This window comes from Aplidium turbinatum, chromosome 8 (genome assembly GCF_918807975.1).
Source record: "Aplidium turbinatum chromosome 8, kaAplTurb1.1, whole genome shotgun sequence".
NCBI classification, from domain to species: domain Eukaryota; kingdom Metazoa; phylum Chordata; class Ascidiacea; order Aplousobranchia; family Polyclinidae; genus Aplidium; species Aplidium turbinatum.
In genome coordinates this window covers 28,596,343-28,740,521 of record NC_137479.1, presented here as the reverse complement: position 1 = coordinate 28,740,521, position 144,179 = coordinate 28,596,343, and the positions used below count along the sequence as shown (strand labels likewise).

The window sequence follows — 144,179 nt, the reverse complement described above, 5'->3', positions numbered from 1 at the left end:
GAAAATGTTCCATAATGACTACCAAACCAGTCAAACACTGATATTGATCGACAATGCCTGGAAATCCTAGATAATGCCTAGAAATTCCCAACAATGCCTGAAAGTAGCTACTCTACAATGCCTGACAACCCCTGAAAATGCTCGACAATCCCTGAAAATGTTCGAAAATGCTTGAAAATGTTCCATAATGACTACCAAACCAGTCAAACACTGATATTAATCGACAATGCCTGGAAATCTTAGACAATGCCTGGAAATTCCCAACAATGCCTGAAAGTAGCTACTCTACAACAGTGGCTCCGAGAGGGGGGGGAAGTCGGGCCAGTTTCCCCCCTAGCAAAACATTGTAAAGGAAAAACGAGTAGTTTTTTGTTTTTGCACTTTTGAAGGGGGCCCATTTTTAGTACCAAAGTAAAAATGTACCAACTAAATAATCAACAAATTCTTAAATTCATTCATTCATAGCTTGTCACGCCAGTGTCGGAGCCAGGTAAGAGCATTGTTTGTGATGTTTTTGAGGTCGTTGTCATCACATGAAGGGCTAAGGGGGCAGTTGGTGAGGATGTGCTTCATCGTCTGATTGTCTAGGCCGCAATCACACATTGGGTCAGGAGTCATCTTCCATCGGAAAAGATTGCTTTTATTTCTCCCGACTCCGCAGCGGGCTCTGTTTAGGCAGCACCACTCTCTTCTCTCAAGGGTGGGAGTTTGTTGTAGACTTTCGGAAGGACTTGGGATGGCAGGATGTTGTGTCCTATCGGGCTCAGAGGTCCACATTTCTAGTCGTGCAGCTGTCGCGCTTGTGTGTTCCAATGGGCCGACTTTGATGAAGCTTTTGCGTGACTTGAGTCTTGCTGAAATAAGTTTGTGTTCATAGAGAGGGTGGCGTTGGTCGGATATTTGTTTTACTCTTTCCTTTTTTGTAGCGACTTCTCTTCGGATATGAGGTGGAGCTATAGTTGCTAAGTTATAAAGGTCGGCGATTGGTGTTGGACGGAGTGTGCCAGTTATGATTCTACATGCTTGGTTTAATTCGGAGTCAATTACTTTGGTGTGGCTTGACCTAGCCCATACTGGAGCGCAGTATTCAGCGGTCGAATAACAGAGAGCCAGTGCTGTTTGCTTCAGTGTGTGCTCATCTGCTCCCCAGTTTGAGTTTCCCAGCTTTTGCAAAAGGTTATTGCGAGCAGATAATTTTTTCTTAAGCTTCATTAGGTGTGTCTTATAGGATAGGGTCCTGTCTAGTGTTATGCCAAGGTATACAGGAAAGGGGGTATATTGTAAAGCAGTGTTTTCCCAATTGATGATAAGTTTTTGGCTAGCCTTATGATTGTTCAAGTGAAAGCATGTCACTTGGGTTTTGGAAGGGTTTGCATTTAGGCTCCAGTACTTGTAATATGTGGAGTACTCGGAGAGTGCTCCTGTTAAGGTCTTTTCTATCATCGAGAAGTTTTTTGATTGGGTAGCTAGGCAGAGGCCGTCGGCATAAATGAAACGACGTACGTTGGGGGGTTTTGGTTGATCATTGGTGTATATGTTAAATAAGATAGGTGCAAGGACAGAGCCTTGCGGCAGGCCATTACGTTGGGTTCTCCATCGGCTTTTTCGACCATTCATCTCAACAAAAAATCGTTTATTTGTAAGAAGTGATTGAATAGCTTGGTTGATTGTGGGGTTCTTGATGACTTGATCTAGTTTAAGAAGCAAGGCCCTATGGTTGATGGTATCATAAGCGGCAGATAGGTCTACGAAGACGGTTCCAGTGGCGAGTTTCTGTTCGAATCCATCCTCTATATATTGAGTTAGGTTTAATACTTGACCGCAACAAGAGCGCCCTGGTCGAAAACCTGCCTGGTCATGTATAAGTTGGTCATCTACTTGCGTTGAAATCCTATTTAGTATGAGGCGTTCGTATACTTTCATGAGGATGCATAAAAGTGATATTGGTCTATAGTTCTTTGGGGAAGAGGGATCTTTTTGGGGTTTCAAAAGAGCTACTACCTTTGCTTTTCTCCAGATCTTTGGGATTGTTGCACCGGCCAGACAGTTGTTGAAGAATTTTAAGAGCCAGGATTTTGCTTTCGTACCAAAATGGAGGATCTGTTCAGTAGTGATTCCATCTAGGCCTGTTGCTTTACCACTTTTCAAGTGTTTGAAGGCTACCTGAAGGTCTGCTGGTGTAAAAAATTGATCGTTGGTTTCCCTTTCTAGTAAAGTATCGTTTTTGTACCTGGTGGGTTTGTGGTATCGGTGCTTGGCTTTGGTCTTTCCATTAAGGAGCAGTTGGTGGGCGACTTGGTTTGGTGTGACTGCTGCGAGGTTATTTTGCAGTTGGTTATCAGAATTTAATTTTTTTATGGTAGCCCATGCTTTCTTGCTATTGTGGCGAAGGTCAGTTGACTCTATCATTTTTCTCCAGCGCGTTTTTCTTTCTTCATCGAGTTTGTTGAGGACTGTTTCGCCAAGGTTCTGAGCTTCTTGGCTGAAAGGATCCTGGTTGTATTGGTTCAGGTATTCTTCATACACTTCTTTGCTTTCGATTGTGAGACCAGGTATGTATTCTTTGCGGCTTCCTCTTGGTATGGTCTGTTTTGAGACCTTCCAAACCAGTTTTTGAAAAACAGCGTATGATTGGGGTGTGGGGGGTATATTGTCGATTTCTGCGTCTAGTACTTGTGTAAAGTTGTCCCAGTTAGCTTTGCGGAAAATAAACCGTGGCAGTGGTTTGGAGATTCGGGGCTGAATTACTGGGTTTATGTTGATGCGTACTGGGAGGTGTTGGGACTTGGGTATGGGTTCGAGGATTGTTCTTTTAAAGGAGTTGATGTATTTTGAGCTAACAAAAGCAAGGTCGGGATTATAGCCTTTCTTCCATCGGGCACTGTGGAAGGTTGGTTTGTCTTTCGGCGAGTAGAGCAATGAGAGATTATTGTTGGAGGCCCACAGTTCGACCAGTTCTCCATCTTTATTGCTGCTGCTGTATCCCCAGGCAATGTTGTGGCTGTTAAAGTCCCCAATTATGAGGCACGGTTTGCTGTTGTCGATCCAGGTGTTATTTGGCCAGGAAAAAGATTCTGTGGGGGGTTTATATATTGAGAAGATTTCCAATGAATTAGTTTTTATGTGCAAAATTTCTAAAGCACCCGTTGTTAGGTTGGCCGATCCGAGAATCGCTGACTTCTCCCTGCAGAATATGGCACTACCATGGGTTCGGCTGGGAGATTGAATGGCTAAGTACATTCCTGGGATGCTAGGAGGGATTTTGTCTCTGTGTGTTTCTTGCAAGCACAGGATGTCTGGTTGTAAGTTAGCTATAAGAACTGCTTTCGTGGCTGACAAACCTTCCGTATTGAAGCTAATTATTTTCATCGTAGGGCCGAGGGTCTATCCTTTTACCACCCTAAATATGCTCTCTCTGGCAGTAATTGGAGTGTAGTGTTGAGATTAGTCTCCTGTAAAGGATTAACGGGGATCGCCACGTGAAGGCTCTCAACATGATCCCCAATTCTTAAATGAAGTGCGTAGTTCCAAGTATTTCTCAATCATTGTAAATGTCACTCTCGATGCTTCTCATCACGAACAAATCATTTTCGTGTTAAGGTAGGCGATGTTGAACAGCTTCAAGACGTAAAATCTGAAGCTGAAATGATTTCTGTATCACTGAACGGTTTCGATTGTATTGATAGTTTCAACTTGAAAACTGGCGCTGTGTTAGCTAAGCGGGAACTATTTTTGCTTGACAACTGAACCTTAACTTCAAAATCTGCGTTGGCCAGGCATAGGATGTTGTATCCAACATAAGTTATCTGTGAAAGTTAAAGGTATCAGTCCAAGCACGATTAAAGAAAGTAAATCCTGTATATTTTTTGTTTATGGATCATCATCATCAGTCATTATCTCCGCCTGCATCACATTGCGCATCAACATGGGTTATTTGCTTCCAAGAGTGACGATTTTGAGCCAGCTCGTCCAGTGTCGCCAAGTTGAGTAGCCTACGGTCCATGATTGGATGTTGTCTTGCCATCGTTTTGGTTGTCTGCCACGTTTTCTTTTTCCTTCTACTTTTCCTTCTGTGCAAACTTTGCTGATTCCGAATTGTGATCTTTTAATGTGGCCGAACAGTTTTAAAACTTTTGATTTTATTAACTTATTGCTGGAATTGGATGTAATTTTGTCATAGTTAAAAGATCTTCTGTTTTCGTGTGGTCAAGTAGCCTTTTGTTGGTCATGCTTCTCATGATGTGATTTGGAAGGTAGTGAGTTTTTTCTTTATGAATGTTGTTGCTTAAATCTAGTTGGAATTCATAATGTTGCCTACAGACAGCGTTGTTCAAATATCTTATCTTTTTTGGAGTAATTGATTAATTATCTGTAAGCTTGTTGTGGCATCTTTAAAGTTATAGACCAGTCACAGAAAAATTTCTGAAAAATCTAAAGAAAGCTGTCCTATCATCTTGCAAAGAAAATTGACTTCAAGAATGTAATCAAGGCGGGGTGCAGTCAAACCCAATGCTTTACATTACCCTTTTGCAACTGAAGCTCTAAAGACGTTTCTTAAATGCATCAAGTTAGAACCAACAAGAGCTTGATCGGAAGCTGAGTCAATGCTAAAGTAGCCTACAACTAGCAGTTTTAAATTTGTGACTGCTTTGCATTATGTGGATTACGGTCCTAAACAAGATTCACTGATGAATTTAATGAAATTAAAGGAAGATGTAATCTAAGTAAGAGAAAGCTGAGAAGAGTAGGCTACTACTCGCAAGCTAAAGTTGCAGTGGCAATTATAAATTTAAAAGAAAATGACTTTGTTTTCCTGAGGACAGAACGCTTTTATAACTCCACTTAACTAGCTGAATCATTCGAAGGAAATGTATTCTACCGTACATTGCAAAGGATTCGATCGTTGTAGGAATTGACAAATGTATCAACAAACTCAAACATATCGTCGATGAGCTTGAAGTCCCATGAAAATTCCATCGTATGTCTGTTGTGCAGTTGCTGGCATGTGGGACAAATTGAAACCATTTGTAGGCTACAACAATGACATTTTTCAAGACATTTTGGATGAGTTGGTACTTTTGACAGAAATTGACAGCAAACTTCAGCTGCAAACCAGAACGAACCACCCCATAATCTCTACACAAGGAATCATTGATTGCAACTTTCGAAAGGTTTTTCCAAATAATTTTGTTATGATTATTTTTTTGTTCCAGTAGCTACCTCCAACGGTTGTGCTTTGAGAACGTGGTTTCAGCAATTCCTGAAATTTGTAAAGAATTGTTTGCGCTCCAGTAGGTCTATGACTCAAAACCAATTGAAAAGCCTAACTAGACATGTTGTGCATCAATTCAGACGTCGCAATATTTTATCATTTGATGCTGTGATCCGGAACTTTGCATTGCGAAAAGTCCAGAAAGGGTTGAATTAAATCAGGGATGTCCAAAGTCCGGCCCGCGGACCAACTCCGGCCCGCGGACCAACTCCGGCCCACGAAACGTTTTTGTATGGCCCGCGCCTGTTGTACAATGTGTTATTTTTGACCTGCAGACACACAAAAATCATATAAATTCAACTTGCAGTTTTCAGAAAAATTATTGTGGCTGTTGGCCCGCGAACACTTATTAGCAAGACTGGCTCGCGTGGGAAAAAGTTTGGACACTCCTGAATTAAATGCTTGGTTGAACTATTTTCGTTGCCTGTAGGCCTATTGTGTGTTTACAAAGCTTTCTAGACAAAATAGTTTGCCTCAATGGCATTTTTGCTGCAAGTGTAATCCAGTGATTATATATTGATGATTTTTACATTGAACGAAGTTCTTTTCATGCTGAGGAAAGTAGGCTAATTTCAGCTTAACACGAACATGCAATGCAATATTTGCTAAAAAAATATTATGGGGCCCATTTTTCGTGTTGTTTCCCGACCAGTGCTGATTTCTCTCGGAGGCCCTGCTCTACAATGCCTGACAACCCCTGAAAATGCTCGACAACCCCTGAATATGTTCGATAATGCCTGAAAATGTTCGACCATGCCTCACAAGCCTGTCAACCACTGATAATGATCGACAATGCCTGGAAATCCTACACAATGCCTAGAAATTCCCAACAATGCCTGAAAGTAGTTAGCCTACTCTACAATACCTGAAACCCCTGAAAATGTTCGACAACCCCTGAAAATGCTCCACAACCCCCCAAAAAGCTGACAATGCCTGACAATGGGTATTTAAAGGTACCCTCTGTGACTGTGATTTGTTTTCAATCGCCAGAATCTCCATAAAGCAGTCCATGCGGAACGAGAATGTGACGTCATCACAAGCAATCCATACGTCAACTTGAAAACGAAGAAAGTTTTATTTAAACAAAAGCCAAAAAAATATATTAAAAATAAAGTTGTTTTGCTTTGCCAAGTTTGAAGTCAATGCATACAGCCATAGCTACGCTGTTAGCCTTCAAACATTGTTACGCACCACTGAGTTGCATATCTAAATGTAAGATATCTATGCTAATACGGTAGTTCGGTAGGGATGCAACCTAGTTCGTACCCTGAACAGTTCGGACCCTCAGTTCGTACCCTAAAAAGATCGAAAGAAAAAATTAAAAAAAGCGGAAGTCGCTGATCGCAGTTTCCTCAAACTCAAACAAACAAACTGAAAAGATCGAGAGAAAGATAGCACAAAGCGAAGTCGCTGATCGCAGTTTTCGCTAACCTTAACCATAGGCTAATCTATGCTCTAACCCTAACCCTCGCTGATCGCACTTTCCGCAAACATTTTCCGTAGATTCCGCTAACCGCAATTTCTGCTAACCTTTACCCTAACTCTAACCATAGATTAATCTATGCTCTAACCCTAACCCTCGCAGTTTCCGAAAACATTTTTCCGCAGTTTCCGCTAACCTTTACCCTAACCCTAACTATAGAGCAATCTATGCTCTAACCCTCGCTTATCGCAGTTTTCGCAAACATTTTTCCGCAGTTTCCGCTAACCTTTATCCTAACTATAGAGCAATCTATGCTCTAACCCTCGCTGATCGCAGTTTCCACAAACATTTTTCAGCAGTTTTGCTAACCGCAGTTTCGGCTAACCCTAACTCTAATCATCGAGTAATCTATGCTCTGCTCTAACCCTCGCTGATCGCAGTTTCCGCAAATATTTTTCCGCAGTTCCGCTGTTTCCGCTAACCCTAACCCTCGAGTTTGTTTGCGGAAACTCCGATCAGCGACTTCGGCTTTTTTTAATTTTTTCTCTCGATCTTTTCAGGGTACGAACTGAGGGTCCGAACTGTTCAGGGTACGAACTAGGTTGCACCCGTTCAGTAGCGCATATTGTCTCTAATAAGCTGAACTATCGTAACTCCAAAAATGCTGTTTTGAGAAAATTGAATTTTAAAGTTCACGCTGTGTTTGCTGTACATTCATTTACGATAGTTCATCGTTCTGTATCATCAAAACTAAAGTAGATAGAGTTACGATGCTTTAACAAAATAAACTGTAGTCTATAAAGATACCAAATCAATCAAAAACGCAATTTTGAAAAATTTGGACTTACGATAGTTCAGCTTATTAGAGACGATATATGGTCTCATGAAAATAGTCATGCACTGTCCGGAATTTTGCTTTTTCAAATACGGTAACCCTATTATAGGTAGATGTGTGAAATGCTCTGTTTGCGTAAGTTCTAGTGAAAAATTATTACAGCTACTAAAAATTTATCAAAAGTTAGGAAAACTCAAGGAGTATGGTCATTGGTCACCAAGCAAATCGCAAGAATGCCAAAAATATGAAGCGCCAAAACTCACCAGGCTTCACGAAGTCAGGGCTTCTAGTGTTAATTGAATCATTATTTCATCAGAACAGTGTTGCCACTTGTTAGACGCCGACAATTAAAAATCCTGTCCTGTTTCTAAATTACTCAATTTTATTTATTACCCAGACCTTTTCTCACTGATAAGCAGAGATGTACGTATACGCCGCAAATTAGAGAAATAGAACACAATGTTTTTCTTGCCTTCAATCGCATTTTTTTCTGTTGGTCGTTACTGCTTCGACTTTTTATGTTTATTGTTGAAAGTTTTTACTTAACGTGGAAAGTAACTGCTCACACATCATTGGCCAAATTTTTAAAATAGTTGGTTTAGTTGGTTTTGAAACTTATTAGACCTACTTTCCTATTAAGCAATGCATCGATTGACCCGTGTTGTGCTTAGAGTGTTGTCTGAAACAGTACACTCGTAATTAAGCTCTGCGTCTGCTTTGCTAGGGTCTTCCTAAGTGTTGTGCAGTCATCATATAGCGAATTCCTATTTTTGTTCAATTACCGGGCGGTTCTAGGCTATAGGCCTAACTAGTTTTGCTCAGTTGCAGATGGGTCGACTTTTCCTATTTTGTATTTAGTATACTTCGAGTCAATTTGTTTTTGTTGAAGCGGTTCTACGTTTTACTTTCATGCTTGAAGTTGTACTATTAAAATCTGTTATAGGCTACTTTTGTCCGCCCCGTTAGCTCGGTGGTTACGCGCTCAAGATGACGCGGCGCAAGTTCGACTCTCGGGATGTGCGCTTGAGCAACGCATTTCAGGACTGCTCTCCATTCAGTGGCACCTATTGAATGGAATAAATTCCCGGCAACAGCACTTCAACAATCGGAAAACTTCACTCTGCCAATCTCGTTAATCGGCCGTGCGTCAAGAGCCTCTACAAGTAGGCCTATGCGAAACTACCAGGAATAACCAACCAAGGCTTTGTCAGTCCGAGCATAAAGATTCAAAACCAACCAATAAACTTGTGCGTGAAGATCTGAAGATCTTGTGCTTCGATCACCCTTAGCACCATTGTGTCTAAAAGAGGAGAGTGTCGTTAGCGTAGGCTTGCATTTCTCCTACGGTAGCCTCAGGCCCGGATTAAGGTCAAATGGGGCCCCTGTGCTAATGAATTTTATGGGGGCCCTTACCAGCTTACGTGGAGCGTAATGGAAGTAAGCTGGTTTTGCTTGCAGAGGAAACCGAGCCTTGCTTAGGTAAGTTAGATAACTTTGAAATAGCACGTGATTGATGATTAAATAAGCATGTGCAAATTAAGTCAACAATGTTTACGTTATAATGGATGCAAAATCACACACTGCAAATCAACGAAACCGTGCAAGGGAAAACATTGTAGCAAGGGACCACTGTTAGTACTGCACACTAGCAGTGCCGGTCTTTGGGGTGTGCGAACCGTGCGATCGCACAGGGCCCGCAAATTAGGGGGCCCGCAATTTACTCAGAAAATGCAGTAATTTTTGTCATTTCCAATGAAAAAATTCAACGAAGGAATTAGCAAACAAGAAAACATAGAAAAACAACCCATTTCGTAAACTGAAAATTTCGTACCCTGAAAAGATCGAGAAAAAAAACAACTTTCAGCCGAAGTTGCTGATGGGAGTTGCCGCAAACATTTCAAAAATTTTCTCGATCTTTTCAGGGGACGAAATAGGTCGAAATTCAATTTTGTTGACAGCGGACAAACGTGTCCAGTCTGAGCAGCTATCTCGGCGGACAAATTAAGTCTCACGGCGGACACAGGGCCGGATTTAGCTGATGGGGGGCCCGGGGCACTTTTAGATCGGGGGGCCCCCTGCAAAAAATTTTTTCGTGCCTGAGGCGTGAAAAACCACCTCTGCGTCTATAGTAGCATCAATCCAGCGCTGCACAGCATTTTGCAGAAACTTCAAAGGCTGAAAGGAAGAAAAAATAACACAAAATCACATTTTTTCCATGTAGAGGGCCCTTCAAAAGTAAGGGGCCCGGGGCACCTGCCCCCTCTGCTCCCCCCCCTAAATCCAGGCCTGCGGACACACGAGATTTAACTTCGATCGTCATGCTTAATCACTTTATGTTGATAATTCTTCACTCTGAAAGGCCTTCATCAGACCAGACCATTGAAGCCCAATGCACAAGATAACTGATTAACTTACACCGAACCGGAAAACTTCTGCACTAACATTTCTGTTTTCTGCTGTGCAAAGTTTCACTATAGGCTTTTATCCTTAGATTTATTTTTGCGTGTCTTGTGAGCGAAAGTGATGGAGAGCAAGTAGGCTACTGTAGGTTCATCGTATTTATTCTCACTTATACAAATTTTCCTGGGCCTTTTCTTTCTTACTGTAACACCAAAACTTAGCCTACTCATATTTATGAGTAGGCTGAGGCTATGAGTAGGCTATAGGCTATGAGTAGGCTGATTTAATTTTGTAACCAACCTTGCCTTATCAATATTACTCGGAGATCAAAGCCAGACATTGTGATGTAACACTTGAACTAAATTGCGCTGATTAGTGTAGAAGTAGGTAGCCTACTCCCATCAATTCTTAGCGAAGAATTCACCGTTATTATGCTGATTCAATGTCATCAAACGTTGAAGCAACCTAAAAATCCAAAGCTATTCTGCTTAAATTGAAGCTAAGGGATACAATATTGATATTTTCTAGATGCGCCCTAGAATGTGCTGGAAATTATATTCTCTCAACAATTGTTCGTGTTATGCAATCACGTCAGGGTTAGAAATGTTTAAGGATTCAACCTATTTCGTATCAGGGTTAGGGGAGGAAATAGGTTGCATCCAGACACAACATAGCTTTATTTCCGAATAATGCCAAAAAAAAACTTGATCTAATCCTTTTGCTATACCGGACAGCACCATTTAACAGTAATTTCATACCCAAATTTTTGTTAAACATGCTCTCAGAATGCCCCAAATTCAAAGTAATTTTTCAAAATTTTCTTTCCCCCCAGACCCTCCGCCGCTACGTGTCGCCTTCGGAAAACATACCGCCAGGCTTCGCCCACCGATCGTCAAACCACAGTCATTTCTCCTTTCTAAATACCTAGCTACGCTACTGAATTGGATCATTGTCATTGGGGCCCGCAAAGCATTTTCTGCACAGGGCCCGAAATATCCTAAGACCGGCACTGACACTACACTGCAAATTGCAATGAAAGGTTATTCTGAATTTCTATTCTAAACTGCTCTTTCATTCACTACTAACTACGTAGGATTTAGAAAACTAACATGAAATTCAGTCGAACGACTTTTTTCTGAATTGAGAAGTCGCAGTTTATCACACTCTATGCTGAGAAGGCTCAGATGAGCCAACCGCTCTTGTGTCATTGTAGACCGAAGTACGTTTTTGATTCTTTTCAGCTTAGAGAATGATCTTTCTCCAGAACAGTTAGTGACCATCATGCAAAGAAACAATCTAAGAATTGTTTCTACATTAGGGAAAGCAGCTTCAACTTTGTCATTCTTTATTATCTGGTACATGCTTTCATGACTAAAACTTGCTTCATTTCCATAAGCCTTTTTAACCGTATTTGTTACTGGCGTAGACCTTATGGTCTCGCCCTCTGCTAATTCAGCAATTTCACATAGAAGCAGTGACGCTAGAAACCTGAGATTTCTTGACTTTTAGTTTTTTTTCTTGCCCTAACTTTTAATCCCGATTATGCTGGTACGGTATCCGATAATTGTGAAGTTTACAATAAACCTTTTGTCACAGCCAGTTATAAAATGCAAGAAATTTCCTGATATTCAATAGCTTGATTGACAGTTTATTATTAGCGTGCGGTTTCATTTTGTGTTTGTTATTCATTACGCGACAGCGCTAAAATTCCATTCTCCACCCAGGCAGCAAAATCCGTCATTTTTACATTGATTCAATGTCGATTTTGCTGTCTGGGTAGGGAGTTGGTCTTTGACGCGATATGAGTCATTCTTTGCTGGCGGACATCAATTAGGAAGGTAATTTATTATTTGCGCAAATTGCTTTGTAGTGCAAAAAGTGCATGGAATACTGTTTGTACAGAAACGGAAAAACAAAATTGATGAAATTCTGTGTTCTATGCAAGAGGACTTTCAAAATAAAATGTGAACTGAGAAATTTGACCAAGAAATGGCGAAAATAGGTCAAAAACCGAGTCTTTATCACCTTTTCTACCTAAAATACACAATCACGAATATATTTTGCGAAATAAATTGATTGAAGTGATAGATAAGGCTTTAGACCAAAGGCATACCTTTTCCCGTTGTTATTTGATATAAGCCGACGGAGTAATTAGCAATAAGAGAGACGTAGACCTGATGGTCTCGGCCAGTAACTCTTGCCTCCAAAAGGAAGCAGTGACAGATACGGTTAAGATACAGGTAGAAATTCAAAAGTTCATCAACAAGACAGAGATCAACATCAGTAGGAAACTCTTTCGCTAAATTCATGATACTCTGTAAAATCTATTCCTTTGATGCATGAAGATCAATTAAAAACGAGAAATTCTTACTCTTTTGTACACAGTAGCTCTTCTGCTTAAATGAGAGCGAAGAGCATCAATCACTGGAATAAATGATTTTATCCTAAATTTATCTCTTGCAGCAGAAGTTTCTAGCAAGTTTGCAGTTGCATTGAAGATGGAGATATATTGATAAATGTGTTACTTTTTTTAGACACAGGGGCCCACTTTTCTTAATTTTTTTTTTGCAAATTTTTTTCAGGAAAAACTTGTTATTCTATTTATTTCATTTTTAGGAAAAGTGGGGCCCTTTGTCTGTGGGGCCCCTGTGCTTTAGCACACCCTAGCACAATGGTTAATCCAGGCCTGGGTAGCCTGGAAAGTTGCCTAGGAAAGTAAAAGGAAAAGTTGCCACGAGTTTTGGACTGTTAATGAGAGATGATTAGATTCTAAAAATTTCTCAAATATACGGCTCTCTAGATGTAGAGATGTAAAAAAACATTTTTTTTCGTTTAAAAAAAAACAAGCTCATTTTTTTTGTTTTTTATCGTTTTTTTTGTTTTTTATTTGTTTTTTTTACCCATTTTGACATTAAATGTCACAATATGCAGCAATTTGGGTAAACTCATTGCAATAGCGTCACGTGGCTTGATTGGACGGTTAAGAATAGTAATAATGTCATGGTTTGATTTATTGTCGCTCCACAAGGCCTAAGGTTTTTTAGCGGCAGGGCTCATTTTTAATTTTATATCTGCTTTACGAAGTCATCAGATTATTACCCGACTTATTCTCACTGCGTTATGAAAGGAATAATACAATCGGTGCAGTTTTAAAGTCTTCGGTTTGACCTGACCTGGAATGGATCTCAGATCTACCAGCACCAGAACCGGAAGTGATCACCACTGTGACCACTCTACCACACAACTGGTAATTGAACGGTTAGTTTGTTAAGGTTTCAAGCAACCATAAATAAGACCTGTAAAAAAAATCAACCCTAAAAAACGAATAAATGAAACGCGTTCGGCCTCTATAGCTTTGTCATCAGGCTGTATAAATAGGCAGTGATGATAGTGACAATGTTTTGCTTCAAGTGTGTCAATTTTTATTATACCGCACAGGATCAAATTCTTCAAGGGATGACATTTCTCATTTCAGTTGGCTTAAGAGTTGTTTTATTTTATCCCCAAGTATTGTTTAACAACAAGCACAACAAAATTTTTAGGTGTCACTTTTATTGTTACCCCAGACAGCACATCCGTTATTTCTACATTGATTCAACGTCTGCAGACGTCAAATCAATGTAAAAATGACGGATTTTTCTGTCTGTGACCATATTGTTGTGTCTTGGTATGTCTCTGTGCTCTTCTTCATCAGTCAAAGATCCGAGTGGCACTGAATTGCAAAACGAAGCCTGTCGAGACCGAACCTCTGGCTGGAACGTTCAGCAGGCATAGCAGAAACTGGCCGTTTTCAGAGGGTGGCAGGTTCTTCGTCGACAATCATCATCCTCCGCCATTCTTCGGCTACACGCCGAGAGTATCATACACAGCAAGATCAACATGGTTGAAAAGCTCACACCTAAGGTTGGATAATTTTACAGTGAGCATAGCGAATGTATCAGATTTTAACTGCAGAGCTATGTTTCTACCTGGATATGACGTTTATAAGGTTTATGCCTTTCAAATTAGGCCAACTTAGAATAGCTTTTTCCTAAAAAGATGAAAAGTAATGCCTCAATACAGTGTTTTTTAAACTGGAGGGTGCGCCCCCTTGGTGTGCGAAAATTTTCGAAGGAGGCGCGAAGGTTGTAGGAGGTTTTACTGGTATGTCACTGCAGTGCCGGTCTTTGGGGTGTGCAAACCGTGCGATCGCACTGGGCCGCAAATTAGGGGGCCCGCAATTTACTCAGAAAATTCAGTAATTTTGTCATTTCCAATGGAAAAATTCAACACGTGAATTCAACAAAGGAATTAGCAACAAGAAAACATAGAGACTCAACGGGTGCAACCTATTTCGTCCCCTGAAAAAATCGAGAAAAAAAAACAACATAGCCGGAGTTGCTGATCGGAGTTGCCGCAAACATTTCAAATTTTTCTCGATCTTTTCAGGGGACGAAATAGGTCGAAATTTGATTTTGTTACTCCAATTTCAGGGTACGAAATCGGAGTACGAATTTTTCAGGAGACGAAATAGGTTGCATCCAGACTCAACATAGCTTTATTTCCGAAAAATGCCAAAGAATGCATGATCTTATCCTTTTGCTATGCTACTGGACAGCACCATTCAAAGAAACAGTCTCATAACTCGAATAACTAATTTCAAATCAGACTATATCATATCCCTGGACTATATGTCTGGTATATTGTTTCATTGCAATTTTGTAATCTCAAGTCTCAACACACGAGCCATAGAGATTTCTCATCGTCTCAAATGGTAGTAACACAGTGTCCTATGGTTGGCACATCTCAAGTATTGTCTGTAATTTGGTTCAGTCAGTTGTTAAATGCTGTACCACACTCGTGTACAGTTTCGAAGCCACCTGGGACTTTGGTTAATGGACATGTTAGAACTAGGTGGTCAGTGTCCTGTTTCTCTGCTTCACAAAGACACTTTTGACCAGCACACCACACCTTTTCCAGTACAACGTCAAGAGTTGTTCCAGTTGATGTGTATTTGGTGCAAACTTGATGAAAACCACACAAGCGGTTCTCGAGTTATAAGTGAAATAACCTTAGCCACTAGATGGCTTCATAGATAAGGAGCAATAGAAAAACGGCAATATCTCAAGAACCGCTTAACAGATTTGGATAATTTTTAGCTCTACCCCCATGTTTTCTGGGTGGCCTATCTGTTTATGAACATTAAAACAAGTTTTGGCCACTGCTTTTTGAGATAAAAAGAAATTATCCTCTTGTCGTTACGCACCGATAAAACCATGATGCGTATATTTAAAAAAAAAATATTATTGGGTAGACTAGAGGAAAGATTGATGAAAAGTTTGGCAAAAGCAGTCTAGTGCTAAAGTCCCAACTTTTAGCCCAAATCACATTTAAATGTAGTTAAAGATGGAAACATTTTGATGTTTTTTATTTTCCCGAAGAGGTTCAACACTCTTTTGTGATGTCATAGTCATGTTTGTTTTCCCTTAATCACACCATTGTGCTGTCATAGACATGTTTAAAAGAAGTATGGTTGCACTTAATCCATCCAATTTAAACTAGTTTGCAGGACTTTAAAACTTTAGCACTTTCTGTTTTTGCCAAACTTTTCGTCAATCTTTTCTCTACCCAATAAAAAAAAAAAAATTAAAGTTATGCATCATGGTTTTATTGGTGCATAACGACAAGAGGTCAATTTCTTTTTATCTCAAAAAGTAGTTGGCCTAGTTCCCAAATAAAATAAGTTTTCATCTTTGATGTTTGTTTTGTATTTTTATCCTGCATTGCGGGAATATAGGTAAAACTTTATACTTGTCAGGAAAAGTATTATGAAGCATTTATTCACTATGTGAACACTGAGCAGTGCTGAAAAACTCCATTTTAAAGGGAAAATTTCTTCATTCAGGGTTGGTAGTTACTAGCAATAGTCAACATGGGTGGTGGGCATTTGAAAGGAACATTAACCTAAACCTTTTCTGACAAATGCACTTACTTTTGACGACTAAAAATATCAGTAATAAGATCTCTTGCATTACGTCACAAATGATCTGCAAGAAGCATCAATGACAAAGTGTCTAAGACCTTACAAGTTACAACACACGAAAAGAATACTTCTGTTTCAACATTTATAAAGCATATACATCGTTGTTAAGCTATCAGTTAAAAAACATGTTTAAACAAGTTATTGGCAATAGCTTACATTAGTAAATTACCACAAACAAGGTAATGTGTGCTCTGAATAGGCTACTGTCATCTTGTTTTTGCCAAAATTTTGTCAACCCATTGAGTGTGTAGCCTACAAGAATAACCAGTCCCGGTATCGTCGTAGGCTACATCGTAGGCTAACTTCCATAAAAGGAAAAAAAATTAACTCATCTACATTATGTCATGTATCAAATTGCATTAATTCAATGTTTGTCAGATCTACTGCCACAAACATGCCTGAGAATGAAGAAGAAGAAAGCGAAACAACGTAGGACTAGGCATGGGACTAGGCTATGCAAAAAACATATGCTGCTGCGAAGCACAAACACTTAGGAATTTCAGCACAACCATAAAACCATTTTTACTAGTTTAACGTTTTTCAAGAGCACTGTAATGAAACTAAACTGCAAATTGTAAAAAATTTGCAACTTTTCCAGAAGAATATGAAAAAAAAACGAGTGTTTTTTTGGCCCAAATTCTTTTTGAAAAAAAACACGTTTTTTTAAAAAAAAAAAACAGTTTTTTTTTTTTTGCATTTACATCTCTACCTAGAAGCGCTGCCGACACTTAAAATAGACAAATCAAGGAAGGGCCGTGATATCTACCCCTATAACCGGTAAGCAACCCGTAGCCTAATACAAAAAGACGATTCCATTAAAAAAATGGAATAGGTTAGGTGCAGATCCTTATGATGCAGCTCGGCCGTTACCGTAAATTTCTGAGTGATACCTGCCTCCAGTGGCGGATCGTCATAAGAGACTGAGGGACTGCAGCCCCCCCCAACATTTTTGTGCATGTGTGAATTATATTACATAGGCTATAGATAGTTTTGCCATGTTTTTTTTTAATTTATTTCGTTTAAAGAATTAAAAAACTCTTAATATTAATTTTTTTTGTAATAAAAAAAAAATTGTATTACAAAAATTAATTGGCATCTCTGGGTTTGCAAATTTTGCAGGTCCGGTGTTGCTTGTTTTTTTTTTATGACGCAAGTTTTTCAGAAAAAAGTTTTCTAGCATCATTGAACAAGCGCTTTAGGGACTGCAAATAGAACAGACCCTGGTCAGGGCAGTGGCGTAGCCAGGGAGGGGGGGGTGGGGGTTACAACCCCCCCTTTGCAGTGGCGTATCCTGGTTGGTTGAGCAAGGGAAGCAATGAAACTCGTGGGGGAATAGAGCGTGCCGAAGGCACGTGTTTTCTAGGGGGGTCCGGGGGCATGCTCCCCCGGAAAATTTTTGCAAAATTACACTCAAATAATCAATTAGACCTATACTGCTTTCTGGAAACACTTTTAGGGCAATTTTTGTATGAAATTTATTAGCAGATAAACAGCTATTAACTTATTAAAGGTAGCTCTTACACACGAACGGGCAAGGGGCAAAAATGCGACTATAATTAGAGAACACCAAAAACTCAGCTACAAAGTCAAGTCTAGCTTAGACCTCACATATCCTGTCTTATTCCAAAGTCTATCCAGCCAGGATAACAGTGTAAAGCCAACATTTGGCTCAAACTTTTGCTTACAAGGCCGATATTATAACCATAACAGTGCCCTAGATTTTCTCATTACATAGCTCACTGGCACAACATCCAACAGAGCAGAGTTGCCAGACTATGAAAAAGTCTTAAAGCCAAAATAATACAAAGAAAAGGCCAAAACAAGAAAAACATTAGACAAAAAAGGCCAAATGGATATATTTACCTGTTTCTATCAAAAATAATAAAATTTACATATATATTTTATAACTTGTAGTGGATTTTAATAAATTCTAGCAAAAATAATTCTGAAAGTAGCCCAAAAATAGCAAGTTAGCCTATAAAAGTAGCGAATGAGTTTTGATCCGCCACATTACGAGTATTAAATAAGTATAGAACATGTATTGAACAATGTTGAATATGGTTTCATCTGGTAAGGTTACAATATTAAAAAAATATTGATTATTATGCATTTTGAAAAGTTATTTAAAAAAAAACTAATTCGCGGAATTTGGCTAATCTGGCAACCCCGCGACTGGAAGCAATTTTTAAATCGCTTCCAGCGATTAGTTAAAAGAAACGTAAATTGCGAAAACTTTGCGCTGCTTTTTTCCTTTCTTTCAAACTTGTTTCTTCTTATTGCAAAAACGAGAGCAATGGATGCAATACGAATCTTCGCTTCCGTTGGCTTCCAACTTTTTTAAAATTAAAACCGAGTTCAAAATCATACGGGGGGCATGAGTTAAAAAACCGTTCTAAATCGCATTTAGGTAAAGAAATTACGAAATCGTTTTACTGAAAAATATCAGCTTCTCTTTTTTCAATTTTGACAGGGGAAGCAATGCTTCCCTTGCTTCCATTGAGGATACGCCCCTGCCCCTTTGGCACGCGTGTAACATCACGATATTGAGAATGATGCTTTTAGTCTCTATGTCTGTAAAACAAAGTTTGCCTAATTTTAAACAAAACGCACTAAAAGAACGAGTTTTGCCAGTAGGCCTACCAAACATTCAAATATCTCAGCCAGGAATTAGCAACAAGAAAACACAGAGACTTAGGCTAGCTTTATTACCGAAAAATTTCCAAGAAAACATGATCTAATCCTTTTGCTATGCCACCGGACAACACCATTTTACAGTAATATTCATACCCATATTTTTGTTGAAAATGCTCTCAGAATGCACCAAATTCAAAGCAATTTTTCAAAATTTTCTCGGGGAGGCCCCCAGACCACCGCTGAGTGACGTCGGGCTTCGCCCGCTGGCCGTCAAAAACCCCCCTTTCAAATTTCCTGGCTACACTACTGAATCAGGGATTCCAAGTTTGGTTCTCGTAAATCTTTAGGGTAAGCGTGTGGAAGCTATCGGTGATTAGGTGAAGGGATCGTAGGTTACTTTACTTGATCTGTGTTTTGAGAAGTCACTGAGACAGACTACCGCCGCTAGTGGTTTCGTGGTATCCTGTCGCACAACCCCATTACTGTAACTATTGGTGCTCTTTCACAATTCGCCCTGTTGGTCAACTCAACTGGATGATGACCAATGCTGCCACAGCAAATTTGGAAAAAGTACAAGGTTTAAGAAAAAAAGCACAAGATTTGGATACAAAAGCACAAGATTGCAAAATTGAACCTTTGCGACCCATTTTGTGCCAATTTGAAGAATAACATGACTCTGGAATCAACAGTTTAGAGAAGATACATGCTCACTAAATTACTGTTCTCTTTCAATTCGTGGTCTTTAATTTAATATCATAAATCTTACAAAAGGCTACATATCGATCAGTTTTGTCTTCTTGTATTGAACTTTTAAAATCAGGATCATTCAACCATTGACGATTAAAAGGCTGTTTATAGGCCTACCGCTTTTTTGTTTTGGGACTTGGTGAATGATTGTCATTATTTGATGCTGGATTTACAAGTGGAGGGTCGTAGAAAACAAGGAAGACCCAAAAAAATGTGGAAAAGGCAAGTTGAGGAGGAAAGCAACAAGATGGGCTTGACAAGAGAGGACGCGTTAGGCAAATCGACGTGGAGGCGATTGCAGCAATTTGAGGTGAATCCGGCCACCCTCAGTAATGGAAACATCACCGGATTAAAAATGAACTACTACTACTGATGCTGATGTATTCTTTTCGCTGCTCTTGTTATCTAGCAACACAACCTCTGAGTCTGGCGACGAGCACATATCATACTTTCTTCAAATCAAATTTTTAGCTAATCTTGTCAGGCTTGATAACTCAAAGTGTAAAATTGGTCAATATGCGTACGGTTCCAGAAACCTAGTTACCAAAACTTTTAGTTCCAGTCCTTAATTGTCTACCAAACTCAAACCATGGTAGCAACGGCTAACTTGATTAGGGTAGACTGGGGTAACAAGCCCACCCGGGGTAAAAAGCCTACCCTAAATTTCTTCTTACAGAGTTGTGTAAATAAATAAATACTACCACCATATGTAGGCTATGAGTGCATTGTGGGTAATCATTAAACGCGTGTTATAGGAAGCCGACTTGACGCAAGAAAAGTGTAGACCAAAATGGTTGGTTTTGCTTGATTTCTTATAAAAATTTAAATCAGGAAATGAAGTAGCCTACTGCTCTTCTCAGAAAGAAGAACGCACCTTGATATTTTGTCACGGAGTAGTCAGTTGCTAATTCTAGGGATAGCTAACGATAGTTTTATCCAAGTTTTTAAGGTAGTAGAAAAACTTCGAAAATTTAAAGCATATGCCAATGGGGTAAAAAGCCTACCATGGAGAATATGCCATTGGGGTAAAACGCCTATGGTAGGCTTTTTACCCCTTAATGTGTGGAACATGGATGAGACTGGCATATCGAATGTTTATAAGCCAACCAAAATAATTGCGACGAAAAGATCAAGAGGAGTAGGGATAATAACGAGTGGAGAAAGAGGAAAAACTGTCACAGTCATTTGTGCAAATAATGCACCTGGCTCTTACACACCACCCATTTTCATATTTCGCGAAAGCGCATGGCAGATTCTCCTATGAATAACAAACCTCCTGGAGCAATTGGACATTGCACTAAGAGTGGATGGACTGTCGAAGATAGCTTCATGACATAGTTGAATCACTTTTGTGCAATTGCTAAACCATCAAAAGAAGACACATTATTATTCTGGATGGACATCATAGCCATAAAATGCTTAAAGCTATGAAGTTTTCATAAGAAAATGGCATTGATATCGTTACCCCACCACCACACTATACACACAAAATGTAGCCATTACACAGTCTCAAGAAAAGCAGCTGAAGGGTTCCAGAAAAAACAGCACAGTGATGGGTCTCTGATAAACCAGCAAAGTGATGGATCCTTGGAAAAGCAGAAAATTGACGGGTCTCAGTCTCCGGGAAACCAACAAAGTGATGAGTTCTCCGAAAAGCAGCAAATTGATGAGTCTCAAGAAAACCAGCCAGGTGATGGGTCCTTGACAAAGCAGCCAAGTGAAGGGTTCCAGGAAAAGCAGCAAAGTGATGTCCTTGGGAAGACAGCAAAATGAAGGGTTCTTGGAAAGCCAACATGGTAGGCCTACTGATTCAACCTTTCATCATAATATGCCGTCAACTTCATCAACTGATTCTATGAGAGAAGACATTGTGAGGGCAAAACGTGATTTTTTTTTGGCTGTGCACACCCACACATGCCACATCGAGTGCTAAGCCCAAACGAAAACGTAGCCTACATCAGAGCAAGCACAATTAATCACATATTCTCTTTACAAAAAGATATTACAGGCTTGCTACTAGCAAACTTTCAAGAAACCAAAAGAAGACTGTGTCCATGCATAGGGCAGCTAAAAGAAAGCTAAAGAGAATTAAGAAAACGTTGTTACTGATGATTTAGATCATGAGAGATGGCCTTGCTTAGTATACGGGGAGCCGTTTTCTAACAGTAGGCCAGGAGAAAAGTGGATGCAATGCAGCATGTGCAAGCATTGGGCACATGAAGAATGCACCCCTGGTGAACGTGTTTTATGTCTGCCAAAACTGCAGCTCAGATGATGAATTCTAGTTCAACAATATTTTTTAAACTTATTGTAGGCTACATAGCATATTATATAAACATAGCCTACAGTGCTGATGTTTGTTAGATTAAGTATCTTTTCAGTACAAATAACTTTCTGCAAAATGTGTAGATATGTCCAATTCTAAATGCATTTAAATCATAAAGATATCAGCATAGAAATAAGATATTTTCTTGTTTTTTTAGCCTGGAAATAATGAAATATGGGCTCTAAAGTTGGAAAATGTTAGGTTTTGGTAGGGAGCATAATGTAAACATTGTTACTGTAGATTAAATTTACTTTAACTGGCAACGTCACAACAAACTAATTCTCTGTTTGAGATCATTTCTGGCTCATAAAGCTTGGTGGGGTAAAACGCCCACCCCATAGGCTTTTTGCCCCAGCGCAGGGGTAAAACGCCCCTTTTAATAACTTTTAATTTTGTCATATTTTGTGCTTCGTTCAAAAATTTCATCTTTGCTTTTATGGGCAACTTGTTTAGTTGCATTGTGCCTTTATGTTAAGGTGGTGAATGATTCAGTAAATAGTGAAGGTGAAGATTGGTGCGTATTTTTGCTTAAGGGGGGCTTCTTACCCCAGTCTACCCTAAAAAACACAAGATTTAGCCAAAAATCGATCGGAAAGCACAAAAGCACAAGATCATTTTTCATTACTTTTCACACTTTTCATTAGAGAGAGAGAGAGAGAGAGAGATATTGTTTATTTGCCTTTCTAATACGACTCGATATAAAGAAACACAATTACATACAAATCAAAATATGGCAATAGAAAGGTCTGGCAGCACCGAACAACCTTGCGGTTAACCAGTCAAGGTGCTGCCTGTCATCAGTCATCTTACATTGCAGCATCAGACATTATAACTGTATCAATAAAACATAATGATGGATGGAACAGTAGCTTCGAAATCGAATTGAATATATAAGGTTTTGTAGAATATTGAATCAAGACCAGCTGGGAAAACATGAGCATATATTGAATCATATCGTTTAAGAACACAAATACGAGGTTACATGAGATAATATAATTTAACTGAACGATTTTAACGATTTAATAAGAACTTAACAAGGTAATTTTATAAAGTTTTTTAAACAAAGCAAGGTGTTTGCTTTTAATACATTCATCCAATTCACTCCACAATTTAGTACCCCGATGTGTCAGAAGATTGTGTGCCACGGATTTGTTTATTTGTGGAAGAAAATACTTCATTTTATTTAGTTGTCGAGTGTTGTGCGAGTGAATATTCTCAAGTTTTATAAAACGATCTTGCAATACAGGCGGTAGATTATTATTGGAAACTTTATGCATAAATTTTGCAATTTCGAGTTTGTAAATATCTTCACGTTGTAAAATATTCAAAGATTTGTATAAGCTAGTGACGTGACTGAATTTTGTACTTCTAGTGATTGCGCGAATAATATTATTGTGTCTTACGTCAACTTCCTTGATTAGTGTTTCACCTGCAGTACCCCATATAGTAATACCGTATTGAACACGACTATATACTAGACTATAATATAACATAAGCAATGTTTCCTCTAACACATAGTTACGAAGGCGATAAAAAATTCCGGAATATCGAGCCAACTGCAGCGACAAATGTTTAATGTGTGACGACCAGGTTAGATTTTCATCGACATGGATTCCCAGGTACTTAACTGTTTTCATTCTTTCAATCACTGTTTGGTTTATACACAACCTGAAATTAGTTTCAACAGTACGCTTAGGTACTTTGTTTATTAAAATGTAGCTTGTTTTAGAGTAGTTTAAAGAGAGTTTGTTTCTTCGTAGCCAAGCATCAATTTTTTGTAGTTCAGTATTGGTTTCTGTTTGTAAAGATTCCAAGTCTTCACCACGTAAAGCTAGATATGTGTCATCCGCAAAAAGCACGGTAGAAAATTTAGACATTAAAGGAAGATCGTTAATATACATTAGGAAGAGAAGGGGTCCCAATGTTGAACCCTGAGGGACTCCACAAAGGATTTTTTGCAAGCTTGAAGCAGAATTAGACACTTTGGTATATTGGTATCGATTAGTAAGATAACTTTTCATCAGCTCAAGAGCAGTGCCACGTATTCCGTAGCAATGTTGAAGTTTATTTGTCAGTATGTTGTGGTCAACTGTATCAAATGCCTTTGACAAGTCAAGGAATATGCAACAGGTATAGAAATTTTTGTTCACATTGTTTAACAGATCGTCATACAGCGTGCTTATTGCCATTGCAGTGGATGTATTTTGACGAAATCCAAATTGTTGAGCACTCAAAAGGTGGAATTTTTCTAGATATGTGTAAATTCTAGTGTGAAGAAGCTTTTCAAATATTTTACTAAATGGAGATAGCAGTGATATTGGTCGATAGTTGGTGGAATTATGAGGATCACCTTTTTTATAAACCGGAATAACCTCAGCAATTTTTAAGGCATCAGGGAACACTCCAGTAGTGACGCACAAATTAAATAGTTTACTTAGGAAGAAAGAGATCACAGGGCTGGCATATTTTATAAATTTAGTTTCACAGTCAGATTTCCTTGTTGACTTTTTGTCTTTCAAATTAGAGATTAACTTATATATTTCTTCTGGACTTGCGGGATCAAGAAAAAGAGAGTTTTTGACACTGTCTGGAGACGAGGTTATATTACGCTGGTCTTTTGATTGTTTAATTGTTTTTGCCATGTTTGGCCCGATGTTAACAAAAAAATTATTTAGTTCCTCTGCTATGTCTTTTGGAGACGTCAGAGGTTTGCCATTTGTAGTAATTACTTTAGAGGGCATTGTTGTTTTTTTCTTTTTGATACTGGATAATTCATAAATACTTTTCCATATTTTGTTGGAATCATTTTTGTTTTCTGTTAGGGTGTTGTGATAATATTTACGTTTAGCAGCCTCGATAGTACGGTTTAGTAGATTACGGTAAGTTTTATATCGTTCATGCATTGCATGCTCAAATTTTTTATGTAGACGCTTAAACATGGAATTTTTCGTTTTAATTGATTTTAGCAGTCCCCGACTGATCCACGGTTTAAGCTTGAGGCGCTTTTCTTTACGGGTAGCTTTTCTGTAAGGGGCATGATTGTTTACTACTTCGGAGAAAATGCTTTCAAATTTATCAAAGCATTCATGCACTGAAAGATCGTTGAGATTATTATTATAATTGAGTTTACGGTCTAATTCGTCAATGTAGAGTTCAAGATTAAAGTTAAGCATGTCACGAACATAGTATACATAGTCATTATTCATTGTTTTTATTGGAGTCTGTATCAGGGTAAATACAGGAAAATGATCAGAGAGATCACTCACAAGGATGCCACTTAACATCTGGTTGTTTATGTCCGACGTATAAATATGATCAAGTAATGTTTTAGAGTTCGGCGTTAATCTAGTAGGTTGGTTAATAAGGCACTTGCAAGAGAAACTTAAAAGCATATTTGCATACCTGCGATACGAATCGTTTGTTAATATTTGACACAAATCAATATTAAGATCACCTAATACATAAAATGGGCTTTTCTTACAAGTTAAAGTTTGAAAAATATCTGATAGAGCTTCGCAAAAGTTGTCTACATCTTGCACAGTGTACACAGGGTGACGATAAGTTACACCAATCGTTACGTGGTAATTTCCCGTTTCTACGTTTACCCACAAACTTTCAGAGTTTGGTAAGTTTGGATCAAATTGTTTCCAAATTGAAAATTCAAGAGTGTCCTTAATGTACAAACCCACTCCACCAGCTTTGGTTGAACTATCAGAGTGGATAAAAGCGTAACCGCTGATTCCAATATTGGTGCAAATTTGATCTTTACTTAGTTTCGTTTCGGTGATGGCAATGATATCAGGTTGTTGTTTGAATTCAGATAAGTAGTTAACCAGTTTATCAATATTTTTTTGTAGACTTCTAATATTGATGTGTAATAAAAATAAAGCATCGAATTTTTTTAGAACAAGGTTATTGTTTAATAAGTTGGTGTCCCAGTACTTGCTGTCATTGAAAAAAGCATCGAATTGCCCGAATTCGTTTGACGTATTGCCAGAGGAAGCAAGCGATGCGTTTAAATCGATTCTACATTCAGGATTAAGTGTGCCATCTTGACTTAGAGTTTCACACAAATCAAAGTTGTCGTTAGGATTGCAAATGAACGTGGCTGGTTGACTTGAACGCAAAAATTCAAGAGGATTATAATCAATCGAGCTAGACATGAGCAAGCATTTTCAGACGCATTCCTAGAACAACACATTAGTTCAGGGCTAGTCGCTTTCTATTTCGGTGTCAGAGGCAGTTTCCAATGAAGTATTTACGTTTAGTAGCAAAGGTTGATAATTTAGCTTATTAAAGTCAATGTCAATTCCAACCTTAAACAAATCATCATAACTATTAATATGCAGCCATTGTCCAGTACCTTCATCTTTTCCATCTTTTACCGGTCCTGCTTTTTTAGCCGATCTTTTCATACGAATTCTTCCATTGATGGTGTGCGCTAGAACAAATTTACCGTCGCAATGATTTTTTACATATGAAAGCAGTTTGGATTTTAAAGTGGTTAGGTCTTCTGTGATAAAGGCATTGTTGAAATCGTGGTTTGCCTTCAGGTTTTTCTTCGCTCTAATTATTTCATTCCGTTTTTTGCAGTTGGAGAAGCGAACGATGATCGCTCTAGGCTTGCCTCCTGAGCGCTGTTTCCCAAGGCGATGCGCTCGCTGAATTTCATTCTCGTTCAAACTAACGTGTAGTGTTTTTGCAATTTTTAATATTGTTTCTACTCCATCGTCACTGTTAGAATTGGTTTCAGTTACTCCATGGATTCGTAAGTTTTCACGTCTGCCGTATTGTTCTAATTCATCAGTCTTTGCAATGTTTAGGTTCAAGGCTTGTTTTAGTTTCAAATTTTCCTCATTCAGTAGTTTTAGATGGCTTTTGCTCTCTTTGAGTTCCTTTTTTATAATTTTAATTTCTTTAGCTAAACTTTTTACTGTATTGTTTATTTCTTTAAGTTCTTGTCGGTCTTCTTCGCTGAAATTGGTTGAAATTTTCTTGCCAGATGGCATCTTGATGGCGCACAAAAAAAAACACGTCCGTTCGCTGGAATGACAGATCGAGAATGGCTGTCATTCAATACTACATGTGTGCTTCTCTGTTTTTGTTTTATTTTTTGCTATTTGTTTTTTTGGGTTTTGTGGCCGTGCTAACTACTGATATATATCCTACTAAATAATTTTTCATTCAGGCACGTTTTAAACCTTTCAAGGTTTTGCCATCTTTTCCCGTTCGTTAACGTGCTGGTAGGTTATATCGATTTTTGTAGTTAGTATCTTTTTCGTCCCGGACGCGTTAATGACGAAAAATAAAATGAATGAATGAATGAAGATCAAAAGTAAAAACACAAGATCTTGTGCTAAAACACAAGCCGTGGCTAGGGTTGCCAGAGGTTAATATAAAAAAGAGCCCAAGCTTATGCAAAAAGTAGCCCAATTTTTTTAGGGTTCTAAAAAGGAGCCCAAAATGGAGCCCAACCAAAGAAATAGGCTATTATACAAAACTCTTCAAGAGCGCTTGATCATCAGTCCCAAATTATAAGTGTTTTTCTAGTTCTTCAAATCTTTCAGACAGATTGGCAACCATGCATTCACTCAACTGTTTGTTAAAATAACTACAGTAGAATTCGCCTATAGTGACTTTGGCTATAGTGACACTTCGCCTATAGTGACACCTGTTGCAAAGTCCAGTTTGCATACGCAACAGTTGAGTAGAATTCGGCTATAGTGACACTTCGGTTATAGTGACACTTTTTCCGCGGTCCCTTCAGGTGTCACTATATAGGCAAATTCTACTGTACAAACAAGTAGGCTACCAGTACCTAAACACAAAAACTGGTATAATTGCTTTTCGTGATGAGCTAACGCATCAAGAGTGTTCCCCTCAATACCATCAACAGTTTTGATAACCCTCCAAGGTCGATCAACGTAGAAACTACCTTTTTGTCTTGTTTTTTTTTCTTTTTTACTCAGATAAATTGTTAAAAAAAATTCACTAGCCTTTTTTTCTCATCTTTCTACATTAACTTAAAAACTTTATTAAGGTGTTGCGACCATGCCATAACTGATTGACCTGCTTTGGCATCATGCACGTTTATAGCGTCCGTGTTTTGTCGCTTCTACCTTATTGTAGACCCCTGCTGTGTTTAACATAATTATATTGTTTTTCGTTGTGATGGTCAGAAATGAAAACAAACTGAACTGATGGCGATGACTGATGTCCACTGCATTTTCATGAAACCTGGATCACTTAAGTTGCCAGGATTGCCAGATATCAAAGCCTAAACATGCACATTTTTGAAAATTGGCATCTTTATTCTTAGGCTATACCAAATTGGTAACACTGCCTGACCGAGGGCTCCAAAAGCGCTGCTCCTCAATGAAATAACTATGAATTAGGTAAAAATCTTAAACTTGATACAATTTTTACATAACAAGTTATATTATATTTAACAAAAAAAAGTTGCCCAATTGGGCGCCAGCCAAAAAAGCGCGCCCAACACGAATTTTTGGCGCCTGGAGAAATCAAAAGTAGCCCAATTGGGCGTAAAAGCGCCCAATCTGAAAACCCTAGCCGTGGCACCACTGATGATGACGTTTTAAACGTCACACATGTTGGAATGGACTATTATAAAGGAGGAAGTACGGGGTGGAAATGCACAGAAAAACACCTGAAAGAAATTGTCTCCCATTTATTCATTTCTTGTTCAATTTCAACAAATTTGCTATTGTTGGAATGCACACGCATAGATATAACCAACTAAGTTAATACCAAGTCCCATAATAGTACTAGTTCCATCTGGAGGCCACCTAAACTTGACCAAATTCAAGCCATTATCAAAAGTTTACCGGTACTTTAAATGATAAAAACATTAAACGACAGCCAACTAAAAGAACATGTTACTGTGTTACTATCCCCAACCCCTAACCCTAACTCAGTGCATTTATAACTCAGTCCGGCACAAATTTATACTTATATTAGGTTAGCCTAATGATTGATGCAGCCCCCCCCCATGTTTTGAGACCACGAGCCGCCACTGCCTGCCTCAAACTTCACTCGCGTCCTAATTCCTTAGCCTAATAGCCAATAAACAATACAAAATGAAAAACATCACCAAAATGAACAAATTATCCTCTTTCCCTGAGCATGAGGAATGAACATGATGATATTGAAATGCATGCAATAGCTCAGTTGGTTAGCGCGTCACTTCTGGAACGAAGAGGCTTCAAGATCAAGCGACGCTGGTTTGGCTCTCGGGGTGTGCGCTTGAGCAACTCACGTTAAGGACAGCTCTCCATTCAGTGGCATCTAATGAATGGAATAATTCCTCGGCAACAAGACTTCAACAATCGGAAACTTTACTCTGTCAATCTCGTTGACCGGACCTGCGTCAGTGATTCAAAGCCTCTGCAAGTAGGCCTATGCGAAACTACCAGGATTAAGCTCTGCAAGAAGCTTTCCCAGTCCGAGGATAAACATTCAATTAAACAATAAAAAAAAAATGGCAACTTTGCGTTGCGCTGGAGCAACAAGAATCCGCTCCGCATTTTGTTTCCAGAAGGGGTAGCTCTAGCTAGTCGTATTTCTAGCTGGATAATTCAAGTTTCAACTCTTCGAGGAACAAACTTTCAAAGTGCACAAACAAGGCTTGCGTATTTTCTGCATTTAACTTGTGGCACAAACTACAGTATGATTAGTAGATACCGGTGTATATCGTTTGGTGAACATCTGGTTCAATGTCATAGCCAGGGTTTTTTTAAGGTTTGGTTTGGGTGACCGCTAAGTAGTTTTAAGAGACCGCAAGTGTTTCATTTAAATACCAAAAAATAGCCATATTTGCTTAAGATATAGCGAGAAACAACCATTACTTTTCTACTGTAGTTGCAAGTCCAAATTTTGGGAAACCGCTGGAGAAATTTTTGGGGACCGTTTTGGTCCCCCAAAACACCTTTAAAAAATCACTGGTCATAGCAGATGTAAAAAAGTATTTGACGGGTAGGCACCAAAGTTCCGATAAAGCAAGAATTTGTAATAAAAAGTGGGAAATCTTAGGTCCAAAAATAGAAAACCTGCAGCCGGGGACATACGGTAACTCCAATTTTCACCTTGTTTTAGTCACTTTACATATTTTTTGCCCCAAGAACACTTCTATACTTTTTAGCACACATTTTTATTGGACTATAGTCATCGAAGCTGTCATCCTGTTCAAGTTGAATTGTAACTTTTGATTCAACATCAAAGTTAAATTAAAAGAGATTTTTTGAATATAACATTAGGCTAGAGTTTTAATAGGTTAGTTGTTAAGGAAGTTTTGAACAGCCATTATTAGAGTAGTCATGGAAAATGAGGCTATATAAGTTTAAATGGAGTGAGACATCATGCACACAATAGGCCTACATATATATATCTATTTTGAGCAGTGATGTATTGTACGCGCATACAAAAAATATTGACGCCGTCAGCGTAAATGCAAACGTTCGAAAAACCATAGGCCGTATGCGTCAACGTAACTTAAAAAAAAGTTGTCAGCGTCAGCGCATACACTAGCGTAAACTCATTTTGTTTGCTAGGTGCCAAACATTCACACGGTATAAACCACTCAAAACAAACAAGTTTTATTTTAGATTTCCACGAAGAAACACAAGCATCTGAAAGTGTTCATCTGACATTTTACTGTGTTTTGGTTTCAATATGTCTTTGCCCATTGAAAACATTTTTTCAACTTATTCAAAATTTGAAAAGTTTGATAAAAGAAAATGCAAACAACAGCTAAGATATTAAAAAGTATGCATTGACGCTATCCACTAAAAAAACAGCGAAAACTTTACGGCGTAGCCTCAAGCGACAACTATACTCTACGGCGTAGAATTTGCGGCGCATACGTACATCTGTGATTTTGAGTGTAAAGTTTAATTTGAAAACAGCAATTCTTCTGTTTGCAACTTTTTGAAAAATAAAATGAATTTACAATGATTGACTATTTGCAATAACTTTGGTCTGTGCTTTCCATGTAGAAGGAAAATTTCGAAAATGTGTTGGAGATGTCTTTTCCCTTAGTACAGCGTTTTCTTAAACCCACATGCGGATCACACTTTACTTGTTTGTTGTTTACAATAACCTTCCTGGCACTCTTGTGATCTAGCCTTGCTCATACCTTTACAAAAGTCTTCCTAACAATCAAAGGCTTTGGTTTGAGAATCAATGTCTTGTAATACAAATCTACAAAGCATATATACTTTACATCATGTTTTCGTTATTACTGGATTAGCTTAGTTTAATTGTTAACTAAAAGAAGTTAAATGATTAATTAAACTACCATTCAACGTTTTATAGACAGAAAAAACTGTATGGTCCTGTAACCTGTGGTGAAATCTTCTAAAATGACCGAGACTTTTGATAAATTCTTATTTCTGTACTTTAAAAGGTCGTCGCTAATTAATTGGATACGCTGACTGTATTACATTGTATTATAATCACTGAAGTCATATTGAATTGATATTAATAACAATACCGTCTATTAATTTTCAGTGCTTATCTAAGTACTGTAAATTAGTATACTTCGGTAGATGTTCATTGTGATGGCTTTTTTGCTTTGAACATTAAGTTTGTTTTAACAAAAAAAAACCTAAGCGAGTAATGTCGGTCTGGAATTGCATGCGGGAAGTGATTAATTCTGATGTCTCTGGATTTATTAATATTCAATTGAACACTGAGAATATGTCCTTATAATGTTTGTAATGTATTGTATTGAGTTTAAATTTAACCGTTGTTATTGCGTTCATAAACGTAGTTGCACTGATGAGAATTTAATATTCGAAAACGCGTTCTGCAACACTGTGTTTTGCACTCTGCAATGCCTGATGCAGATTTATCTGTAGATTTCCATCACGCATTGAAGCGGTGATCTGATAATGAAATTTTCTACGGTTTGAGAAAAAGTTTTCTCTGCTTATAAAACGTTGAATGGTAGTTTAATTAATTATTTCTGAAAGTTCCTTGGTTTCATATTATCAGAAGTTAAATGCGCAATGTTTTTATTTTCCAAACAAAACTGCCCTTTGGTACAGTTTTTGCTTTGGTAATACAGAACTGGTTCTATATTTGGAGCTAGTGTACCAGTCTTCACTCTGGTCAAAATGCCATGACAACAATCATCTGGCAAAAGTATGGGGCTTTAGTATGATTAATTGATTAACTACTTTACCTTTGTCATACTATTTTCTAACCCCACTGAAACCCTCATCTAACCCTAAAGGTTAGAGTTACAAAATAATGAAAGTTCTAAAGGGAAACTGGAAAGGCATAAACATTAAACAGCTTGAATGCTATTTACACACAGTTTCACTTTACATGTCTTTGTCGATTTTAACTTTTACTGTATATTCACAGTATATTATATATGGTATTTATGACCAGGGTGGAGACTTTTATATCGGCTCCCTTTATTCTTGTAAAAAGTTAAATGATTATCAATTGTAATGAAAACTGGTGAGACTAATTAGTTTGAACATTAATGACTTAGCTAAAATGGATAGACATAACCAGTGCTGTATGCACAAGTTTCTTTTGGATTTTTTAGTATGCAAGAGAAAGATATGTTTCATGGATTAGAATACTTGTCCCCGAAAAAATCAAGAAACATTGAATACAAACATAGGAAACAAACTGCACATGAAATTGGTTAATTATATATCATCCACTTTCCAGATTTTTTTATCTGATTGATGTATTTTACTGATCTGCTCAGGAAAAAGAGTTTATCGTGAAAGGGTGTTATTGTTAGGAACGTGTATTTGCTAACTCGGTTGCAATGAGCAATACAACCAAAGTTGTGGAGCTGCTATAAAAAAAGTCTGGCTCCAGCTCTGGAGCTGTCAGGTTTTGCACCAGTGTTTCCGCTCAGTAAAAAATGCTTTAAAATTTGACATAGTCAGTCATCTCTCATAATTTCTTGTTTCATCACATAAATTTATTAAAATTAACTCATGGGTTTCTTAGTTGAAACTAGAGCCTGAGCTGTTACATTTTTTATGGCTGCTACTCCACAGTAAGCAGAATTAAAAGCTTCGGCTCCAAAGTAAGCGGAATTAACAGCTCCAACTTCGGCTCTATACATTACAAGCAGAGTTAAAGGCTGCGGCTCCATTGAAATTGCTTGGCTCTGCGACTCCAGAGCCGGTTCCGCAGATCTGATTACAACTGTATGATACAATCCTAAAACTGTTTAGATATAATCCTGGTTAAGTTTAAGAGAGTTTATTACTGCTGTGTTACAGTTACACAGCACAGTACATTTTCAAATTTCCTCCTGAAGCATGGTGTATGATAATTATTGATTAAAGCATTTATCATCAAACTGCAACAATCTGTCTTTTTTTATCTTTAATAATCTCTATTACATCTCAACTTTGAATACTGGTTCTATGTTTCAAATGTGCTTTCTTTAGCTTTGTAGCTGCTGCATGACTTCTGTGTATTGAGTGTGATCATTCTTTTTGCCTATTCTGTGGCTTTAACCAAGTCCAGCTGTGCAAAGATTAGGTCTTTGAAGTATGATGTCATGCACATGAGATAACAGTATCAGGTTACATTTGCTTGTTTTTCTTTTGACATATATACATTAGGGTGTTTCATTTTTTCACCACTTTTGAAATTCAAAATGCCTGGGGTCCCATCTGGTGGTATTTGGGGAAAAAAGTTTACACCCCAATTTTTTTTCAATTATGACGTCATATTGAGGTGGTCCACGAGGTTTGAAATTTTTGGGCCTCAAAATCTCGAAATTTGGGCGTATCTCCGGAACCACACATCATAGATCGACAAAATTAGTATCAAAATGCGCAGAAGGGTCGGTTTCCTATACCTGATGTAGAGAATATTAAGGTCTATCTGCTTGAGAAAAAAAGTTATTTCAAAAAATCTGATTTTCGGTCTATTTTCTCCTGATGAACAGAGATCAGGTGATCAAGATAATAAGTTTTTCTGTATTTTTCCACTCTTGGAAGCTGTTATTGCGTAGTAATAGTTGGTGTTAAGGTTTCAGTACTGGGCTTGTCTAGTCTTGCTATCTGGTTAAGCAAAGCCCCATCTTGCATTGCTCCGGGTCCCTTCTTGGCGCCGTCCACAAAAGAAATGACGTGGGAAAGATATATTTCGTTTATGTGGGACATACATTTAAGGGTATGAATATCATGACCAACTTCATCATTATAATAATTGACCAGTCGAGTATTGACTCCGGACTTTTTTCCTGTATTGAGAGCAGTCGTATCAGCCATGACTGAATATACTTGGGATAGGTGAACTCTGCAAGCCTCCTGGATGATGGTGTCAAAAATCAGTGCTGCAGTGACCGACACAATTTTGGGAAAATATTTAACAGCAAGCACACTTTCGTGCTTCATGCCATTATCATCAACAAGTTGACCCAAGAAAACGTATCGATCTATTTTATCGACAACGCGCCCATCATAACATAACTGCATGGCAGAAGCTGAGTTGAGAAGGTTCTCACTTTCCATCAGAGATTTTTCTCTTGTTTTTTGTCGTTGGCGGTATACTGTCGAAGGTGCTGCAGCTATTTGATCTTTTCCAAGAACCGACCTCATAAGATCTGACTGTTGGCGTACCGAAGTCATCCTACGATCAGCAAGTAAACAACTTCTATCATTTATTGAAAAAGAATGTACTTTCTTGTACACTTTTCCCCCAATAGCTGGTTTCAGAGGCTCGTATTCCCTATCATCTTCCTAATTCATATCCCCATCAGAGTCGCTTTCGCTACTGTGTAGACATCTAACTGCTTCATTTCTTTTTCTTTGTTTCGAACATAGTAATGCCGATGCTTTGGCAGATTGTATGCCAGAAGTGCTCGGTTGTTCAACTTCACTGCTCGTTTCCCACCTCCTTTTATGATTTTCCCGTTCTAAAGCCTTTTCTACATGGTTGACATCTACGCCACTGATAAGCATTTTTCAATCTTTTTGCTGATCTTTCAAGAAAGCGATTTCTTTCTCCTGGACTCGGTTTTCGAGTTCACAGGTGCAAGAGAGTTTCTTTTGAAAAACAACCAGATTTTCGGAGATCGAACACTTCACTTACATGCACATACATCGAACAAGTTCTGTAACCATTCTTGATTAACCTCATTACCTCTGCGTTTCATTTCTTTTTTTCTTGCTGCATTGTACTTCTCTATCACGTCTTTTAACTTGGCTTCAATTCTCTGTTTGCTAAGCACTGGAAGACCAGTTTTGTTCCATATGCCAACTACATCTTTCAGCAGTTCATCTTTCAAATCTTTGAAATAGAGTACCGTATTTTCTTCAAAAACTTGGGATTAGTTTCGGCTACCGTACTCTCTTCCTCAAGTAAAAATAGTGATGATTATATCTGAATTAAGGGGAAGCACATTTTTCTCCGATTCCTTGAAGTTTTGCATCGACTTACTAATACTTGGCCTTAATGCCATAATGACACTTAATCAAAATCTAAAGCAGGTGAGCATACATACCTCTTCCTCAACGGTTACATTATAATATCCTCGACGAGGAATAGCCATCATCATCATTATAATAGCATTACCTTCAATTATTACCCTTTCGTCTCTTGCAAAACGAACAAGGACTATTATTACGCAATAGCAGCTTCCAAGAGTGGAAAAATACAGAAAAACTTATTATCTTGATCACCTGATCTCTGTTCATCAGGAGAAAATAGACCGAAAATCAGATTTTTTGAAATAACTTTTTTTCTCAAGCAGATAGACCTTAATATTCTCTACATCAGGTATAGGAAACCGACCCTTCTGCGCATTTTGATACTAATTTTGTCGATCTATGATGTGTGGTTCCGGAGATACGCCCAAATTTCGAGATTTTGAGGCCCAAAAATTTCAAACCTCGTGGACCACCTCAATATGACGTCATAATTGAAAAAAATTTGGGGTGTAAACTTTTTTCCCCAAATACCACCAGATGGGACCCCAGGCATTTTGAATTTCAAAAATGGTGAAAAAATGAAACACCCTAATATACATCCTTTCAGTGACCTAATTTTCAATAGTTCTGCTTGACTGTGCAGTGTGCAGTTATCTTATGGCACATCCATTAATAAAATCTACTTACTAGTACTGTCTCAAGCATCTGGTAAACTACACTTCACTCAAAATAGAGTCCGAATCACCCTGTGCCACACTGATGCAGCACTTTACTGGTATGTAGGCTACCTGCTTACTGGTCAGTGACTATTAGTGATGGACCCAAAATTTATAATCTAAATGTGAGGAAATGGAATAGCCTATGTAATTTTTATCCATTATACAACTAGCCTGATTCGATTGTACTGGTTTTTCTTGATGTTTCTGGTGTAACTATTTTGCAGAATTCATGTTTTTCCTCTAATTAGTTGTGTTAAAGTTTGCATGGATGTTTGTGTTGTGAAATTATGTCAGCTGTCAAGTCAGCTAAAGGACATGCTGATGTAAAGTAAGTGCACATCTTCTAATTTTTAATATTAGGCCTATCAGGCCGATGCAGTTATGAAACACCAGTTACTTTAAATGTTATAAAAGTACAGTATGATATGGTACTCATACATTTTTGTATGATGTAATGTTAATTTATTCTCTTAAAATGTGGTTAATTATGCCTGTTTTTAGTTTTAACTGATTTCACACTTAACAAAATAGCTCATATGTCAACAACTTGTTAGCCTGCAATATGTTTGTCTGCAGTAGGTTATTATTGCTATAATTGTCCGTTATCGTTATTACTATATATACCGGTAATTATAATATATGGGGTAAGTTTCACAACAAAAGTTTTCAAAAAGATCTCCAACATGTTGAATGTTGATTCCACATACTTTGTGTGCTGATTTTATAAGTGCCTCTTTATGAGAAACAAATGACTACAAAACATATCATCTATTGTTATCTGTCTTTTGTGTGTTGTTACAAACAGGGTGATTTGTAATTCAATGGAATGTAACTTCTTGTTTTCCATTGTTCAGTTCTTCAGCAGTAAACAAGAATAAAAGTAATCATTTTTAATTTAAAACATGTCATGGTCATGTAATAGTTATCTTTAATTGAAATATTATATACCGATACCAGTAGGTAATACTAATGATATTTCCATCTGAGGCCATTTTTTGCCATATGAACCAGCAGTATAGCAACTATCATCTGTTTTGCCACTCGTTGATGTTATTGACTTAAAGTTCTAAGAGTTGTGTAAAAACAAAGATATGATATGTACTAAAAATCCTATTACTTTCAGGACACGGGCAAAATCTATACTCGCTGCCCTTGAAAGATTGAGTGGATTGAGCACCCCTGATAAAGAACAAACTCGTTACCTTTGTAACAGACTGCTTAATCTTGTCAATGACCAAGGTAATCCATTATGTATTATACATTATACAATGTACATTCTCTTGTTTACGTCATGGCAATAATGATTTTGTATATTATTCTTGAGAACCTTTTAAAGATATTAACACTAGGTTAGCTAACTAGTTTTTCCATGTTTGAGTTGTTTAATTACTGGAATTATTTACATTGAAGCAGTGTACCTTGGCAAATGCACACATTAACTGTAATCTGTAGTAATAATTTAGGACCGACGTACTCTGCAAATATTTCGATATAATATGATGTGAACTGTGAGCTTTTACGAAATTGAAAATATCACACAAGATGTTGTGTAAATCGTAGCAAATGGTTATCCAACAAAAAGTGATGTGATATATTATAATATTTATGTATAAACAAATATGCCACGTATGTATCCTACCATATCCAGTTAAGTGTGCAGATAACATGGGATTACATTAACTTTGTTTGCCATGGAAACTTGATTAATAAATAACTCGCTTGTAAGGGAAAAAAAAGCAAATCAAGTATGATAATTGTTGTTGCATTAATGCATTAAGAACAGCTTTGCTTTAGCTTGCTCAACAAAGTCGCTGTAAAGAGATAAGTTATATACATTGAAACAAAAAGTTTAAATATATATTTAGACTATGAATAGACAATATGTATAATTGTATATAAAATATATATAGAGAGTAGACTAGACATTTGTGTAATCATTCAAAATTTACTGTCTCACATTAATTTGACGTTTGTGCAACTGTGCATAATATTATAGCCTATTACAAACTTTAAATTAAAACGTTTTTCATTGCTGTCACCTGCAGAATGTCTTCACTTTGGCGTAAACATCAAGGTAGTGATTTCAACTCAGAAAGCACATCTGTACTTTGCCGTCGATTCAACGTCTCGTGATGTTGAATTGATGTGAAACCTCCAGATTTTGCTAACTGGATGGATGATGTCATTATTTTTGTTTATTTTAAATAACTATAATGCAGTTGGAAATCTGCAAAGTTACTAATCAGCACTTTACCTTTGAATCTTTAACATTCTATTTACTTTCGCTATTCTGCTTGTGCTTAACATACCTAATTATGTTTTTTAATTTTATAATCTTTTGTCCGGCTTACGCATGCTCAAAGTATGATTAATTTGGTCAATTTAATTTGTTTTACGTTTAATCCTGGGAATAGTTGACTTGAATTATCAACTCAAGTAACAGAATGGCCAATCTGTCATTAAATTTGTGAGTACAGCAATGCAAGAGAAAACTTTATTTATGCATTTGTCAATGTGTATACAAAATATGTAGCCTACCTATATTATATATATTTTTAATTACAAAATGCTTTTTTTTCATACGTTGCCTAACTTTTTAAACATATATCAGATCACAATCACAAGTTAGTTTGATTGTAGTATGCCGCTACTTCATATTCAAAATATTTAGATATTTGGTAAGTGTACTCCCAGTCCTTTGCCATTGCAAGAGTTGGTTATTTTGAAGTGGTTTGACTATACTGATTCAGACTTGGGTCCAAGGTTTATTTTTGAAATGTATTTCATAATTTTTTTTAAACTTTTTGTAAAGTTTCCTATATCTGAGTAAAAAAGGCCCTGTTTCAAATGTGGAAAAGCACACATGAAAGTTATCATCATGCAAAAAACTAAGAGCTGATTTTTTTTTGGCAAGTTATGAATTTAAATCACAATTGAATAAATAAATTCTCATTGTAGACTTTGTGTTTTTAAAGTTCTATTATATACTATAATATGTGTATTTTCTACTATTGGATCATGTTCTAATAAAGTAGTATTGCCAGTCAATTTTTTTGTCATAAGAGATGAGTAGAATGCTAACTGTCATACTTTTTTCAATGTTGAAAAGACAGTAATATATCCATGTCACTATATTTTCCTGCATATCGTACTTTCAGTCATCTTGTCACCAACCCAGCATGTACTCCAATCAATCCTTTCTTGCTGATGAGAAAAATTATACGTGTTCCTATGCATAAATTTTATCTTTTGAAATTTGTTAATTGTATCATCAGTATATATATAATATATATTTTATCATTATCAATAATATTAATTTTGTGTTTACCATCATGGAAGTGGATTTCTCTTTCAACAAATATAATATGTATATATAAGTGTTTTTTGAAACATTAAATCAGTAAATTTGAGTTAACATAAAAAAGGTCTGATTTGCTAACTGGATTTTAAAGATATATAATATACTGCTAGTGTCAAAAAGCTTTATTGGATTTGCACAAGTATTCGTAAAAACCAACTGTTGTTTAGGTATACTTCAGTTATTTAATTTTTTAGTTTCTACAATCAAATCCGCCATGTAGCGTATTAACAACTAGTTATTCTTAATTTAATTGCTGTCTCAAACCTTTTGTAGAAACATCAAAGAAAGATGTGACAAGTAAAGCCGGCTTGGACATAATCTTACTAACCCTGGAGGTACTTGCGCTAATCTTTCAATCATGTGTCAGATTTGAACGAGATATAAATGATTTTTATTCACTTGATACTATCATTCAACTCAAGTATAAAGCGACTTTTACTTATCAACGTTTTGTAAATGGTTGCCTTAAGCTTGCAAGAACAGTAGTTCACAGTTTGAACCGCCTATGAATATCGTTATCATGAGAAATATCATCTTAGAACATGTTAAAATAGGCTAAACATATGCTCAGCCATAATGTGGCCGGGTGATGTTGAATGTTGACTGCGTATTAGTTGAATCAATAAGGTTTAAAAAAAAATAATCAAACCATCGCACTGCTGCATCATCAGTGGAAAATTTGTTGTTTTAGAGTTGCAGCGACCAGGCAACATGTCTAGCTTTGGTGGGCACTCTGTCAGAAATTGCGAGCGGTGGAAAGGGCGCCATAAGGCGGCTCGTATCACACGATGCGAGCCGTGTCTTATTGCATACGCTCTCATACATCGGTGTTGAGTTGGATTGGAGGCTTCTGAGCGCAATCATTCATTTACTTGCAACGATTGCCCCAAAGGGTGAGTCTACAGAAGTTTTCATGGCTTTTCTATATTTTTACTTACTTCATTACAGTCGGATGATGTGGAGTTCTGTTTATTGATTTTATTTTTCTCCTTAGTTTAATATCAATTTCGCATTCTTCTAGTGCTAGTAGTAACATGATATGTTTGCTCACGATTCTTTTCACTCATTAAACTCCCATTCACCGCTGGTACATTGAAATTGTACTTCATCTTCGCATTCTCTTATGTGTAGTCTGTGAGTGTAAAATCAACACGTTATGTTTGCTTCTACAGATAGAAGATTTTCTTTGCGTGCTCGTTTAACCGGAGCCCTGTCCATGATATTGTCTGCTGTCCGTTCCTCTCACAACCACACTAACCGCTCAAAACTGCTTCCTGCCGCCCTATCTGTGCTTAAAACGAGTCTACTGAATTGTGAGTAGATACCATCTGCATCTAGTATCATTATAGGCGTGGATTGTGTTTTTTTTTTGTATAAATGTTGTGCAAAAAATCTAGCAGTGTACAGTGCACAAGGCTATACTAACGCAATAATACCTTTCCCGCGCAACTGGATTGCTAACGTCCCAACTGTCATTGGGAAAAGTAATGTCTGTGACAGCATTCCGATGTGACATTTACTATATCAATTATCAAGGCATCACTTCTTGTAGGTCTTTGATAAACTCCAAGTGACACTGTTTTATAAGTTTCAAAAATCGCTTCAAAGTTCTTTTTCGTGGACAAGTTCCACCTCACATAAATTGTCCTATAAATAAAGCCTGGATAAGATGTTGAGTATGTACAGTACCAGTATACCGGTACAATAAATATTATTTATACCATACTACTAAAAAGTGCACAATGCCAAGCTAATAGCGAAGCAGGACGAATTAAAGCAAAGATGGTTGCTTCTCTCCTAAAAATCTTGGCAACATGTTTTGCTCTTGGCAGGATCTTCAGAAGATTCTAATTTAAACAGAACATAGTCAATACTCAATAGTTTTGTATTCTATTTGAATAAAAACCTTCCGATGATCCCGTCAAGTGAAGCGGGTTGTTTAGATTTATAAGAGAGTACTGCCTAGCAACTGCATTTGCTCCAAAACTCGGATAGGTGTAAAACTGGGTGCCAAAGAACACCATTGCACACCTAGGACGCCTAAGCTTGGTTCAATGGATGTGTGAATAAATTCATAGTGTGTTACCGTCTGGAAATGTTTTTCTACATATTTCTTGAAAAATTTCTTTTCTTCATCAGCTTCGACGAATGCAAGTTTGCTTGGCAGAGCCGGTGCAGTGCATGTTGTGTATAGGATTGTCACTTCCCTGTCGAGAAAGCAAGGCCTAACAATGAGGTTCGTTCAGCTATTTTTGTTGTATTGGTTTGTTGTTTGGAATGGTTCCAACTTCTCAAACGCGTTGTGAGCGTGCGTGGTTTTGGTTGCATTGTGAGCTTTTACGTCGAGCCTCTTCAATGAATTCGCTTTTGTCCTAGCCTGTGTGTACTGCAAGAAACGACGACTCTCAGTAACAAAAAAAAGCTTGTAGACTTAATAAGTTTTTCCAATCATACAGAACTATGTTTTCGTCTGACTGTTATTAATGTAGACTTGTAGGAATGGTTTCACGACCTTTTAGCCACAATTTCCGCATAGAGACTACTGTATTGTAAGCTGCAACTATGCAAAGACAAAAGCCTGAACGATTAAAGCTAAGAATGAGTAAGGAATAGGATAATGTGTGCTTGACACATGCAATCTATGTAGAATGTTTGTAAGCTTATTTAATAATCCCGTATTAGACTTTTATTTGTCCGGCATATAATCCTTTTGTTTACTTCCACAGAAATGCGCTTGCGTCATTGAATCTGCTTGTTCGCCTTTCAAGTAAGTGAATAGTTACGTTTGGCAGAAAGTTAGTTTGAGTTTGTGGACATGGATCAGTGAGTCGATACCTTCCTAGGTCGCTTTTTAAGATTGGTCAAATTAGATTAGTGCTGGTGGACGTACGGTACGGAAGACCAACAACCGCTATGGACGAATTAAATAATTTTTTATGTCACTGTGCTGTCGGTTGCATGTCCCAAGTGTTGATCTTGAATGTTTAGCCAATGCTCGAAAGGTATTGGGTTCGACTCTTACCGAAAGCATGCCGTTGTTTCTCAAACTTACTAAATAAAAATTGTTCAACCACCGGGCTTAAGCATGAATGAGACAAATCTCAAATTTTTCAACATAATTGTTTTTCACTTTCAGTCGAACAAATTGTTTTTGTTTAACAGAGGTGAACGCTAACCGCTCCATTAAGCTTGGCATTGTTGTCCATCTACTAAACATGCATCAAGATTATCACAAGCAGGATTTTAAACATAACCGCCACTTGGAGATCAGAAAGTCGATTCTCAATACCTTGAAGAATATTGTTTTGCTCAGTGAGTGCTTTCCGACATTTTTCATTGTGGTTGTTACTTTTAGATTTATCTTGTTCCCAGACAGGAAATCAATCGTTTTTTACATTGATTCAACGCCTGCAGACGTTTGAATCAATGTAAAAAAAACGTTTGATTTGCTGTCTGGGTTATTTGTGAGGCCATCATAAAATATTGTCGCTTATGCATTCCTATGAAAAGTCGATGTTTTGCATCATTTCAACGTCGCCAGATAGTTAGTTTATTCTTGCGTGTCAGAGATAATCTGTAGGGTGTCAGACTATTGCTGCGACTTGCGACGGCACACCCTATGATGTAGTCCTCCATCACAGGTCACTCAAGTTGTTAGTAAGTGAATGAACTTCGTATTGCTAATAAAAAAGGGCTTTTATTATAAGAACCTGTTAATGAGAGCTATTATAAACGTGCGGAACTGCCTCAGTGGAGCTTTCGAAGCGTTTTTTTGGTCTCAAGAAACGTATTTAGTTTTTCTCAGTTCTATTTCTATTAATTGCAGAAACACTGGTGCTGTGAATTGACTGAACATTGTTGTTTGTTCTTTTAACAAATCGTTTTTTGCAGAAACTGGACGGAAATCTTTCCTTGAGGCTAATGGGTTACGCATACTGTATAAGTCGTGCAAGGAGTATTTAGAAGGTTTGTAGTGCCGTTTCAATTACTCAGAATCCGTTCAATATATCTTTTAGTGTGTTACCTTCGTGCGCCGAATCAGTCACCACTTCAGTATTCCACTGCCAGCAAATTTAATTTTAACTAACTCTGGTGAAATTGACACCGATGCTTGAAATTTTAATTTTAGCTTACCTTGTGCAGTAGTTTTAATGTTGTTGAGTTGAATATTGCAGCAGCGTTTCGTAGCTGTGTCGGCTTGTTCCTGTAGAAAACTTTGATGTTGACTTTAAACTATTCTTTTAAATTATTCCAATGCCTGCTGCATGGAATGAACAAATAAAGATATAGATAATTTTTAATTAATGTGCAAAAAGAAGCTTGTTAAACCAGCTGTTCCCAACATGAGCGCTGCAAAGAAATTTTAAACTAGCTAATTTGTACACAGGTGCCCTCAGTAGTAAGTCTACTGACTCTCTACTTATCATTGCGATTATGGTGGTCCGCCGTTGCCAGCCTAAGAGCCGTCTCCCCGTCCCCAACTCAAGGTGCACATTCCATTTCGTGCTCCCTGGCGGCAGAGAAAGATCAAACTCCTTAGATTACAGCTGCATGTTCGGTTAGTGGGATCCGTCACTCTTCCCATTCAGTCATCTTCCCATTCATTTTTTTTGTATGTTTAGTTGATTTCACCAACATGGCCCTGTTTTTTGCCATGCTAGACAGGTAGTCACTAGTGACTACCTGGATCTAGCCCCCTGAAGAAATCAGTCATGTCTGATTGACGAAACTATGGAATAAAAGCAGATTGTTACAGTATACATCTTGTGATAGTTTAGCTTAATTTGCACCAGGAGAACACCTCATATTCTTCAATTAAATGCCTGGTGAACAGCCTCATTCAATTTTCAACTCTTCCCAAAAATTAAATTCTGAAATGTTGCATCCGTGTAGACACCCAGACAGCAAAAGTCGTCATTTTTACATTGATTCAACGTCTGTAGACTACTGTCTTGGCTGTCTGCGCAGTACAATGAGATAAACTTGGATAAACGCAGTTTAATATTTGTGTATAGCTGGATTGTTGTTTAGAATTATTGGACTTCAGAAATCCAACTGTGAATGTCACTTTTAATCTCATGTCACGCTTGAGCAATCATCATACGGACATACTGCTTTCGTTTAGCGACAATTTTCTTTTGCGCTGTTTCTACACAGAAGTAAAACATTGTTTGCATGTAAAGTTTTATTTTCACCTCTACTGTTTCAATCTTCGACGCTAGTTTGCTTGTTGAAGTATTCCATCATTTCTCAAAGTTTGAGGTATTCTAGGTTGCATATTTTTTGTAAATGTGCAATACAGTTACCCAGACAGCAAAACCTTTCACTTTTACATTGATTCAACGTCTGTGGACGTTAAATGAATCACTGTAAAAGTGAAAGGTTTTGCTGTCTGGGTATTAACAGCATAATCCCACTATCAGCTAACGTTTGCACAACGTTCGTAGACGAAAGCGACGATGATTTCGAGGAAAACGAGGATAACTTGTCAGGAGAAGACCTGGATGATGGAGGAGAGGCAAGCCAGTCCAAGAGAAGAGGATCCTGTAACTCTGTAAGACACAATTTGTTGCTTTCAACCGTATTATAAAAAAGTATCTACTGAACGTGACGACGAGCGGCTACAAAGCAGCTTGCTTGATCTCTGTACGCAGTACCTATCTATTCAGATATTATAATCAGTGTCGACCCTGTTTGTTTGTTGTTCGTCGTATCCAGGCTTACACGCGGTGGTTGAAGATTTAGATTGAGTGGATGGGAAGGCAAGGAAGCCAATCTTCACGTCCACCTTTAGGCATGCCTAAGTGCCCTGCCAGAGACACAGCAGCATGCCCGAGCAGTGTCGAACCATCGCCCTTTCGGTTGTGCATCCACGGCTCTCACCACTCGGCTATGCAGCCGACAGTGTCGACCCTGAGGTTTAGGGATGAAGACCAAGCTTTTTTAAAGCAAAATAGAAAGAGAGAGAGAGATAATCAGTAGACAGGTTTTCTGATAGTGAATCAGCAAGAAGCATTAAAAGCTAAACAGCCAGTTGCCAACTTTAACCTAATTTCAGTGAGTGCCAGTTTCCTAGTTCCAGAACGTAGTCATCATGGTGCATTGGTGCAGGTTTGCATTGAGGACGAACATTATTTCAGTCTTTAATAAATTAAAACGCATTGATTTAATTGAAGCGATTTTAAAACCAAAACATGAATTTTGGGTCTTATATCATCGTAGCGTTGTAGAACATCGCAGCAATGTGTTAGTTGCATGCCACAATCTTGATTGGCGTAGCACGGTCAAAATTTTTGTGTTTGAAGGGTTCATCTTACCACAATGGCTTGGTTAAAACGACAGATCCAATTTAGAGCAGCTGCAGCCATGATCTGATGGCTTGAGTGTTTGCTTTTTGATTCTGCGGTTTATCAAATGTAAACCTTATAAGCTATTGCTTGTCCTCTTGTTCAGCCTTTGTCGATTTTAAATTCAAAAGGAATTGTTGGTGTGATTCTGAAACGAACATGGACTTGGGAATGTTTGAATAACGCCAAGGACTGGATATTCCATGCTAACATGTGCTATGATGATTTTTCTTTTTTTGAGTTCAATTATGTTGTACTACAATAAAGATTGTATATTCTGTTCTCGGCTAAACTTAACTCTCTGGTATAGAAGCGATTTAGTATGCCATCGATTAAATAAATGCGCCTTTTCTACTGTCAATACACTACCAGTATTATTGTAGCTGAAATATAGTTACAATCTTTTGGATGAGAGTTGAAAGAGGGCCATTATAATCCTGTTTCGCTTTGCAAAATGCCGATAGCCATTTGCGCAATAGATATTTATATAATTGATTGAGTTTCGCTTTTAGCAGCATGATCGTTGCTCACTTCACAATGTAGATTTTAACGACATGTTTTAACCTGATGCTGCGAGTTCGCTGTGGTAATAGCGAATTGCACTTGTTGATGATCAATAACTAAACTTTTATCTGAGCCAAGGTGTTCTTTCAGGCTGGAATGGAGTGGGCATATCATGCTGCCTGTGCAGCTTTCCCTGCATTTCTTGCATATGATCTTGTAAACACAGTTCTTGGTGGTACACGTCGTCGTTCCGTAGTGGGTAGTTTTGTAGCCGGCAAGATTCGGATTTTTGTGGTCTTTGAAGGGCAGTCTTTGATCATCAACAACGTGCGACTTTGAATTTACGATCATTTCCAGAGAAAACGACGCAGTACAATTGCGCTTCAAAGAGGCCATTTTCATGAGTAGACAGAATCCAAAAATCAACAACCGTGCCGAAAGGAAAGAACTATGTAACCTAATCTATTAATAGGGGGGGGGACTTAGAACGCTTTTTGGCGAAAAACGGTTCTCTAATGGGCTAAAAATATGGACCGAGATATAAAAACTCCAACAAGCCCAAATTTATGCCTCTGGAAGATCGTTTACCCCCTTGAACATACCCCTTGAAGATGACCACTTTGAGATTTTGGATATTTTCTTGCAGTGTTGCCATATAAAGCAATACGATCAAGTCTTAACACATTTTATCTCGCAAAACTTGTTTCTTTGTAGTTTTAAGCAGTTTTTGATAATTTACCAGTATGTAGAAAGATATTTTAGTTGTTTAGTGACACACTTTATTGAATTTAAGTTAAAAAATAGTATTTTTTTTTTGTGAATGGCAACATGTGTTCTGCTTTGGAGACTAGGCCTATGTCATAAAAGCATGTGCCTTTTGATTGTTTGTACACGTTAGCATGAGTGATAGTGCAAGGCAACTAGGCTACTTTACATTGGAATATTGCCTGATCAATGAGTATAAAGCCTTTCCAATGGAGAAGAGAGTACTGATTTAGATACAATTCAAAGTTGTAGTAGGCCATATTAGGCTAATGCCTGACAGTTCTTAGCCTACAATCTTGTAGAAGACTAGGCTATAGCTTGTGGCGAAACCAACCTAGCCATTGGTGACTATCAGTACAATAGTTGCAATAAAATGATTATTTTGGTTCAGTTTTAAATCTACAGAGTTTTACTATGGTGTAGAGAGGGATGGAGCAGGGGCCACTGCCCCTTAACCTTATTTGGATTTTTTGATTTATTTTGAGGATAAGGTTTAATTTGCTCTTTGAAACGACTTTTGTTTGGCCAACACCTTGATGGTGTGTTGTAATATTGCAGTCAAGTATACCATAACCAAAACAGACCCAGAGCAAACATTGATTTTTATTGTTTTTCAGATGTACTATAAACCTATATTATATTGAAGATACAGAAATCTGAAAGTGTACTATTATCCCCTTTGGGCAGTTAGCGGTCTATTTACACCTAATAATGTCTGCTTTTGAAACTCGGTCCAAAGCAAAAAAGAAATTAGGTGATGTTGTTTACACTGAAGCAGCTGGCTTTCCAGCAGGAACCCTTCCTGTAGAAAAGGCAGTCCTTGAAAATATGTTGTACTTGTTACAGCCTAAGAGAGCAGGTGCAAATGAGAGAAGTAAATTGGATGCTGCTGGTATGATAGCAATGATGTTGCAAGAACATTGGTTGTTCTGCAATTTGTATACAGTTTCCACTATTGCAATTAAAAATCGTGTTGTTAAAATTTATGATGAATTTATGTATCTTTTGAGAATAAGAAAATCTCGTCAAAACAATCGGCATCAGAAACGAGTGAATGACTTCAATGACAGGTCCAGTGGTGTTTTTGATATATTTTGTGAAAATAACGTTCAAAGAAAAAAACTTGAAGCTCTCCATGGAGTAACGATGACCAGTATGGAATGGGACTTTCTGAAAGATCAACGCTCAGAACGAAAAATGTATTGTGAGGATTACATTGACAAACAGTGGTGTAAAACAATGGAAAGGCGAAAGCAAGATCTTCATGCTCTTGAACGATTGAGGTGCTCCGAAAAAAGAATCACGGAAGAATATAATGAAGGTTTAACTGAATTAAATGAGATGCTTTCAGACTCTGAACAATCTAGTGCTGTGTTGAGGTCACTTCAGACGACACTCCAACTGATGATGAAGAGCCTAAGCCAAAGAGGAGGAAAGTAGCTATTAATCATGTGGTTGATGACACTATGGCAAAGCAATACCAGCATGTTCGACTTACTTTGCGAAATGTTCGCAGTGAATTTTATGAAACCTTGGACAAACTAAAAAGTGTTTATCATATGTCTCAGCTCCAAGCAGAAGCAGCTATCGTGGAAACAGCAAACAAGATGTTTGGAAGAACTTGGAAGTTTCATGGTAGTGACCCGGATCAACTCGATTTGGACACTTTGCCGGACAGACATATTATAAGGAAAACCGGCAAAAGCATCGAAACAATGGCTCTTGATTCCATTGTTCAAGAAATTATGTTTTCTGAGAATAATGCAGCCATTACATATGCTAATGACGGATCAAAAAAACAAGGAGCTGGTTCTTTCATTGTACAGGGAATAATAATAAATGGAAAATATAGAGCACTGCCTACCTTGTCCATTGTTTCAGAAAGCAGAGCTAATTTGGCAGACTTGAAAATGAATACACTACGGATCCTCTCTGTGGCTAGTGATGTGGAGGCTAAAGATATATATGAAAAGATTGACTTTGTGTTGACTGATCAAACTTCACATAATTTTCAAGTGGACCACTTAGTGGCTGAAAAGTTTCAAACAAAAAAACTACCAGATCATGTCTTCTGCAATGTTCATCCAAGCTTGATGTTCAATCGTGAAATAAGTAAGCACTGGGCAAGTTTGGAAAACGCAATTGGAAAAGACAAAATTTATGCAAACTTTCTTGTTAATGCAACCTCATCAGCAAGAAGTGTCACTGAACAAGCTCTTAATTGCATAACAAGGCTAATTAATCATGATTTTGATCACAAACCATGGAATAAAGCCAGAGACTTTGACCTTCACATTGCCCCAAGGAAAAATCTATCAGTAAGCCTCAAAGATGAAAGATTTAATCGTTTGACTTTGTCCTGCGCTATTGTATTGTATCATATGGAAGACGTAGCTGATTTTTTGCGTAAATTTTGTCATGTTTTAAATCAGCTAGCATGCATTGTTAGGTCTTTCCTTGACATCGAATTTTTAGAGGTTATGTTTTGTATTGGAGCTCTTCTGGGTTTACACCTGGTTGAACCTTTTTTGTCACTCACTCTGTCCCAAACTACCACATACTCTAAACTAACACCTGCATTCCATCAACTTTATGAGGATCTGAACAACACAAATCCTGAAAAGCTATTCGATCTTGATAACCCTGCATTCCAATTCGTGTCATCCGATCGTTTTCATGCCACAAAGTACAGCCCAGAAATATGTGCAAGCATTGCACAAGTGACATCCACATACAAAGCACAACTTAAAAGCATGTTACAAGTTCTTCTTCCAACTATCGCTGAAGCATTCCAAAGACAAAAAGGAAACATTTTTGGATTCGGAGATCATAACCCAAAGGCAAATATATCCTTAGCCCACATGGATCAGGAAAAACTGGAAAAAGTGCCTATCCACAACATTGACTCTGAGAGAAGTGTTGGGTTCATTAACTATGAACTATCTCGCAGAGGGGCCAGAGAACTACCAGCAGCCTCTTCATCACAAGTAAAAAATAAATCCCAAGATCTAATTGAAAGTATGCCTTCTGGATCTTTCAAAAGTTATACCAAAAAAACCATCCTTATTCCTGAATTGCACCTAGAGTGGAGAAAACTTCAAGATAACTTGCAGAAAACGATATCAGAAAACAAAATGTCCGCTAATATTGCACTAGACCAAAGACGCCAAAAAGATCTTGCAGCTCTCAAATCCTTAGGTGGACCGTTTACTTCACCAATGGAGCTCGACAATTACGCAAATTCAATTCAAGCAGAAAGGACCAAGACAGACAGATTGTACAGAGAAATACGTTACGCCAGGGACACATCGTTATCCATTCCCAAAACTAGCGATATTTTTAAGCTGAAAAAAGGACACAAGAAGCTTCCACTTCACACATACATAACAAACTTGAAACTATACCTTGAAAATATTGTATCAAAGACTGATGTGACAATGGAAGACTTCAGTGAAGCAATCACAACAATTGTGACTGAATCAAAAAAGTAGTGTTTAGTCACTGTTTACGTACCACAAACAGTAAAAATTTTGAAAAATTCCAAAACTTTCAACCCCTATGTTCAAGGGGGTAAACGTTATTTTTACGCGTTAAAAGTAAGATGGTTGGTGTTTTTACATGTTTCTCCATATTTTCAGGGGGTTAGAGCATAACTTTTGGTCTAAGTCCCCCCCCTACTTAATCAACTGATTCAACAAAATTTCACAGCAATAATGCCTAACAACACAGAAACTCACAGCCTGCAGCCTCAAGCCAAACAAAACAGCTGCATTAAACTAAAGAACCACTCATTGACTTCAACAGTCAACACCCATTCGTCATCGCACATGACTAGAGAACTGTGTTCCGAAAGCTAGTGCAATTCGCTACTACCACAGCGAACTCGCAGCATCAGGCTAATACAGGTCGTTAAAATCTTCATTGTGAAGATATTTATGTATTCAGATATCAAAAGGCTCTGTGTCCAGTGACAGTTCTAAAGACTCAAGTAAATCAAAGATAGTTCAGCGATCTATCGATGACTTGAAAATGTACGAGACATTCTTTCCAGAATTATTTCAACTTTCGGTAGGTACCTCATATCTAGTCAAGCATGACAATCTTCTATCCATGCTGTGTTTGTGGAGGGCTACATTCATTTGGTTTTAATTTATAGATTAATAAGTTGATATTCGATTGAAAGCTAATTTTGCGAAATGGGTCATTCCATGCCAAATGAGCAAATTTTTTGGAAAAATTACACCACATGTCATAGATTTTATTGAAATTTGGCATACTTGTAGATGTCAAAGAAATATTAAGAACGCAAAAAAAAAATTTGAAAAATTTTATACATTGGTGGAGTTATGGTCGTTAGAAAAATCACCATTTTTGCCTGTTCCGCTTTAGCGATTTTGTCCAATTTCTTGTCATATTTCTAATTTCTTAACCAACGATCATACAATATGGCTGAAAATTGCTAGACAGACATTTTAAGACCCAAGGAATCCAAAAATATAGATTAAAAAGTCGTCAGAGAACTTCTTGATATGATTATAGAGGTTTCAATTTGATACATGCATTTTTCGGAGGCCAAACTTTGGGGGCCTATAAAAAAAATGGGTATAAAAATTAAGAACTGAAATTCTCATATTTTATACTTATACCATTACTTTTTCATGTCAAATAAAAAATATGAATTAATTTTGATAACTACTATGATAAAAGCTAAATTTTCTGACTTGCAAATTTTGTACTTTTTAACACTCATTGTACAAGATTTTTGTGTATGACATCACAATTTCCATTATTGCTTGTTGATGACATCACAATTTACATATTGTTTGTCATGACAATTGTTATGTAGATCATCAATGAATTGAATGCTGGTATATAATGCACTTAGGTTTAGTGTTGTAGGCCATGCACCATAGTAATATTAGTGGTAACTTGTAGAGTTAATTACCGTACTCTTTTAATTGTGATTTCAATTTTAGGTTGTCCTATTACTATTAGTAATGTATTATTCCTAACATGCTCGACAGATCTTGCAACCAGGAAATATACTTTTCCCACTGTTCAAGTGTTCAAAGCCCATCTATCTCCTTGAAGCAGAGAAATGTCAATGTTCATAACAAACATGTTCATCTGTTTCTGCAAGTCCACCAATGTCCACAAACCCACTGCTTCTAGCAAAGTGAATTTTATGGCACAATTTCTCCATTTTTTTGCAATATCGAATTGCTGTTATGAATAATTGTGTTATTGTAGAAGTAAAACTAATGTAGTACTAATAGGACAACCTAAAATTGAACACTAAACCTAAATGCATTACCAGCATTCAATTCATTCATGAGCTACATAACAATTGTGATGAAAAACAATATGTAAATTGTGATGTCATCAACAAGCAATAATGTAAATTGTGACGTCATAAACAAAAATCTTGAACATTGAGTGTAAAAAATACAAAATTTGCATGTCAGAAAATTTAGCTTTTATCATAGTAGTTATCAAAATTAATTCATATTTTTTATTTGACATGAAAGAGTATTGATATAAGTATAAAATATGTGAATTTCAGTTCTTAATTTTTAGACCCATTTTTTTTATAGGCCCCCAAAGTTTGGCCTCCAAAAAATACATGTAGCAAAGTGAAACCTTTATAATCATATCAAGAAGTTCTCTGTCAACGTTTTAATTTACATTTTTGGATTCCTTGGGTCTTAAAATGTCTGTCTAGTAATTTTCAGCCATTTTGTTTGATCACAGGTTAAGAAATTAGAAAGATAATAAGAAATTGGACAAAATCACTGAAGCGGAACAGGCAAAAATGGTGATTTTTCTAATGACCATAACTCTACTTTTTTGCACTCTTAATATTTCTTTGACATCTACAAGTATGCCAAATTTCGATAAAATCTATGACATATGGTGTAACCCGTTTGGCATGGAATGACCCAAATGTTAAATTGATCATTCTTGAAATCAGAGCCATGTTGTGCTTTACCAATACAGCTCAGGCATGAAAAATTAAAGAAACGTTTTATAATGGTTTGAATTTTTTCTTAAGTAATTTCTTTTTGTCTAATAACTAACTTTTAGTATCATAATATGGTTTCAATGTTCCTCTCACGCAACCAAGACTATCAATTGTAATTATCAAATTGATACTTTTTCTTTAGTCCAGTTACAAGCCTGACACTAGCAGTCGCCCCCACACCAGTGGGGAAGCTGAGCGGCAACAATCCACCGGCCCAAAACTCAAGGAGGTCCGCCACAGTCTCCCCAATCTCGCATGCTTCAGTTCCTCTGCCCTGGGTTCGCATCTTGACCACAGCGCTCACAGTTCACGATCAGATTCAAGCAACATTTCCAAAGCGTCAATGAACTTCGATGCATTGAAAATTGTTGGATTATCAAAAGTAAGACCGTGGTGTATATACATTATACAGTAATAACAGTATAGTTATTTTTATGTCTGTTATGTCAGCCGAGCTAATTGGTGAGAGTTATGACATGACACTCGAAAGGATACTGGTTCGATACAACTTGAGAGCATACGGCTCGGTCTTTGGGAAGATACCCGAAGTTGGACACGAAGATTTGCTTTCTTGTTTTCCCATGAACTTATTTTCAAATCGTCAACTTAGGGGCTTGTCTAAATATGGCTAACAAAAATGGTTGTTTTGTGTTGCTTTTATCTGGTTATATGTGCAACGCCGATTGCTTAGCATCACCATTCACCATAGCATCGACGCTACCTTACCAAACCAAGTTTAATTGAGTACATTTGGTTATTGTCAGAAAATGACTTCCTCTGACGTTGGGAGTTCCCGTTCAATATCCTCGTCACTGTCTCCTCGCTCCTCCAACAGACTTTCGAGCAATTCCAGCTCCATGAACTACAGCTCTGGAGACGATTATACGATGGGCGGCAATGAGCAGAAAGAGGCGACACCATGGAGTAAGAAAAAGGCAGGACACGGTAAGCATTTTGTCATCTTACGGCAGTGGTTTTCAACCAGGGTTCCGCCAGTAAGTCTAGGAGTTCCCCAAGTTTACATTCAAATCCGAGAGTCGATTTTATTATTATATGCATATTGTTTAAATATAATCAAATGTTGATTAGGTTTGCCACTATTAATAAATTTGCTACACTTTAACACGTCGCTGCGGTCCCGAATTTTCGTTGTTTTCTTGTGGTGCGATTACCTTTAACTTTTTGCTTTCCTGCCAAATTTTTTCAACATGTTTTCTTTGCTTCAAGGAGTTCTTATTAATCAAACGATGTTTTTTGCATAAGGCAATTAAATTATTGCAGGGGTTCCTCGAGCCCTGCCTCGAGCTTTTGGAATGTTTCATTGGGTTCCTTTCCACCAAAAAGGTTGAAAATCACTGCCTTACGGAAATGTTCCGTTGTGACAATGCAGAGTGCAGACGTTGTAACGATGTAAAAAATACTGATTGCTGGCTTACTTTATTTTATTTATGTTTTACAATCTTGTCATCAAGAACGGTATCTACAAAGCGTTACTTCTTAGTTAGAGCCTTTGACCTTATTAATTACTAAGCCAAAGCGTACTCTAAAGCGGGCCTGGACTTGACAGATAAACCACCAAGCTTCGAGAGGCCGTTCGACACTGCTCATACAACTAATTCAACGTTCCATTACGATGGCAATGATGCCTTGAGTAGTAAGTTTGTTTTTTTAATTGTAACTTTGTGTTCGTAGATTTGAAAGGTTAAACTTTGCATAAAGTTTACTTCGTTGCCTCACAATCATGTGAAACCAAATATCATCGCATGGATTAACATTATGGTAATTTATCAACGTTCAAGCTGCAGTATTTCTTGGTTATTGTTCAGTAAAATAAAGACAACGTGAAATTATGTGATTTTAAGCGTTCCTAGGCCTACAAAGCCACATTCGACATCACCATCCAAAGTCAAATCCAACTTGAAGACAAAAACAACGCTCGGACGCGAGCTGGAGCCGATGAAACAATTTATTTAACTTTTAACTCTGTATGCCACTTCAGCTGCGTTGCGTCACTTTTTCTTAGACATTGGCCCAGACAACAGGACGACCATCGAACAGGTCCAGAAGCTAGCAACTTTGACCAAATCAGCGAAGGAACAAACCAACACATTGTCAGGTGCTGACTTGTGGGGTTGCAAGACCCTCAGACGATCAGAGCACCAAGCACATAAGAAGTCAGTCCAAAGGTGGGTTTGTCATATCAACATCCACATCATTAGCTTCAGCGGTAGAGGGTTTAGCTGTATTCTTGCAGTGAAAGATATTTAGACGTTTTACTTTAAATACAGTATACGCATCTTTTGAAATTTTAAAGGTTGCACTCTTGTAATGAATCAAGCAAACATTGCACAACAGCAGCACGATTTAAACAAGGTCAACCAACTTATCGCGTTGATAATTTTAGCGAATTAGTAAATTACATCTACTATCACAGTGTTGCGATGAGTTTATCTACTTTTTCTTGCCTTGTAGACTTACAACAGCTTGTAAATTATGACGATGACTTTAACAGCCTATTGCTAAGCGATTTTCTCCCACTCAAAACTTTTTTTTACATTGCAACGACTACAGTCGTCAAATCAATGTAAAAAAGAACTGAAGAGCTGGCTGGGTTAATGTTGTGCAGCGATGTTGTCTGTCATAGTCATTCTAACCATTTCGTTTCAATTAGAATGGCTTTAAGATGTTTTTTTACGTTTGATTAATGATTGTTTGTGAGTGCACAACGTTTGATTTTGTTTCTTATTTAATGGGAAGTCAGGATTGATTTGGTGGACCTGGCATTTAGTAACTTCCTATCAATTTACTGCTAAAAGTAAGAGCTATTGAAGCACTGATGCTAAACATTCTACATATCTAGTTGCCATCATGCAGTGCTTGCTTGTTGTAGGTTGATTAAGTCGAAGGTGCTTGAAGATGTCGCCCGAACACTTTTCCCCGAGAAGCTGATGAACAAATTGGTTTATTCGAATGAGCAGAAAGTCGTCGACAGCGTCGCGTATCGGTTCGAGACCGCTCAGTTGTTGAAATGCGACGTCGTCGAGCCCGCGGAGACGAAACAACGGTCCGATCCTCTTCCCAGCAAACCTGGCAACACTGAAGAAACGCCGCAAAGTAAAACACGGATCGAAGAAAAGTTAGTGATCAATGTCCCGTCGATCCGCGATCTTGAATCATCATCGACATCGGTGTCGGACGACACTTGGCCTGGAGTTTATTTGGACAAGAAGAGTTCAGAAAATGGCGTCGATCATTCGTTTTCAAACGGAACAGAGGGTTGCCCTTCGGATAAGGATCCTAGTAATGTTCTCCCCAGCATAGCGGAAGCTTCTTGTTATTCTCTCAAGTTCGATTCACGTTTTGAAAGCGGGAACCTGAGATCGGCTGTCCAGGTAACAGAAGAAAACTTTGCTTGCTAGTTTGCTTACATGTGTTGATTTGGTGCAAATCTTGGAGTTTCTTTATCATGCTTTTAGTTTGAAATAATCGCTAATCAGTGGGGTTTTTCAGAATTTTACTACAAATAGAAACCTGTCTGGAATGCGAAACTCAAATAACTGTTTTGATTTCTTGCATATATGATATGTAAATAGTTGTAACATGCACATTCTTAGAGCATGGTTTGTTGTGCTTTCTCAGTTAATCACCGCTTTGACTGCTGACTATCTCAATGGAACAATGTCTCATTTAAGTTACTTTCTCATTACGGTAGACGGCAGAGCCTTCAATACTTTGGACTTGCGAGAGAAAATTCGCACAGAAAGACTTAGGCTACTCAGTAGTTAGCACACTGTGGCTACCAATCTTTATTGTTTGCTCAGGTCCGAGAATACGAATATGATCTTGTACTGAATCCAGATTGCAACAGCAACCACCATTTTCAGTGGTTTTACTTCGGCGTCACACAGATGAAGAAAGGCAAGCATTACCGGTTTAATATTGTCAACTGCGAAAAGAAAGGAAGCGCCATTAATGAAGGTAGTTTGAACTGATTTTCATACATGACTTTAAACTGATGGATTGTTACCATGCTATGTAATAATCTAATGGTTAGGAATCGATTTTGCTTTTCTAAGGTCAAGAATCGATTTTACTCTATAAATAGTATGTTCACTTTATCAAGAAAAAGTAATGAAGACTAAAGAGTTTGAAGAAGGCTACTATTACATAATTTTTAAGTTTTTCAACGTTGTATTTCTTCAAGGGGTGCTGTCCCCATTGATGATGAAATAATAATGCATTTGTTGGCTTTTGTGACTTTTGGCTTTTGTGAATTCCTTGTAAAGCAAAACACTTCTCCTACGAGCTCTCTATTTCTAGGGATGCAGCCTGTAATGTACTCGATGGCTGAGGCGGGACTGGGCCGCCCCTACTGGGTCAGGGCTGGCAGAGAGACGTGTTACTATAGAAACCACTTTCTTCGAAACTACACATCAGCCGGTGGCCTGAAAAGTCGTACCTACTTCACACTGACCTTCACTGTGGTCTTCCAACATAGCAACGATACTTGCTACTTTGCTTACCACTATCCGTACACGTACACGAAACTGCAAGTACGACAAAGCATTGGTATTAGTTTGATAGTGTGATTTTTAGCTTGTTTTCTGTTGAAAATAAGCAAAACAAGGCTGAATGTGCAGCACATAAACACTTAATGAAATGCCAAAATACTGAGGGCAGCTGACTCGATGACTGCATGTTCTTTCGCTGCTTTGTGCTGTGTTTTATATGTGATACTGCGTGTTATCTAATGGGCAAAAAAAAGCTTGATGATTATTATTTTTATCAATTTTGATTTGAAGCTGTGTTAGCTTACAGCAGCGCAACGCACTTTATCTTAGCATTTAGTCTCTTGCTAAGACAGTTCCTAAGTTTGTGGATGAACTGTCCATTGTACTTTCCTGCCCCCGATGTCTCCATTCGACTACGTCACGTAAACATATTGTTTTTTAGCTGGATCTTCAGCACTTCACCGAGAAGGTTGACCCCTCGACCATGTTTGTCCGTCAACAGACCTTCTGTCATACACTAGGTGGAAATCCTGTGCCTGTCCTCACCATCACAGCTCCTCCAATATCCGACGACACTATTTCTGAAAGGCAAGCTACTGCAGAGATGAGTGAGTACTTGGAAAAAAGATGTAGCCTTCAAACATTTCAATCGTCCATTTGATTTGTTTTGGAAATAAAAATCTGTTACCTAACGATATTACCAGAAAATTTGGAAACAACAACGAAGTTCATCTTGCGGATTGCCTTCTCTACATTGCTGTAAGACCTAGACCTTTAAATAAAGACAAAATAATTGGAGCACTGTTGGTAAAACCTTGCGGCCACCGCATGCGATGAAAATTTGAAATCATTAATGACTACCAGTATCTTCTTCCCAGGATCACGTCCTTACATCTTCCTCACTGCGAGAGTTCATCCTGGGGAGTCGAATGCATCTTGGACCATGAGAGGAACTCTGCGTCTTCTACTGACTCCTCCTCCAAGTGAAGACGGAGAAAACGAATCGCTAGCAGCAGTCGCTGATGAACTTAGGAAATCTTACATTTTTAAAGTCATCCCTATGCTTAATCCAGATGGAGTCATCAACGGCCAGTAAGATTGATAGACTTTCTTGTTCTTCTTTCTCTTGTTCTAAATTGATAGATGTATGTATAATTATATGTTAGCGTTAAAAAGATATAGAATGTTTTTCATCGAAGATCTGTACAGCTTTTCATTTCTATTTGGGCCGCACTGTCGTCTTACATCCATGGCTCTGTATTCTTATATAACTTTTGCTTCCAGTGGACGTGCAAATGTTTTCAGAAACATGTTGAACATATCTAAACTATTTTGAAGATAAAGTACTGTATAAAAGAAAACGACAATTCAAAGTGAACGTTTAGTTTATCCTACATTGATGTGCCCGAAAAAATAATCGGATTAACATAATTTAACCTTAACATAACGTCAACAATTGTCTTTCCAGTCATCGCTGTTCTCTGAGCGGGGAAGATCTGAACCGGACCTGGTCCGACCCCAACTCGGAACTGTTCCCAACTATCTACCACACCAAGGGTTTTCTTCAATATCTCCAATCAATTCAGAAAGGTACCACACTGCTTAATTCCCACTACACCAGTTGTTCCCAGTCTGCGTGTAGCCAACAAATTCTTACCACGTTGAGTCAATGGCAATGATTGTTTGAAAATAGAAAAATTTGTTAGTTAAAATAGTAACGATGGTCCTATACTCAGTTTCTGAGCATTGAGAAATGAGAAGATGATGTTCTCATCACACTAGGGCCTTAGGCCATCGGCACCAACCAGAGTAGAATGGCCAGTTTCTTGCTCTCGGCCTCATTTCAATAATACACTCTGAGATGAGCGGTGTTTATCAACAACCAGCTAAAGCTGGCTGTCAAACCAGGTTTGGATTATTGGAAAGCCAATGCCGTATCCGCTGCTAGATAATACTTAGAATATATGAAAGCCAAGCTTGTGAACTTGATTTTAGCTCCTTTGGTCTACTGCGACTACCACGGACACTCGCGGAGAATGAACGTGTTTCTATATGGCTGCTCTAAGAAGGAGTCGATAGCAGCCGGTGAAAGTCACTCAGTCGCTGATGGGCCAGACGATGCTGGGTATAAGGTGAGTTTACTAACCACTGGACCTGACAAATGAATGTTGTTATATATTTTTTATATTTTATTTGTTGTTATATTTTATCACGGGGACAAACCACAGACCAATCAAGCGTTCCTTGTTGGTTGCCTCACTCATCATTTACCGAATCAAGTAAAATACTGCACGTAGTATCAGACTACACCAAACTGTGTAGTCCGGTTAACATTGTCAACCTGTTGGAGCACTGATTTATAACATCTGTTAAAATGTGACTGTTTGTTGTTAGCAGCACAATTTTTAAGTTTATAAAATTTTTCCAATTGTTTTAAGATCAAGATTTCTACAAATTGGTTTGTTGCATCACAGAGCTTGCCGAGGTTGCTGGGGCATTTCGCGTCGCCATTTTCTGTCAAAAACTGCAACTTTGTGGTCGAGAAGTCGAAAGTATCCACCGCTCGCGTCGTGGTCTGGAAGGAGATAGGGGTGGCCAGGAGCTACACCATGGAAAGCACCTACTGCGGCTGCGACCAGGGGCCTCTCAGGGGCAAACAGATCGGAACACGGTGAGTGAGAGCAATCTTGGAAGAAATTCAATGTTGGAATGCGATTATTGGAAAACTCACTTAGCGTGCAAGCTAAACCGTTTTATTAAAATACATATTTAAAGGCAAGATAGTTGGGACGCCTTGTTGCTCTTATCAAAAAATGAAGCCAAAATGAAGATATTAAGCTCATGTTCAGAAACGGTTTCTAGACTGTTTTAAAAACGTTTGCTAAGCATGAGTTTAGTATCTTCATTTTCGGCTTTTTACTTTATTTTTTATTAAACGTAGAAATACTTGTAGTACTAATGAGTATTGCTTAGCCTACTGCTGGTAGTCAGGTAGAGCTATTCTATTTCTTACTAGAATTTGTTTCTTTCATTTACAATTAATTTGCTTTTGTTTTAAGATTCTCCTTGGAGTTGTACTTCATTACATTTGTAGCATGCTGTGTTCTCTATTTGCTTCCTTCTTTCAATTGGTTGCGCGATCAGGGAAAGTTATCAGCTCTGCTTTGTATTGTCGATGCAGCTGCTTGAAGTTTATTGTTGTTTCCAGCGACATGGAGGCGATGGGTTCGAAATTTTGTGAAGTTCTTCTGCATCTGAAGGCGAAGGACAAATTGAGGAGTCTGCCTGTGTTGGATTCTGACGACGAAAATATGCCAACCACGTCACATCCTGCCGCCGAAGACCGCGCCGCGCTGATGAGTCCCGGATGTCCGGTGAACTCTGACGCCGAGTTGACCCCAGACGATGATCTTTGGGGGGCCCTGGACGAAGCTTACGACGTCCACGTAACTGCAAGCAGAAAGTTTTCCTTCCAGTCTTCCTTGAAATCACGTGACCCGACGTATGACAACACAAGCGGGAGTGATATGTCATTTTGGCGTTATGACGCTGATCAGCCAAGCATGTCGTCCACGAGTGACTCAAAACGACCGTCACTCTTGAGTGACACTTCGTTTTTCAGCCTCGAAGACTCCTTTGCTGACTTGGATTCAACTTTGACCTCAGGTAACCTCGACAACATGATGCCATTCGAGGTCGTTTCCGGTAAAGTGTCACCTGCGTCTGGCAGAGTGATTAACTGTGATTTTGAAGATGAGGACTTGGTGAGAACTGCTCCGAGACCATTTGAATCCGGTTTGGTGGTGAGGAAGGCCAGTCGGCATCATCGCTTCTCGTTGGATGACTCCGCAGCGCCATCTAGCAGTTCTAAAAGTAAACAAGAAGCCAAGACAGCTCGGGCAAGAAGACGTTTGAGAAGACAGTCAAAGGAAGGAACTGATGAAGTAAGAGCTGAAAACGAATCCTTACAGTGATCCTAATAATAAGGCTAATGCTGCTCAGTATGAGTTAAGCAACAAATTTTAGATTAACATGTCACCGACACTGATTTTCGTATTCCTTTTTGCATCCACGTTCACAGCGAAATAAAATTCCTTAAATCATTATCAGCGGCTTCCACTGTTGATCACAATAATTTCGCTCAACCATTCCCAGCTTCCGTTCACTGTGTCATGGATGAGGTGCAGGACATTCCTAACTGCGACCCACAGCATGCAGCTTATTGTTTAATGTTTATAGAAAGTGATGACTTTGGACAGCAATACCGAATTTATTATACGTTATCTAACGTTGAATCAATATAAAATAGGGGTTTGTAATAAGGATTACTTGTATGCAAGCAGCATATTACACAGTGAATACATCTTTGCCAAAACACGTTTCTTACTCACTGTTACTCCTGTACGTTGTAATGCTCTGATTTTGTGTGTAAACATGTTCCAGCACAACGGAAACATATCCTTGGTATATTGACATCCATTGTAGCCATGACTTATGTAAAACTACTATTATCACACGTATAAGACATTATATTTGTTGCGATTTGATACTTTTTATTTATACGTTCTCTACACTACTCGTTTCATTATACACCAAGTATTTGTTTCAACTGTAAGCAGTTTTAGCGCATTTTGCTGCAAAAATTTTTTCCAACGATTTTTTTCTGTTTCTTTATCAAAAAGGAAAACTCGCATTTTTTATATTGTGTAGTTTGAAAAGCTGTAGTACTTTTCTACGTAAAATGTGAACTATGGTTTTAATTTAATCATAATTTTAGTTGTACGGATTCCTTTTAGGTTTTCTTGAGATTTAATTAAGGATAGCATCTAATCTGTAACAGAATCCTGTTCAATAGTATAAGTAGAGATTTATCACTACAAGGCGAAGAAAGGTAAAATGAGCAATCGGTGCACGGTTCTAATGGGGTCTCCGCTTTTTTTTTTACCTAAGTGTAAGCCAAAGAATCCCGATACTCAATTTTAAATCACCTTTAATGACCAAAGTTGAAAACATCTACATATGAAAAAAAATCTAGTAAAACGTGATTATAAATTTTAATAAAACCTTACAAATAAATAAGAGGTTTTTGTTAACCGACTTTAAGCTTTAAAAATAAATATTCTACTCGTTTCTTCAAAACTTCACCTGCATCCTCTGCTGCGTTCTTGGTATGTTTCGCGGTGGGCAACACCTGGTGGTGTACACAGTACGTTGCTTGTGTGTAACTTATTTGTAACAATTGATCATTGTGATGCCGCATAAACTTGCATATATTCAATGTACCAACAAGGTTTTGGCTTTTTTACATTTAACTATGGTTTATGGTTCGATTCCAGTTCCAGGCGGAAGGGGGTATGGCAAGCATGAAACTATTTTTGAGACGTTTTTGATGCTTTATTCTGAAGAGAGAAACGGTGCTGGCTGCTTTATCGATCATTAAATCGCCTTTTCAAAATAGTTAGTCAAATGACGAAATTATTACTTGCAGTTGCTCCTGTAACGTTGTCAAAACATTATTCTTTCTTTAAAGTGACATTTCAATGTATTATGAATGTGAGAAAGAAATTGAAAATACGAAAATCTTCTGTTTGCATCTGTGTTATTATGATCAGTTAAAGCATTTCTGTCTGCATCATTTTTTTGGGACACTATGCTTTGTAAGTCACGTTTATTCGATATAATTTGAGGTTGCCTTTTCATTAAAGTGAGTTATTTACGATGTGCGATGTTGCCGGTCCCGCTGGCACGGCTTCTTACAATTACGTTGTTTTGTGTATGAGTTCCATAAAACAACCACGTCAGGGAAATAAGAAAGCGGCGTTTTTGTTGCATCTTGGGTCCTTCCAAAATTTCCAGTTCTTTGACCCCTGCCAACGCTGGGGTTCACAACTTTCTCTGATAACTTGCGCCCAGCATTTCAATACCACGTGATAGACCCAGTCTTCATTTGAATGGGTTTCAGCGTAACTTGTTCCCTTGTCTATCTAGGATCTTACAAAAAAACACTCCGCTCTCTCAAAACAAGAGTTTAAAATTGTAGTGATGACGAAAGAGATTACAATTATAATGGCAACACTGGTATTCCCTCGTTGATTCCTCTGTCGGTGCTGTGTACAATGCTCTAACCCCAATGTAGTGTTGATTGGCCGCTGTATGTCGTTACTGTGGTATCATAATTACCCAGACAGCAAATCCAGCAAATCAGCTTGATTCAACGTCTACAGATGTTAAATCAATGTAAACAAAACAGTTGATTTGCTGTCTGGTATATATTGCTTTATCTGCTTCGTGTATTATTTCACCACCAGCTGCATAATCACCACCATTGATTTGTATGGTGAAAAGTCAGCATGAGCATAAAATGCGCTCATTTTCTACTTACAGACGCAAATTTGCCACAATTTTTTACAAATATTTTTTTTATGTTGTAAACTGTGCAAACCGCACCTTTTCAATGGGCTCCACATTGGCAATCGGAGTTCATCATTTCAACAAGGAATCAGGTGCAGATCCAAACTGAGGTGATACAGCGGTCGCCTACTCCAAAACATAAAGTTTTTTTTACCTTTTTTTTGTCACACTTAGCGACTGTGCCTAGCACATAGATTATATTATGTTGTTGTTCATTTTCTATTTTAAAGCGGAATTTTTCAATTTAATGCAAACAACGTTGGCTATTTTAGTGTTGTTCTAGTTAGAAATCAAAGCTAATCTACAAACTACAAGACATCTCTGAAATTGTCATCGAGTCACCCCTGCGACGAATTGTCAAACTCACATCGTTTGGTCAAACACGTAGGCTAATTGGTCTTTGGCTGAATTGTTGTGAAAACTAGACTACTTTTGCTTATGAAACGTGTAGCAATATTTGTTTTAAACATTCTGTGATGTTACTTATCAGCGTTATTTGAATGTGGTTGTTTCTTGTAATAGCAAGCTTGCTTTCTGTGGTGTCTATTTTAATCGTTCAGTATAGCAATTACAACATTTTTCAAAATACGTCTATGTTTTTGAGATCTACAGCTGCAATAAGACTAAGTGAAACTGCTCGTTGATGGTCTGCGGAAAATTTTAAATTTAATTCAATAGTTGAAATAGTAATTTTCAAATTTGCACTGTCAGTCTGGTGGGCCAACCAAAAGTAGGTTAAGTAAAAACTACGCGTATTCTAAAACGCTAAACCTCACAGCGCTCTCCTCCAGTGGAATATACTAAATATGCTCTTTAAGTGAGACACGAGCTATGTTCGTTTGGTCAGTTGTTCCGCAGCAAGATGGTTCGCCAGAGAAAGCCACATGCTCGTGGGTTTAGCTACATGGTACAGCAGAAATCACCTATATAGTGACACCTGAAGGACCTTCGAACAAATGTCGCTATAGCGAAATGTCACGATAGCCGAAGACCAGCTCCACAAGCACAGCTTCAAAGTCGTCGATGCACACGCCATAAGTTCAGTGCTTCTCAATCTTTGGGTTGCGACGGACCCTTTCAATATCAAGCCCATGACTCCAAAAGTATCGAAAGTGAACCTGAGTGTGAAAATTTTACAAATAGTATTTAAATATATGAAGTTTTAAGTGATACATTGACTTTAGAAAAAAATCCTCCAATTTAAGCGCAAAGATAGAAAGTAATGCTTTATTTCTTCTTCACACGACCTACCACATTAGGCTAATCTGAACACAGCCTACTTTTTCAGATTTTGTTGGCATATATTATTAAACATCGCATGGACATTGAGCCTATACTTGTTTTGAGTAGCCTACTCTTAAATCTACGGTAAGTTCTAATCAATAGCGTAGGCCTACTGGGCGAAGTAGTCTGCAGTTTACTCACACGCGTTGGTATGCATAAGACGTATCTTTGCGTTAATTTGCGCGATTTAACAAATTATTGGCTCATTTAACAGACGGTAGCCACTTTAACAAAGAAAAATTCTGCCACTGCAATTGACTAGAATGCACCGCCAACCAATCATAAGCTACGTTTTCTATGACGTGAAAAAGAGCGAAAAGAAGATGATACAAAGCAAATCAAGTGATGGATTTTCTGTCAGCTGATTGGCTTAGGGGTTAGGGCTAGAAAGTAGTTATTTCATTGACGCGGGTTCGATTCCCACCACTGACCACTGCTATTGCTCTTTTTTCTTCTGTAATTACCAAATAAAGTTCAAAACAAGCATTAACTCTCTGGCTGATTGCTAGAAAGGTCACAATTGGACGGTAGCCTCTTATAACATGTTCTGATTGGTTGGCGGTTTCATTCTGATCAATTTCAGTGGCAGAATTTCTACTTGTTAAAGTGGCTACCTTAACAGACAAGCATTGGCTTATATTGATTCGATTATATTTGATTGGAGAAAAATATTTGGATTAAAAATTGAAAAGTACCTGGCAACACTTTGTTTATCGTCCCACTCTCTGGGTGGTGTGCAACTGTGCATACGTATACGTTCATTTCATACTCAACTCACCGCTAAACAGCTAATGACATCCGTAATGCGACATTGTAGGTCACCCTAGATCGGCGATCGATTGTGATAAACAGTGCGCACTGCGCAGCAGCTGTTGTGAGCTTGAGCTATCAGCCTATTCACGAAGGAGTAATTGTGCAGTCATTAATTGCATCCTCGAGTTGTGATAAACAAATTGACTAACCTGAAAATTAGTGAGCCTAACTGAGCAAGCGAAATGTGCACTTTTTACATTAATTTAACATCAACAAACGTTTATGGCAGTGGAGACATTTCGATTGGCAAAGTTCGTCCTTTTTGTATCCATTCAACGTCTGCAGGCTACAGACAATGGAACATACATACTGTAGTTGCGTTTCAGCTGGTTGGGTGAGGACAACCATACCTGAATTAGCCATATATTTCGGACAAAGCTATATCTAGGCAAAGTACCATAACGCGTGCGATGCAAAATGTTTTTTTATCCTAAAGAGGTATTGTTTCGCCAAACACTCGGAAACCTGAATTGGTGAAGTGTTTTTTTACAGAAATGGCATCATATTCTTATTTGCAGTGATTCATCGTCTGCATGCAGCAAATCTACAAACAGACAACTTTATTTCGCTGGTCTTGCAGCTCATTGTCTAAATGTCTAAGGCGCATTGTATTCTCTACATTGCCAGCTCATCAAGTTGTACTTCAGCAAAAGTTAAGTTGCGGTTTAGAAAACAATGACGCTTACTTTTCCATTGTCGGAACTTTGTTATACTGAGAAACAACGTTCATGGAATATCTGAGCACTTATTGGTTTTAGATGAAGAAAGCGACCCTTGTCAGTTTGGAAATGGCAATCAAGCTCATAATTGTCTTAGCATGCAATGCTCAATGATTTACTCAAAAAGGTCGAAGGAGCACAAGTTGTACCATTTGTTGTTTAACCCAACCGGGAATCGAACCCATGCCTTAACAGAAGCAGTAATGGCACGACTAACTAATCCACCAACAGTGCCCAGTGACTGGTCAATGAATAACTAATTGAACAAAGAATGTCACAAGGCAAGTGCACGCTTTGCAAACGCAAAGTACAGTAATCAGGAAAGGCGAGTGCTGTGCCAGTGGCGATTGAAAGAACAATGGAGCTTTTCCCTCAATCAACTTTCCAAGTAAAATAGAAAACTAACAGCTGACAAAACTTTTCATTGAAACGTCTGCTCAAAATGTAAAAAACCTTGCCAGCAAATGAGTTCTTTGGGAGCTGGTATACAAGTCCCTCCCCCCCCCCACCACCCTTGGCAACTCATGACAAAGAGAAATTGACCAAAACACGTGAATTGAAGTGTGTGAACAGTAAAGCAAAAGTAAACTAGTTTCACCCTATATGTTTGGTTGAATCCTGTCTTTGTCATGAGTTGCCAAGGGTGGTGGTGGGGGGGGGACTTGTACACCAGCTCCGTTCTTTCTATTATTTATTAAAGAAGGGACTTGTTTGCTAGTTGAAAATGACTGAGTTACTTAGTTTGCTCTTTCAAGCAACCAGCTGACTTGACTTTAGTAGCGAAAACTGCATAGCCGGTGAGACTTTGCATACATGTAGTTGGTTAGACTCTATATAGTGTTTTTCTTTTTCTTCGTTTGGATTGTTGGTAGAAGGACCGTTCAGATAGAAAGAGTTCAGCTTAGCCGTATCACTCCCAAGTTTGAGCTCAGTGCATGTTTTAAATGTTTTTAGCTTTGTCACTTTCTGGTGCCAAAAGAGCGAAATTTAAGCATGCATTCAGTCAACGCAATTTCTGGATGCTGACCACTCCAGTCTTTACAAATTGAATTGAATTCCATCTCCTCAAAGGCTGATATAATGTATCAGCAACACCATCTCGTACTACAGTAAACTGATGTATCATATGACGCAATATCACTTAGGAAATATGAAGCTATTGTGCCAATTAGGTTTCTGTGTAGTGATACTAGCACAGTCGATTTTAGCCTTACCGTATTTTTGTTTTTGGAAGTTCTGCGGATGGTAAAGTGCGTGCCACACTATGCGATGTATTAAATTATTTTATTTTATTTGGAATCTTATTTTTGAAACAAAGGAAGCCAATGAACAAAAAAGGACAGCAAAGCATGTTTCTTGCTTTTGCTTTTTAATCTTTTTGAGTTCGATTATTGCAGTCGAGTCATATGAAAGACTTTAAAAGTGGTTTAAAAGCGTTTTTATGCAAGTGATTGCAAATTGAAAGAACAGTCGTAAAAAGATTATTAAATTTGAGAAACTGTAAAGTGTAAGTGTATCATCACCTATAATTTTTATAAAATATTTTGCTATACGGTATTCTTATACTATAGTACAGGCAGTTTGCAGAAAACCGCTTGCTACTTAATTACAGGATACAAAATTTGGCTGTTGATCACAAGCTTTGATAACTTCAGTATCTTTTTTAGAAGCTTCATAGCAATTTAGTTTAACTTTCAAAAATATCAGTTTGATGAAAAAGTTGTAGTTTTTGGTTTTTTGTTGCGAATGAGTGGCTCAATAAAGTGTCACAAAATGTTTTAAATCCAGCAGTTGGAGTGAAAACCGACAAAAAGAATCAGCAACCAAAAGTCACTATCAGGATCGAAGTTCTATTCTAGCGCAGACGTGTAGTGAGTGGCTTAACAAAAGGACTGTATTCGAATTGTAATAGCTTTATTTTCGTTTATTAACGTAGAACAGCTGTAGGTTTAACGAATCGACATGGCAATAGAATACCATAAAGTACACACATGGCGCAGGCTTTATGAGCTGGGAATTTTTCACTGCAAGCCATATGGTCGCTACAACAGACAATATTGCTTGTACTGTAGTTGAACAACGTATTGTAGATCAGTCACCATTATCGCGACGCTTACGGACTCTTCTTATGCTTGGCTCTCAAGGTGTATGCTTGAGCATTTCACTTGAACGACTGCTTTCTATTGAGTGATATCTAGTTGAGTGAATAATTCTAAGACAACAGAAATTCAACAATCGGAAACTTCACTTTGTCAAATTCGGTGACCGGGACTGCGTCACTGGTTCAAAGCCTCTACAAGTAAGATTAAGCTCTCAAAGAAGCTTTCTCGGTCTGAGGATAAAGATATATTTTCACAATCAATAAATCAATCAGTGTGCGGACAAATAGCACGGTTACAAGATATTTTCTTTGTTAAATATCTTCGTTTGAACTGAAACCATCAAATTGACAATTGCGGGCAGTGGGCATACTCTCTCCAGTAATCGCCATTTTCTTTAGCGTGTTTACGCAAATTGAAAATCGATCTTGCGTCTGAAGAAACTAACACGTGATTGCGTCATCCAAGACCGCTCCTTCCATTGTTGCAAGTGAAATCACTATGGGAAAGCCTCATTATAAAACCTGGATAAAAGTCGTCGTTTCACATGGCCTCAACGTCTCAAAAGATTGAAGCGACGTAATCTGGATTGTTGTAATGCGAGCTCTGCGGTTTGACGTGGTTGACAACGTTACCACGATCGACGTAAACCAAGTCGCCAAATGTTGTTGTTTTTTTAATCAAACTAAACAGCAAATGTGTTCAAACTAAACCGTTTTTTATCTCACTAGTGTTGAAATGCATAGCAACTTCCTAAAAAATGCGCTTCTATACGGCTGCATTGTCTGCTGTGTAAGGCGCTGAAGAGCAACGCATTCTGCGATGGATGCAGCGCTGTATAAAAACAAGCATTACTATTATAATTATATATATCCTTTTTTTTTTTTCGCGCGCAATATATCCTTTAATCACCAACTGCAGACAATGACGCACCGTTTCGGCCTTTTAGCCTCCTCAGCGCAGTGGGTGCACTGGGAATTGCCACGGAGATATATACCTCCATGTGACGTTTTTTTCATTTGTGGAACCCAAATCAAGTATTAATGAAAATTGATATTTTTTTTATAGGAAAGACATAAATGGCAACTACGGAAGACACAGATCCACCCTTAGATGACACAGACAGTGAGTAATATATAGATGCAATGTTTGTATGATGTATTGTTTAAGTCAATGATTTTTAACCGGTGTTTCACGTAACACTAGTGTTCCATGAGAAATGTCAGGTGTTCGAAAAGAAATTTATTAGTTTGACTAGTGTTCCATGGAACACCGGAATCATAATCACAAATGTGTTTGTCTTTTTGCAATACCTGCCCGAATATCACCTTTATGCTCATCCAAACAGGACCAGATATCGCACTGAGGAACACATTGACTAAATTGTTGTTGTTTTGTTTATTGCATCATTGTAGAATTTTGTTTGGTGTACCTCAAGATTATTTTACTGCATAAAGTGTTTCGTGACTCGAAAAGGTTGAAGAACACTGCTTTAAGCAACAAGTGATTAGTTATGTTGTTCACAACAATCGGGAAACATAACAAAATGTGAACTAGCATGAGGAAGAACTAAAATAGTATAACTTTTCTTGCGTAAAACCTTGCGCAAATGACACAACCTTGCTTCAGCTGTTCAGCATATCATAGAAGGACCACGATAAAACAACTGCGCGTTTCTTATACATAAAGAATTTGCAGATTCCCACATTTCATATAGCTTTTATCTTTAGGCTAACAGATTACGTAACTACCTACTGTTATTGAATTAGTGGTGCGATACATGAGCCCGGCCTCATCGGCGACACTAGTGTTTATCGCTGAATTCATGCTACACTCGACTGCCGAAAAATACATATTGATTATTGATATTTGCTCAGGTGAAGAAAAAGTGAATCTGAAAAGACAAGTCGGGTTTATCGGCGCCGTCAGTTTGATCGTTGGGACAATCATCGGTTCCGGCATTTTCATTTCACCGAAAGGAGTTTTTGAGAACTCGGGGTCCGTCGGTCTAGGTCTTGTGGTAAGTATACCAATAATTAGTAACATATCTTTAAACTTTTTTGTAAGTATAAGTCTGAAATTCTACCCATGCCGAGCCGATGCAATGAAACTAGCAACAATATGTCGCACAATTTGATTCGTTTTCTGACGTTTCTAGCTCAGTTTGTTTCCTGAGAGTGCACAAGATAGTAGACTGTTTCAAAATGTTTCACTGAACACGAGGAAAAGGAAAAGAGTTTTTATATTCGTCACAAGTTATTTTTCAATCTATTCTTTCGAAGCAGCAAAGTAACTCCGGTGTTTGTACGAATTTACGTTATTGGAAATATAGGCTCACACGGTTATAATTCAAAATTGTCGAGGAGTTAACTTGTAAGCCATTTCTGATTCTGGATTTGATTCCGTGGTTTTTGTGGTGTGCCTTTCTAGCTTACAACCGTTCTTACCATTTTCTGTGAATCTTAATATGCTAGTTATAGTATATAGTAGCCAAGTGTGCATTGGTGTACTGTCGCTTGTATTTTTTTACTCGACTACATTGTTGAACCTCAGATACTCGCTCACACAAAGAAACAAGACAGCTTAAAGGCATATTTATTCTTGTCGTTCCAGATATGGCTTTCATGTGGTGTCGTCAGCACGCTTGGGGCTCTTTGTTACGCTGAACTGGGCACAATGATACCGAAGTCTGGCGGAGAATACCCGATTTTCCTAGAAGCTTTTGGACCAGTTCCTGCATATTTATTTGCCTGGTCAGCTACTGTGATACTGAAACCATCTTCCTTATGCCTCTTATCTCTGACATTTGCAAGATATGCTCTGTCTTCTGCATACGGTAGATAGATCTATATCTTTTAGCTTTCGTTGTTGCACGCAACGTAGCGTATAATGGCAACAGAAATCTGTTAATTAGTAAAAGTATAAAGTGAAATATCAACTGTTAGAATATTTGAGTAGCTACACTACAGTAGATTAAACCTTGAAATTAATCTTTTTTACTTCGCAAATATCAGGAATGCTTTAATAGGCCTACCTTATTAAATAAAGAAATAAAACATAGTAACTTTATTTCTCTATGGTTCAACAAAGCAAACTCTCTACCAAAGCTTATTAAATAACATGCCAAAAATTATTAATTTTGTGTAGACTGTAAAGTGTAGACCCACTGTAAATGTTTTACTTAACTTATTATGTGACTATAATTAGCTTTGCATATCGTTCAATTCAATTTATAAGATTTGCAATCCTTGTTTTCGCACGAGACTTTTATGCGTTTTCAAGCGTCGACTTTCGTATGAGAGTATCTTATGCATAATCCTGGCAATTTTGCATCCTTGCAGAAGCAAAGATTTGAACAATTGCTTTGTCACCAAAGCTGATAACACAGATGGCTTGTATACGTAGTGTTGTTGCAGAATTTGCTCCTAAATGGGGTGCTGCAAAGCCATCTTGATGCTGTCATTGAAGTATGTCTGCTCAAGTGCCCATGACGGGAGTTGAACACTCGTCGTTTAATTTTGCAATATATGGTCTCAAAACTAATTATGAAATGATATGTCGGGGCAAACGCTTTTTTGTTTAACTTTTGTTTTAATTGAAGCTACATCATTTAGGGAACTGTGACAGCGTTCCACCTCTGGCTACAAAGTTTGTTGCTGTGGTCGTCATAATGATAGTGGTGTTCGTGAACTGTGTCAGTGTCAAGTGGACTACAAACATTGTGACGTTTTTTGGAGTTGGAAAGATACTCAGCCTAATCGTCATCATTATCGGCGGAATTGTGAGACTGGCTTCAGGTATTTTATGTTCTATTTTGTAAAGTATTTATTGCAAATGAAGCTGGCCAGTGTCAACTGCAACCTAGTAAGTAGGGCTGTCTTAAACAAGGTTTTTAATGTATCCAAAACAAAGAACGTTTATTTTGAAATAAAATCAAATCAAATTAAAACAAAGGATCTCTCGAGACGAAAGAAAATATTTTTAACGCAACATTTTTATTATAGACAAACTTTTGGCATTTTGAAAAATATTTAGTGCTAAACAATATTAAATTGGAATCACTAGCAAGTAGTTTCGTTTTGGCCTTCAATCTTCACCGAAATAAAATATATTTTCTTTTTGAACAAAATCAAGAAAAAAGTGTGGGTCCAAATAAAACGAAATATTTCAAAAGTTTTTGTTGATTTTCTAATTTCATATTTTTGACATTGATTTGGATAAGCAGTTGGTTTGTAAAAGTTGTGCATGGAAAAGATATATATGTAAGTAAAATCGAACTAACTGCATGTATAGAAATGTGTTCACTTGTATAGATTGTGTTCCACGCGTGTTATTCGTAAAGCTGTGACAACATTTTTGCAGTTGTATGAGATTGGCCTGCAATTCGCAAAACACCGACGCATCAGGCGGTGTTTAATAGTGAGATTATAATTTGTTCCGATGTAACTGTTATTAATGTTATGTTATTAAAAATTATATTACAAAGTTTTTTATGCTGGTTTAAAAGTAATATCGATAGTATCGGCCTATAAGCAAAGGTTTTTCTCTTATATTTTTGACACGCAGTGTATATTGATTATTATAATAAACACATCACTTCAATGAACAAATCAATAGGTCAGTGCTTTATATCAAGGCATTGAAGTGTCTACGCAAAAAGAACAATTGGAAGCTTCTATAATAACATTAAATCCACTTATAACTTCCATTTACGCCTTTTTAACAAAGTATGTTAGTTCTAGGTTCTCAGACAGCAAAATCCGTCATTTTTACATTTAACATCTGCAGACGTTGAAGCAATGTAAAAATGCCGCATTTTGCTCTTTGGTTTGGTTGATTTGCCTCACAGTGTTGCCCTATAAAATTTTTGCGTAGCCTCTTGCAGCCACACATTCTGTTGCAATGTTTAAAATTTTAAAATCCTGAAATAACAATGATATCTATTTATCGAATTTTACTTCTATATCTTTGTAGGCCATACTGAGAGCTTTGAAAACGCCTTCCAAGGAACTGGATCTCCTGGTATACGAGAAATTACTTTAGCGTTTTATCAAGGCTTGTGGGCGGTTGATGGATGGAATCAGCTCAACTATATTGTGGAAGAATTGAAAGTAATAGAGTTTATGGCACAAGGATGGTACTCTAACGATCCAGGGTTTCACATCTTCATGTTTTTGTCGAATTCTTGTTTAGACTTTCACTTCATCCCTGCACACATCTTTCACCGGCCAATTTTCATGAACAAGAGTTGAATTGTAGACAAAATGAATAAAGTAATGAAAGCTACTTTTTTATGTTAACACTAATGTGGATTACCGGATGGGCCTACATAGCGTTATATTTCTGCAAATTACTAGATTTCATTTTCTCACAGAACCCTTACAAAACATTACCCCGAGCCATTGTGACGTCTATGGCTATTGTGACTTCCCTCTACCTGGCGACTAATGTTGCTTATCTGACGGCCATGTCTTTTGACGAACTCTTGGGTTCTCCTGCTGTTGCCGCAGTAAGTTGTACGTTGCAGAACAAACTGTTCTATCTGGTGCTAACGATATTATGGTACAATAACGGACAGCTTTTCAACCAGCAAAATCCCAGACAGCAAATCAGTTATTTTCGTACATTGATTCAACGTCTGCAGACGTAGCTATCGGGGTGGACATTGATTTAAAGTAGATTTTTTCACTAACCTTACCTCTACGCTTAGGCTCCCTTAATTTCATTGCAATAAATTGCTTGTAACTCACATTTACGATTTACTCTCACCAATCACTGAGGTAAGAGTAAACGTAGGGTTAGGCCACTTATGGTACAGCCATACAATTGAACTACATTTCTTTTACAGAGTTTTGGTAAAGTTGTCTTGGGCATTTTTGTGTGGACGATACCGCTTGCCGTTGCTTGCTCTGTGTTTGGCACTTGTGTCGGTTCATGCTTTACGGCTGGCAGGATATCATACACTGCAGCCAGAGAAGGACAGTTTACACTACTCTTGGCGATGATTAATGTTAAGCGCTACACTCCAGCTCCAGCAGTTATTCTCAACGTAAGACATGTACTGTAAACATAACCGACTTGTGATACCTCGCCTTGCTAAATCCAAGTTCGACTGGTCAAAACAGTCGCCAGAAATTGCCTACCAACTCACCATAAAAACAAAAAAAAATGTATAAATAAATTACTTTGACCATAGATTACTCATCTTTCTCATTATTTGGTGTTTGTTTGACTTTACTAACTAGAAACGTTGAAGATGTAAAGAAGCTTTTTCTGCATGCTGCTAAATTTATTATAATTATATAACATTTGTATAATTGTGTATATTTTCAGGGTTTCATTGCGGTGCTTATGGTCATTCCCAACAATTTCGATTCACTGATCCAGTATTATAGCTTTGTAACATGGGGAGTCTATTTAGGAGCTTGCTTAGCCTTACTTTACTTCCGCTACGAAAGGCCGGATGCAAATAGGCCTGTGAAGGTAAATTATGCAACTTCAGCGTTGGTAGAAAATATTTCATAACGTTGGTAGATTGGTTTTGAATCTTTATCCTTGGACTGACAAAGCCTCTTATTCTTGGTTATTCCTGGCAGTTTCGAATACTTGTAGACTGAGAGGCTTTGGACCACTGCGGCAAGGCTGGTTACCACGATTGACAGAATGAAGTTTTCGAGTATTGTTGCTGGGGAAGTTTTCCATCCATTAGGTGCTGCTAAATTGAGAGCAGTCTTGAAATGCGTTGCTCAAGCGCAAACCCCGAAAGTCGAACCAGCGCCGCTTGGTCTTGAGTCGAGTGCTTCACCACTGAACTAACAGGCCGTACTGTATTTCTTCAATTCTGAGGTTGGAAATTCCAGGAGTCGAAACATTTTTTTATTGTTCCTTTTGTTTAATTTCACAGGTTCCAATTGTTATCCCTATCATTTTTGCTTTGTTTTGCATCTGTTTGGTTGTTTTTCCTATTGTGGATGATCCTCAAATACAATACCTGCTGGCTGTCTTCACTATTTTGTTTGGACTTGTGTTTTACATACCATTTGTTCATTTCAAGTTAAAAAGCAAAAGAATAAGTAAGTTCTGTTTCAAGTTGAGTAGCCTACTTGTAAAAGGGCGATTCCCTCCTGTAGCACAGGGAATATGCACAAGGACTTTCGATTAAAGAAACGATGAAGTGAAGGTGTGCTTCCTGACACACTGTCTATTTGGCGATATTCCTTGACTGCAGTTTGAATACTACATGTAACTTGAAAGCAATACCACTTTAACATCTAGTGCAAACGTCGCACTGTTGTCCCCTGTGACTGAACCTGCTTGCGCTAGTGATTCAAACCTTTTATGAATTTGGGAAACCGGCAGGAATATTCTTCAAAAGAGGCTTTTCGGACCGACAATAAAAGTTTCCACAGTCAATCAATCTTCATCCTCTTTTCATAATCATTTCACCTTTAACTAGTTGATAGATTGTGGGAGTCTTTATCTTTGTGCTGAGGAAGCCTCTTTAGAAGTTTTGCAGCTCCAGCCCAAGCAAGGAGATTGGCAGACTAAAGCTTGGGTTTCTGTTTCTGCCTGCAAATTATTTCATTCGCCAGATGCTGCGAAAGGAAAGCTCTTCTTGAAGAACATTGCCAAAGAGGAAACCCCGAAAGTTGAACTCGTATTGCGCAATCTTGCCGTTCTTTCTCAAAGTCATTCTCTGATTTAACTGAGCTATAGAGATATGCCACTTTTATTTTTAGTTTTTCAATGAAATCTGTTTATAAACAAAAAAGAATATCATCAAAATACATTGCTCATGCTATCAATTTCATTTTTTACTTAATTCATTGCATAGGCTCATTCACAGGGGCCTAGTCAAGGGGAGGAGACGAAATATTTTGAGTAAACATTTTATATTGATTGATTGAATGAATCTCAGACTAGAAAAGCTTCTTTGAGAGCTTAATCCTGGCAGTTTCGCATACTTGTAGGGGCTCTGAACCACTGACGCAGGCCCGGTCACCAAGATTGACAGAGTGAAGTTTCCGATTGTTGAAATCTTGTTGCCGGAGAATTATTCCATCTATTAGATGCCACTGAATGGAGAGCGGTCCTTAGTGTACGTTCCTCAAGTGCACACCCCGAGAGTCGAAACCAGGGCTGCTTGATTTTGAAGCTTAGTTTCCCAAGTCACGCGCTAACCAACTGAGCTATGGGGGCGGATAGGGCTGACATTCCGTTGCGCCATCATTTGGCTGAGTTTTTTCTATGGTTCTAGGCTGAAAGTATTCTCAGAATTTGTTTGTTTAGTTTTATAGTATTTGTCAAATCTTTCTGAAGGGAAGCCCCCAGACCCCCTTTGGAGGCTTCGGTTTCGCCGACTCGTTGCCGGGCACAATGACACGTGCAATATTATGTAATCCCCCACTCCCCTACAATATTTGCTGGCTACGTCCCTGCTCATTCACTAGGTTGTCGTTGTCGACTGCATTGCTATTAATTGTTTATTCTGATAAGTTAATAAAAGTTTGTTTTGCAGGACAGTGCAATATCTTTTTGCAAAAAGTCTTGATGGTTTCTTTTCCAGACGATTTAGAGATTTCAGAAATAGAGGAAAAGAAGAAATAAATTGGCCTTTTATTTTTAGTTGTACTTTTTTTTAAAACAGTTTGTTGTTGTGTTTGGTTTTTCGTAAGAAATGCTGTGTTTGGAGAAATTATACTTCTTTCTTTGATCGGAATTTCGCCTAAAAGCTTTTTCAATGTCTTTAGAGTGGACTTTGATGAGATAGTTAATTGATGTAGAGAGCGTCGCGGTAGATCCAAAACATGTGAATATAGGAGATGCAAAACATAGGCATAAGAGATCCGAAATGTGTGCTCATTATACTAAGTCCATTTGCATCCTCATTAGAGATGAGCTGTGTTTTTCAACAGCCAAGTTGAGTCGGCAGTCGAACCAGCATCGTATGACTTGAAAGCTAAGTCCTTATTCGCTTCGCTATTTCACAGTTTGGGCAAAAGTTGTGCATAGGGAATCCAAAACAAGGGCATAGGAATTCCAAAATATGTGCAAAGGAGATTCAAAATATAACCATAAGAGATAGAATGCATAGGCAGAACCAACAAAAGGGCGTGAGAGATCCAAAAAATGGAATAAGAGATCCAAAACATGTGCATAAATATAGGCTACAGTGAGATTCAAAACGTGAAAATATTGAAAAAATGTCACGAAAATAGGCTGGCGCTTAGAAGTCGTATGAAGTTTGATGGGCATTTTCAGATTTTTTGAGCAATTTTAGAGTGAATTTTATCTTATATTAACCCTTTGGGGATGATTAATTTTCCCGAAAAAAATTTTATGTAAAAATTGTTTGTTTAGGCTACACTTCATATGTCATTCAAAAAGCAACTACGCAAAAAAAATATTGTTTTATTTAATTTGAAGGATAGACATCCAATACCTACTATGTTAGCAGAGCAGAGGTTTAGAAAAAGGTGAAAGAAAATCAAACCATCAATGAATAAGACGAAGGAAAATGATGACAATGAACCATTTCAAGATATTTTTTTTAGAGCATATAAAAACTTTAATCAATTTTGTATTCACAACTTGTTGTAGTCTAACCGATTGCACCGATAGCTCAGTTGGTTAACGCGTGACTTTATGAACGAAGAAGCTTCGAGATCAAGCGGGGTGTGCGCTAAAGAAACGCATTCTAAGGACTGTTCTTTATTCAGCTCACCTAATAAATGGATTTTTTTGTCGTATCCAGGTGCAGGGGTTCTAATTTTTTTTTTTTTATTGAATGTTTATAATCCCCTGATCTCAGCAGAACAGCTGCTGGCGTAACTAGCCTATATATGCTCCGATGACACAGAGGTAACAAAATAAGTTAAAAGGAATTTCCTTATTTGTGAGTTCGAATTGCAGAATTTAGAATAACTTAACAATTTTTAAATTGGCGTTTTTTGGAATGAATAGATTTTGAATTTGAAAATGAAATAATGTGTGTACAAAACTTGTTTGTATGGTGGAGGTATATAAAGCACTTTTTGATTAAAAGAAAAGGCAAGTAGTTAGCCTACGTAATTTAAAATTTGCAAATTTCAACAATATGTTTACGATTGTAGAATAACAAAGGTGAACTCATGGCAAAATTTCGTCACAGAGATGAATTCGGAGATATTGAATAGTTGTTACCTCACAGCAACTTGAAACTGACGCTATTTCTTAAAAGTTATTGTTGATGAAATCACCGATTTGACGTCATAATACAACGTTTTGATAAGAGGGAAAAGTTGAAAGCCATCAATCGCTATTCAACAGAATTAGTGGTGAAAGCTGCGGTGGGCTATGGGGTGAAAACAGGCCCGTAGCCAGCCGGGGGCCAGGGAGGCCTCGCCCCCTGAAAAAAAATTTGCCCCTTCTGGCAAAATCCCAACATTCTCGAGCAACAGCTACAATTATAATGATTTTGCCCATCTTTCCCGTTGCAGAGCTCCAACCTAGGCCCAATTAACTACCATTGTTTTGTTTAGTTAACAGCTAAGATGATTAAACAATTTCGCCCCCCCCCCTACCCCTTCCTTTGGCAACCTCAACATGTTCAATTCAACCAAGGCCAACACGTGTTAGGTTGGTGGAAAAATTGTCAGAAACTGTGCAAAATGAAAATGTTTTGGGAAAGAATGATAACCTAACAAAGAGGGAATGGTTTTCCAGCAGGCCTACAAACAGGGCCGGATTTAGCTGATGGGGGGCCCGGGGCACTTTTAGATCGGAGGGCCCCCATGCAAAAAATTTTTTCAAGCCTACGGCGCGAAAAACCATCTCTACGTCTACAGTAGCATCAGTCCAGTACTGCACAGCATTTTGAAGAAACTTTAAAGGCTAAAAGGAAAAAATAACACAAAATCACATTTTTTCCACATAGGGGGGGGGGGGGGCCTTCAAAAGTCGGGGGGCCCGGGACAACTGCCCCCTCTGCCCCCCCCCCTAAATCCGGGCCTGCCTACAAACCGGTACAAATTAGGCTATTTGATGTCAGCTGTCGCTATTCTCGGTACCATACCTAAAAGGCTAATTCTAAGGGTCAGTGATAACCAATTTGTGCAGCGATAAACCAAATTTGTGCAGTGATAGGCCTAAATCGCAAAAAGTGCAGTGGTAAAGCAAGTGGTTTTGGAAGACAACGCATACAAAATATAAATCCGTAATCTTTTAAGCAGTGTGTATTTTTTCTCTTCAATCCAATCAGTGTAAATAAATTTTGTTTCTAGTTTTCTGATCTGTGAAGTGTTCACCCTTGCAGCAGATATTGCTACATTTGGATCTAGCACTGCCGTTTGTGAGTGTGGATTCTCAGTGTTAACAACCAAGACAGGCAAACTTGGTGCTTATGGCTTTTGAACATTCTGTATCGAAATCTATCGATTTAGACTTTTTTGTGAGACGGTTTGCATCCAAACATCCGCGACTGCAATTGCATTGGACTAGCTCAAGGGTGTATAACTGTATAGGCAGAATGTAATCACTAATCATATATATCTAAATCTTCGGCACTAGCTTCTTCGAGCTAGTTAAAGTTTTTGCTCATAACAAGTACCGCTATTTATACAAGTCAACACTTGCTGTGTCATGTTGGTCATTGTAATATGGTTGCCGTGATTTAACTAGCGGATAAAATAAGAGACCAGTGTTGGTCTCAACAGTAATCTGATATATTGCAATATTTGTGGATACCGATATTTAAGAGGTTAAAATGCCAAAATCATTTAATTTTTTTCGGCATCCCCCTAACAAAAAGTTGGCCCCCTTGCTCTGCGGTCTGGCTACGGCCCTGACCCTGGGTGAAAAACGATTTATCAATAAATATTTCTGTTCACAACACGTGATTTTTTTAAAGCACGCAAACATTATAAGAGATAAACATTTTGCACAAGGTTGTAACAATGGATATTCATCACGGGTCTCTACGCATGCTTACACCTGGTGGTGATGTAGATTAAGTGAACTGGAAGGCAAGGAAGCCAATCTTCGAGTCCACCTACAGCTACAGGCATACAATAAATAGAATAATTGCACCGAAACAACACTTCAACAATCGGAAAATTTCACTCTGTCAAACTCGGTAACCAGCCCTGCGTCAAAAGCCTCTAGTCTACAAGTATGAGAAACTACCAGGAATAACCTATCAAGGCTTTGCCAGTCCGAGGATAAAGATTCAAAAGCCAACCAATCACTTGATTGATTGGATCTTTATCCTCGGATTGGGGAAGCTTCTTTGAGAGCTTGATCCTGACAGAGTTTCGCATACTTGTAGCTCTGAACCACTGACACAGGCCCGGTCACCGAGATTGACGAAAACAAGTAAGGTACCAAATTTAAGTCATAAGTAGAGTAGACAACCGGAAACAGACATTACCGTACAGTCGGCTGCAGCGTGGGTCAGGTTAGAGTCAGGTGTACATCGGAAGGCGTACACCGATGCATAGCGCTCAAGTCCGCTTTCCCGCAATGCAGGATAAAGATAATAAAACAAAACAAACAAATGTCAAGCCCATCGCAGAATAGCTTGTCAAAAATTAATTTCTATTTTGTCCACAAAAAGTACTTTCTTTCACAATTTGTTCTAAACTATGTATAACACTAAAATTAAAAATTACGTTTAAGTAAATTCTTTATGGCTCCAAGAAAAATAAATTACACTTTATAATTTATTGTGTGATTTCAAATGTTACCAAAAATGTTCCTTGCTTATTTCGAAAAGGTGTAGAAAATTACAAACCAATATTATTTTGTCTCACCTGGATGTGGTTCAGTGAGTTATCCTTTTGTTTACAGTTTTAGGTCAAGTCAGCTGATGATGGACTAGCTTTTCCTTCAACTGGTTTTATTTTTGTGGTGAGTGTCAAGTTTCTTTGTTGCTGAAAGAAAAATTATCATCCACTTGAACTAAAGTTGATACTATTTTGTTGAAATAGAATTTTACCTATAATATAATATGCCGCAGCTTTATGTCCTATATGTGAGAGCTTGTTTTTATCGCATTTTCTCTCAACCGCCCCGATAATTCAGTTAGTCCGCGCGTGACTTCGTGATTGAAAAAGCTTCAAGATCAAACAGTGCTGGTTCAACTCTCGGGGTGTGCGCTTGAGCAATGAATTCTAAAGATTGCTCTCCGTTTACCTTCACCTAATGAATGGAATAATTCTCCTGCAACAACACTTCAACAATCAGAAACTTCACTTTGTCAATTCTGATTTGTCAACTTTGATAGAACTTCTTGATGAAGTTTACACATTTTTTAACAAAGCATAGCACAGCTCCTTTGATAGACTTTGTTAGTAGTGCTTGTCTGTGCAGAAAACAATACGACTGTTTTACATCTGTTGCTTTGTAGTGTGTTTTACCACTCCTGAGCTAAAAACCACATGTCATGCTACCGCACCATCTGTAAAAATTATGGGAGCTGGTATACAAGTCCCCCCCCCCCCGTGGTAACACATGACAAAGAGGAATTGACCAAAACATGTGGATTGAAGTGTGTGAACAGTAAAGCAAAGGTAAAGTAGTTTTACCCTATATGTTTGGTCGAGTCCTGTCTTTGTCATGAGTTACCAAGGGGGGGTGACTTGTATACCAGCTCCATATTTTTCTCTAGTTTATGCAATGGCTAACCTTACAAAACATAAAGTCATCTCTTAACCCCGAAATTGTTATATTCTTTTTTTTTTAAATAAAGTGGACAAATAAATAAATTTTTGCATTAATAATAATTTATTCACAATCTCTCAGAATTATACGCAACCCTAAAAAACTTTAATGTGACTCCAATTGTGGCCATGATATGTAGTGTTTCAGCCTATGGGTTAAAGCACTTATAGAACAAGTTTTTGTTCATGTTTATTTTGTAAAACAAACACTATTAAATGACGAAAGAAGCTTAAAATTTTAATCTGTCAAAATATGCTAAATTGAACAATAAAATGCGTTTGAATTTGGACTGAAAATTCTTTTTGGTCAGGAGTATCGATACAGTTATAGTGCAAAATCAAATTTATCTTACAATTTTTCATTTTATGTATATCGGTATTGCAGATTTAATTAATTCCTGATGAGGACACACGTACGTGTCGAAAACGTTATATATATTTTTTGTGTGTAACTGTAATGCATTATGTTATGGCTGTATTTACACTATCATATATAGTGTAAACATAGCCTCAATAGCCTTGCCAGATAAGAAATTCTGGCCTAATTTGAGAAAAGTTTAAAGCTGTTGAAAACAAAAACTTTTATTTTGAAATTTATTTTTGGTCCTGGGCAAAGATGAAAACCCTAACCTTATTCCTAACTCTGATCCTTACCTTAACCCTTCCTAACTCTGGCAACATCTGATTGTAACCATGGCAACAAGTGTGTAAAAATAGCCACTTTCTTATGTTAAACCCGCTAAGGTTATTTTGTTTTGCTTGTCAATAATTTTTTGTGGTTAAAATATACTAATTTTGATGTCTGGATAAAAGCTTATTCATTCTGTATTTAACCATTAATAACCACAACTTTGAATTATTTTTTTATTGCCAGTACATTTCAGTAGTTGGCTTGCTAACTTAAAATATTGAACTGCAGAGATACATTTTGTTAAAGTTGTTTTGAAGTGAAGTCATAAGTGTTGCTTTCATTGGCCATAAAGTTTTTACTCTGAGTTTACTTGTCATGTCTGCATCTGCTGTCAACATGGATAAAGTACCCAGCAGAAGACGCTATGATAGTAATGGAGGACGAACTGTTTTACCTGAACCAGCCAAGTATGTTTTATATTTTATCTATGTCATACTTTCAAGGCTTTGTTTTTTCCATTGATTTTCCATATAATGTTAATTTTTAGTGCTGTTTGTATCAGTTTTGTGAGACCATGGTTATTTCATGTCAATAATTATGAGGTAATTTATCTTCATAAACCCAAGTAACATCACTGGGTTTAACATATTTATTTAAACAATCATAAAAAATGCTACCCTATGTATTAACAAGTATTGACATCAAATATTTTTAAGACATTGTGGGGCCCTCAATAAGATTGACAATGGTAAAGTTTAGAATCAGAACATTCTGACAGGGTCAACTTGGCAGAGAAGAGAATTGACCTTCATGGTGACCACGGTCACAGATGTCACAGAAGATGCATAAAAAGCAGTGCTGTTCAAAGTCCATTATTGTCCATCCATTAGGTTTGTTCACCTCCTCAACGACTCAGTATTTGCATTAAAAGTTAAGTTATCTGGCATTATGGAAAACAATGACTGTTAATTAATGAGAGCATGTTCTCATATTGATTCAACATTTGTTGGTGTTGAGCCGTTGAAAAATTTACTGGTTGGACAGCACCGTTTTTTGCTTTTACCTGGGTTGTTAATCCAATTAGGGAGCAAGTCTTTTAGGCGCAGACAGTTAGGCGCCGGACTAATAGGCGCGCACACTGTGGCGTCTGGATATTTAGGCGCGGAGCACTGTGGCGCCCCTTCATTTAGGTGCTATTCCTAGTAAAGTTTGCAGATTATATCAGCTTGGCAGGTAGGGCAATGCTTTTTACACAAAATGTTGTACTGAACAGAAAAATATGTCATGGCTTCCGTGAGTGAAGCTGCTTAAACCGGCAATGCTTTCCACACAAAATGTTAAATTGAACAGAAAAATATATTGTTTTTTTAATCCGTGTGTTCGGCATTTATTTGTTGTTAGTCGTTGGTTTGCGTCGGCAAAAGCTTTATCAATAAATTATTCAAGTTTCCGAACATAACTGAGTTCACTTTTAAGGAGTCAAATAAGCCTACACTAAACATCAGCCTACACTAAACATCAGTAAAAAATATACCGTAGCCTATATTCAAGCAGTTGGTAGGCTTGAGTGAAGAGTAACTTAGTTTTCCGTCAAAACCCGGACTAAGTTTAATAATGAGCAAAGTCGCACCATTATGCTTGTAGCCAGGGTTCATATGCTCTATAGAAATGTATTAAATTCATGTTGTAGAGCGTTGTCTTATACGTACTCGCCACACAACCAATCCATCCCGAGTAGAAGTAATTGCGAAAGATAACAGATAAGTAAGGTTCCATCTGGCTGCAACCTGTGTTCAGGATGCATAGCAAATGTCCTGTGGAGATGTGCTAATATCAAGAGTAGTAGAGCGTTGTCTCGCACCTCATTTCCACACGCGCATTAACAAAACAACATATTTTTCTGTTCAATATATATATATAACATTTTATGTGAAAAGCATTGGCCCTACCTGCCAAGCTGATACAATCTGCAGACTTAACTAGGAATAGCACCTAAATGAACGGGCGCCACAGTGCTCCGCACCTAAATATCCAGACGCCACAGTGTGCGCGCCTATTTGACCAGCGCCTAACTGTCTGCGCCTAAAAGACGTGGACCCTCCAATTAGGGGTGGCTTTGTGTGTTTTAGCACTAGAAGGATAGGAGTTTTAACATACCTAGAAGCACAAAGTGTGTCAATTGACACAAAATTTCAAAATGACGTATCATCATCATCATCACCATCAACCAATTTGATTATACAGGCCATGAATTAATCCTCATGTCGAGGGTGTGGCCTGTCTGTCGAGAACGAAGTCTTCCCCTCCACTCCTCTCGATTTATTGGGTTGGCAGAGTCCATGTTCAGGGCTACAAGGTCATGTTTTACAAGTTCTTTCCAAGAAAGTTTTGGCTTACCTTGACCCCGCTGTGCTGCGATGTTGACACATCTGACTTGTGAGATCCAGCTTGAGCTGCGCTTAACGTGACCAAGCCATCTCAGTCTGCCCAATTGGAGGACTTTACTGATGTCTTTAAATTTGAGCTTTGATAGAAGAGTCTCAAACTGGATGTTGTCTTCAGGCTTGACTAGGCAGGTCCATCTTACCATCGCTCTTTCATTACATTGTAGGCGCTTGACGGCGCTTGCTAAAGTAGCCCACGTTTCAGTTTCACGTATATTCAACATAATATTATTTAGAAAGCTTGTCAGCTGCTTATTTGAACTGTTTTCAGCAGCATACACTGTTTTTATTGGAAGCGAGAACGAAATATGCAGTTTAACATGTGCATAATTGTATAAGTTCATATTATACTGTACACACCATTTAAACACAAGATTTACAATTTTTTGAAGCACATCACCTGCCTGCACGGTGCACACTGGTATCTGGCAATGCTGACAAGCATCAGTTGTATGATATCTGCACTTGAACTAGAGCATGTTACTCGTTGTTTGACAACAGGTCTAGCATTCGAGTAATTGGGTCTGGAATCTTTATCTGTTGTTCGATTTCTTGATACTGTTGGGAAATGCCCTGGCATATCCTCGGTGTACTCTCTGTGGCTTATTTTGCTCTGACAGACGCATTTGTAAATAACCCGACTGTTGATTAGTGCCATATCAGCTACATTGTAAAAGGCATTCACAGGCCAAGGTCTACTTCCTGCTCTCAGGGAATAAAGCCTTATTATTTGATTGTAAATGTCTACTCCAGTGGTTCTCAATCTTTTTTCTTTTGTGGCCCATTTTCGTTGCACAAAAATTCTTATGGCCCATTAATTGTTTATGCAAGAAAAAACTGCAATACCGTACCTATAGGTTTAAAAACAGCAGAAAATGTTCCAAAACAGATTATACCGTACATTAATGAGATGCGTGCTCCTGAACATTATTGACCAACTTGTAGTTGCAGTGGTTTTCAACATTAATGCTGTATTCCTTCTTTGAAAGACACAACTATTGTCAATCTCTCCCCACAATAGCCTAATTTACAAAAAAATACTAAAAACAGATCTGCACAAATTTCTGTGGGCTACCGCTTTCAGTTACCGTAGTTTGGCCATGACTTGATGGTAATCGCAAAGTGGTCTATTACATCATAAAGTGTTGTAAAAACTCGATGTTAATCTAATTCTAAAACTATGTGCTCAGTCATAAATAAATTAACCATTTCAATAGATTATTTAGATAAATTTACATTTGATTTATATATATACATTTCTTCCCAATTCCATTCAACACGATTATTCCTCCCTTTAAGTTAAAAATTTCTCCTTACGGAGCCAAGTGACTCCCTACAAGAACCACACTGTCGTAGTTGCTTAAAATCAACGTTTGTATATTATGCAACAGAGGGCATTGATTACATCATGCCACCAAAATTATTATTTCAGTAATTAAAATGGAAATTACCATTCTGCAGCAAATTACAGCAGCACCATTCATTGTTGCTACAATCAAAACAATTAAACAAAACACACAAGTGTAAAATTAACTAGGCTATAGTAACTCAAATGAAACTAAATTTTTCACTAACTCTGGCAAATTTTTAAATAGGTCTGTGGCCCACCTCAAAATCTTTCCATAGCCCACTAGTGAGCCATGGCCCACCGATTGAGAACCGCTGGTCTACTCCCACTTTCGTAGCATTGTAATACAATAGTCCGGTTTCTTTTTTGTATTTTTAATACGTGAAGCTTCAACATCCGGATGAAGACTGTTCATTATTGTCAAATTCCTCTTGCCTTGCACTGGTATGTAATTAGCGTTTGATCAGTATATCGAAAGACTTGTGTCTCATGCAAACTCCTGCTTCTTTGCAATGTTCCACTACTTCTCTCCTATTTTGTCGCATTGTTCCACAATACTGCATTTCTTGTCAGCCAGTTGCAAGTTCAAATCAAGCGAGGTAAAATAAATATCAAATGTAATGTTGCATCCTTGTTAGGAAACAAGGTTCATCAACTTCAGGACCACGTAAGTAGGTATAACCATGCTTGTGCTCCTCGTGTCTTCTTTCCCTATGTATGGGAAGCCGTCTTGTCTGATTATTGGCCATGTATTGAACTTGCAACATGCCTTAGCCAACATGGCAACAGGTCGTTAGTATCTATATTGTGAAGTAAGCAACAATCATGCTGCTAAAAGCGAAACCAATCTATTACATAGTTAATATTATTTGTATTCCTGATCAGGACACTAGATGATGTGTAAAAAAGTTTGATGTGAAAACTTACGGTACTAATTTTGTTTTTGTGAGTTTTCAAAATGGGCTTGCTCCCTGGTTTTATATATCTGTAGTACAACAATGCAAACTTTACACCAAAGCTCTATCATCTTTATAAGTATTGTGATGTGTTTGTTGCATTTTGTTTGCAGTAGAACAACATATATGGAGAGTGTGGTGAGCTTTGTCAAAGGCCTTAGCCAGGTTTGTTTGCACAATATGTATGTTACGTAGTGTGATACTCCATTTGTTTTGTAATTGAAGTTAAGAAAATATTTGCTATGGAATTGTAGAGTGGTGTAATACATGCTTCTTGCAAGTAATTCATTTTGCATTAACTTTATCGCTGTTTATTTGATATGCACAGTAACAAAAAAAAGTTTTTTTTGTACAGTAAAACATAGAAATAGTTTTACTGTAAAATTTTATAGCCTTAAACTTTCTTCATGTGAATAAACTGAAATGTAACAATTGTACTGATGTCATCACAATCATGGTGGCAGTGGATAATAATTGCTTGCATCAGATGAACGTTTAAAAAAACATTAAGTGAGCTAATGGTTATGTTTTACAACTACCTAAGTGCCTATCCTTGCAGGTGAAGACTTCAAACATAGTGTTTTGACGAAAATTAATTTGTACTTCTTTGACTGCAGGCTTATGCTCAGGCTGCCCCTCTTGATGAAAAAGAACCCATAGCCTGGGTCAAGTATTTCTCTTATGCTGACACATTTGGTTATGAAGGGTTAGAACAAGCTAATGCTTCGGTGTTACTTGTTCTTGGTTATTCCAATGGCATGCAGATGTGGAATTTAATGGTGAGTTTGGTTGCTAATTTTAAGGAATTTTGTTTTTAATTTTTTGTTTCCTCGTTTGTCCAATTTTCTTTGATTGTTTTCAGTTGTATTTGTAAACCAATTCATGTCCCACTCACTGCAATTGTATCTGTATGGCTAGTTGCAAAAAACGTTGTGATAATAGTTTATTTATAGGTAGGCTACCTACCTTTTACTCTCATTAAACATTGACTGTATCATTCAGCCCTAGTTGTTTCATATTTTGCTTGTATATTCACTACCAAGTTGCTGATGATCATCTATTTTTGAGTGTCTCGGGTATCTTGAGCAGCTATAAGCCTATACTGCAGGCCTCGAAATTTACGGCGGACACCGCGGACATGTCCGCCGTCACAGCATGTGATGTCCGCGGGAAGTACCCTCTAGATCGGTCATATTTGTCCGCCGAGAAATAACACAGAAACTGGCGATTCAAATCGTCATTGCATAGCACGAACATTCGAACAATTGTTGCGAGAATACAATTTCCCGTGCATTCTAGCGCTCATCTAGAAAATGTGAATACCGTACTGTATCCCTTAGCTTCCATTCAAGCAGGAAAACTTTTGATTTTTATGTTGCTTCAACGATTGATGACATTGAATCATCGTAACAAAGATGAACTCTTCGCTAAGAATCGATGGGAGTACCGGTACTTCTACTCTAATCACGCGTGACTTAGTTCAAGTCTTATGTCACAATGTTTGGCTTTGATCTCCGAGTAATATTGATAGGGAAAGGTTGGTTACAAAATTAGAAATGCGAGTAGGCTATTACGGCAAGATGCAGCAAAATTTGTTAAGTTTTGGTATTACAGTAAGAAAAAGCCCAGGGAAAATTCACTTTCGCTCAAATGACACGTAAAAACAAACTAAAAAAGCCCAGTGATACTTTGCACAGCAGAAAATAGTAGCGTTAGTGTAGAAGTTTTCCTACTCGTGCCCAGAGCATTGTGACGCAAGAATCCACACGACCTCGTTCGGTGGAAGTTAATCAGTTATGCGGTGTATCAAGCAGCTACACGGCGCTTTGACTCTTCAAGCGCACGTCGTTGGTCTGATGAAAGCCTTTTAGAGTGACTTCGCTGAAATTTGAAGCCTTCTAAACCGTATAGCTATTAGCTATACTTCTCAGATGGCGAAGAAATATCAAGATAAAGTGATTAAGCATGACGATCGACGTTAAAACTGGTGCGTCCGCCGTGAGACTTAATTTGTCCGCCGAGATAGCTGCTCAGACCGGACACGTTTGTCCGCCGTCAACAAAAACGAATTTCGAGGCCTGTACTGTTTTGATAACTTCTGTTGAAAGTATTTTTGCACCTTTAGTAAGCATACGCAATCTCCCAAAGCAAAGAGTTACTTTTTATGTACAACACTTGTACGGTCTATCTACATTTTGTGGTGGTTATTGAAAGGTGTATGACGTATGTGGGCATTCTGCACTTGCACAACAGATTTCTAGCTCTTGTACGAGCAAACTTACTTTTTTACATTGCAATGTCTCAAGAAAATAAAAAAAATGATAATATAATATCACTTATGGGTAACAAGCTGTTTCTGTGTAGAGACTGAGGCATAAACAAGCACCATTATGTTTATGTGGTTGATTACCAGAAGTTGTTACTGCCTATTAAAATCTAACTTGTTTTTGACAGTTTTCTATAAAGAATTTTTTAAAGGACAAGCGTCATTTCCTTAACAGAAGAATAACTTACATTTGATTAAAGCCAACATCACAATAGATAACTGTGTTACTTCTGTTGTGAAGGATAGGATCTTGACGTCCACACTGCATGCATAATGCATGTTGTGTTCATTATACAGATTGAAATTGAGTTTATTTTGAAACTTTCCTTTGAAAATGGCCTGTACTTGAAATAGATCGGTTGATGAATTTGTGATGTTGAAATGAGGCATGTTGTTATCTTTATGTCCTCAATTGAATATTCAAATTTACGTGATAATATATAGCTACCTTTCCATTTTGTGATTGGAATTCTGTTACCTTGAATTAACTGTGAATTTGAATAATTTTAAAATACATGGCTTATTCAGATTACTTGCTTACAATTTTATCAAGGTATTGCAACAACATGTGATGTAACACTAGTAATTATTGCCAGATGCTTATTGCTTATCAAAGGAATAGTTTGTATGGTTATATTCCCAGATCGATGGGATTTTGTCAATCAACAGATGTCATTTTCACTGTACGACTTGAAAACGGATTCGTCGCCCTGTTTCATCAATTTTCAGTCTTTTACTTCCTAAAACTACATCTTTAAATTCTGTGTGTTACATTGTCTGTCTTTTCAATTTTCTGTTTCCTTCAACTTTCTTTGATACGTTTTCTTAGTTGTTGCAACGAGCCAACATTTTGTGGACACTTTTTAAAGAAGGCCAAGAGACAACAAAAGTCCCTACTACAGAGCTTTTGCTCCTAGCATCACTCATTTTAGACTTTGTCAGCTTTTGCTTTCATGAAGTTTTCAGTTGTCCACTTGTGTTCAATCTGCAATTTACATATCCATCTGCATTCTGCTGGGTAACAACATTTATGTGTTGCTGATCTTTAAAAACTACGTTGTGCAACGTCATACCCTGAAGAGTTTCTGGTACAGTCGTGCGTGGGACAAGAACTTATCTAATGCAAACAGTTAGATTGAAACGGTTAACTGACCTATCTAAGTTAAGTGAAAATAGACGCTGATGTCTCTCAACCTTTGTTCTGGTTCCTCCATGTTATTGAGGATGAAAAGAAGTTTTACAAAGACCCTTCATTTGTGATACAACCGAACGATCCAAGTTAACTTGTCAATTCAATTTTCATCCTAACTTTGTTTCAGGCAAATGGAGAGGCGCAGGAGATGTTCTCGCTCCGGGATGGTCCAGTGAAGACAACTTGTCTGTTGCCGCCTCCACCACCAGCCCGTAAGTTCCTTCATCTTGGAGATCATTGATAAGTTGTATATACAATTTTAAATTTATTTTTATCCATGTCTCAAGAGTCAAGATGAATCACTTTTTGTTTCCGCTGCCAATGCTCGCCTAAACTTTCAATACACAGACCTTTACTTTATTGGTTCTAATTTGAATTTCCATCCATCCACACTGTTGTCACGAAATTGCTATATTTTCTGTATGTTTGGTCTCATATTTCAATATATTGCTGCATTTTCACTGTCCCGTTTATTTGACTTTTCATTGTTGGCCAACTGCCACTCGCATGAGTGTTGCAATATTCTTCAACCGTTATTCTGATACCAAGCCCTAATCATGTTCACTAGCAATGCATATAAGTTTCTTTGCTGTGATTAATATTTTGGGGAGCCAGGTGAAGTGTTGTAATATTTCACCGATTGGCTTATATCGAATAGCTGTCATTTGCATAAACGTTGAATCAACGTTAAAAGGACTACCTTTATTAATCGGATAGAAACTAATCGACGATCGATTGTCTACTAACCTGAAGAGAACTTTACTTGCAGGCGATAGCGATGAATTCCAAGCAAAGCGCCCATTGATGGCCATATGCCTGGCCACTGACAGGTAAGTTCAATACGCGTATGTTCGATGCCAACTCTAATTGCAATTTGAGACATGACTCATTGACTGTAAGATGAACTTTTCTTTCTGTTCTGTAGTTTCGGTATATTTCGGTTAACTAATGAACCAATTATGCTGACCCTTTCTGGTTGATTATAGAATGTTTAAACATTAGTACGTATCAACAAAACTTGCAAAAAATAATCCACTGAACTATGCGATTTGTGTCCAGCATTTCTTTTTCTTGCTCTGTCACTACGTTTTAACGATAAATTGTACTTTACTATTGTTACATTAATTTATTTATTTGTCGAAATATTTATTCTTAACTGAATAAGCGTTTCCGACAACTTAATCATGGCAGTTTTTCCACACTTGTAGAGGCTTTAAACCACTAACGCAGGCCTGTCAGAGCAGTATGAAGTTTCTTCTTTTTGAAGTGTAAGTTATTCCATCAATTGTTGCTTTCTGTAAATTATTCCATCAATTAGGTAACTGCTAAACGAAAAGTTGTTCTTAAAAATGCGTTGCTCAAGCACACACCCAAACAGTAGGACACTTTATCAACTGAGCTAATCGGGCGCGCAAGTATTGCTTCACAATCATAGAAGTGTAAGGCAGAATTAATGAATCACAACAGGAAGAACTTGCTTATTGAACAGGCTTGCTTTTTAGACTAGATTGAATAAACATTTAATTTTTACTTTACAGTAAGCAAATGTTTGCCGATGTGACGATACATTCGCTGAGGACCGGAGACCAGGTGAAGAAGCTGCAGTTCCCGAGTGACGTCATGAATATTTACTGTGGCCCATCGTCAATGTTCCTCGTCATTCTGAAGGACTCCATACACGCTTTCCATCTGAGAACGCTGGAACTGGTCTTTGTCATTAAAGGTACTTTTTCTTTAACTTTGATATTGGGTGTGATGTGGTCACATCAATATGATCAATCAATACATCTATATGACCTGGCTTGCCGGTCACTGGAGTCACACTACGCGCTCCATAGCTACATCACCAGACCGGCAATAAAGAAACGCCTTAAATCGAGAAGCCCCTTTGTTGCTCAAGCACAATCCTTGCTGGAGCACAACATCAGTGCCTCACCCTGGATCGCCAATACCTGGCAAGAGGAGTGGACACAAACAACACCTCCAGACTTCACACCTTTGTCCCCGACGCTGAACCCATGCCACCAGGAAAGGAGCTCAGCCGACCTGTCTGGATACGGCTGAACCGCCTCCGCATGGGTGTTGGGCGCTTCTCATCCTTGATGCACAAATGGAGCCTATCAAAATCTGCGGCATGCAACTGTGGTGCAGAGGAACAGACAGCAGACTACATCCTCTACCACTGCCCGACGTTTACTCCATCAAGGGCAGTTGGCCTGACAACGCTGGAGGACTCTACAATCAAGTGGTTGCTCGTAGACTGCCCGGACATTTGACCCCAATGAAACGTAGTCCAAAAACCAATCTCTCATACGAAAGAAGAAGAGTGTATAATTGGTTTTATTTAAAATCATTCTTACTTGGAGTAAAGTAATGACTTACCTGATGTGGCGTTCACCTTCACTTGCTAGTATGGTTTATATTTCTATCCAGATTGTTCACCCTGTCACAACAACATGGTTCATCCCGTTGCCTTGGGAACGCGATGGCTCGTTTACTCTCCTGCCGTGGTAAGCACTTTATTGCAACATACGCCGTTATGCAATGGTGATTCATTGTTTGATAACAAGGACGATAATGATCACTGGCTGCTCACTTTTGTTGTAACACTGCCACGTGAGCATACGCCACCTAGGGAAGCATCTGAATACCACTGATGCTCATCTAATAATAAAAATAATAAAAATTTTTATTGTGCTGTATCCATCGTAGATATGCATCGCTTTCAGCACTTTACACAGCGGACAATTTTAGCGCTGTCGTGTAGAAGCGCTATCAAGTACATTGTACGCCACATTTGTGGAAGTGCTCATCATAACATCTCATAAGCGTTGTGTTTATACAATATACATATCTGTGAAATAGCTGGGTAATAAAATCGTCCTTTACGGACGTTAAAACTGGGAAATCTGCTTGCTATGATTAATTTGATAAGGTCTTTTACTGACTTGCATTTTCTTGCAGCCATTAACTAACTTTCAGTCAGCGGGCGGAATCATTGGCGAGGGAACACAGTCATACGTCACATCAGTATTGAATGCAGCTAAGGTAGGGAATGCTTGTGATGTCTCTGCTTGAAGCTTAATATTGTTTGTGTTTATATTATATATGTGTGATGTTATTTAGTATCTCGCCTGGAAACCATTCTCTCCCCGAAATAGTCCTTGCGGCTCTAAGAATGATATGTCTCCTAGAATCGAACTTGCCACCAATGTTCTCTCTGGAGTGCGCAATTGCGCTGTAAAACTGGGTCATTTATGCAGTGAGATATTATTTTTGCAACTTGCAACGCTATTCTGCTAAATCTGCCTTAAAATCATAATGCGCACAAAAATATTTTGCGCATGGTGAAATTTCATTAGAGGGAACAGGAACACTGCTTGCCTCCTTTAGCACTTGTCAAGTCAGCTATTGTGCTCTCTTTACTGCAAAATTGGTTGCCATGCTGCAAAGCTTTGTGTGCAGTTTGTTGGTGGTTTGAAGCAGTTTTTCAAATGATATTGTCCGCGAATTTTTATTAATAGCACAAAGTATCTGTCCAACAAGTATCTGTCCCGAAACATCATATGCAGTTCATAATAATTAAGCTATTCAATCAGTGACAATTACCTTTTTTGAAGAAGGGCGGTGCTTTATCAGCTACGGGTATCGGATGCTTACCGAGTTATCACTGACCCAAACATTTTGAGACTGTATGGTTTCAATGTGTGATAATTTACGTAAGCTTGAAACTATTAGCCCTTCAAAACGACATTGGTCAGAGTTTCTCTTCTTTTGTTTAGACGATTAGCAAAGGTATTTCAACCGTTGGTGACACCGTTAATTGGCTGGCTTCGAAGAGTCGCTTGTCTTCATCCCATGACGAAACGTCCACGTCATCAATGACGTCACGCTGGGGGTCGAGCCGATCGATGAGCGGAAGTGTTATCAGCGAGAATGACGGCGCGGGCGACTGCAACGGTCTAGTGACGGTGCTTGATGTCAGGAAGATGCAAGAATTTTTGCAACGAGTGAGGAAATGTTTTGTATTTTCTTTCGTTCTTTTCCATGAGTTCCGCTTAGTCGTACGCAGTTAGTTAGTCTAAGTTGATTTTCCTCTCGCTGTGCAATGTGCATTATATATTTGTACACTACACCGATTATCCAACAGAGTTAATCGGAGCCTCCAAAAGGACCAGTGGGTCTGCATGCCTTGAATGACGAGACGACGATGACGTCGCCCCGATAGCTCAGTTGATTAGCGCGTGACTTCGTGAACGAAGAAGCTTCAAGATAAAGCGGCGCTGGTTCGACTCTCGGGGTGTGCGCTTGAGCAATGCATTCTAAGAACTGCTCTCCATTCAGCGTCACGTAATGGATGGAATAATTTTTCGGCAACAACACTTCAACAATCGGAAAACTTCACTCAGTCAATCTCGGTAACCGGCCCTGCATCAAGAGCCTCTACAAGTATGCGAAACTACCAAGAATAACCAATCAAGGCTTTGTCAGTCCGAAGATAAAGATTTAAAACCAATCAACAAAACAGCGGCTGCCCTCCAAGGGCTTCTCAGAGCAACTCGGGAAACATGGGGTGCTGAAAGGATAGATCCTCAGCCCCATGGGCTCACACGACGATGCGGGAGTCAATGCGCAGTGCTTTAATAAAAATTTAAACAGCCTTTCGTTGTAAGCCTGAATGTGTTGTGTTGTCTCAGTTTGTATCTTTGTGCATTTTGTCAATATTTCAGAACAAAGATGACCGTAAGGTGGCGATAGAGAACGATTGTGACGTAGAAAAAGAGTTTGTAGTCGCTCACTTCGTAGCTCACACTGATCAATGCATAACCCATCTCGAACTGTCCCCGTCCGGTCGTCTCCTCGCAACCGCTGACGATCTGGGTCACGCATTCCACATCTTCTCCATCCTTCCCCACCCCGGGGGCTCCCCACTGGCTGCAGTCCACCACTTGTACACACTGTGGAGAGGAACAACACCCGCGGAGGTTTGTTTCGGGTTGATTTTTTGTGTTTAAGTTTTGTTTTCAGGCAAGATTGTCTTGTTGTTATAACGTTTAATAACGTAAAATTACAAAAAAATGCTTTGTATCTAATCAACTATCGCAGTGCAACTGGAAAAAGCAAATTTTCTCATGCTACACATTGCAGATAGCTGCACTAGTTCTTTGTGCAGTGCGTCATGGCTTATTTGCATAGAGCATGAAGCACTTGGATATTGAAAACACAGGGCACAATATGTTATTTCTTTTCAAAAGCATTTTACAGTCTCTATATTTAATAAAGATGATTTTCATTCAAGTGTAGGGTTGAGATTTTTTGTCTTGTGATCGGCGATGTGAGAGGCCAATTGGAAAATTCGGTATCTCCTGACGTGATCTTTACAAGTCAAAGCCACCGAAATAAAACGTTGAAATTATGAAAATAATCTCTTCGAACGAGAACTTTAATTACTTTGACTCATAAATTAAACATTTTTAATAAAATAAAGCCTCGTTGTTGGCTGGTGTCATTTTCAAAGTGATTGCTAGGCAGATTTCCTTCGTGCTAGTTGGTAGCTTGTACTTCGAACCATCGTTGACAAATGTCAACGAATGCTTGAAGGTTCAAACGGGGTTGCCAATTTATAGAAACGTGAATATTAAACTAAAAGTGCACTAAGCTATAGGTGTAATAGCGACTGCATAGCAGCGTAATGGCTTCTTTGACCTACCTGTCATCAGTTGGCAGTACCTCCAAATACCTCACTTCTACAGCATCTGAGTTCCCCTCAAAGATAAGGTAAAGATAAATGGTCTTCGTTCTGGGGTAGGATGTTTTAATTGCAATATATTTCTATGGGATTTTACCGATTCGTTATCCTGTGGATCAGCCTCCAAAACCGCACAACACATCACTGCCCAGTTTACGGATCTCGAGATGGAAATGCCAAACTTACAGCGCTTGATAGTAACAGTTCAATGGCTGTAGTGCCTGTATGGAATAACGTTACTGCCACCACCTCATACTGTATGCTAAAAGAAGATACCTTGACGACAGAAGTTAGAAAACCCACGAGAAATGAATAGAGAGCTTCAGCTAGTGCCGAATGAATGATAGTAGTGGATAATCTATCGTTTGGACGTGTTTTTGTCATGAAACCTGCTTCTTCAATTGGCTTATTTTAACTTCCGTATTTTAACTCGGAGTTAAATTTTTATGCACACTTTCTTATACACTTTTTTATTTGCACTGTTTTACGCACCAGTATACTGAAGTGTTCCAAAGTAGAAAATTTTTCATTCTTACTCCTTTTCCCGTGAAATGATTTTTAAACCGTATGATGACGAAAATTTCGTATGCGCGGCTTTTACAACGAAAATTACATGAATTAATTATTCATTTTTCTCTGCGATCCGACACCAAATGTCTCCAGGACCAGTATCTGGCGATAATTCAATGGCCAGCAACCACCGACTTCGCGTCGTGTACGAGACTTTTGTCTCACTTCATTCAGCTGTTAAATGGTAGCACACATGGACCCGTGCCAAAGCATGTTCGTCGTACTTAAATAAATATATACAAGGTGTTGCGACCGTACCATATTTTAAACTGATTATCCTATTTCGGTATCAAGCACGTTATATCGTTCGCGTTTTGTTGCTTCTACTCTACTTTTTTCTTGACCGCTGCTATGTTTGGCGAAGTCTATTATTTTCTTCGTAGTGTTAGTCAGAAATAAAAACAAACTGAGTTGTCACTGTCTCTTAGACAAATAATTTTTGTTACCACTATGTATTGAAGACGATATCCCGCGTTATTTTTAACGTTTCGTCAGCCCACATGACTAACTTCATGGTACCCGGTCATTTGGTCGACAGACATTTGGTCGACAGACATTTGGTCGACAAGACGTTTGGTCGACAGACATTTGGTCGACAAGACATTTGGTCGACAGGACGTTAGGTCGACAGAACGATTCATTTTAGGGTTAGGGTTAGTTAACTAACTTTAACCCTAACCTAACCCTAACCCAAATGTCCTGTCGACCAAATGTCCGCCGACCAAACGTCCTGTCGACCAAATGTCTGTCGACTAAACGACCGGCTACGGACTTCATCAACTGAGCTAAGTCTTGTTTTAAAAAGTACTTAATGAGTTAACGTTTGTTTCAACAATCATCATCATCAGGTCCAGGAGCTTCGTTTTAGTTGGGACAGTCGTTGGTTCATCGCCAGCACATTACGTGGGACTTGTCATATTTACCCTGTGGCACCGTATGGTGGATCCCCCAATGTGAGAACACACACGTCAGACAGGTGAGTGACGTGCATTGGCCGGTTTATGAGGGATATAATTTTTAAATATAATTTTATGAGAAGTATTGATAGAGTATGATGATAGATAAATAATATTTATAATGTTCTTTCAATGAAAAATACATTAATTTGCGTCAGGCACACACAAATCCTGACATTTTTAAACGCTTTGCTTAATTTTACATTTTGAAGCCCATGAGTAAATTTTCATGTTCTTTCCTGGACAAACTTTACCTTAACGCTGCAGATGATTTTACCATAATTTGATTTTTCATTAACTTAATAGAATCGTCAATCGCTCAAGTACTTTCCACAAAAGCGCTGGTTTGGACGAAATGGAATATTTCGAACCTCCCCCGCCTCCCTACCACAGACAAGCTCCTGAGAACACAAGTGCTGCCGCCCAATCTTGGCAGAGTGAGTGATGCTTAATGCTAACAACATTTTTGGTTATTTACTAGTAAAGCATTGATAACGCTTACAACCAAGAAATCGACGCAGTGCATTGACTGTAGAATTCTGAAAAATTTTCGATTTGTCCTTTTCTTGTGTTAGAAACGAGCTATTTATCACGTAGGTTGTCGTGACAATGATCCACTTTCACTGCGTTGATGATGCTAACAGGCCGGAGCGGCTCAATATTTGCATTTGTAATTGCATTTTGCAGCATTATTAAACATAATGACACCATTTCTCAAGAGTAAAAGGAGGATGACTAATTCTTTATCTACCTTTAAAATACTTGGCGTTCATGAATTAGCTCTAATAACTTAAATTCGTTTCTTGGTAAAATCAGCAAAATGAGAATAGTTCACGTCATGAGTGCCGTTGCTGGGCCAGTGGACATAGGTTCGATGCCTTATTGGGTCAAACTGCAAACCTTATAAAAATAGCACTGGCTTTTATACGTAAATAGGATTTACTGTTGGCATGAGTTTTCGGTATTGGTGTATAACACAACGTTGAAACTGTCGGCATTGTAAAGCGCTGATAGCGGTGATGCTGTACTACATGGGAAACTAGTGCAGAACAAATATCGCAACGCTATAGATTGAGTTTTGCTTTTAGCAGCATTATCATTGTAAACTTCAAAAATGTAGATACAGACGACTTGTTTTAGCCTGATGCTGCGAGTTTGCTGTGGTAATAGCGGTTTGCACTAGCTTTCGGGACACAGTTCACTAGTCATGTGCAATGACGATTTCATCATTATGTATATATCATTCATTTTGCTTCAAAGAAGCCTGGTCTTCATCTCGAAACATCAGGATTGATCAATCATTTGTCATCGCATATGACTAGGGAACTGTGTTCCGAAAGCTAGTGACAAACCGCTACTACCACAGCGAACCCGCAGCATCAGGTTAAAACAGATCGCTTGTATCTACATTTGCAAAGTAAACATTGCCACCCTCATTGTTGCTTTCAAATTCAACTTTTTCTTACTCAGGTCAGCATAGAGTTCTTGCCCTTCGTTCTCTCGCGTCCTCCAACTCTCGCTTGCCTCCGTATCCGCATTCCATTATTCTCCAGGCCGTCGACCACATCCGGCTCGGACAGACCACCTCTGCGTCACTTCCGGGCGTTCTGCCGTCACAGTCTTCGTTCATGACGTCACCGGCGACCGACTCGTCAGCGACGCCGTTGCCACGAATGGCCGACGTCGTCATAGCAACCAGGTTTCTTCATTCCGTGCGCAACGAAAAGTCAGGTTAGAGCAATGATACGATCTTGTAGATTTCACATTTTCAGTAATCTCGATTTCACATAATTATTTGATCTCGATTTCATTTTCAGTAATCTCGATTTCAGACTTTATCACGAAGAGGATTAGTTTTGGTTAAATAAAGAAGTAATTCAGGGATATGTGGTAGAAAGAAGAACAGTAGACTCGCCAACAGTCAGAGCACCAACCAACTACGTTTCATGCCCTTCAGAGCAATACGCCCTATCCAGATTACTAATCTAAGTTGTGACGTTTAACTCAGCATTTAAGAAGCCCATAAAAGGTTTTGTTGTGTTGATTCCTCTTTCGAATGCAAATTAAATTAACCCTCAAAAATCGATTTCATTAAACGAATTATTTGTACGTAGTCGCGCTTCAGCCTCGTTTATAAAGTTAATTCATGACAAAATTGACTTTTATGTACTACTGACTTGGGTAAGAAAAGATCGGTTTTGCGTTAGATGGATCCATCTCTGCATAAATGCTTTCGCAGGTGTGAGAAAAATTTCAAATGCCGCCTCATTAATATAAAAAAATTGTCAGATTTGATGCTAATGTCTTTCCGTTATCTCTTTCCGTGCTTTCGCTAATTTGCAGCTAGTAATCTTTGTTGAATTTCTAGCTAGTAAGCTACCCGGATCAATCGGTAAGAAGGTCCTGACCCGTCGCTGTAGTTTGACCACCCCTGTTCTCACGTACGAAGCTACGTAGCATCCGCGGCGTTAACATTGTTAATTGTTAAACCTTGTCATGTCACGTGATGGGTGGTGTTAGTAGCGTTGCAAATTACTTAAGAAATTTGTGGAATTTTTGTTCATTTGACCATCTATTTCATGTGACACGTTTCACATTATTTTTTTTGTGGTTTAATATTCTGTACCATTGGATTGATAAATAATTATCTCATTGGCTTTGATCCAATACTGATGTTTTTTCGTTTTCTTTTATCCAAGGTATGGATTCTCTTCAAATCCCTTCTTTTTCAAAGCGTTTTTTTCATGTCAGTTTTTGTTCTGAGGTTTTTATAGTGTCCTGTCTGTACAGGAAATCCAAAATCATTTAAAACACTTCATTTCCATGATTATTCATTATACTTTCCAACTGGATGCCAAAGAACTGACCGAGGCAGAGCAGTGGTGATCATGACAGCTAAGATGTTTGAGCAGTTGATATTCTCCTACATACGAGGTTGTTTTTACCATTAAGGAATTAACCTACGGATAGCAGAACTTTGAAAATATTGAGTCTGTGGATTTATGAAAGGAAGGTTTGTCTCAATGTCTCATATCGCATAGTTTGTGGTTGAATTCTGAAAAGTTTAGGTGTTCATCAAGACAATTATCGTTTCTACCACTAGTTACAACGTTTATCAGATGAAAGTGAATGCAAAGACAGACAAGTAGATCTATTACATCACTTCGCGCACCATGACAATGCGCATCTTCAGAGCGAATAACGTACAAAATAAAACTTACGAAGTTATATACTGCAGTGCGGTTGAAGCGGTTGAAGGCTGCAGTGCATAACTTCGTAAATTTTATTTTATACCTTATTCGCTCTGAGGATGCGCATTGTCATGGTGCGCAAAACGTCAGTGAAGCACCAACTTATTTTTCTTCGGTTTTACTTTCATCAGATGAACGTTGCAACTAGTGCTAGAAACGATAATTTGCAGTTGTTGTTTTTTATAATAAATCAAAATTATCAGACGATTTGAAGTGAAATAAACTACCACAAGTGACGTAGCTGAAAAGTTAGGTAGGCCTGTTAGATATAATTACAACGGCCTGGTTTTGATGTAAAAGTATACAGAGTTACTACTCTGCAGTTGGCTTGCCAAGGCAAGAATTGCCCCCCTGGTCATCAAAGTTTTGTTACAGTGAACGTTTGCTGCATAAATGTACAATACCATGTCTCTCTCTGTAGGCATCATAGCTGATACAGCCCTCGATGTACAATGATGTTCCAGTTTGATCGATCTCGTGCTTCTTGCCAAATTTTGGTAGGGTTTTAGATATGTGGTTGAAAATTGTGCAAAAATGTGAATCTTTGAGCTTCTCTGTATTACCCACCTACAATACCATGGAGGTGGGTAATAAAATTGAATATTGTGAGGAATTTCATTTCTACGTCATTTAATTTTTATCAGTGATATTAGTTTGAGTCTGTTGACAACAAAAGTTGTTCTTGTACTGGTGAGGTTGTTTTGAGACAAGGGAATGTTGACATTTTTTAGATTGGAGTATCATTCCATCAAGCAGTTTCCGTTTTTGTATCGTTTTGAACGTTTGCAAAAGCGGAAGCTTGTTAGTGAGATTGTTTACAAGGAAAGTGCAAGATGTTTGTTGATGTTTCTTATCTATTTGCGGCACGTTCCTGTCGTTTTCACCTTTTTTTTGCTAACTGCCTGGAACCGGTTTGATCCGGATGTGATGTACTTGTTAAATTAAGCGTGTTTTGTACAAACGTGCTGAAGCGAGCTCTTTTCTGCACATTCCGTTGCTTGCAATCATATGCAAATTGAATCATATGAAATTCATCTAGAATAAAATTTCGATTTGATTTGATGTTTGATGAATTTGATGAAAGAAATCCTGTTTACTAAAACGTGCTGCCAAAACGATTGTCGATTGTATTTTTTAACTTCCAGTGTTTCTTTTTCCATCTACCGATGTAGCAAGCATCGATGAGTTTTTTTTATAAGCCATTGTTTGCGATGGTATGGGCACGCGGAGCGTTTGTCTGATCGCAAGGCTCCGGTAGTGGCAAAAAAAGATTTGTATCCACTGGAAGAAAATTGGAAGACCAAAAAAGAGATGGCTAGAGTTGGTGAGACTAGACATCAGTGCAAGGAACCTGAACGGAAACCCCAACAACCGAGAAGCATGGCGAAAGGGCTGCAAACACTGGCGGGACTCCCGCTATCAGGGACAAACGCCACGTTTCATCGACTAAAGAAGGGATAAATGGATGATGTTGGATTTACCAATTTCATTTTTGTCAAGTTAATGTTGAATCACGGTATCATCTCAACTTATTCTCACTTTTTTATGTAAGAAAGAACAAACCGAAATAAATGAAGACGCTATCGTGTCTCTGAAGTGGCTTCTCCAAGGGATTTTCTTTGATTGGAATTTATTTGACCGAAGAAGAATTTGATCGTTTCCCAAGTTTGCTGCACTTTCAACCCGCGTTAATGGTGTTTTTTTAACTCATTTAAAAAGAAGCAATTTTGGCATTGAGAAGTAGTTTGTCTTGGCCCATTGCACTACACTTTAAGAAAGGACCTTTCAATAGCTTTATTATACCTGGGCAAATTGTCTTATGTTTTTTTTTTAAAATTACGTTGATGCTTTATTCTGTACACAGTCGATTTGACATTATTACTGAAAGGAAGTGATGACGCAAAACATAAGCGATGTGATGGCGCAGCGGATAAGGCGTTTGCTTTCCAATCATGCAATCCTGGTTCGACTCCCGACTTCAATCGGTTGTTGAAAAACACCGCTCACCTCTACCCAGGGTGTAATAAATTGGGTGGGCGTAGTTGCTGAAGGAGAGGCGGCCGAAAGAAAGGAACTGGCCACCTTACTTTCGTTAGTGCCGAAGGCTTAGTATAATGAAAACCTCATCTTCTCATCACCCGATGTTTGGATCAAGTATGGGACCCACCTTACTGAAAGGAAATTATTGGAAATGTTGCAAAATTGCTATGATAAAGCTTATAGATGGTTTGTGATAAGTTCTGACTTATACATACATTGAATAAATTTATAAATAAACATGTTTGTTGACGCATGGTATAATGTTTGGTATTTACATGAACAGTGACTGCGTTCAAACAGTAGCAATCTGTCAGATTGTTGACATTTGTCTGATAATAATAAATATCAGTTACCAGGGTTCACTGCGAGGAAGTTGTCACCTGATGTAGGCTATACCGACTCAGGCCGATAAGGTTTATTTGTAAATATTGTATTTCAATGTCTCAACGTTTAGTTTAAAGCATAATGCAGTGCATTCAGTATTGAGTGTGTGGAAACGTGTTTCTTTTCTTCCTTTTGGACGAAACTGTTGTTTTATGAGAATATGACAAATTGATTAGGCTACCACAAGATGTTGAGAGCAATAGTCAGCTTCATTTCCAAGTTTCTGCTGTCGACATTAGTACATCACTGATTTTATTGAGGGGACAGAATCGGAAATATTCACTTGATATAAAATCTCAAAGGTCCTGTAACTCAGTGTTTTTCAACCTTTTTTGAGCCACGGAACAGTTTATGCATTAAAATAATCTTGCGGAACACCAAACGAAATTTTATAATGATGCAATAATATAAACAGCACAACAACAATTTATTGGCTGTCAGCTTTCTCAGTGCGATATCTGGGCCTGTTTGGATGAGCACAAAGCTGATATTCGGGCAGGAATTGCAGAAAGACAAACGCGAAGCTCTTCCTCAACAGTTCTCAATTTTTCTCGTTTTTTAACTTTTATAGCAGTCATGCTTGCAAAACTCATCTCACACAGATAAGTTGTTGAAAATGGAAGCAAAGTCAAAATAGCATTGTTTGCCACAATAGGAAACTCCTTGGAAGTCATCACCCAAAAAATTATTATGATTTTTCGTACTGTTTTCAAGTCTATTTGTAGCACTGTTGAAGTAACAATAAGTTGTTAAATAAAATAACCACTTGCTGCAAACATAAATAAAATAACCACTTGCTGCAAACCTAACTCTTCAGTAACCTTCAAGTCCTTTGCTTAACTGTTCTTTATCTGAACCCTAAGTTTCTGCTGACGAAAATTTCTCTTGATATTATGATGCAATAATTAATACAATAATTTTTGATATTATGATGCAATAATTAAAACTTTCTTCGTTTCAACCTGAAATGCGCTGCTTTTTGCGATCGCGAGTGACCTTTCATCAGCCTTCAGCCGGCGAGAAGCGCTCGCTGTTGTCATGGCCTGTATTAAAGAACGCCATGAATAATAGCTATTTGTGCACATTAATTGTGTCAAAGGAGTGATTTTCGACCGGTGTTCCATGGAACACTAGTCAAACTAATAAATTTCTTGCGGAACACCTGACGATCTTTCACGGAACACCAGTGTTCCGCGGAACACCGGTTGAAAATCACTGAGTGTAACTAGACCAAATGGTAGTAACATGGCGTAAGATTAAAGCCAATGAAGTGAATGATGAGCAAGGACGATAATTGTCTACCCTGTAAAAAGAAGAATAATTTGCTGACTTGCTACGCTACGGGGTAGGATAGTTTATTCATTGTAATACGCTTTCCACAAAACAATATATACAGTATATGGCCTTTTATAAGTTACCCTGAACTAAACGTAAGAAGTGAATGTCACACATGAAAAGCTTACACTAGGTGCTTTTTTTGAACCAATTGAAAGTGCTATTTAATTTCGAATGATTGGTGCAGACTTCATTGTGCAAAAACAATGCCTCAATGAAGAGCACTTCCTATGTTTGTATTAGCATCGCTCCATTAAAATGACCGATAATGAGCATTCATGCCTGAAAATTGCTTGCTGCAGTCGAGGGAGTGTTTAGTAATCCTGTTTAGACTCTAAATGCAAGAGAGGGCAGGAAAACGTTTTATGTCTGTCCGTTGTTTGAATTTGAATGGCACAAGTTGTTAGCAATCAAGACCACGACAGCAAGTTAGTGTTTTGCATTGGTTCAACGTCTGCAGACGTTGAATCAATGTAAAACACGACTGATTTGCTATCTGGGTAATACTCACATATTACTGTACCATAAAAATGACATTTTATGACAGCCAGAAGGCAACGAAAGATCAAACAGTTGTCAAATTCTCTACTTTCCATGTTCTGCTGTACAAAGTGGTCCCACCCATGCTCAGTTACTGAGCTGCGGGAATGAGAAGATAAGGTTCCCTTCACTTCACGCTAGCGAGAGCAAAGTGGTTCCCTCTCTCGGCCGCCTTTTCTTCGGCAACTACGCCCACCCAAGGTAGAGGTTAGCGATGTTTTTCTAACAACCAGTATAAGCCCGGAGTCGAACCATGATTGCATTATTGGAAAGCTAATGTCTTGTCTGTTTCGCCATCCCACCGCTGTCCTTGCTGTAGCATCATAATCCTCTATGATAATAATAAACAAGAATCATGATAACTGTGCGTAGTACATAATACTAGTTTGCGCTTTGCGTCTGAATCCAAAAGCATTTTTTACCTCAACACTTGCAGCAAACAATGTTTTACTTTTAGCTACAGCACACAAAGTTAAAAGTTTGACACGTAGTTTAGACATACGTTATGGGTCGGATTAAAGTCTTAGTTCAATCATATTGAATGCTTGAAAATTTTGGTGATGCAATTTTAGATTACAAAATTTAAAAATTACTTTGGTTTCAAGCTTTTTGTGTACTTTCTTTAGATTTTATTTTTATCAAAATAATCTTAGTGTTGTCAAAATGGAATAGTCTTAGCCTAGTTATCAAACAAATCTAGTTAACTTTTTCAACCAGTTTCGAGCCTTCTTTGCAACAGAATTCGTTGAATTGCTGCATCGATAAATAGTATCTGCTGCTTTCCAAAATCAACGAAATTCTTGTTGGAAGATCACATTATAAGCAGACCTCATGATCCTTAACTTTTATAATGGGTCTGAGCTTTTTGGATTTCTTCTTACAATTACCTCATTTACAATTTTATTTTCTGAATTTGGTTGTTCTTTCATCATAATACCGTTCAATGTTCTGTACCCCACATTAGTGGTTGCCGCTTGTCAATCTTTGACGACGCCAATGATATTGGACTTTGAGGAAACTCGAGAAATTTTGTAGGAACCAGCAGCAGCCAAAATGGCATGTCTTAGAGAGGAAATTTTGAAGTAAGATTACTATTTTTTTTTCATTTTTTTACACTTTAACACTGTAATAAAACCAATCTTTTTACATCTCTTCAACGTCTGCAGACCTTGAAACAAAAGCAATGGTAAAAAATGCCTTTATTATTTGGATGACTGGTTTCACCGCATTTCGAAGAGGAGGTCGCAAATAATACGAATCGCTAAATGATCCATCACGACCTCGAGAAAACCTCCTGAATTATTTATGCATTTTAATTCGACTGGACGGTCCCACTTACAAAATTTGAAGGCAAGAGTCAGGTTATGCAGGGAGACATGTTGATTTAACATTATCGTGGGTTACTTTTTTTCGTGAGATGAATGCTATTTTCTTCAGATATTCCGCAACATGCTTTCAGTCCTTCTCGCGAATACGGCAGACTTTGCTTGAGCTTTTAGTTAATTAATTGAATAGGTTTTAGATCAGTTTATTGGATGAGGTGTTTGCAAGCTCTAGGCTTGCACGTTCTTTCTGTTGCCAGTTTGACTCTTGTCACTGTGAAATGTAGAGCTTTGACATCTCTGTATATAGTTGAAAATGAAATGTAATTTAATCAAGTGTTGAGGTTAATTTTGTCGTATCCAGGCTTACACGCGGTGGTTGAAGATTTAGATTAAGTGGACGGGAAGGCAAGGAAGCCAATCTTCGTGTCCACCTTCAGGCATGCCTTTAAGTGTCCTGCCACAGACACAGCCGCATGCTCTTGAGCGGTGTCGAACCGGCGCCCTTTCGATTGCCGTTCCAGGGCTCTTGATTAATTGATAGTTCCAGGTTAATTGATGGTCGATTGTGACGAAAGAAAAAGATACAGGTTTCCATGGATGTATTTTGACAAACCAGAGATGCTAAAAGAACTGCATCTGAGACAAAACATAATTATTGATCAGCTTAAAATTATTGCAAATAGAATACTCGTCTCGGAATCCGTAAACCTGGGTTCTATAATTCTCTCCGGTCAAACCAAACTCACAAAGGTGGCACCTGGCACCTATTTTCGATGAGATCAATATTATAATGGTTTGGCTACGTCTCTGTTTCTGCGCATAAACAGTCTGTTTTGTGAGCCTCTGGGGTCGAGGGTGTAATATATCCTTTCACCACCCCAGATTTACGAAAGTGACGCGTGTGTACCTGCGATAACTGCAGCGCTAGTTTCATGCGTATTACAGTGAAGATGGGAATTCTATGTTATTTGCAATATCCAGCCGGTTTTAAAAGAAAAAAAAGCTTTGAAGTTGTTTACATAAAGTATTGATAATAGTGTGGTACAGAAGAAGGTTTCGTCTCAGCCAAATAGGATGTTTAAAACTTTTGCCAGGAGATGATTACAGTAATTTTCTGGGTTCGAAACTGCCAACTGTTGTTGTGGCATCCGCTTACATAAATACTTTAATCTGAGACTAAAAAAACAGTAGCAGCACTTATGCCTAACTAGAAAAAATGTTAAAATATAACGTTGTTAAACGTAATAAAAACAAAACAGGATTTTTTCTCAAAACAAGTGCAGTCTATTTTTATCTGGTTGATTTTGAATTATTTCGTAATTGCACATGTCTGAGTGTAAGCAAATCTGTGGTGATGTCTGACCTCATCACGTTCACTTCTCATTCTTCACGGTTGTTAGTTAACGTGATTCCAGAGCAATTATTTTCTCGGTCCCTACAACCTGGTAGCATTCTAGCATTCGATTCATAAAAAACTATCAATCACTCACAGTAAAGGCATCCAGTGCGACTTTCCGTTGTCTTAAAATTTGATTTGCCATTCTTGAGTCTTATTAAAAAAACTATTAGCTCAAGGAAACAAAATAGTGGTTTTGAAGTGGTTCTGTTCTCCAAAAAGATAGGATGGGCAAAAGCGTTCTGTTAAAACTGCAAGGGAAATAATTTCCGAAACCTGTAATACCGTAAGCTAGATGTTTCCAGAATACGTTTTTATGTTAATTGCTTTGCCGATTGGTGACAGCTTTTTTGCGACACTTGAAAGGACGTCGGTGGTACTGTACAACCGTCCACGGTACAACCCTCCAAGACACATGAAGCTGTGCAATATAAATGGATGCAGCTGATTCGATGAGACAATGATCTTAAGATTGCTTCCAGCTGTCTGTTGTGTATATGATTCACAGTGCATTGTATGTTGTCGCGATGAACGTATGAAGAAAAGTTGGTTGTAATTATTATGTGGGGACGGGACAACGTAAGCCAATTACACTAAAGCATACTGTGAGCTTTTGGAGACCTAAACTTGAGAAACATGGCTGAGCTGGGGGTAGCATGTGTTTCAGCTTCAAAATCTATCTTTCGTGAGAGTCTAATCTCTTTATCTATGACGCTGTTGCAAGATTTAAAGGGGTATTGATTTTTTGGCATTTTCTCAGACAGCAAATCAACCATTTTTTTCATTACTTTGAATCAATGTAAAAAAACGGTTGATTTGCTTCTAGATTGTTACCCTGGTTTTAGAGCGCATTGGTATTTTCCGTCATGGACTCGAAGTGAAAGCGTATTTCTTCTAATAACTGTAGGCTAGCTTGCAAACGGAAGAAAATTGAAGAGTTTAGATTAAAAATATCAATGGCCTCCGTCTATCTATATACAATGGTATATATGGTATACAATCTTGTGAAAGGCCTAATTTGTCTTGAGAGGTCTAAGCGTGCCAACCAATAAAATTATGGAAGAAAAAACTCCAACTGCACAACCTAAGTCACCTCCAAATGGTGTAGCGTGAGAGGTTTGTGTGAACAATATACAAAAGCAACTCTATGACTGGTTGTTACTTACTGTCGTACAGTTCAGGTTACCACTATAGTTCCAAGTGTGTCAGAGTGCAACTTTCTCATCTTTGAACTGATGAAGTTAGCTTGTCCAAAAGGAAAACCGATTTGCTTCCAGCTTTGTCATGGATTAAATATTTTCATTTTTAGTTAAAAAAAGGAAAAGTAATTGTGATTGCAACACATTTTTTTGTCCGTAGCTTGACCGTTTTGTAAATTTTTGTGTGCGTTGCATTTTTAAATCTGTTCTTTAAACGATATTTTATTATTAAAGTTTATCTTGTGATCGAACGCAGCCGAAACAAAATATATGTACAATACCCAGGGCTGTAGAGTCGGAGTCGTGGAGTCCGAGGGATTTTGGCAAGTCCGGAGTCGGGGCAGGCAAAAAGAAGACCGACTCCGGCTTAATACAAAACGACAAACAATCAAACTGTTATTTGCAATCGTTTTTCAAGATACTGTATCTTGTTGAAACGGCGACTGTCACAAAAACTGACAAGACAAACACGTCTACTTTCTGGTAAAGTTTTAAAGCGCAGTACAGTGAACAAGTTCGATCGCAACTTAAGTGAAATGAATTTTTAAAAAAATGAAAAAAGACAAAAATTAAAAAAATCTGGCAACCCTCAAAAATCTAGCAAGACTGGTCGGAGTTGGCCCGTTATAAATCAAGAAGCTGGAGTCGTATATTTTTCGTCAATATCAACTACTTCTTTTTTATTTTTTATTTCGTGTTTTTATTTGCGCCCATTGCGATAACATACAGTACACTGCGGTCACAGGTGCGATACAACAGACGACAGGAAGCAGCGAACTGACATATAGTCTTCGAGTCAACTGCTCCCCTTATATTGGCTTGCCATTAAGTGTCTTTGCCGAGACACAGCCGCGTGCTCTGGAGCGGTGTCGAACACTTTGTGACATGCGCTCATCAACCAATTGATAGATAGAACGTCTTGCCTATACTTTTACCGGAATGTTTTAGTTGCTGTGAAGTGTAATGTAGTTTCAGTCCAATGGTGCGAATTATCTTACAGAAGCTATTTATTTTGCTGGGTCTATAATTTCAATCGGGCTGGTACTGTCTTTCCCCCTCGGTTAAGCCTGGATGACGATACGTGGTTGCTCAAATGAGCAAAGTGCAGTAGAGTGCGCATGAATCAACGCGAGACAACGTTGATTGAAGCTATTGCCAACGTGGTCTGTTCTTCAGTAGTTTCATTTCAAGTAGTCGTGTTTGGTATCCATATAATCCCCATAGTTAGACCCACCTGCAAGCGGAAAATATCATTTAATGTTGCTTTTGAATGGTGTTCTTTGCATGATATAGAAAAAGCTTTTATCAGCGAAGAATGTGTTTTTAGTTTGCCAACTAAGCAAATCTTGCTGTAAAGTTGTCTTTCGTTAAATGCTAGCTAAAAGTTGCTGATAGTGTTAATTTGTAGTAACATGGATTTTTGGTTCAAAAGCCATTTTTTGTGAAGTCACCGTGTAATTTGGCACTCCATGAGCACACTAAGTCTAACTTGACCAAAATAGCAATTTAGAATTTAGATAAATGGTACGTTGAATGAAAAGTGGTAGAAGTTATATTATTGTTTTCGTTATGTTCAAGACTTTTTTCCACTTTTAAAAATATGTTTGCAATGTTTACTATTAGGTATAGCGAGCTTTTTAATACACGTTGAGAATTGCATAGAAGAGTGGTTCCGGATACAATACAAAGTAAAAATCACATCAAATTCAGTTACATTCACTTAAAACCTTAACAGGCTGTTTCACCCATGTTGGACCATCAGAGGGAGCGTTCTGATGATCTGGGTGCTTGAGTTTTCTGGGTACTTGGGCCAAAAGGGTTGAAAAATGCTGTCATAAATTAATTTTTGTTGGCAAAACAGAACAGAAACAGGTCTCTGTAAGGTTTATTCTCAGCTTGTTCAAGTAGACACTTTTACAAAATTATATGAAAGCGTATCTGAGGAATAATTTAAAAGCTGCACTCCACACTCGCATGCTAATGCATACCGCATCGTCTCGACAGATAGTGACAGTGATCTATCATATTATGTCGTTTCCAATATGTTATAAAACGTAGGAAAACTGCAGTTATTTCAGAAAATTCTCACTCAGTATGTAAAGATTAACATTCATATGCTGGTCTACACAAACAACATTATAGTTTTTCGTTCATCCATAATAAATCATTAAATCGGAATGGCCCGATTCGGTAAGTCCGATTCGGTGAGTCTGATTTGGTGAGTCCGATCCCTATTGGGTGATTTTTTTCAATTTTTTTTTTAAATCATCGGGTACCGTAGCCTAATTATCATTGCCGTTTTAGGGTTAGGGGTTAGGGTTAGGAGTAAGAAGTTAGGAACTCACCGAATCGGACTCACCGAATAGTAGCAGACCCGTAATAAATAGGTTGTGAATTTCAATGCAAGATATACTCTGGTGGTTAAAAAGAATAATTTAGTGTTCCTTTTTGAATTATGGCGCCAAAGTCAGGTTTGTTTTTGTTTTGTCGGATTGGTTGAATTAACATTGAATAGAATCTAAAACTAGCTTTTCAAACATGTTTCCTATTTGCAACTGTAATAATTGGCTAAAAATTGCGCATTATGGATACTTTTTTGACGCTATTTTGCACTCAACTGGTGTTAAATAAACCATTGTTATTGTTATCATTGTTAAGCAAACAAGAAATGCTGCTGAACAATAATAATAATGTTATGGTTTTATTTATTGTTGCTCTACAACAGCTAAGGTCTTTTAGCGACCCGGCTCATGTTTAATTTTATATCAGGTTTACGATGTTATCACATTATTACCTGACTTATTCTCACTGCGTTATGCAAGAAAGAACACAATCGGTACCGTTTTTAAAGTCTTCGGTTTGACCCGACCTGGAATCGATCACAGATCTACCAGCACCAGAGCCGAAGGCGAAACCACTCGGCCACTGAGCTTGGGCTGCTGAATAAGGTTTTTCTGTTGTTGTACAAGCTTTTGAGGCCGACGTTTAACCTGTAGGCAATGAGAATGCTTACATGAAATGTAATCATTGTTTACACTCAAATGTTTACATGTTACATTGCTCAAATGTTACATTGCTTACGCAGTGCAATCAAATGCTTACACTAAAATGCAATCATTGCCTTGTAGGCGATTCTCCTTTCGCTGAACTTCACCGAAAATAAGGGACGCTTTAAGAGCCATATGAAGCCGTTTAATTGCTTTTTTCTCCCACATCTGACGTTTGTTGCTAACTTACGGAACGCAATGGTAGATCTGGTACCCCCAAGGGTGACATAACATGTTTCAACAGCCCCGAAACCTTTGGTCAGGTTTTGTGTCTGTTATAAACACAAAGTTATCAAACTCTTCCTTCCCAGCCAGCAAATCAATTCCTTTTTGCATCGATTTACCATCACCAGATGTTGAATCAATGTGCAAAGGACTGACTTGTGGGTTAGTTAGTTTACCTGGGAATTGACCTCAAAGCAAAAGATGTTGTCATTGCCTGCCCAGACAGCAAAATCCGTCATTTTACATTGATTCAACGTCTGCAGTCGTTGAATCAATGTAAAAATGACAGATTTTATTATCTGGGTGCTTACCAATTGCTTATAGAAACATGGATTCAACGTTTTGGGTAGTTGAATTCACGTAAAATAGCGCGTTTTAACGAATGAAATCACACTTTTTCACCCACGTGACTTTCTACTTTAATTATACCTTCATTCGATAATTGCACAGCTGCAGCTTCGTTTGTTCGCCCTCCAGTCATTTGGTTTGAACACGGGTTGTGTGCGTTTCTTGTCCTGTTAATCTTCACTTCAATATGAAAAGACGAAATGGTGAAAATTTAGATTGAGCTTTAACTTCCTTTAGAGCAAATACAGGCTTGCCTGTGGAAAGAAAGGGTATAGGGGTCAAGTTTTCTCATTTTATGGTGAACACAGAAAGAGGGAAAAGGTCAAGAGAGACTATTGAGGGAGGACAATTATTCTTACACTGAAAACTATCAAACTATGCAGTTTTTGGTATGAGCAAGAAATATTAGTTTTAGACTTTCTATTAATGTTGTTGGTTTGTTTCCAAGAATGTTTTTTCACGAACAAAAAAATCTTTTCATGAGGCTGAACTTGGTGGTCAACCACCAAATGGGTCTGATGACTTGAAATGCGTATTTGCTGCTCTTTGGAAGCAGGATTGAAAGCTTAAATACACAGCCTCTACGTCGCTCTCATTCCTTGTTTTAAATCGATCGATTTTTCCTTTTGTAAACTGTTTTAGACAATTTCCTACCACTTATTTTAAATTGTGTGACAATTGTGATTGTCAAACTCACTTAAACTGTGGTTATTTCGGAAACAGATAGAGGAAAAAGGTTAAGAAAGACTATTAAGTGAAGAAAATTATTCTTACACTGAAAAATATCAAACTATGCAGTGTTTGATATTAGCAAGAAGTATTAATTGTTAGATTTTTTATTAATTTTGGTTATTTTGAATGTACACAACACACTTTGGTGCTTGATCATATTTTGTCTGCTTCAGCTTTACTGTCTGGGACGTGCTTTTTGTTTTTTTCCCGATCTGCCAATTCTCAAATTTATCAACATTGTGATTGCAGATTGGAAAAGTCTGCAGTTTTGCCAACCGTGGCAGCAACTAATAATAGAAAATACATGTCTGCTTGTGATTAATTCAATGTTATTTTAGTAGATCTATTCATGACTGTGTGAAGATTATATCATTTTGTCAACAATTCGAACAATAGAGATGAATCAGTTTAATGCAGGAACAAAACCAGACAGTAAATCAACCGGTTTTTACATTGATTCAACGTATGTAGACGTTGAATCAATGTAAAAAACGGTTGATTTGCTGTCGGGGTGTGGTTTATCAGGTCACCAACGGATGGTAAGATCACGTTAAGTTTGCATTTGACGATATTGCTTTGATGCAGAAGTTTTGCGTTTGGAGCTAAAGTGCAGCTCAACTGGTTCGCTTCATCGGTTGTGAGACTTAACGGATGCGAATAATAGCCTCATCCTTGCAAATATTCGTTGTAGTTGTTTACCGCTCCTGTTAAAAACAGTGTTCATAAATTTATGGAGAAATTTTCAAGAAACAGTTGCGAGATAAATTGCGATTGTATGTTGTCTTATTTAAGACAACCTACCATATAGCTGACTTCATTACATGCAAACTATCTTTAGGTTTGTATGTTGTGTTGCATAGTTGTATTATAGAGTTTGTTGCAAAAAGTGTTTATAACACATGTGCACATTTCTTGACACTAGATAAGCAAAAGTTTTTTGATTCGGTTCATTTGGCAAGCATTGAATCAACGTCCAGACCTTCACAAAAAACTACAAACGTATTTATGCTACTGTAATGGAGTCTTTCTGCTGAAACAAACTTTTTATTATCAAAAATTTATCTGCTTTCTGGTGTTGCAATGATGTGTGATTTAACGATGGTTTTGAGGCGGGAAGCACGTTTTTTATACATTCTTTGATTTTTGTCTATTAAGAACTCGCATACCCAAAAGTTAAGGAGAAAACTGAAAATTGTTTAACAAAAGTATTGACTTTGTCACATTCCAATTGAAGTTTGAACACATTGAGCCAATGGTTTGGATGCGCGGGTTATGTTTTTTCCTCCCAAAAGAAATTCCTTATATATGAGAAAAAAATGTAATAGAAATATGAGTTAGTGACAGCCTAGGTGCATGTTTCCGTGCCGCGCAAAGTTTATTATACATTTGTGATTCAACCTCTGCTGTCTCTCAACTTCTGCAGGCGGTGTCAAACTGGTCATATATTTGCTAAGAGCCTCTTCCATCCCACGCTACGCCCAAGAAGTTGCAAATTATGCTTAAATGTATCAATAACAACGACGCGATTAGAACTTGTGAGGACGCTTTGGTGTAAAATTGTATGTCTCCAATTACTAAATGATATTGCGTACTTTCATGTAACGTAACTAATGAAACTAATCATGACAAAGCAAATCCAAAACATTATGTTCTATTTTCGTTTTGAATTTTGTAATAACTTTTCTAAGAATTCAGTGACATGTTTCTATTTTGATTTTGCGTTATTTGCACTGAGTTTTTGTCGGGGCATAAGGGTACTCTGATGTCTATACTAGACATCTCAGTAATTACAATTTAAAACTTTAAAGCTATGAATTAAAATTGAACGCGAAACATTATTTTGGCCCAATCAATAAGACATTGGGCTATGTTGAGGCATTGTACAAAAATTGAAACAGTGATAAAATTCTGTAGAAAAATAAAATACTGAGGCTTAGATACGATGATTAGCAATGCTCACATCCAGTAGTTGACCTTTCTCCTGTAACCGACCTTTGGTTCGAATAATGCGTATTAGTTTTTTGAAACATATGAAAGCTTGCAATTTGTCATGGTTAAAGAAAGCTGCGTAATTTTCAGCAATTTACAGTTGAGTAGTGTATTCAACCATTACGTTTATTCATTTCTTTGACTAAATGATAACCAGTTTATCTGTTCGGTGGCTAGAGTGTTCGCCTTTGAAGCAACAGTTGTAGGTTTGTTACCTTGTCCGGTCAAGCCGAAACTTTTGGCACTGAATTCAGCTCCTGCTTAGAACTTAGCATTGAGAGCGCTGACTTTGTGTAGGAATGCATCAGACTTCACTGAAACTGTCTGCATTGTAAAGTGTTGAGAGTAACCCATAACTGTAATAAAAACAGCGTTAAAACACACTGTTATTATTATTAAGTAGGTCATGCCCGCGGGTAGAACTTGTCGTGTCTATTTATAGACAAGCAATCAAACAAAATAGTTTATATTTTAGGATTCGTGTTATATGTTTGTGTTATATTTGTCATATGTGGGCGTGAGCAGTTTCAGCTTTTGTCTAGTGACTAAAGCCTGTTTAGCTTGTGATTTAGAACTTAGTACCATGGAATGTCTATCCACACAGCTCCATGAGCACCGTGACTGACTTACTGCAGTTAACTTATATTTGGATGAAGTTGAAATCTGCAATTTTTCTCCATGTTTTCTGTAACGTTCAAATTTGTTTCAGTGAAGTGTTTTTAAGAAAAAGTCTTATGAAAAACAAGCAATCTCTACTTCTAGTAAATTCGATGCAATATTTCGTAAAGTTAACCTTGGTTTTTATAGGTAATATTTTAAAATACATAAGGGACTCTCACATTCTTTGAGCTATTTTCCTAGCTTTTTATGCTTCCACTAAATTAATACAAATTCTGCGCAGATGAGCGATTTTGGTTTTGCTTACACTTTCTGTCATAAATAAAATATTAAGACTTAAAATTATCATCATTGTTCCTTTCGATGTAAGACCTTGCCAAGACGTCACAGGTATTACGCAATAATCGCATCAAGAAGTTCAACGAATGTGAGCAATGAGCAATTGAGCATGGTTATTACCAAGCTTAAATACTTGTGCTGAGCGTATTCATCGCTTCTCTTCCTGTGAATCCAAACTTAAACGGGTTATGTTTATAATTGAATCTCTTTAACCAGAAGGATTTTATTCTATGCGAAGTATAGTAGGTCAAGTATTTTCGTTTCCATCTAATTGGCTTGCCACCGAAAGAGACAAAAAAGATGTGTATTGAGCAGTGACTTATAAAAAGATGTTTCTTATAATGAATTCTATAAATGCTAACAAAGGTTCAAGTATTTCTTCTCAAAATGTCTTAACTAATTATATTTTGCTATCTGCTGTCGAAAGCTTTGGCAGGGCGTTTTACGTGAGATACAGTTGTACTCTTTGGGTCCGCAATATGTTGGTGTGATCTTCGCTGATTTAATATTTAAGAACATGATAAAAAACCTTTATAGAGCAAAGTCAAAATTCGTCTTCTTGCTTCGTCATTGTAAAACCAACAAATTAAACGTAGAGAAACGTAAGGGCGGCTTGTGCCAAGAAACTTAATAAATGTCCCTTTGTCCCAGTATTAATGTGTCCACTACGATCAGCTGTCTGGTGGCAAAATAACAAGTGATTAAATGTCGCTGAATACTCCACTGTGAATCGTTGATTTGAGTCAACTGGATAAATATATGGAATTTGATGTGTTTTTATAATAAGCGTTATTAATGAGATAAGTAAAACGCCATTGAAAATCGATCTGCAATTGGGTTTGAGCCTGATATATAAAAACAGCTCGATAAATTAAATATGTACTCTAATGCTATGAGAATTAATGGAACTTCTCATCATTGTAGCCTACCCGGAAGTCCTCTCAATTGAGTTTAAAAAATAACAACAAAAACTGCAATCAATCATCGCGCTAAGTTATTTTCATAATGGTAGGTTGTTGCCCTTTTGGCTGACGCCTGACGGCAACCTCAATGATGGCTGTCTGGTCCCGGATAGCAAATCATACATTGATTCAACGTCTGCAGACGTTGAATCAATGTAAAAAATGTCTGATTTGCCATCCCGGATGGTGTTGGTAGCATTCAGTCACGTACGTTGCTTGATCACTTTGACAAGATCCCTTTGATTGATTGCAAAGGAAAAAAGTCCATTGCACAAAACAACCTAAGAAGTGGTGTGAAAACCAAGCAATTAGCAAACATTCCAATATTTACTAAAGAAAAGTTCAAACGATTCTAGTGCACAAAATCGTAAGATTAAAGCGGAAACAATTTAAAGATATTCTGGCGTGGTTTCCAAAACAATCTCAGACATGCTTATGCTAAGATATTTAGATTGTGATTTGTCTTAGTTTTTGCCATCTTATTACGTGGTGATAAACATAGTACTAAACTACCTACAAAACAGACAGCCGTGACTTCTCACCTGATGAGAGATTAACTTCCGACTGGAATTGCTCCATCTTTCAATCAATCAATCATTTTATTTTCGTCATTAACGCGTCCGGGACGAAAAAGATACTAACTACAAAAATCGATATAAACCTACCAGCACGTTAACGAACGGGAAAAGGTGGCAAAACCTTGAAAGGTTTAAAACGTGCCTGAATGAAAAATTATGTAGTAGGCTATATATCAGTAGTTAGCACGGCCACAAAACCCCCAAAAAAAACAAATAGCAAAAAATAAAACAAAAACAGAGAGAAGCACACATGTAGTAATGAATGACAGCCTAATGAAAAGTGTTGTGGATTGAATTTGCCAGTTCCAATATTGATGTGGATGAGCAGTCATAATAATAATAATAGGATGGAGAAAGAAAACCGGACATAAAAGAAACCCATCCTCAGGCAAAAGCCCGTTTCAATGTGGCCCAGGAGAGCAGGTGTTGAGCTCTTTCTATGGTTAGACTGCACATCACACAGTAGCCTAAGACGATTGAGGTCTTATATCATCATTTCTCGGTAGTTTGACTTTAGCGTTGCTTATTTACTTTGTTTTTTTCTCAAGTATTTCTCATGTAATCATTCCACATTTTATTTTAATTACATCGTTCTGTTTTCCTAGCTGCTGGTAAACACGTAAATTGATTGTACATGCGGCTTATAATACCTTTTTTGCATTATTGCTATGCAAAGAAGGTTAAAGATGATAGTACGATTATGTAATTGTTTAAGTCATTCTTCGCGCTATTCATGGGTCGCTAATCATTTGTAATTATATAAGATCACCATGCAGTTGCAAAGGTCCCTAACATCATCACTGTCTGCAAGCACAACAAAAAAAAGTTCGTGAAATGTTATGCAACAAGTGAAAGTTGCTATTGTAAAACAACTTTGAATTGCACGTAGTAATCTACGTTTATAGACCCGTCCAAGTGCGTGTACAATACATGTAAACCATGTTATCTATGATAAACCTAGTAAGTGTGAAGCACAACTGCTGTAGAGCTTTTGCACGCAACTAAAAGCAACTTTACCTTTGATGAAACAGTGGATTTTTTTATTGCAAAGTTGTGTAAACTTGAAGAAGTGCTGGGACAATCTTATCTATCTTATCAGCAGCGTTGTTACACATACGATATGTTGATAAGTAAACTGAGAGAGTCATAGTTTTCTCAACTTTTTCCGTGGGCCACAATGTTGGTGTGCGGGTTACCGATTGCACATTGTTGCATGACTGCATCAAAGTTTAATAGACCCAGCCAATATTGGACTAATCAGCTGTATGTGTCGTGTCGTCACTAAGACGTTCGTTAATCGAGTCTGGACAGACTGTTCGGTTTGCTTTTTTCAAGACACGATATATTTTTGTGCAGAAGACAACTTATTGTAGAACTACCAAACACCAGCTGAAGCATCATACACCCAGCTCGAATACATTGTGGCAGTTGTAATTCTTTTAAGCCTGCGTCTGGTGGAATAAATCTTTCACAAGGCACTTCAACCTTTGAGCAATGTTCTTTGTTAATGGAATGCTGTTTGATATTTTTCTTATTAAACTTTGTCATAGTTCCGTGACGTTTGAGGACTTAATACGTGTCGAATATTGTTTAATGAGTATCCCAGCGGAAGCAGCCACTACATGTATTGGCACAGACCTAGCAACTTTCGTTGAAGATTGAAAAAAAAACACACAGATTTTTAACATTAATATAGATAAATGCGCGCTTGCAGTCGTGTAGCATACTGTCTGTACCTCTTTACAACTACAGCTTCTCTGAAACTGTTTGTGCCGGTAGAACAAAGTGTTGGGGGTAACACGTTGTCTTTTTCGTAAGTTAACCGATAAACACATGAATCTATGACGCAAAGCACAAAATCATGCGACGGCGGTTCAACTTCCGCCATATGCAACTGAGCAGAGCACTTTAAACACATCTCACTAATCTTCTCTTAACAGCATCTAGTGAAAAGCATAGTTTTCAGGTAAGGACCAATAACCCATCAAGAATAAATTAGAAATAGAAATTGTCAACGTATCACCAGACAGCAAATCAGTCGTTTTTTACATTACGTTGAATCAACGATTTGCTGTCTGGGGTCGGTCTGCAAATGAACATTGTCGCATTCAATTAGTCAAAAACGATTATGACAAATTTAAATTTTTAATTATTCGCATGGTAATATTGCAACTTTAGCTCATAGAGACAAGGTGCCATTAAGTAGTGTATCACCAAATGACATTAATTGATTTGGCAGTGAAACCCAAGATTTATTTGTTGCACCGGAAAGGTCTTCAATCCATTCCAAATGGTAGTCACTTTAACAAGTCGAAATTCTGCCACTAAACTTGACTAGAATGAAACCGCCAACCAATCATAAGCTACGGTTTAAGTGACGTAAAAAATGGCGAAAAGAAGATGATATAAAGCAAATTAAGTGATGGATTTTTTGTCAGCTGGTTGGCTTAGGGGTTAGGGTTAGGGCTAGAAAGTAGTCATTTCATTGACGCGGGTTCGATTCCCACCACTGCTATTGCTCTTTTTCTTCTGTAATTACCAAATAAAGTTCAAAACCAGCATTAACTCTCTGGATGAGTGCTAGAAGGGTCACAATTGGACGGTAGCCTCTTATAACATGTTCTGATTGGTTGGCGGTTGCATTGTAGTCATTCGCAGTGGCAGAATTTCGACTTGTTAAAGTGGCTACCATTCCAAATGCATGCGTCAGTTGGTGTTGTCAAACACGGCCAAATCAATTTCCTGCCGCTTTAGACATTTCCCATTTGCAGTCACATTTTACTTGCCTTTTCTCTTTGCGGTGCGTCTATGCAAATGTGCTGCCTTTCCGTAATATTGATATGCTCTCTAAAAAATATATTTTAAAATGATCTCTTTAAAAAAGGCCCCTATAAAAAATGTAAAAAAGGGCTCTCAAACGCTACTGTTTCCTGATCTCCAGGCTTTGCGTTTCAGCCTTTACTGATTCTGAGCTATGAAATTTTCCAAATCATAATTTCTTGTCCCCAACGGCCATGAAACTCTTCCACATCGGGAAAAGCATTTCCTCTCTGGCAACACTGGCTTTAGTAACGTACGGATTGTGGTTTTGCTCATGTACTGTAAAATCTCCACTCTTGCATTCTTTACACCACTTTTGTTCTCATCAATTAGGATAACTTTATAGGAAATGTTCACTTTCTATTTTCTGCACGAAAAGTTAATTGAAACTGTCAAAAGCGGAATCCACAAAGAACTTGTGCAGTGGATCACGTAGCTTTTCCCTTTTGGTTTTACAGTTTTCGAAAGTTAAGTGTTTGAGTGATATGTTTTGCAAGTTCTTAAAGATTTTTTTTTTTTTATAAAAAACGAAATAAACTGCTTTTATTCATAACTGTTGTAGCACAACACTTTTCAGAGGTCTATTAGTATCTTTAGATATAAATTGACGAAGCTTCAAAGTTTCTATTTTCAAGTTTCACGCGCCGAGCTTCGTGAAATTGCCTGGTTACACTTTACAAGTTACCACTGACTAATCAACAGTCGCACCATCATAACTACCATCACATATTTGATTTCCAAGTTACATCGGAAAAAAATTGACAAATGAACTTACAGGTCGCGAAAAAAAGCATTGCCATTCCTCGTTTTATGGTTTGTCAGAAGTCGTGCTGTTTCATCGTTTTTAACTCCGGTACACCAAGACCCTTCTGATTTCACAAGGCTTGTGGTTTTTAACCTTTATGCAATAAAATAAACAATACAACAACAATTTATTCACCTTCAGTTTTTTCACTGCTACATCTGGGCATGGTTGGATGAGCACAAAGTTGATTTTCTGTCAGGAAGTGCAGAAAGACAAACGCGAGGCTCTTGTAATTTTCGATCGGTGTTCCATAGAACACTAATAAAACTATTATTTTTATGCGTAACACCTGACTATCTTTCACGGCACACCGGTTGGAAATCACTGTCCATGAATAGATTGATGGTTTTCTTTTGGTTTGATATGAACTATGCACTCGTTGCATCGCTTGTACAAAGCCCCATTTTGCAAATGACAAAAATTGAAGGACTTTGTGCCAGCAAATCAGAAGTCACTTTGATCGATATCACAGTTCCATTCATCACACAGCAACTGCAATTTTCTTGCGTCATTTCCTTTTGGCATGAGGAGCGATGTCTATTTCGAAATATTGGTCTTGCGCATCGTACCATTCTCTTTCATGACGTGTTTTGTAATGAGGCTTTTTTAGTAAGGGTTGTTTTCCGCATATCTACTTGCAGAATAATGTGGCTAATAAAATAGTGTGAGCAAAGCTAATAGACGAAAAGTCTATCTGAGCATCTTAAGAAGGTTCAGTTCAGGTTTTCGCCAGCTTACCGCCCCACTTAGAAAATTAGTTATTTTTTACATTGATTCAAAGTTTATAGTCGTTGAATTAGTGTACAAAATGGCTTGTTTGTTCGCTGGTAGGCCTAAGTCTGCATTTTCGGTGACTGGGCATATTGATTTTAGTCTATTTAGATTCAGCAGCACTGATATATTTAAACGAAACATGTTTCAAATTTTAAATTTCTTTTCGCTTGGTTTGATCGGACGTCAGCGAAACAGAAATGACGCATATGCACAATGCAGGAGAGTTTTAACGGAAAGTTGGCGGTATTTTGGTAATGCAAGGTAGGCAGATTTGCTGAAAGATTTTTTTGTCTATCAAGACTGTCAGCAGACTTCCACAAAAGTGTTGTTCATGTGCATTATAACATTACCCAAACTTTTCAGTATTCAGGAGAACTTTTCAACGCTGTACTTAATAGCGTTGTAGTTTTTCAATACGAAATCAAACGGTTTTGGTTTTTCTTATTTTAAAGCGTTTGCACCTCTGTTAATGTTGAGCTATCTTGTTTTCCTATATGTCGAACACCCACAATTAGATCGGGATCTTCACGTTTTATCTTCAACCGTTAATTTCAGCATAGCATTTAACGAGATTGAAATACCAAAGTTCAGACTTTATACACGGAAGTAACATCTAAAAATTACTTATTTTCGCCTTTTTCAGCACCTCGCTTTTGTTTAAGCCAAGACGGAAAGGGCAAGCTTTGATTTTGTTACGTAAAGTTATTTACAGTATCTTAAAATACAACATAGCGGAAAAAAGTTTGTCCAAAAGTTACAAGTCAGACCATACTGCAGAAGCTTTTATGCCTTTTCGTTTGAGGCATATATTTTTAAACTCCAGAGTCACTGGTGGAAAGCTGGATAGAAAGTCATGTCAGGTTAGCTTCGTCCAGTATAGTCATCTGGTGCATTTCGTTTGTTGCCTCATATGCAGCGCTGTTCAGCAATTTATTCCTCTGTTTATTTAATTGGATAGTCCACTAAATGTTACGAACATTTACTAAGTGTTGCTAGATTACAAAGCTTTAGTTTTAGTACAGGAACTTAGTCGTTTTACTTTCATATACCGCTTGGCAACTTACCATTGAAGACAATCCATTGCCACAGATCTTCTTGGAGTCAGAGCCTGTACATCAACAGTCACATAAGCTAGTGTTGTTTTTGTAAATTTATCCCAGGAATAATTTGTTTCGATGTGTTTTGCTGAAATAGTCAAAGCAACATAAATTCTCCAGATTATTAAGATGTAAACTTACTCCTGCTTGTAGTCCAGCCTTCAAATCAGTTCTTTTTTATAGTTGATGAATGATGGCTGGAAAATGTCTATTCTCGCTCTATTGTTGTCGAGTCTTCTGGTGTGCAACTTAGTTTAATTTATTTCAGCACAAAAGCAACCATTTTACATTGTTTCAACGTTTCTTCTAGGCGTTGGTTGATCATGTGTAAAATAACGTTGATAGTTGGTGATAAGCACATGGTCAGTCGAATCTGAGTATATGATATTATAATTTATTCAGTTTTTCCGTTGTTTCAATTGACTTTGTTAGGCTATATAAAGCAATCGATTTGATGTCAAAATTGCATCACGGTAAACACCCTACCTCTTCACGTTATCATATCGTTCAGACTCGAATTTTTGTTCAGTGGAGCAGATATCGATTGGCCAAGCAACATTTACGTTTACTTATTGATTTTGTGTTGATTAATTTAGCCATATTTGCCCGAAAACGTTGTTTGGTACTTCAGCAAACAGAGTCTTTCGGATTTTAGCATATTTAGGTTAAAATTCGCTAAAAAAAAACGTTAAAAATTAAGGTTCATCACTTCATTTTGTTGTCGGTTATGAGCTAATGTGAAGCTATTTATGAGGATTCTTAACAAGCGACTATATTTTATTGATCATGAAGTCCTTAGTAGAGTTAGACAAAGCATGCCTTGGAATGGACAGGATTGTCTGGTTAGGTTGGATTGAAATCATAGCTCGATTGAAATAGTTTACCGATTATAGTGTAGGCCTGCAGTATATTACAAAAGGCTAAAGACCGCTTCTAATAGTTAGAAATAGTTTGTTAATGAAATGCAATGAAGTATTTTGTTAACGATAAATAGTGATAAATAATTCAACTTGGTTTTATTACAAACTTATTATTTGAGTTTGCAATTTGTATGGAACACGACATAGAAAGTTCTTTGCTTCAATAAAAAAAAAGTGTACGAATAGCATATCTAGAGTTGTCAAACAATGCCGGTATGTTGCAGGTCGAGATGTTTTTAGTTGTCGCATAGTTGTTACAAGGCAATGTTGTTTGAGATGTCAATGTCGAAGTGTCGGCTGAGGTCACATACTTGATCGTTACCTTATTATTGTTACCTCACTATTCATTGTTCCCTGAGATCCATGGTCTCTGTGTTTAAGATACGTTAGACAGTATTCGATCGATTGATATTACTGTATATCATTTCGTAATGATTTTTACATCATTTCAACGTAGCCAGATGTTGAATCAATGTAAAAAAAACGATAGATTTGCTCTCTGGGGAGTAGTCTGCAAACGCGATTTGTTTTTGTCAAAAAATATATATTTCTTCTGCAAACGACTTTTGCACAGATTGAGGTTGCCAGCTATACTGCTGTACCGCGGTGGAGATGCTAATTTAATAATTGATGTATTTTTATTTGCGTCATCATCTCTTACGCATGTACAGTAGTTTATACCTCATTGTTGGCAATTAATTTTAGATTTTGTGTAAAATCGACAAACAGAAAAATTTGAAAAGTGAGTCCTAAACAAGGTGTTTTTATTTCGTGCAATCAACGTCTTTGCTTCGGCCGCGGAATGGGTCATGTTATTTCAAAAATAGCTTGTAGAATTATGCAACCAGGAAAATAGGAGTGAAGGCAATCGCTGCGAGAACAGAATCGGCCACCCCCAATAGTGGGAGGAAAACCCAATTTGGATGATGATAGTAATGATATCACTGAACAATTTTTTATTTTTAAATGTTATCCCTGTAAGTTGCTTTGTTCGGGGAATGTGAATATGTTCTGTTTTTCTTAAAAAATTGAAGATATTTTTGTCAGATATGTGAAATGATAACAATGCGTGTGATTGCATAAAAGCTAGCTGCAACACTCAACTTCTCTTTTAATCTTTTCATGTCAAACGTACATACAAATGCGTTTCTTTGTGACTCAAAGTCTTTCCAGTCTCAAATCCAAAGTTCGATGCCTGATTGATTTGTCAGTCTCATTAATTGCACTGTTATCATGAAACAGTTTGATTTTTGAACAATTTCGGCGAAATTTGTTTAAATTTGTGACGCAATATTGTGGAAAAATTTGTTTTATTTTTTGCTGTTTGATACTGTCTGCTTAATTTTAAATGATAAAACCTAGTTGATATAGCTGGAAACGGCTTAGAGAAGCTCATCGACTACATTTTTGCATAATGTTCAATGCTACACCACACCAAACATCCCAATAAATTTTGACATCAGAATAAATGTAGATTAGTACCTGAAATACCAAGATGTTTCAGGTTTAGCTTAGTTTACACCAGAAGAGCGTATCGTGTTGATAGCCATTCAACGCCTGGTGAACAAATTCATTCAATTTTGAATTGTGACGTTTCCACAAAACATACGAGATCAACCAAACAGCAACATGGCTACATCAGCTATGGTGCGTACAGAGGTTGATTTAAGTATTTTGTTTTGATTGGTTTTGCACGTTAATTCTTTTTACATAAAAACCGATTTTTTTTGTTTGTTGCTGGAAAACACATGTTCAGCGGATGCTTGTTTTGAAAGGTCTTTGACAGACGTCCGCTGTTTTGCGAACCGCAGGATGTCAAGATAGGCCATGATGCGTAGTCCATGCATGATGTCTCACGTATGTGTGTGTTTCAATAGTTTGCTGTTGCACTTATCTTGTCCACATTCAACAGCCGTTCCCAAACGAATATTTTTTTGTGAAACATAACTGTATATACCAGGGGGTCTGCTACTATTCGGTGAGTCCGATTCGGTGAGCTCCTAACCTCTAACCCTTAATCCTAACCCCAAACCCCTAACCCTAAAACGGCAATGTTAATTAGGCTACGGTACCCGATAATTAAAAAAAAATTGAAAAAATCCCCCGTTAAGGGACTGGACTCACCGAAACGGGCCATTCCGATACCAGGGGTGGGCAATTAGTTTACCTTAGGGGCCAGCGATAGGCCGTACTTTGTAATTTATCAGGAAAAGTATAGCAAAGTATTATAATACATTATGTTCAGTTTGGTCGGCTGCGTAACCGAATGATGAGAGCCTTGGTACGGCACTTTACAGGGCATGGCTTCGATACCGCTCAAGAGCATGCGGCTTTGTCTCTAGAGAGGCATAATTTAAAGGCATGTTTGAATGTGGACAAGACGATTGACTTCCTTGCCATCCCGTCCACTTAATCTAAATTATCATTAAATAGGTGTAAGCTTGTGCTTAGTACATCAGTTTTATATCACCCTTATTTTTTAAACATCGATTTTACGAGTGGAAGAGCAGTTATAACTGAGATGCGTAATGTGAGTAAGCTATTGGGCAGCAACTTTACATGATTACTATTTCTTATATCATTGACACTTTGAATTAAAGAAATAAATTAGATAAGTAGCAATAAAAGAAAATTGCAGGACTTAATACATTTCTTTATCTCGAGTCGTCAGTTGTCTATAAATGTAATTTTCTGTCACGCGGCGTGAGTAACTCTGCGTTCTCGTTAAAGGTAAAAATAGCATCTGCATATGCACGTTATTATGCAAGCGTTTTATTGAACATAAGTCATGCCGTTTCGTTGCTGTGACGTTCTATAACCGTCAATCAACGTTTAAAGTAGCCCATGTAAACAAGACGAGGAAAGTGGCGCCTTTTCTTGCTAATCTGAAATGTTGGCGTTGGCACAGTTGTAAGAGATTGTTTGACTGTACAGACATGTTACAAATGCTCCCATGAGGCCGTTTCGTGTGATGAAGTTTCAACAGGAAGTTGGTGCAGAGGGAAGTATTGCATGGGCCAACGCACATGCGTTGGAGGAAACACGTACATGCAACGCATGTGAATAAATAAGTTGAAAATATACGTTGTGTATGTGCCTTGATATCATGCATCAATACGTTTAATGCATGACGCATTAACTGGGCGGTGCTCAGCAGCTTGTTACAGACGATTTTTTTGTATTTTGAGCCACAATCAAAGATTTGTCAATATATCATTGTGAAACACAAGAGAGTGTGTGGATTTGCTTAGCTAAGTACAAGACCACTATTAAAAGTACAAACTGCGCATTATCAGGTCGACAGCATGTAATTATGTGTTGTTCAAGCAGATGAGATATAAGAGCAGTTTCCTACAATCATTGAGGTTTAAAAGTACACTATTCTATTTTAAAGTATTGGCGTACAGCGATAATAAGCCGTGCAGTAAGTCTTAGGTATGTATTTTAGGTTTTCTAACTTGAAACAAACTAACTTATTCTGTTTCAATATTATCACAGAATTGTAAGCCTTAATTATAGGAAAGTTGTTGTGGCTTACCACAGGTACTTCCAAGTAGACCTTGTACTAAAAAGCGCCCTGTTCTCTACTGTGGTATTTTATTTAAAAAAATTGAATTGAAAAAAGAATGGGTTGTAACAACTCTCAGCCTGTAGACAAAGACGCCAAGGATGCTTCAAACAAGATTGATAAGCAAATCAAAAAAGATGCCGAAGCCGCGAGAAAGCAAGTGAAACTGCTTCTACTTGGGGCTGGTGAATCAGGAAAGAGCACAATTGCCAAGCAGATGAAGATCCTACATCAGGACGGCTTTTCCGAACAGGAACGAACAAATTTTAAACCCGTCGTTTATGCCAACACATGTCAGTCTATGGTAGCTATCCTAAAAGCCATGGAATCTTTAAACATTGCTTTTGAAGATCAGACTCGCATGGATGACGGAAAGAAACTACGCGCAGCAGCTGGCCAGATGGAAGACATCGACTTAGCCGGTGACGTTGGGGAGTCCCTCAAGGTTCTATGGTTGGACCAAGGCGTTAAAGAATGTTACTCGAGATCTCGCGAGTATCAACTCAATGATTCTGCCGCATATTACTTAGATGCATTGAACCGTCTTTGTACATCAGATTACATCCCCACCGAGCAGGATGTCCTTCGGACTCGTGTCAAAACAACCGGCATCATTGAAACAACATTTGAATACAAGAATCTATTTTTCACATTGATTGACGTTGGTGGCCAGCGTTCAGAACGGAAGAAGTGGATTCACTGCTTCCAAGATGTGACAGCAATTATCTTCTGCGTCGGATTATCTGCTTATGATCAGGTCTTAATTGAAGACGAGGAAACGAATCGGATGCGAGAGAGCTTAAAGCTTTTTGAATCGATTTGCAACAATCCATTTTTCTCAAAAACGTCCATGATTCTCTTCTTGAACAAGAAAGATTTATTTGAAGAAAAGATTTTGAAATCTCCTCTCACAATTTGCTTTGAGGAGTACGAGGGAAAAAATGAGTACGGGCCAGCATCTGAGTATGTCCGGGACCAGTTTGAACAACAAAACAAACACAGTGATTCCAAAGAAATTTATACTCACTTCACGTGTGCAACAGACACTGGGAACGTTCGTTTCGTCTTCGATGCTGTTTCAGACGTTTTAATGAGGAAAATTCTAGACACCGTTTTCGGCTCCGGGTCACCTTGAGAACGGAATCGACTAAAACCGTCAAAAACAAAAATTCCGTTCCCGCCAAGGGGAGAATATGCTGACGTGATCAGAACAAAATTGTCTGATTGACAGTTTCCCCAATCATGAAAACTCAATGCTCAAATTTTGTACGTTGAATCATCGAAAGAATTACTTGGCTAGCTAGTGTGAATGCTCGGTGTTCAATACATGGGTGTTTGTTTGAGAACCGCCGTGGCCTAACAAACAAAATAAGATGTCGGTGAAAGACTAGTGGTTATTCAAATAAAATTTTGTATAATCTTATTATTATTTTTTAATTCATGAAAGAAAATTCATATGTGGGTTGTGGGTTTGCAAACCGTTTGCTTTTCTAACTTGTTAGTAACAAAACTTCCTTTCGGATAACTATAGTTTTAAAAGGTGGTTTTCTCTTTGATTTACGTCGGCAGACGTGGAAGCCTTCTAAAAGATACGTTTGCTTTCTACGTTCATTTTTGTTAACGCCACTACGCATCCAGGAAATCTTTTTTTGCACTGATGTAACGTCAGCCTGAAAAAGGGGCTGGTCAGTTCGCAGCTGCGAGATATTTTTTTTTTACCAATGGTGGATTACATGGCTTGATTTCATATCTTTAAGTCATTCATCATTTATGTTACTTGTTTTGACATTTGCGCAGTATGTCTTCTATCAAAACTTCTAAATTTTCTAGGTAGTCTACTAGTTAGCTCCTGCTTCCACAACAAATTTGCACATTCAAAGGTCACACTTGCTGGATTGGGTGGTTAGCTGGGACACGTAGCTTCCCACAGCAAATTGGTCGTTTTTTTACACTGTAAAAACGTTTTAAAATGTAAAAAATGACTGATTTGCTGGCTGATACCATCCAATGCAGCAAGTGTGGCTTTTTAGTGTGCAATTACAGCAGTGACCACTTTTTGATAACCGATGTAGATTGCTACCAGCATGCATTGTGTTTAACTTGGCGTCGCCACTTGCCTGGTCAAGGTATGACATTTTTTTCTGCCGTATACTGTCACCTGAAAGCTATAGTGCGCCATGTCCGAATTTTTTAACACTTGTGTTTACAACTGAATGTGCAATTGGAGTTGGGACATACAGTAGTTCTAAATCTACGCATAATGGCCTTCAAAAGACTGGCTTATTAAGAACAACCAACTGCTAACGTGAAAAAAATACAACAGAATATAAGCAAACAAGAAAAGTATACTTGTAAGCCACTTTGGTTTTTAGCCCGGTAAAACACAGTAAATCAGGTTTTTCGATTTTTATGTGCAATTACATATTTTTTTCATCACAAGCTTTTGAAAAACGCAATTTTATGCTGACTTGTTTTTGTTAGGACCTTGGTCGCTGCATTATTTATTTAAAAACCCTGGTTGAGGTGTCATGTTATTGCCATGAAACTGATACAAAGCCCCAATCAGAAAATCAGGCATGTTTTACATTGATTCAATGCCTGTAGACGTTGAATCAATGTAAAAAACACCTGACTTGCTGTGTGGGGAACAGGCTTATCCGTTACCTTTCAAAAATGTTTTTGTGAAATAGAAAACGTAAAGTCAAGTTTCATTGCAGTTTTCAACATAAGATTAATTTAATAAGCAAATATATCGAACTTTTTTCGTGCTCAAGCGCAGTTACTTGGAGATTTATATAAATGCTGGACAAAGTGTGGTCATAATGATTTGGTCATAATAATAATGATTTGATCGGCTTCATGGCCAAGTGTTCGACGTAAAGAAGGGCGCCAGTTTGACTCCCACTAAGAGCACTTGGCTGTGTCTTTGGTACTTAAAAATATACTTAATTGAATGTTTGAAGATTGTCTTCTTTGCCTTCACGTCCACTCAATCTAATCTCAGATACAATACGAAAAATATAATTTGAAAGAAAATTTCTCATGTTGAAAATTGCAAGCATAGTTACCAAACGGCACCACTCGACTTCGAACGGCAAAGTAGTTGTAGGTTAAATATGATTACTACGAAAAGTTTAATGCAACCTGTTCCTCAACATCGTTAGGCAAGACACCCCTTCTTATAGAGTGGTGTTACTCTATTCAGCTGTTATTTGATTGTTCGTGTAAACTACAACATGCTATTTTGGGGTATCCGGGTTTTCACAATTTTGTTTCACCAAATTGTTTCCTTGATGCAGTATGGTGAAAACAATACGCCTTGACGTATTTTGCAGTTTTAAGCGCTGTTAACTATTTTTATCGTTCATGTAGCGGAAAACTATTTCTAGATTTTATTTGTTACCGCGATCCATTCGAACTGAATAGAGCCTGATATGGTATCGCCCTACCATTGTGCGTGACGGATCACGACCCGTCATCTACTTCCTTCTACAGACTTTGAATCCATATTTATTAAAACTTGTCAGTTGAATGCTTTTGATGCGAAGATTTTTTTTCAAAAAAACCCGAAGGCGATTACGTTGCACAAAACATCAACTTCCGTGTCAACTTCCTCAGAAGGGTTTACATAAGAAAACAAATCTCTTGTCACATGGCCATCTAGGCATCCATAACGGCAGGAGCAAATAACTTTAAGGTTGAATGATCGACCAGCAAGTCTTAAGCAGCCGATTAAGCTACTTTTCTGGTTTAGCAATATTGTTTATCTGTGTATCAGTAATCAGCGATTTTAACCAGCGGATTATAGTTGATGCATAAAAGAACTTCAGTCCGCTGACTAAACCGCTTAATCGGTAGCACACTGCTGGTGGTACATCCAACCGTTAGTGTTGAGCCTTTGTGCCTTTGCGTTTGGCACTTGGCTTTGGCTCGAGCAGTTTTCGAGCTCGCACAAGCTGCGTCATATTTTCCAACATTTTTGCACTGCATGACATTTCATGAGGAAAATCATAAGAAAGCGATGAAACATCCAATAACTTCATGTGATGCTTGTCACTTAACAAACTATGGGTTTTCATTGATCATCTTGAGTTATGTTCCTGAAATCGCAGAAATACTAATGTTGGAGTGTCATCTTTATCGTATTTGCAGATTTTTTTCATCTCATACTTTGCTTTTAGTGCAATAAACTGCTAAGTATAAGTAATAAGTATTACTGCCGTGTTGCACGTAAACTACAAAAACTTAACACTTTCCTGCCTTGGACAACTAAATTGTTTTGCTCGTAGTGTCTGATTAATAATTCATGGTAATATGATGAAGTTAAAGCAAGAAGTGGTTTTCCTTGAGTGCAGCTTTTACAATTTTAAATGAGAACCATGAAAATTTCAAGAATATACGAAATTCATGTGAGAACCAATTTTAAAGCAGCGGTTTTTGCTGAAACCTCAACGACTGAATTAATGTCCATCACCCCTGGTTAATCTTTGTTTTGCACTTGTTGCATTTTCAATAACCAACTCCCAGAGATAAGTAAAACTACTGTTTCATGTCTGATGATAATGTTACAAGTTCAACTTAACGTTAATTTGTTTCTCGGTAAAAAAACGTTTTCTTAAATCTCGCGGACAAGCGCCAGCTTTGCGACAAATGTAAAGGTTGCTTATCGGCGTTATGTTTATAACTCATATGGGTTGTGTCGAAGTTTCGTTTCGAAATAGCGGTATTTTGACGGCCTTTTTTGTTGTATTTGAACTATGTATGTTTGATGTTCTTAAGTTCCCGTTTTAAAGCCAAATTCTTTACTCAATAAAACTCCAACATACTTGCATGTACATTGTACAATACTACACCTTCTCGGTGGCGAATCCAGGTAGAGAGAGGCAATTGAGGCTACCCCCCTCCTAAAACAGAAAACTTACTTTATTCATGGTGTGCTTGCAAGGTCGGATTAATATAGACCTATACATCATTGCGTTTGTTAAAATTACCCCCCTGAAGCTACTTTCTGGATTCCCCTTGCACCTTCTATGCCAGCATTGTACAATGCCGATGTGATTGAGCATTTGACCTTACGGGGTCAATACGAAGAAAGCTCATCGTACAATCTAAAAAGAGTTGGAACATTGTCAAATTTGGCACTTTTTTGTTATGTGTACAGTTTTACGTTTCACTATGATTTTATTTATGTTATTCAAACCTAAATAAATTGCAATGACCTTTTGATTGATTGCTACTGGTCGTACTGTTTTACATTCATGACGTTTTGCTCTTGTAATGTTAGTATTTTATTGTTATTGTGTGGCATTCCACGTGTAATTATAGTATATTGTGACATGAATACATTATCAAAATGTGTAGGTGTGTTCTCAAACCAAAGTTTAGGCTTTTCTGCGTTCATACAAACGATTGTGATGCTGATTTCTTGAAAAAGCGGGATTTTGAAACAGCAGCTCACACGGTCAGTTCTGTAGTTAGTGTTTACAGAGGTTCGTTAGGCCATGGACGTTAGGCCAAGTAAGATGACTGGGATAGTTGGCAGAAGACGCTGAGGAGTCAACAGAGAGGGCTTTCATCTTTTTTAATGTTGGTTATAAAAATGTAAAAATTACAACAAACAGACCTAAATTCATACGCTTTGAAACTACTCAGCTGACAAAGCCATTTTTACATCTACTCAACGTCTGCAGACATTAAATCGACGTAAAAACACTAATTTCAAATCGGCCATATCGCCTCCAGTAGTCATATACGCATTACGTGGGTTGAAGATCTTTAAAATAGCAACATTTCCATGTCGAGGGGTCATTATCACGAACCGAGCAAGCCAATTTCATACAAGTTATTGTCCTTTTTTTTGGTGAAATTTTGTCTTAAGGTAAACTGCAGCCTGCATCTTATCCAGGTTTCGTTTTGTAATTTCGGTGTTATGAGACGTTGATTGCATTTTACAACTCAAAGCTAAAAACAAGCCGTTTTGTGACGTAAACATTTTTGCAGTCAATCACTAATCAAAAAGTTACATGGAAGTTGCTAAAAATTCTAATCATGTCATAACTTCCTCGAAAATTTGCTGTCTAGTTCAGTGGCTAAGTAAATAGAGTGCCCGGTTATGAGTCGGCAGATCTTGTTTCGATATACAGAGCATCTGAACAAGCCTTTAGTAGTTTGAGTAGATTAGGTAGAGTCTGCACCTTTTTTAACCAACAAGGTTCACTTCATTTTAGGCGGACTCGGACTCTTTTATGCAAATTATTCCCTTTTGCAGTGATTCAGCGTCTGCTGATGTTGATTCGGTGTACGTTAAAAAGAGTCTGATTTATCAGCTGAGTTCCCACCAACAACAACGTTTCTGTTGGGCTTTTTGCAATTGCCTTCCACAATGGTGAATGCGTTGTATTAATAACGTTCGTGTTATCTTGTATTTGATAAACTTATCGGCACAAAGCAAACGAAGTCTGTGTACACTTTCTTCGGACAAGTTAAAAACTCTGTAGCTTAAAAATAGATGGTTCATTCATTTCTCTTTTTCAATGGAACTGATATGTAAAAGCAATCGGGCACCCTCAGTTGTAGAACCAAATCGCCACAGTGTGCTTCAAGCTGAGCACATAAAAGAATCTAACCTCTGATTTTAAAACGCTTCAGAAACAATAAAATGAAGTTCGAAAATATATATGACTTGTGTTTTCCATACCTCTCGCCTCACATAACATGCACTGGATCTCTAACTTATTTTCTGTTGTTTACGTTGTGTCTGTTTTCACTGTTAAGCTTTGGTAAGGATAGTTCAGAGCTTGTTTCAGACATCACGGCGACGAATAAACAGCAGATTTTATTTACCTCCGTGTAATTTTGTTAAATGCGCAGTCTATTTATATTTACTAGAACACGCACTTTCAAAGCCACACCCAATTTACTCATGTGCTGAGAGCTCTGCGGGTATGATCAATAATTTATCACTCGCTTTGTCCCCTTCTTTGTTTAATTGTTTTGGCATTGCAAGGACATTGCTTTACTTTAGATGCCAGTTAGAATGCCGCTGCGGTTAAAAAAGTGGTGCAGTTGTGTGCTGTTTCGAATCCATATGCATGGGTGTGATGAATCTACAGTAGCCTACTAAGTTAAGTAGTTGCTTGCAATATTCATTTTAAAACGTTGAAAGTATGTGTGGCATCATACAAAAAAATCCATTATTTTTACATTGATTCACAGACGTTGAATCAAAGTAAAAATGACGGATTTTGCTATTTGGGTGACGCTGCGTGAGTGAACTTTACAAATCCAATCTGTTTATTTCCCAAAAAAAGTCCTGACATTCAACATCCACAGATGTTGAATCATTAAAAAGGGACCAATTTGCAACCTGGATGTAAAGGCAAACGTGAGACACCTAATAGCTTTCAAGATAAAAAATTGAACTTCGAAATATACATTTCTAATAAACTTAAGAGAGTTTCCATACAGCAAAGCAGTCGATTTTTACATTGATTCAGCGTCTGCAGACATTGAATAAATGTAAAAAACGACTGATTGCTGTCTGGGTTGTGAAGCATGTTGATGCAGTCTTCTGTTATGTTTCTTCGACAGTTTTTGTTTGACCTGTTTTTCTCTGGCGTCATTCAAAAGAAACTAAAGGTATCGAAAGTTCAGAAGCTCTTGAAATTTGAAATTTTGAAGTGTTGGTTTTAATTTCTGACATTACCTTCAAGGCATGTTTTCACTTTTTACTTGAGTTTCTGTTGTCCGCCCCTCCTTATGAAGAATTGAATGAAACCATTGTCATATAGATAAGTCGCTGCTTTCTCAACCAAACCAGCTGAATAGTAGTTTCATTATAATCACTTCTCGCTTTTAGTACTCCCTTGTTGCCCACATTCAGACTGTTGCGTTCTTTTAAGTTTCAATACAGTAGCCCATAGAATACGTTAGCCCATAGATCATGATAAAATGCTGACTATGTTGCTTGTATTTGGATAGCAGTGCAAAACCACACGATCTCGAAGTCAGCTGTTTCCGTAGCGTAGGTGGTTTGAGGAGATGAGTTTTGTGACGGTAACAATGCGTCAAATAAAAATACAGTACATTGAAAATAATCAGGGTACTCGTTCAGCAATTGAAGTGACATTCTCCCACAATTGTGACATACAGTATTACAGTTTCAGGTTTAGTTTTGGCGTAGCAAAACTAGCCAGAAGCTTTCAACAAAGCATTCAACTATTTAGGTTAAAACATTTGAAGCGTGTGGTGTACGTCGATGTATGTAAATAGTCTTGAACTGTTGCGATTTGTTAACCTTTGGTTTGACCCTGCCTTAACCTGGTCCTTTTTGCATAGTTGTAGAATTACATGCAGATAAAATATTGCCACACTCCCTATGACTTTCAAAAGCGATGTCAAACTCAAAATAATTGACCAGTCATCCAGTATTGTAGAGTAAAACAGTTGAGTCACGGTTCATCAAACTTCTTGCAAGTGCTGTGCTCAAACCTTCTGTTTTTAAAGGTTAATTTGATCATATATCCTGCATATCATTTTATTTCCATCATTATCGTTTCTGGAACAAAAAAAAAGATAGTACTAGCTGCAATGATGGATATACCTGCCAACACGGCAATGAACGGAAAAAGGTGGTTTTGTTTAGGCTATCATCAACCACCCAATAACACACAAGGTGGCCACGATGCCAAAAATTCTCGTGATTTGAAATAAATTTCGTTGTTTTTAGTTTCGGAGTGATATACTTGCATACGTTACTGTTACAAGCAGTTTGTGGCCATCCTATTCGGAAGAAAATGTTATTTCAGCAATTATTAAAAAAGCGCATCGTTGTTTTAGGCTCCAAATCAAACTCATTCACCGGAGCTTCCGGGGGCGGGTCCCAACGCCTTCTCATCGCCAGTTCAACCGGGTACCTTTCTGAATACCTATTGGAGCCCAGGCCTCAGCAGGGTATAAGTAAGATATCTGACGAGTCACCTGTGGAGGCGACCGCCAAAGAAGGATCGTGTTGGCCTCTGCAAAGGTGAGGTAGAAACGCTGCAAAAATGTAGTTTTACAAGTAATGAAGATACGTTACAGAGGTAAATGTGGTCGCACCTTTGATGCCGATCATCTGGGGATGAAAAGACAAAGCTCTCATTGTTCTAAGCATTTGACACTGGCGACATTAGGGTGGTCAGTTGATTTCCTTCAGCCACCTTTCATTCAGCAACTACTCCCACCAAATTTATTCTATCTTAAGGAGAGGTGCGCGGTAGATATCAACAACCAGCTTAAGCCGGGTGTCGAACTAAGATCATATGTTTGGAAAGCGAACACGTTATCCGCTACGCTGCCTCACCAACAAAACGATAGTTAACGTTAATGAGACGAACTCAACTCGCTTACATTGAATAATTTGAAGCTTATATGGAAGTACTAAGATGTTTGCCAGGATAAAAAAATTAATACAAAAGACTGTAGGTTCTTTATTTTGTTTACAAACAGCTTCGTTTAGTTATTTTGTTATTGTTTTCAGACAAACAAACTGGTCCACCATTCCGCTTTGCCTTCCTATGAAGAATCCTCTCGTCGCTGCCGACAACGTTTGTCGACGGCACTACGAAATCACAAGATGCCGGATGAAGGATAAAATCGATCCGCATCTTCTCCCATCGAGTACCACGTCATCTAACAGTGTCCCAGATGATCCCCACTCGCCTGAATCGCAGTCTGTCCGGATGGAACAGCCACGGTCGCGCGAGAGAAGTCGAGACTCTCGGTCGGGACATCCCGTCTCTGCAGCGCCGCGTACCGGCAAACATTCGAACTTAAAGTCGTCTTCGTCCACCAGCATTTCGGACTCACTACCGCCTCTGGCGGTCGAAATGCAGCGAAATGGGAATGCGCGGTCCTCAGACGATGAAAGCAGTCCACCGAACAGTAGCGAAGATCTAAAAGGCTCATCTTTGCAAAAAGTCATGCCGATGGTATCAGAAGAATGGTTAGCTCAGGTGTGTATTTGGCTGAATGCTTTGCCCAATATAATCAGACCAAGCTTTTTTGAAAACCTGCATAAATGCTTAGTGTTCAATATTTTAGGTCACTATCCATTTCTTTGAGTCTGCTATATGAACCAGTTACAAAGCAACTAAATGTATTATTTTGCTCAACTATGCGCAAAAATAGAAAATCTCCATCTTTTTACGATTTGTGTGTGCCATGGGAAAACAAGTCGCAACCATTACGACTAACTGCACAAATTATCACGGCCGAGCGATTGTGTGGTTTGTGTGACTGGATGAATCAATTCAATGGCTGCTCTACATCTGCCCCAACATCTAGCCCCAGTCACAACCACTGCTAAAGACGTGGTAAAAGGCAGAGCCCCTCGACTTTTGGACTGGCGAAAGAATAATCATTAAATAATCGTATGGGTGGATATGGGTGTAATCGTGTCGATATGGATGTAATCGTATCGATATGAGTGTAATCGTATCGATATGAGTGTAATCGTATTCATATGAGTGTAATCGTATTGATTTGGGTGTAATCGTATCGATATGAGTGTAATTGTATCGATATGGGTGTAATCGTATCGATATGAGTGTAATCGTATCGATATGAGTGTCGTATCGATATGGGTGTAATTGTATCGATATGAGTGTAATCGTATTCATATGAGTGTAATCGTATCGATATGGATGTAATCGTATCGATACAGGTGTTATCTATCGATGTGGGTGTAATTGTATCGATATAATCGTATTGGGTGTATACCACCAGATTGGAACGCATTCTTTACATATATTTGTTGACCAGGTTGAGATGGTGACCCACGAGGGACCCGCAAGGCGTCTCTGGATGGGGCCTCAGTTTCATTTCAAGAAGTATGTTTCTACTGGGAGCACTCATGTATTGTCTTCAGTGTCTAGGTAATGCTGAGAAGGTTGTTTTTTTTTTAAATCTTTTTAAGCTTTAAACTTAGAAGTATCGGCAAACCTTAAATGCAAAGATTAGTATTGGCGTTTCTCCAGTGCATGCTTTCGGCCTAAAATCTGGTTCCAAACAGATGTAGTTTCTGTCTTTAAATCGTATTTCTGTTCATTTCTTTGCTTGACTTTGACGTGTTTCGTGTATTCATTAAAAAAGTGACGTGACTGCCATTTGAGCTTATGACGTATTAAGTGTTAATCCGATGCGTAAATTGTCACATCTTGTGTTGCAGTGCCCTTCTGTCGAATCAATCTCACCCCACGGACACAAATTCTGGAAATAGTTGTCCGCAAGGTGGTGTGCGTGACAATTTGTACGAAGAAGAACTGGACGTACACTCTCTTACGTACGTACTGTTGTGTCATAGATGTTCAATGTGTCATGAATTCCTTGGTTTCAAAATCAAGCCCCTGGAAATTGCTTCGTGAAAAATATTTTATTCTCCAGTTTCTAGTAAACTAGCTATGTACATGAAGTTTGTGCTAAGTCAGAAGTTACTGGTTCGATTCTCAGTTCAGATACTGATCAGTTCGTTTTTACGTTGCCGCAACAAACTTGAAGCAAACGATTTCAACTCGAAAAACCTTTAGGTCTTCATTTCAATTATTTTTTTGTTAGTGGGTACTCTCGCATGCCCCAGCTCATGTCATTCATATGGTAATTTCCTAGTTGACTGTTAGTTTGTAATCATGACAGTTTTCTTTCATTATGAAGACATTATTATTTCATTTTTCCCTTTCACGAATCTATATAGAAAACAAATCCAGTGTTTTATAATTTTTCATTCAATGCATATGCGCAAGACTGTAGTGCGCATAGTATCCTGACTTATGTTCTTGCGATCAATAATAAAGTTCCATTTTACATGATCCATCGCAGCATCCATTCGGTCCGATCCGAGCCCGTTCCCACCCCCGGTCCCCGCCGCTCCATCGTTGGTGACGACAATGATACGTCATTTGGATGTTGTGCTGGTGTCACTACCATTGAGGCAGGATCAGGTTTGTTTCATCTGGTTGCAAAAAGAAAGTTTTTTGTTGTCTAAGACAAACTATTGCAGAGAGACAGACGAAAACTACTGCAGCGTCGAGTAATGAAAAACTTACTCTTCGCCCTGTTCAAGTTCTGTATCACATATTACCTTTTTTATTTTTACTTCACCAATACTAGCTATGTGAATACGTCACCAAAACGTCAGCGTGCCATAAAGGTGGCCGCATACTAAAAAGTAATTGCAAGGGTGCCGGGATTATGGTCTTGTACAATAAGAACTTTTTATTTTTTAACCTTTGTTTTCAAAATGTGCGATATTTTGTATTATTAAAGAACGGAGTTACTTTTTCTTGATATAGTTGATGAATTCATGACAAGGCTGTTTTTTTTTCAAGATTTTATCATTACCAGGTAATTTTGATCGTGCCGCCCACATGCTTGAAATCACATCGTTTGGTTCCATGGACGAGCGACGGTATGCAAGTTATGGGACCAATGGTTGTGAAGAAAAGCTTCGAGAACGCATTGCCGACGCCATGACCGAATTGAATGTAGAATATCCGCATAAATCATCGCATTCATTCGCATCTCCGAAGCATAAATTAGCGAGAAGAACAAATCATGGCAAGTAATTTTGTTGTCTACTCCTTTGTGGATTAAACCATTGAAACTTACATTACTCGCTGCCTCAACACCCAGCCAACAAAGTTATCGTTTTTACGTCTCTCTAACGTTGTCTGACGATCCTGAAACGATGTGAAAACGACAACTTGGGCTGCTTTGAAAACGCTAATAGATTATATCAGATCTTGTTGTGATCTGACCCCACCGTCGGATCTTGCTCAAAAGAACCGCCATTGCTGTTTAGCCTTGCATGTGCGACTGAAATCGAATCACAGAAATAGCAACTGGCATCTAGTTTTGAGCAATTTCTGCTTGTTTCTTTTAATTTTATGTTAACATTATTTTATACTGTATATGTTTGCTTTCTTTTTCGGTGTGTATTTTCAAGCGCGGGAACGTTATATTTTGCTGTTACATTTTTTTTGTATTTTAAATGACAGAATTGTTATTTTTGTACGATGGCAATTGACTAGTAAACCGTATGGTCATCTCGTTGTGTCCCTGTCTGAAGGGTCGTCTCTTGTCAAGCCACCTTGCTACTTTCCTTCTCAATATTCATAACTTGAATATTTCAAACATGTAATGTTCCTGCTTCTGACAAATAAACCGTTGATTGATTGATTGATAGATAGCTTAAGTTTTGCAATCTCTGGTAACAGTGTGGTAGCAGTTCCTGAACACTATTTGTTTTAGAATTTTTGAATGGAAAGCGGTTTTTATTTACAACGTTTGCGTGTTAAAAACACGTGATCTTGTCGCCACTGCTTGATATGGCATCATTTCATGTATACAAACTTTGACATTTCATAAGGGAAGGTAGTCATTTCTTGCAACTGATTTGCGTTTGATAACTTTTTTTTTTAAACGCTCTATATGTCTACTTAGGATACAACGACGAGTATGGGTCCTTGCCAGTCGAAACCGATCACTTTGACTTCACTCATCTGGAAGCGTCCTCTTCTCCGCCACTTCATGGTGAAAATTAACACTCGTGATTCCCTGGTGATTTTTTCATTCTCTTTGTGCATTTTGAACTGTTACGGTTTTGTCCAATACTCATCTCTGTGACGTCAAAGATACAACGTCATCTTCTCAGACGACACCTGCATTGTGCATCATGAAAACGTGATTTTCCAATATTTTTGGTTTGGGTTTTCCGCTGTCGATTATACCATCTTAGAGAATTAAGCCTCATGTATGTTATTCCAGATAACAAAATCTATCATTTTTACATTGATTTAACGTCCGCAGACGTTAAATCAATGTAAAAACTGGTTGGTTTCTTGTTGCCTGAGATCTTTCTCGTTTTATTACGTTTCGTCAAAGCAATGTATGCTCATTCTCATTTATTTTGGTTCAACTGAACAACTATCCACTGTTGGATATGTTCTTATAAGAGCTTTGCTTTTCCCACAACTGTGTTGAAATTATTTCAGCACTGCACAACCGTAAGGAAACCTCCCCCAGACAAAAGAACGACACATTTCACAAAAGTGTGTGATTTCAGAAAATTTTTATTTGAGTGCAATAATAGTTTTTTAAACTTTTCCAACAATCCACCACTAAGCGTTAATTTGATATGTGTTTAGGACGAAATACTTGCAAAAATTCTCATCTCAAAAGTTTGTGCGCTGCAAACAGCCATTTTGAAATGCCGATACGTTATCATTTTCACTTAGGCTGTGTCACTAACTCAGACAACAAAATTCGTCATTTTTACATTGATTCAACGTCTGCAAACGTTGAATCAATGTAACAATAAATGGATACCACAAAGAGTCTTGCTTTCTTGTTTGTGTCGCTACTGCCTGCTGATGATAAGTTCAGGCTAGCACTGGCCACTCCCTGCTAGCAAATGAGTTCTTTTATATCGCTGATTCTACATTTGTGGGCGTACTATTTTTAAATACGTTTGCAGGCGTCGAATTAACGTTGATAAAGATTTTGCTGGCTCGATTTCTTGAACAGTGATTGTTTCAGATTTTTTGAATGGAGAGCTAGTTTTATGCACAATGTTTGTATGTTAAAAACATCTTGTCGCCACTGCTTAATAAGGCGCGGTTTCGTTTGTACAAAACGTTGTCATTTCACAAGGAAAAGTGGTAATTTCTTGCAACTGATTTGCATTTCGTAATTTCTTCTTATATTTGCTAATAGCTACATGGCTGAGGTGGGTAAGTGTCGACTTCACGATATTCTGGATGAATGTCATGCTGTGTATTGGAGGAAAATTAATGTATGGACTTGTAAATTGGTTACTTTTTGTTACCAGTACCTTTTTAAATTGAACATTTCGTATTCTAAATTATAAACGATATCATTTGCTGCTTCTGAAAACTTCAAAAGTGTTTGTCCGAAGAATTGCTTTGCCTGTCACTAAAACGTAGATTTATTTTTATGCCATAAGAAAATATTCCGACATTTTGGCGATATATTTTTAAATTATTTGACATGTGCCCACTTTGGTGTTTTTTATTTATTTTAAATTTTCTACAAAAAAAATGTGCTTTTTACATGAAATTACGTTAAATTATCGAAAAGTCGTTAGAAAATTGACGTAAATTTAAGAAACATTTGGACTGCAGCCGTACCAATCCAGAGAGAGAAGGTTCTTTGCTAAGGTCAATTTGTTTTACTTGATTACAGAAGCGTGGACCAAATTTACAAAAATAATAAAGTACCGTTTTTACCTAGGTTTGAACTCATGCATAAAACTCTCTTAACCTTGTATTTCCCCAACAAATGTAGCGCTTGGGTTGTAACGTGAAGTAAGG

At 37.9% G+C, this 144,179-nt stretch overlaps 4 protein-coding genes and 1 pseudogene across 4 annotated transcripts; 4 read left to right on the top strand and 1 right to left on the bottom strand.

The window, feature by feature from the left end:
• Positions 1-33,324: 33,324 nt before the first annotated feature.
• On the bottom strand, positions 33,325-35,498 carry LOC145775596 (uncharacterized). Its single transcript, XM_082586909.1, has 2 exons — positions 35,425-35,498; positions 33,325-34,259 (listed from the first exon to the last, which is right to left on the bottom strand). The coding sequence occupies exon 2, from the start codon at positions 34,175-34,177 to the stop codon at positions 33,665-33,667; it is 513 nt and encodes a 170-aa protein (XP_082443035.1). The 5' UTR covers positions 34,178-34,259; positions 35,425-35,498; the 3' UTR covers positions 33,325-33,664.
• A 540-nt stretch (positions 35,499-36,038) lies between these two features.
• On the top strand, positions 36,039-64,316 carry LOC145775473 (cytosolic carboxypeptidase 1-like). Its single transcript, XM_082586767.1, has 25 exons — positions 36,039-36,142; positions 36,938-37,053; positions 39,449-39,510; positions 39,867-40,068; positions 40,348-40,488; positions 41,315-41,411; positions 41,902-41,942; positions 42,338-42,487; positions 43,067-43,141; positions 43,563-43,733; positions 44,623-44,729; positions 50,737-50,859; positions 52,956-53,195; positions 53,578-53,758; positions 54,381-54,467; positions 54,837-54,999; positions 55,704-56,205; positions 56,635-56,791; positions 57,134-57,366; positions 57,767-57,932; positions 58,203-58,416; positions 58,793-58,914; positions 59,320-59,456; positions 59,799-59,995; positions 60,533-64,316. Exons 1-25 carry the CDS (start codon positions 36,102-36,104, stop codon positions 61,296-61,298), a joined length of 4,491 nt encoding a protein of 1,496 aa, XP_082442893.1. The 5' UTR covers positions 36,039-36,101; the 3' UTR covers positions 61,299-64,316.
• A 3,911-nt stretch (positions 64,317-68,227) lies between these two features.
• LOC145775680 (b(0,+)-type amino acid transporter 1-like) lies at positions 68,228-77,363 on the top strand. The gene is made up of 11 exons (XM_082587020.1): positions 68,228-68,422; positions 69,719-69,775; positions 70,528-70,670; positions 71,264-71,486; positions 72,265-72,447; positions 73,625-73,761; positions 74,025-74,159; positions 74,499-74,699; positions 74,984-75,133; positions 75,555-75,723; positions 77,169-77,363. Exons 2-11 carry the CDS (start codon positions 69,730-69,732, stop codon positions 77,255-77,257), a joined length of 1,476 nt encoding a protein of 491 aa, XP_082443146.1. The 5' UTR covers positions 68,228-68,422; positions 69,719-69,729; the 3' UTR covers positions 77,258-77,363.
• Positions 77,364-83,275: 5,912 nt separating this feature from the next.
• LOC145776241 (BCAS3 microtubule associated cell migration factor-like) lies at positions 83,276-142,391 on the top strand. Its single transcript, XM_082587642.1, has 20 exons — positions 83,276-83,445; positions 87,840-87,891; positions 88,344-88,505; positions 91,372-91,456; positions 92,014-92,074; positions 92,783-92,967; positions 93,678-93,754; positions 94,209-94,292; positions 95,027-95,254; positions 95,975-96,229; positions 98,412-98,539; positions 98,826-98,956; positions 99,990-100,250; positions 137,650-137,836; positions 138,332-138,806; positions 139,615-139,727; positions 140,021-140,134; positions 140,668-140,789; positions 141,193-141,405; positions 142,291-142,391. Exons 1-20 carry the CDS (start codon positions 83,354-83,356, stop codon positions 142,389-142,391), a joined length of 3,126 nt encoding a protein of 1,041 aa, XP_082443768.1. The 5' UTR covers positions 83,276-83,353.
• On the top strand, positions 128,751-130,731 carry LOC145775187 (guanine nucleotide-binding protein G(i) subunit alpha pseudogene; annotated as a pseudogene).
• Positions 142,392-144,179: the final 1,788 nt, after the last annotated feature.

Bases quoted from the DNA above. Each gene is read 5' to 3' on its own strand.
- LOC145775596 (XM_082586909.1), bottom strand. From the start codon at position 34,177: ATGGAAAGTGAGAACCTTCTCAACTCAGCTTCTGCCATGCAGTTATGT.
- LOC145775473 (XM_082586767.1), top strand. From the start codon at position 36,102: ATGTCAGCTGTCAAGTCAGCTAAAGGACATGCTGATGTAAA. The intron at 40,069-40,347 runs GTGAGTCTACAG...TTGCTTCTACAG, and splicing joins TGCAACGATTGCCCCAAAGG to ATAGAAGATTTTCTTTGCGT. The intron at 44,730-50,736 runs GTAAGACACAAT...TTATGTATTCAG, and splicing joins GAAGAGGATCCTGTAACTCT to ATATCAAAAGGCTCTGTGTC.
- LOC145775680 (XM_082587020.1), top strand. From the start codon at position 69,730: ATGGCAACTACGGAAGACACAGATCCACCCTTAGATGACACAGACA. The intron at 69,776-70,527 runs GTGAGTAATATA...ATATTTGCTCAG, and splicing joins ACCCTTAGATGACACAGACA to GTGAAGAAAAAGTGAATCTG. The intron at 72,448-73,624 runs GTATTTTATGTT...ATATCTTTGTAG, and splicing joins AATTGTGAGACTGGCTTCAG to GCCATACTGAGAGCTTTGAA.
- LOC145776241 (XM_082587642.1), top strand. From the start codon at position 83,354: ATGTCTGCATCTGCTGTCAACATGGATAAAGTACCCAGCAGAAGACGC. The intron at 87,892-88,343 runs GTTTGTTTGCAC...CTTTGACTGCAG, and splicing joins TTGTCAAAGGCCTTAGCCAG to GCTTATGCTCAGGCTGCCCC. The intron at 140,135-140,667 runs GTACGTACTGTT...GATCCATCGCAG, and splicing joins CTGGACGTACACTCTCTTAC to CATCCATTCGGTCCGATCCG.